The sequence below is a fragment of the Leucoraja erinacea genome, chromosome 34 (assembly GCF_028641065.1).
Source record: "Leucoraja erinacea ecotype New England chromosome 34, Leri_hhj_1, whole genome shotgun sequence".
Lineage (NCBI taxonomy): Eukaryota > Metazoa > Chordata > Chondrichthyes > Rajiformes > Rajidae > Leucoraja > Leucoraja erinaceus.
This window is the reverse complement of record NC_073410.1, coordinates 12,490,001-12,593,483: the sequence shown is the minus strand read 5'-3', so window position 1 is coordinate 12,593,483 and position 103,483 is coordinate 12,490,001. Positions and strand designations below refer to the sequence as shown.

General features: G+C 41.1%; 3 protein-coding genes and 1 long non-coding RNA gene across 4 annotated transcripts in view; 1 reads left to right on the top strand and 3 right to left on the bottom strand.

Annotated features, from left to right (window-relative positions):
• Positions 1–4,655: 4,655 nt before the first annotated feature.
• Positions 4,656–56,195, bottom strand: LOC129713005 (microsomal triglyceride transfer protein large subunit-like). Its single transcript, XM_055661846.1, has 18 exons — positions 55,601–56,195; positions 52,295–52,479; positions 51,226–51,369; positions 49,549–49,656; positions 45,768–45,884; positions 36,294–36,433; positions 33,509–33,656; positions 25,457–25,614; positions 24,327–24,495; positions 21,701–21,808; positions 20,002–20,208; positions 17,817–18,031; positions 15,258–15,355; positions 15,006–15,127; positions 13,873–14,106; positions 12,231–12,355; positions 7,108–7,278; positions 4,656–5,563 (listed from the first exon to the last, which is right to left on the bottom strand). Exons 1-18 carry the CDS (start codon positions 55,668–55,670, stop codon positions 5,416–5,418), a joined length of 2,667 nt encoding a protein of 888 aa, XP_055517821.1. The 5' UTR covers positions 55,671–56,195; the 3' UTR covers positions 4,656–5,415.
• Positions 56,196–61,167: 4,972 nt separating this feature from the next.
• Positions 61,168–89,694, bottom strand: LOC129713006 (protein TBATA-like). The gene is made up of 11 exons (XM_055661848.1): positions 89,289–89,694; positions 84,836–84,951; positions 83,037–83,100; positions 78,707–78,954; positions 74,635–74,814; positions 72,480–72,568; positions 71,447–71,593; positions 69,845–69,926; positions 67,789–67,954; positions 65,227–65,273; positions 61,168–62,647 (listed from the first exon to the last, which is right to left on the bottom strand). Exons 3-11 carry the CDS (start codon positions 83,081–83,083, stop codon positions 62,535–62,537), a joined length of 1,119 nt encoding a protein of 372 aa, XP_055517823.1. The 5' UTR covers positions 83,084–83,100; positions 84,836–84,951; positions 89,289–89,694; the 3' UTR covers positions 61,168–62,534.
• Positions 62,286–65,216, top strand: LOC129713007 (uncharacterized). Its single transcript, XR_008726170.1, has 3 exons — positions 62,286–62,373; positions 62,533–63,530; positions 64,018–65,216. It is a non-coding gene; the product is annotated as an uncharacterized LOC129713007 (long non-coding RNA).
• Positions 89,695–99,067: 9,373 nt separating the features above from the next.
• LOC129713004 (annexin A5-like) overlaps positions 99,068–103,483 on the bottom strand; it is a 26,592-nt gene continuing 22,176 nt past the window's right edge. Inside the window, exons 11-13 of the mRNA XM_055661845.1 lie at positions 103,246–103,304; positions 102,114–102,236; positions 99,068–100,630 (exon numbers count right to left, since the gene is read on the bottom strand). Of these exons, the coding sequence (XP_055517820.1) occupies positions 100,571–100,630; positions 102,114–102,236; positions 103,246–103,304 (242 nt within the window). The 3' untranslated portion in view covers positions 99,068–100,570. The remainder of the gene's footprint in view (positions 100,631–102,113; positions 102,237–103,245; positions 103,305–103,483) is intronic.

Here is a 103,483-nt window from a genome sequence, read left to right as displayed (position 1 = left end):
TTCACATGACAATTATAAAGCAGGTGTCTTGAGGACTTGGTTTGAATCCTGGATGATATTCAGTGGGTGTTCGGCAGCATATACACCTATCTATCTATGCAGCACCTGAACTACATCAAGGGGTGGGACTGGAGTCGGCAGTCCTGATCCTGTGTCCTTAAAAACCATTTGCTGAGGTGAATACTGATGGTCAAGATATGATTGAACAGCGGAGTAGACTTGATGGGCCGAACGGCCTAACACCGTTCCTATCGCTAATGAGAACAGCATTGCAATATGTAGGAAAGCACAGCAGATGCTAATTTACACCGGATAGACACTAAATGCTGGAGCAACTCAGCAGGGCAGGCAGCATCTCTAGGTAACGTTTCGGATCGAGACTCTTCTTCAGACTCAGACCCTTCTCTCAGTCGGAAGAAGGGTCTCAACCTTAAAACGTCACCCATTCCTTTTATCCAGAAATGTGGCGTGGCCTGTCCCGCTGAGTTACTCCTGCATTTAGTGTCTATCAGCATGGCAATAGATCTATACTTGAGGATGAGAGAAAGCAAGAGGCATTTTTGCGAGAATAGGTGAGAATGGGGAGATGCAATAAAGACATTACAATTTGCTAGTTGTTATAGAGTTTATTTGCAGAACCACTGGTGGGACTACTCCTGACCCAATACTGATGGGACCTCCAAACACAAGTTCTGAACCTTTTCAGAGGGTGCCTAATGTCCCAACCTCAGCAATCTTCTTGGTGACCTCTTCAAAAAGCTCCGATTTGTGAGATGTGATTTCCTATGAGAGCCATGAACTGAATATTAATCAGAAGGACGTCAAGACATTTTTTGAACATTGTCAATCAGTAGAGTACTTATTATATCAGAGAATTAAAATGCCTCTTGATTGAGTCAATACTGATGCAATTGGATCTCAAGGAGTCTCCTATCCAAAGGGAAAGCAGTGCTTTGGAGGATAGATGGAATAGGCCAAATAATGAAATCTCCAGGAAACTTCCCAACAAGTGTTGCTATCTCTATAAGTAATTAAACGTTTTCAAAGAGTGAATAAAAGTGAGTCAATTCACTAAGACAATTCAATGAAACGGATCAGAATCAGAATAACTGCATATAGTTCTTGCTGCCATCCAATTGATTATAGGCTTAAAATAAATACATTTACAGAGTGTTTCCAAATGAAAATGTCTCCAATTCTTTGTTCCCATGCTGAATCCTGCTTTTTTTTTGATTGCTCGGGATGGTCTGGGAGAGGATGTAGGCATTGGTTTGCTCATCCTTCCAGTGGGTTTTAGGAGGGTTTTCCAGACAGCATTGGCTCTTGATAGTCCAGGGGTCAGAAGGGTAGGAGACACTGCCGTGGCATCCCTGAGTTCCACACTGGGTTTGAGGCCAGCTTTAATACTCGATTTTTTAGGCGACTCCAGGTGACTAGGCTTTCGCCACATGGTTGCAGTGTTGCCACCTGTATGGTCGTGTGTAGTCTCCTCAGCCGCCCAGAGTTGTAACGTTTTTCTGGTCACCGCTGGCTTTTAAAAAGTTCAACATTTTCAGCGACAGTCAGCGACAGTGGGCTTGAAGCCAATGAGCGTAGCTTGACTTCTCCTGATGTAGGTGCTGGCGTAGGTTGTCACCAGGTGACGTAGGTTGCTGCCGGTGCTGACTACGGTGAATTTCATCGGCGACTACCTACAGCAACCCGCGTCAACCAGCGACAGGTACCAGCGACTGAATTGTCTTAAGTTGGCTTCAGTTGTCACCAGCAGGGTCGTAGCTTGCCGCAGGTGGTCGTAGCTTGTCGTAGGTGTGGTCGTAGGTGGACGTCCTAATGGGTCGCCGGTTGTCGGTAACTTGCCGTGGCTTGACGTCGACTAGGTGGTAGGTTGTTGTAGCTTGTCTTAGACATTGCCGTAAGGGGGTCCAGTCGCCGAATACATCACCTAAATGGTACAGGGCCTTAAGGCCCACGCTCCTGCATGCTTCGCTGAATGCACCAGCAATGCCTTGGAGCATGGCCACAGTCTATTATGTTTAGCTTGCCACATCATTTGCATGCCTGATACCAGACTCCCCAAACAGACATTCCATTCTGAGGATAGGCACAAAATGCTGGAATAACTCTGCAGGTCAGGAGAAAAGGAAAAGGTGACGTTTCGGGTTGAGACCCTTCTTGAAGCTGTTCTTTTGCTCCAGAGATTCTGCCCGACCCGCTGAGTTACTCCAGCATTCTGTGCCTCTCTTCAGTGTAACCCAGCATTTGCAGTTCCTTCTCGCACGTTCTATTCTGAGCACGGTATTGAGTGGAAATTAACAAGTAGATAGAGGAAATGATTCAAAGATGCGCTCAAAGCTTTCTTGAAACAGTGCAACAACCCAAATGACGCATAGTTACCTCAAAATGGCGGAGGAGCAGTTGGGATGGTATTGAGTGCCATTAGACTATGCATTGAGAGTACACACAAGCCTTCTGTAGACAGTGGAAGGAATGTGTCGCCGAACAAGTTGCCCACACACCCTGTCCTCCACTCCTCCCCAGTCTGTGAAAGACTTCATTAGCTGCTCAAGAACACAAGAAGTCAGAGGAGAAGAAAGTCATCCTCAATCCTGAGGGACTGCCTAAGAAGAAGATTCTGTTTGTTGGCTATGTATATATTTATGTTGAATCTACTCTGTTCTTTATCGTTGCAAATTAGCGTATTCAATGGTGATTAGCAGCCTTTAGTGAATGTTACGTGACGTAAGAAACTGCAGACGTTGTAATCTTGAGCAAAGCACTAAGTGCTGGAGGAACTCGGCAGGTCAGGCAGCATCTGTGGTGGAAGTGGACAGACGACATTTTGGGTTGTGACCCTTCGTCAGTCTGAAGCAAAGATCCTATAGCGGAGCTTGTGACCCTATAGGATCTTTGCTTCAGACTGAGTCTGAAGAAGTGTGGACGCCCAAAACATTGTCAGTCCATTTCCTCCACAGATGCTGCCTGACCTGCTAAGTTCCTCTAGCACTTTGTGTAGTGCTTTAGTAAATGTTTGACGGTTTACATTTTATCTATTACAAAGGGAATTGTGCAGGAGTAGGCCATTCGGCCCTTCGAGCCTGCACCGCCATTCAATATGATCATGGCTGATCATCCAACTCAGTATCCTGTACCTGTCTTCTCTCCATACCCCCTGATCCCTTTAGCCACAAGGGCCACATCTAACTCCCTCTTAAATATAGTAAATGAACTGGCCTCAACTACCTTCTGTGGTAGAGAATTCCAGAGATTCACCACTCTCTGTGAAAAATGTTTTTCTCATCTCGGTCCTAAAAGACTTCCCTCTTATCCTTAAACTGTGACCCGTTGTCCTGGACTTCCCCAACATCGGGAACAATCTTCCTGCATCTAGCCTGTCCAACCCCCTAAGAATTTTGTAAGTTTCTATAAGATCCCCCCTCAATCTTCTAAATTCTAGTGAGTACAAGCCTAGTCTATCCAGTCTTTCTTCATATGAAAGTCCTGACATCCCGGGAATCAGTCTGGTGAACCTTCTCTGTACTCCCTCTATGGCAAGAATGTCTTTCCTCAGATTTGGAGACCAAAACTGTTGTGTTTAATGCCTCACCAATCCATGCCTTCATCTCCTCCCGACTGGACTACTGCAACTCACTTCTCCTTGGCATCAGCTCCACCTACATCAACCGACTCCAACTGGTCCAGAACGCAGCCGCCCGACTCATCGCCCACACCAAATCCTGGCATCACATCACTCCAGTCCTCAACCAACTTCACTGGTTTCCCATCTCCCACCGGATCAACTACAAAATCCTGATCCTCACCTACAAAGCCCTCCACCATCTGGCCCCCCCATATCTCACTGACCTCCTCTCCCCCTACCAACCCTCACGGTCCCTCAGATCCACATCAGCCGGTCTCCTCTCCATCCACAAGTCCAACCTCCGCAGTTTTGGGGCCAGAGCCTTCTCCAGGGCAGCTCCCAGGCTCTGGAACTCCCTCCCCCAACTGATCCGTAATTCCGTGTCCCTCACCATCTTCCAGTCCCGCCTCAAGACCCATCTCTTCACCTCCGCCTATCCTTAGCCCCACGTCCTCCTCACTTTTCATCTGTGCATTAATTGCCTCATATTGTGTTTTGTATTGAATTCTGTCTTTACTTTGTGTACTAGTCGTGTCTCTACTATTTATTTCATTCCCCTTACATGTTTTTCCTCTACCTGCTAAATTTTTGTAAGGTGTCCTTGAGACTCTTGAAAGGCACCCATAAATAAAATTTATTATTATTATTATTATCTTCCATAAATATCCCATCCATATCAGCTACAGTTAACAAGCCCTCACAACCTCCGAGATGCCTCCTTACCATCTGTGTTGTTGCTTTTATTTGTTGCTCTCCACAATCCCTACCTTCCTCTATCAACTCCCTACTGCAATCTCATCCCACTTCTCCGCAACTTAAAATGTGCTTGTTTTCTACCTCATGCTCTCTCTACAACTGTCCTGCTGACTATAAACTAGAACTTTTATTTTAGAGCACAGTAATATTGAGCTGCTATGAGCAAGCACAAACTTTTTTATTCAGCTACGAGTTCAGCATCTCGGACGTAATAGGTTTTATCTAAATCAAAAATAAAAGTGACTGTTTCACAACTAATTGATGAAAGCCAATGAAACAATAGGTTCTGTTTATTTTAAATAAACTTAATTCCAAGTCAAAAATGTGAGTCTAACGAACGCGGTGTTTGGGGGAATGTGAGATTTGGGAGAGCTGAATAATTTTATCTCTGTTTTCAGTTAAATGACACCTTATTTGCTTTGAAATACCACTGCAACTTCAACAACCTGTTAATTGCTCAACATAAAAAGGCAGCTAAATTAAACCTCATTGCTCTGACCTTGCAATTGACGAACACACGGGAGTGGATTCAACTGATAAGATGATTAAAATAAGGGAAGAAAATTGGGTAAAAGGCAAAAAAAAAAAAATTGAAGCATAGGTCAGGGATTGGGAGGCCGAATTATGTGAAATGCTGTATTCTTGATTTGAAAGATTAGCCAACATATCAAGTAATGTAGCTACACACATGATAAGATGGTGTACTTTGATTTGGAGAACGTTTGTCGTCAATGTCCCAGTACACTTACTGACTTTCATATTTGCATTTTACTTTAAAATTACAACATCAACATTATTAATGATAATCACATCCAGAGGTGAATTGGTTAAGAATCTGCCAGGGGACAGTTGCACTGAGAGCAAGTAGATTGTTAATCATACAGCCCATGTCAAAGTGGGATTTACAGAATGGTAAAGGTATGGGAAAGAGATGCAGTGGGTCAGAGGAAATTGTCAACCCAGCTACTTTTGCTCTTTGATTTGGGCATTCAGCACCATCAGTTCAGCGCCCAGTTTAAAGCCTACTGTTGCTCTGAGAACATTTTTTTACACATTTCGGAATTGGCTTGATGCAGAGGCAATTCTGCTCCCTGAAACGACCTTGTTCTCTTCTTCCTCTTGGAAAACACTACATGCTCTTGCAATGATTTGTAGATCGTAACCTTCTCCCTGAAAACAAGACAATTTAAGACTCAACTTCAAAAGTTTGTTTGAACTGTACTCTGGAACAACTTTCAAAATAATAGATATTTCACCATGTTATTTCCAAATCAGTCAACTCCATAAAAAGTTAAATAACGTTGATGTTAAACAATCTTTAAATCCACGAAGAGCAATTATCCATAGTTGAGCGTGCACACTTAGTCAAAAGTTTACAAATTCAAATCTCATTCTAGATTCTTAGACGTAACTCAGAATATTTCACTATTGTAGAGTGATAACCTCACTAACAGATTCGCTGTATTTCATCTCTGGTCCCCATCTGTAAGCTCAGCTGATCAAAAATTATTGAACACCACGAGTTCTCTGTATTTGTAGGTCAACATTAATCAATTTCTAATTTGAACAGTAATTCATGCCATTCACTGTTAGTGCGGGCTTATTAATATGAGCTAAATAGTTGCTGTATTTTGTTGCTGATAACAATGCTCACTACTTCAAAATAATTAATTGTATTGCATATGTTTCCAAAAATCCCGAGAATAGGGAAAGTGGTGAATGAAAATATTTTTTTACGAAGGAAAACACAACAGCATTTATTAGCCAAAGGAGGTTGTCTACAAAATGCTGTGCAGACAATATGCTGCATCATCCATACTGCACAAATAATAAGTTAGTATCCCAAATTCAGGCTGGTGTTTTGTGCATGCAATATTTTTTTAGGTTCCAAGTGTCATTTCATACAATGCAACAATTAATGTAATTAACATTTGCTTTGGTTTTATAATCCCTCATGTATTCATAAAACGTTATTGCCTCAAAATTCTAGAGTACCCTAATGAATGTTCTAGATGGGTGCAGCAAATGGCCAGTGTTGCAATGCTGAGATAAGGCTGAAGAAAAGGTCCAAGCAGGCATATTGTGTGCCTTAGCATTTACATAATGGTGGAAAAATGGATTATCAGAAAAGGAATGTCTTGAAGGGTCTCCACCCGAAACGTCACCTATTTTCTCCAAAGATGCTGTCTGACCCGCTGAGTTACTCCAGCTTTTTGCATCTAACTTAGCTAGAAACATCAAAACATAGAAAATAGGTGAAGGAGGAGGCAATTCGGCCCTTCGAGCCAGCACTGCCATTCATTGTGATCATGACTGATCGTCCCCTATCAATAATCCGTGCCTGCCTTCTCCCCATATCCCTGGACTCCACTAGCCCCTAGTGCTCTATCTAACTCTCTCTTAAATCCATCCAGTGACTTGGCCTCCACTGCCTTCTGTGACAGGGAATTCCATAAATTCACAACTCTCTGGGTGAAAAAGTTTTTTCTCACCTCAGTCTTAAATGACCTCCCCTTTATTCTAAGACTGTGGCCCCTGGTTCTGGACTCGCCCAACATTGGGAACATTTTTCCTGCATCCAGCTTGTTCATCTAGTTACAGACTATTAGGACCCTTGTCAAAGTTGGCAATGGAACAAGCTGCATTGCAGAAACAAAGGAGTACAAATTATATGCAGGATCATTTATTCACAAGAATACTGAAGGAAAAGTTACCTGGATTGGTATGGTCCATTCAACAACTGTAGACAAATTAGAATTGGGGAATCTAAAAATTTAACGGAACTGACAAAATCCAAAGCAGCTGTTGCCTCAGAATTGCTTTTCACTCCTGCTTGAACAAAGGTCGTGTCCACCTTGATTACAGAATTAATGACCAGTGCCCCTCTGCAGATCAATGGAAACATATCACAGTTAAACATGACAATATTTAAGCGACTGATCAAGCATTAGATAAGTACTTAACAATGCTTTCAAGTTATTGATCATCTTTCCATTTTGGGTCAGGGAAATCAGAATCTGGTGGCATGGTGGCGTGTTGGTAGATTTGCTGCTTACAGTGCTTGCAGCATCAGAGACCCGGGTTCGATCCTGACTACGGGTGATGTCTGTACGGAGTTTGTACGTTCTCCCCGTGACCAAGTTGGTTTTCTCCCAGATCTCCGGTTTCCTCCCACACCCCAAAGACGTACAGGTTTGTAGGTTAATTGGCTTGGATATACTTGGTATGTCCCTGGCGTGTGTAGGCTTGTGCGAATGTGTGGGGGTCGCTGGTCGGTGCGGACTAAGTGGGCTTGTTTCTTAAAGGTATTAAATTCCGAGTTATTTTACATACTAATTTCCTTGTTGCTGAACACATCCACAATATTTCACCAGATTTATTACGAATAAAAACTAATAAGCCAGTGGACAAAAAAGGCAGACCTCATGTAGAATACCACAAATTCAATTTCAATTGTATTTTTAATATGTTTTATTATTTATTTATTATTTATTTATTTTTTTATGATTTTTATTTTTTTTTAATTATTATTATTTTTTTTTTATGATACTGCCTGTAAGGGAAATTCATTTCGTTGTCTCAAATTGAGACAATGACAATAAATTTGAATACAATACAATACATGTGGCATCTTGATTTTGTTCAACACTCTACTGCTGCTTAAGCTTCCAGCAGATTCTGCTCTTAGCTTCTGTTGCTAAAGCACACTAATAAATCTTTATGTGCTTCAAGTTATAATTTTGTCGTATCAAATTGCTGGGAATTACTTTGGGAGATGACACTGGAAGAATGGAATCTGAAATATAGACACATGGACACAGTCTGCAGTGGCACAGAGCAGTGGTGGAGGACACCACCAACTTAGCTTGGCCAGGCTGAACCTGCAACATCGTCAGGACAACGGGCCTTTATGGCAAAGTTAAGCATCTACATTTATAACAACTTTAGACTTGAATCAGGAAAAAAAACCTCCAGAAAATATGTTGACCCTTGTACACTGTCTCAGTGAAATCTACTAATCCTATACATTTGTACTTAACTATGATTGTGTTTATATATTTTTACTGAACTGGATGCAAAAAAACAGAATTCCACTGTACTTCTGTACATGTGGCAATAGAGTACCATTTGAACCATTTAATTTACAAGAGTAAATAGAGAGAGAAAAGCAAAGTGTAGCGTCACAGACTTGAACAGCATGGAAATGGCCTTCGCCCCAATTGTCATGTTCACCTAGATGACGACCTAAGCTCGTCCCGTTTGCCTGCATTTGTCCCAAATCCCACTAAAGTTTCCTACCCATGTACTGGTCTAAATATCTTTTAAAAGTTGGAATTGGAATTGCATCTGTCTTTACAGCTTTGTCTGACAGCTCATTCCATGAACCCACAACCCCATGTGTAAGAAGGTTGCTTCTCGGGTCTTTTTATAAATCTTAACAGCCTCTCCTTATATGCCCGCTAGTTTTATTCTCGCCGACCCTGGGATAAAGACTCTGACCATCCACATTGCAAAGTAACATTTTATTGCAAATTAACCTTCTGCCTACAATGTCATCTCGGAGAGATGGCTTGTTGCTAGCGAAATGGTAACCATCTGCAGTCTCCACCTTGTGGTTATTCATCATGCACAAGCCTTTATTGTGATTCTTTGGATCATTGACTGAGAGAGAAAAAAAACACACTTGAGGCAATGAAAACTGGTGACCTCAGGAAGGGTAAGCTATCCTCTTGGCCTACTTCCAATGAATGCAAACATTTCAAGTTTGCCATTTGTTTGCCAACAACATAAAAATAGGTGAAAGGACATGTTTCGATGAAGATATTGTGACTTTGCAATGGGATAGATTGAATGATTTATTGGGCAGTCATTTGACAAATGAAGTTTAATGTGGGGAAGAGACAGGGAGAAAAAATAACCTGCACAATGAGACAAACTTTCATTGACAATGAACAATAGGTGCAGGAGCAGGCCATTCGGCCCTTCGAGCCAGCACCGCCGTTCAATGTGATCATGGCTGATCATCCACAATCAGTACCCCGGTCCTGCCTTCTCCCCATTTTCCTTGACTCCGCTATTTTTAAGAGCTCTGTCTAGCTCTCCCTTGGAAGCATCCAGCGATCCGGCCTCCACCGCCCTCTGAGGCAGAGAATCCCCACAGACTCACAACTTTCTGTGTGAAAAAGTTTTATTTTAAAGCAAGAAACAAAAGAATCAACGAAGAAAAGATGGACAACAGTATAGAATTGACATAGAGCGAGCAACAGATAGAGAATGGGAGAATGTAAGAGAGGGAAAACTGAATCAAAAAAGGGATGAATGGAAGAGAGTACACTCCATTGAGGATAAATGGGGATCCTGTGGATAGGGTGAACTGTTTTAAATATCTGGGAGTCCACATCTCTGAGGATATGACATGGTCATCACACGCCTCAGCACTGGTGAGTAAGGCAAGGCAGCGCCTTTACCACCTCAGGCAATTGAGGAAATTCAGAGTGTCTCTGAGGATCCTCCAGTGCTTCTACGCAGAGGCAGTGGAAAGCATCTTGTCCGGGAACATTACCATCTGGTTTGGGAATTGCTCTGCCAAGGACAAGAAGGCTCTGCAGAGAGTAGTGCGTTCGGCCGAACGCACTATGGGAACTGCACTCACCCCCCTGCAGGAACTATACAACAGGAGGTGCAACTCCAGAGCAAACAAAATCATGGGAGACCCCTTCCACCCCTGCAACGGACTGTTCCAGCTGCTACGGTCAGGCAAACGCCTCCGTTGCCATGCGGTGAGAACGGAGAGGTTGAGAAGGAGTTTCTTCCCAGAGGCAATTCGGACTGTAAACGCCTATCTCACCAGGGGCTAACTCTACTGAACGTTTTTCCTTCCATTATTTATTATGTAAAAGAATATGTGTGTTATGATTGTGTTTATAATTTGTTTGGTTGTTTTGTTGTTTGTCTTTTGCACAAAAGTCCGCGAGCATTGCCACTTTCATTTCACTGCACATCTCGTATGTGTATGTGACAAATAAACTTGACTTGACTTGACTTGAGTGTACAAGTGGGAAAGAGAGAGAAAGATTTAGGATAAAACTTGGATGAGAGAGACTTTAGCAAGGTGAGAGATAATCAGAAGGAGGATAAAGTTGAGTAATATGATGTAGGAAGAGAACAATAGAAAGGAAGAAATGCTGCAGCATGGGATTAACGGAGGCAGCGAGGTTTGCTAGGTACGATCAGTTTGACTGGACAGAGGAGTGGGTGAGTGAGAATACAATGGGAAAAGCACAGAGAGAATGTGGCGGAAGAGAGACTGATATAGAAAGATATATTAGAAGAGGGTTAGGCACAGAATTAGGTGATGTGAAATATAGAGTGTGAAAGAAAAGGACAAAGTACTAGAGCAAGTTGTACGGCCCTGTAACACCGTCAGGACAACAGGCCCGGACCTCATGGTCAGGTCAAGATCCCTGCACTTCCAACAACTAGGACTTTAAAATGGTGCCAAACTGGCGACTCGTATACTGTCTTGGTGTATTACTGCTACACACTTGTACTATACCTGAGATGCTTATCTAATAAGTATATAAGTGCTTATGGATAGAGATACTTGAACTGAACTGTATACAGTAATACATTTCACTGTATCTCGGTTTAAGGTGAAGGGGAAAAGATTTAATGGGAATCTGAGGGGTAACATTTTTCACACATAGGGTGGTGGATGTATGGAGCAAGCTGCCAGAGGAGGTAGTTGAGGCAGGGTCTATCCCAACATTTAAGAAACAGTTTGACAGGTACATTGATAGGATAGGTTTGGAGGGATTTCGACCGGGCAGGTGGGACTAGTGTAGCTGGGACATGTTGGCCTGTGTGGGAAACTTGGGCTGAAGGGCCTGTTTCCATGTTGTAAGACTCCATGACTCTCTGTGACAAATAAGTACCACAGTGTGGTTATCAGGATTTTGTGGCAAAGTGCCCCCTACTTCTTAAGGGGTTGGACAGGCTAGATGCAGGAAGATTGTTCCCGATGTTGGGGAAGTCCAGAACAAGGGGTCACAGTTTAAGGATAAGGGGGAAATCTTTTAGGACCGAGATGAGAAAAACATTTTTCACACAGGGAGTGGTGAATCACTGGAATTCTCTGCCACAGAAGGTAGTTGAGGCCAGTTCATTGGCTATATTTAAGAGGGAGTTAGATGTGGCCCTTGTGGCTAAAGGGATCAGGGGGTATGGAGAGAAGGCAGGTAAAGGATACTGAGTTAAATGATCAGCCATGATCATATTGAATGGCGGTGCAGGCTCGAAGGGCCGAATGGCCTACTCCTGCACCTATTTTCTATGTTTCTATGTTTCTACTTGAAAAACAGTGAAGGCCGTGGAACTAGAGTACCACAGCTTATTATACGTTTGCTCTCAGTTTGATGGAAATCCATGAATTTGCATAACTTGTTACAGCTGAGCAACTTATATATTCATGGAAGGACATATCTTGCTGGAGTAACTCAGCAGGACAGGCACCATAGCCGGAGAATATGATCAGGTAATGTTTCAGTCCAAGAAACCTTTTCAGACTCTGTCCTGATGCATGTTCTCTAGAGATGCTGCCTGACCCACTAAGTTACTCCAGCACTTTGTGTCCTTTGGTGCAAACCACCAGATGGTTCCTTGTTTCTGCAACGTGTAATGATGCTAATTTTCCAAGCAAGTGTAAGCACTGAAATGAGTGAAAGGAAGAGCAACACCGGAAGAGGGGATTCAGATGGGTACCGCGCGATTTATGAATTATTTATTGAGCTATGTTTAGGAAGAAAGAAACTCAATGATCATATATTGATTTCCATACCTGCTTCTGATGTTGGTTTTACAGTTTTGACTCCATAAGCTGAGCTCAATGATGCCAGAAACGTCAATTCCAAGCCCCCCTTGGAATTCAGCATTTGCTACAAGGCCAGACTGCAACATGACTGACTGCAGGAGAGAGGAAATTGAATAATCTGTAACTGTGTAAAATAATCTGTTCGATCTGTGGAAACGTATTAATCCATTATGTGGACACCATTTCTGTGCAGGTAGTGGTGGCTATCTGGAATAATCTGCCAGAGAGACCACAAGGTTTAGAAGACATTTGGATCGGTTCATGGATAGGAAACTGCTCAGAGGGCCTTTTATCTGAGCACTGATTCATCAGGGGGAAGAGAGTAGGTGGTAATCATTTTTCTTTGAACATCTTTGCTGTTTATCAACATGAGGACCTAAGTTGTGCCAATGAAAGTCAAAAAAGCCATTATGTGATTGAGAAACAGGAATAAAATTGTTAGAGACATCAGCCAAACTGGACAGTAAGCATTGCTTGATAGCAGTGTCAAAACTTTGTTGATTCTGTATACTGAATGGGAGGGAATGAACCAGATTGGATTTGTCCTGCTTTTTTGTGTGAATAGGATGTATACAATGTGCCTTCAAAGATTTAACATTTCCATGGTACACAAAAGTGCTGGAGAAACTCAGCGGGTGCAGCAGCATCTGTGGAGCGAAGGAAATAGGCAACGTTTCCGGCCAAAACCCTTCTTCAGACTGATGTAGGGTGGGGGGTGGGGAGGGAAGAAAGGAGAAAGGAAGAGGATGAGCCCGAGGACTGAGGGAGAGCTGAGAAGGGGAGGAGACACAAGGGCTACCGGAAATTGGAGAAGCCAATGTTTATGCCGCTAGGGTGCAGACTGCCCAAGTGGAATATGAGGTGCTGCTCCTCCAATTTACGGTGGTCCTCACTCTGGCCATGGAGGAGGCCCAGGACAGAAAGGTCGGATTCGGAATGGGAGGGGGAGTTGAAGTGCTGAGCCACAGGGAGATCAGGTTGGTTAATGCGGACCGAGCGGAGGTGTTCGGCGAAACGATCGCCAAGCCTCCGCTTGGTCTCACCGATGTAGATCAGCTGACATCTAGAGCAGCGGATGCAATAGATGAGGTTGGAGGAGATGCAGGTGAACCTCTGTCGCACCTGGAACGACTGCTTGGGTCCTTGAATGGAGTCGAGGGGGGAGGTAAAACGACAAGTGTAACATCTCTTGCGGTTGCAAGGGAAAGTGCCCGGGGAGGGGGTGGTGCGGGAGGGAAGGGAAGAATTGACCATTTCCATGTTACATGGTACACAATCTGTAACATCATCACATGTACAATTGCTCTCTCCACATGCATTGCCCCATCTCCTGATTACATTTACATTACAAACTACTGCTATTTTAAAAAAATATGTTCACACCCAGAAAAATAATTTGCCAATGATGTGTGCTTACTGGATATCCTACCGACTACACAGAATTCTCTTATTTTGTTTTGTTTCTCAATTAATAAACTAAAACCTACAAATTTATAAAGGAAATAGTAAAGCATGAATCGTGTGTGAAACCAGATTAATAAAAATTGTATGTTACATGAGTTCACAATTTTTTTGTAACATCAAAGTGTATGTTCTTTGAATTCAGTACCTGTAGATGGTCAATCAGCAAAGTGGATCCTTTTATTATACTCGTAGGTTCTTCAGTGACTGACCAGAGCTTCTCCATTAGATCACTGTACCCTTGGAAAAATACAGTTGGAGGGAACTGGACATCAAAGAGAATCACTGACATACTGGCCGTGATTTCATCATCATCATCATCCTCGTCCTGTGCAGGGCTTTCTTTGAAGAAAGAGTCGAGACCTTGTGCTTCGATGGATACCTATTCCAGATGTGAAGGGGAATGTATAATAAATAGTCATGCCAATAAAACAACTGTTAAGTGTGCCATGTCAAGTCAAAACAAAATCTCCTGAGATCACATTGCTAATTTTACGGGATACTGAATTGATAGTAAGAGTGGGAGCTCTGCTTGATATTTTTCTATCCTCCCCCAGAAGCAATGGGGTTAACATATGCTGCCTGATATTAGTTTATATCATAACCTGAATATTCCTGGTTTAAATCTATTGATTGGGTAGACATGAGAGGTAGGAAGAGAGTATAAATATCTAGTTATTGACTCTATCATTATATTTCGTGTCATGTGCGTTAGAATTGTTGGATACATGTAAAATGGGATTAATGTAGGATTAGCGCAACAAATGGTTAAAAATTGGTGCACACTCAACAATCTATGAACCTATGTGTGGGAAGGAACTGCAGATGCTGGTTTAAATCAAAGATAGATGCAAAATGCTGGAGTAACTCAGTGGAACAAGCAGCATCTCTGGAGAGAAGGAATGGGTGACGTTTTGGGTCGTGACCATAGTGGTTGGCTGTATGGAGTTTGTACGTTCTCCCCGCATGATAGATCTGCCATTAATGATTTGTCTGTAAGATCCTTCTCCTTGAGTTGGAGATGGAATAATGTGGACAAATATCTGTCACATGATTCATATCTGTAGTTTGATTTAAAATCTAGAACTTATACATAATTAATTTGTTTGGGGCTGAAGTTGTCCCACGATTGTTATTCTTTGTTCCCCAAAAGTAAAACATTTCCTTCTCATGACAGAAATTTCTAAGTGTTAAAAATTTTCCTAAATTGAATATTAGCAAATGTAATAAATAGCTGGTCAGTTCGATACAAAGAATGCAGTCAAGAAAGCGTGAACAGACCTGTGTTGCATGAAGCTGATTTCCCTGATTTAGTATGAAGAAATCCGTGAGACTCTTCTGTAATATTCCAGTGTCTCCAAAGAGTAAATCCATATTGTAAGAGGATATGGCATCTGTGGTAACTTAGAAAGAAACTAAATTGGAACATATTTTCTTAAATAAAATGTAAAGCATAATGGTTCAATGTTCACATAGTTTTTAATGATCTAAATGTGTAGCAAAAGTTAATGGATGTAATTACGCTCCTATTACCTGCTAAGTATCCCGAAGAGGAAGATGAACATCCAAATCTAGACATATGATAGTAATTATATATCAGTCGATCTCTCAGGAGCTCTCTTATTACTTCGCTACAAAAAGTTGGAGAAAATAAGGTTTAGTGGGGAGAAAAGGTTTTTCTTTAGAAGTTCACTGTAGATTGATGATGCATGTGAACCAATCACACATAAGCCAGCATCACTAACTCCACCCCACTATAACACGTATACTAACACACGATCCCGGCACTGGCAGTTCGAGCAGCTAGGATGCACTGACAACCTGTTGTCATCAACGCTGTTAAGTTTTAATGCTCATTAAAGATGTGTTTAAATCAAACACAGTCTCTGGTACATGTTTACATGGTGTCAGAAGTGGGATCATTATCAGAGGTTCAGACAACATATTAAAAAGAAAAAAAAAAACGTATTATTTTCTCTTGGGTTTAAATTAAATCCTTCTGTAACCAACAGATTGGCAAAAGTGCCACTCTGAGTATAGTTCTCAAAGATAAAAATATACAAAAATCTATGGCATATAGATCCAATGTTCACTCAAAGATGTTACACTATTAAAATGAATGAAAATGAACACAATAGAAGAGTCTTTAAGCTTGTGGTATGTTCTAGGAAATTTGTAGAACCATTTTAGTCATCAAAGCTTGATGGACAGACCTCAAAGTGTCAGCTGTTCTGGTAAACAAAGCCTTCCTGACCTCTGTAAAAATAAGGAAGATATGCAATGGAAGCCACCAGGTCTGCTCTGGGCACTGTAGTGTTATTCCTCCCCATGTGTTTCTGTCTGTCTTAGTTGAACGAAGTTCGGCAATTCAATCACATCAGGTTATGAGATAAATTTAGACTATGGTACAAAGACTATGGTACTTTGTGCCTTCCCTCACAGTGGGTACCATTGTAGGGGGATGTTTTTATGTTTTATGTAACATAGAAACATAGAAATTAGGTGCAGGTGTAGGCCATTCGGCCCTTCGAGCCTGCACCGCCATTCAATATGATCATGGCTGATCATCCAACTCAGTATCCCGTACCTGCCTTCTCTCCATACCCCCTGATCCCCTTAGCCACATCTAACTCCCTCTTAAATATAGCCAATGAACTGGCCTCAACTACCCTCTGTGGTAGAGAGTTCCAGAGATTCACCACTCTCTGTGTGAAAAAAGTTCTTCTCATCTCGGTTTTTAAAGGATTTCCCCTTTATCCTTAAGCTGTGACCCCTTGTCCTGGACTTCCCTAACATCGGGAACAATCTTCCTGCATCTAGCCTGTCCAACCCCTTAAGAATTTTGTAAGTTTCTATAAGATCCCCTCTCAATCTTCTAAATTCTAGAGAGTATAAACCAAGTCTATCCATGTCTTTCTTCATAAGACAGTTCTGACATCCCAGGAATCAGTCTGTAAAATGTCTTTATAATGTTATATTGTATTCTTATTAATGTGCTGCAATGGCAACTTGAATTTCACTACACCAATTGGTGTATGTGAAAATAAATGATAATTTGAACTTTTGAAGATGATAGAATATAGGATTGGCTCAGACTCGTGTGCACAGGAACATTCTCCACCCCACCGCATACAAATATAATTCATTGTCTGCGAGTGGGGTTAAAACAAACCCAGGGTGGGTGAGTGAAATAGGGAAACATATGTGGCAGACTTATTTGTTGGAAAATGTGAAAAGTTCAGGAGACGTGGAAACAAGGGATTAGCACCGGCGTGGACTGCAACTTTACTATCAATAGTATCATGACTTTTTTTCAAGCAAGCACAGACTTGTCTGCCAGTTCTTACAGCCAAGGAAGAATCGATCAATGTTAAGATAAAATTCTGTGAAGCTGGCAAATATTACCTCACGATCTGCCTGTAGATGAGGAATGCAGACCATTTTTGTAGCAGGTCCATTTTGCAATGATTTCACAAATCTCGGGAGTTGCACACAGAACATGTTTCCATCCATATTTATGATCTGGACAGACCTTTAGTATATCCGGCTGGTTTTTATACACCATTACTTCACCTAAATAAAAAGGCTTCTACCTAAAGATTTTTTTTAATTGCTTTCGCTAGTAGCAGGAGCCGTGAGGGCATCGAGGTAAAGGTAGACAAGTATGAAGTGGTGTACGTTTAATGTTCATAAAATCTCACATAAACCAGGCTTAAGCGCGGCACAATGGCGTAGCAGTAGAGCTGCTGCCTTACTGCACCAGAGACCCAGGTTCGATCCTGACCACGGGTGCTGTTTGTATGGAGCTCGTGCATTCTCCCCGTGACTGTGCTGGTTTTCTCTGGGTGCCCCGGTTTCCACCAACACTCCATAAAGATGTACAGGTTTGTAGGTTAATTGGCTTCGGTGAAATTGGAAATTGCCCCTAGTGTGTAGGATAGTGTACGGGTTGATTGCAGGTTGGTGCGGACTCAGAGGGCTGAAGGGCCTGTTTCCGCACTGTATCTCTAAAGTCTAAACCAGTTGGGCCAAATGACCTCCATTTACTTTACATATCTGCTATGATTCTACATATAGCAATCTTGCTCTGACCTTGCCTGATGGTGGTCTGAGTGCCGGATATTCTGCAGTTTTGCCACTGTATACTTAGATAGTTCTGGTTCCATTTCTCTCATAGACAGTACAATATTTTTCAATTCCATTGGTGAAAGTTGGTTATTGAGGATCACATCTAGTGCAGCCATTCGCACAGCAGTCCCATACCGATTCCTGCTTTGGTGAAAAATTCTGTTCATCTGTTTCTTCACCTAATTATGAAAAATAAGTTAGTATTAAATGGAAGGTAGACAAAAGTGCTGGAGAAATTCAGCGGGTGAGACAGCATCTATGGATCGAAGGAAATAGGCCACGTTTCGGGCTGAAACCCTTCTTCAGACTGATGTGGGGGGGGGGGGGGGGGGCGGGAATAAGAAAGGAAGAGGAGGAGCCAGAGGGCTGAGGGAGAGCTGAGAAGAGGAGACAATAAGGGCTACCGGAAATTAGAGAAGTCAATGTTTATGCCGCTATGGGTATAAACTGCCCAAGCAAAATATGAGGTGCTGCTCCTCCAATTTCCGGTGGTGCTCACTTTGGCAATGGAGGAGGCCCAGGACAGAAAGGTCGGATTTGGGTGTGGGAGTTGAAGTGCTGAGCCACCGGGAGATTAGGTTGGTTATTGCGGATCGAGCGGAGGTGTTCGGCGAAACGATCGCCAAGCCTACACTTGGTCTCACCGATGTAGGGCAGCTGACATCTAGAGCAGCGTATGCAATAGATGAGGTTGGAGGAGATGCAGGTGAACCTCTGTCGCACCTGGAACGACTGCTTGGGTTCTTGGATGGAGTCGAGGGGGGAGGTAAAGGGACAGGTGTTGCATTTTGAGCGGCTGCAAGGGAAAGTGCCCGGGGAGGGGGGTACGGGGAAGGGAAGAATTGGCCAGGGAGTTACGGAAGGAGCAGTCTTTGCGGAAAACAGATGGGGGGGGGGGGGGGGGGGGGGGGGAAGATGGGGGGTGACGAGTGGGGGGGTCACGTTGGCGGTGGCGAAAATAACGGGAAGATGTGACGAGTGGTGGGGTCACGTTGGCGGTGGCGAAAATAACGGAGAACTATTTGTTGTATGTGGCGGCTAGTAAGGTGGAAGGTGAGGACTAGGGGGACTCTGCCCTTGTTACGAATGGGGGGGGGATGGGGAGAGAGAGCAGTGTTACGGGGTATTGAAGAAACCCTGATGAGAGCCTCATCTATAGTGGGGGAGGGGAACCCCCGTTCCCTGAAGAATTAGGACATTTCCAATGCCCTGGTGTGGAACACCTCATCCTGGGAGCAGATGCGGCGTAGACGGAGGAGTTGGGAGTAGGGGATGGAGTCCTTACAGGAAGGAAGAAGTGTAGTCTAGATAGCCATGGGAGTCAGTGGGTTTATAGTGTTAAATGGATACAGGTCATCAATAACCAAGACCCTGTACAACTGCAGTAGAAACCTCCCTGCTCCTATACGCAAAGCCTTTTGTTATGAAAGCTCACAATAAACACTGTTTACATCCACAATAAACACCAGAATCAGCAAGCAATATAATTTATCAATCCTACAGACATTTGATCAGGTCACATCTCTGTAGTCTCGTCATATCCAACTACGAAGGATGATTTACAATTAAACAGCTAATGGGGAAAGATTCGAAGAACAGTCCCAAGCTCAACATTGTCAGGCCTAAACCAAGTCTGGGTCATTTGATTAGTACTCCATCTCCTACCTTTAGCATTAATTTCAACCATTATCACTGCACAGTGGCTACAGTGTGTTATCTACAAAATGCATTACAATTACTCACCCAGGATTGTCCAACATGGCCCTCCAAACCCCCAATCCCCACCACTCTGAAGGCAGCAAGAACATGTGTCAATATTTGCATGTCCCCCCTACCCTCCCACCTGTCTGAGGTCACATACCATCTGATTCACACATATATTGTCATTGCTTGTTCAAAATTCTGAAGTTCCCCAGCCAACAGTATTGTTGAAGTACTTTCACCAGAGGGATTAGAGCTTGGGGAAGGTGACCAAGGTATGGGTGATGAGGCAATCCAATGCAGTGAACTGTAGAATGAAGCATGTTGTTGTACTTGTAACCTCACCACTGCTTTTACATTTGGTCGGGGGCTCATAGAACATGTAGTCGAGAAGTGCTCGTTAATTAGCCAAATGTCACGAAAACCCTACCATGGTTATATGTTTTACCTCTTGAGTGATATAGGCACTTGGGAATCTCTGTAGTGCAGCCACAGCGATAGAGGTCACGGAATTTGTTTGGCCCTTGGTGTATTGTAACAAGAGTGGGATCGTTTCTGGAAGCCTCGCGTTCTTCAGTGCCAGGAGGTACATCTTCACATCTTCTTTAGCTGTATTCAGTCCCTCCAAAATCACTTTCTTCGCAATTTCAACTTCCTGGAACAGCAATAATTATAGGGAAGGATTAACGCAGGTTCTGGGACCAGTGTAGTGTTTCTCTGACTTTATAATCCTGTTCTTCCTTTTCCTCCCCTGTCTTAATGTTGGTCGTTATAAAAACGGTGTTGAAGAGCCTTTGATCAGAACCATGATGGTCCGCTCTCAATAACCTTACCTGGTGTCCACTCTTTCTCTGTGACAATTGACTGAGATGGGACAACATAGATGAGGCATCTAGCCATGGCGTGAAGACCAGATTCTTATACTTTTCTGCAGGAGTCACTTGCCTAAAATAGCCTTTGGCTAATTGGGAAATTGCGACTTAATTTTGTGGACTTTAATACTATATTTTCCCAATTTGGAAGTGGTTTAGGCAAGAAAAATACGAGGAAAAATTACTACCATTGATTATATTAAATATTCAAACTCAGTTTAAGATCAATTTCTATAACCTATTTACAAAAGTTATCAATCAATCAATCAATCAATCAACCTTTATTGTCATCTTGCAAGCAACAGTTGTACAGTGCAAAATGAAAAGACGTTTCCCAGGGAATAGCGGAGTATCGCACATGAAATTTAAAACGTTTCACACATAATAACACTAAAAACAATCCAGTCCCTGATGGAACAGTATAAATAAATAGTTAAAAGCAGGTAAAACACAACGTTAAAATACAATAAACCAATCATAAAAATGTCCGGGGCAGCTGATTTGAGTGGCCAGTGCCAGTTATTAAAGTGTCCGTGCCAGCCGCAGAATCAAGTGACTGTGAGTACAGAGTGACTGTTTAGCAGCCTCACAGCCTGTGGTAGGAAGCTGTTTAGCAGTCTTGTAGTCCGGGCTTTGAAATTATAAGTTATAATTTTCTAGTTTTGTTTCGTTGTAAGGCATTATCTCTACCGCTGCACCACCGTGCTGCTCTATAGCATTCCCTGCCAGGTAAATTTAGGAATTTTAGAAATTTGAAGGTGGCACAGCAGCATAGCAGCAGAGCTACTGCCTTACTGCACCAGAGACCCAGCTTCAATCCCATCTGAGTCTGCCCACGACAGAAGTTTGTACATTTTGATAGCCACAGGGAAGAAGGATCTCCTGTGGCATTCTGCACTGCATCTTGGTGGAACCAGTCTGTTGCTGAAGGTACTCCTCAGGTTGACCAGTGTGTTATGGAGGGGGTGAGCTGTGTTGTCCAAAATGCTCTGCAGATTCAGGAGCATCCTCCCCTCCAAGACCAACCCCCCATGAATCTAACTCTGCCTCCAGGACGGAGCCAGCCTTCCAGATGAGCTTGTTAATCATGTTTTAAACTCTAGTTTAGCGTCACTCAGCTCAACAGCAAAATTGGAAGCAAATCAACGTCTGCTGCACAATTAAAGAGGTTATTATTCAACTTTTATTTGCCATGGGAGAAATAGTCTTATTTACATACTTAATGTGAATTATTGACCTGTATCTTAATGGGCTAAACACATCAAAGTTACTAACCTGGAGTTTACACAGGTTTCTCAGACACATTTTGCCAATCACTGCTCCAATCACTGAAACAGTGGTTTCTTCGACTTCTCTGCTGGCAATCCTACTTTGAAGCTTTGCCTTTAAGGGAAACACATCAGTTATGTACAAAATTACAATGCTTGCAGGCGGCACGGTGGCGCAGTTGCTGCCTTACAGCACCAGAGACCCAGGTTCGATCCTGACTACGGACCCTTGTGTGGATGGAGTTTGTACGTTCTCCCCGTGATCTGTCTGGGTTTTACCCGGTTTCCTCCAACACTCCAGGTTTGTAAGTTCATCGGCTTGGTAAATTTGTAAATTGTCCCTGGTGTGTGTAGGATAGTTAGTGTTAATGTGCGGGGATCGCTGGTCGGTGTGGACTAGGTGAGCCAAAGGGCCTGTTTCCTTGCTGTAACTCTACACTACACTAAACTTAAATAAAGCAGGCTTTGATCAGGTCTGTATGGAGCTTGTCGTGGTTCTCCAATTTCAACTTCAACTGAGAACAACCCTTGGTTTTCCAAAATAAAAGTCTCTGGCCATTCACTCTTTTTTCTCTGCTATCTGCAATCTCAATAAGTAAATTAATATCATACTCTTGGATCTAACCACTAAATCTTCATTTAAATTTAAAACTGCTTATCAGCAAGTATTTGATTAATTGGCAAAGTTCATAACCAAAGTTTCGGTACAGAGGTATTGTAGAGAAAGAGGATAGTGCAGTAATTGAACCACATTATTTACATACTTAATGTATTAAGTTTAATATTTAATGTATTAACATTCATTAAACACTCCAAATACACTGCATTCTCTAATCATTTCCTCGACTACATTTCTGTTTTTCATCATCCACGATTAGTAACATCCCTCGCATGTTTAAACCTTGATCTCTGGAATTTCCATTTGCTTCTTAACCTCTAACTCAGCTTTATTTAGCTCAGTAAACAATTCACCCTTCTACACCTGTTTTGTCCAAAACAGGATGTGCGTATAACATCTTACTTAAGGGACATAACACTGGCAATGCAGAGGCAGAATTTAAATCTCACCAGGGATGCCAGAGAATTTCAATGGATTTATGAAATAAAATTAAGAGCTATTATCAGTAATATAAACTATAAAAAATATTGATTACGACTTTGAGTTACATATATCATTCATTAAATTTTCTTGCCATTGAAATGAAATTAATTGTTTGTTACTGACCATATTGCAAAACAAGTATTAGACCCAATAAAATGATTTTAAAAAAAGCCTATTGCTGCACAATGACATATTGAGCCTGGTGGCTTAGTGCTGTGACAATGTGCGAAATTGACATATGCAGTCTTGAAACGGTACATTATACATTGAAAATATTTCCATTCAGAATTTATGCATCTAAATTCGAGAAGATCTTCCTACCTGGAAAAGAGACCAAAACTAGACCATAAATATAGAAAGATCACTCATAAATACAAATGGAAATTCAAAAGAAACTTCTTCACCCACTAAGTTTTTGAAAGTGAGGTACGTGCCATCACATGTAATTGAGGCAAATAGCATAAAGCAGTGATTCCCAACCTGGGGCCATGGCAAATTTCAGGGGGGGCCACAGAAAAAATTGTGGATTTAGGGGGCCACAGGTTCAATGAAGGGGGCCACAGAGTTGCCTCCTAGATTTCAGTTCTAATAAATTTAAATCTATGTAGTTGAAATATTTTTGATGTTTGTGGAATAGAATAAAAGAGAATATATGTGCAATTAATAGACACTGATATTTTTATGGAAGGTATTATAATATTGAAGTACTAATAATTTCCCGCTAATAATGTCAGGGGGGGCCACAGAAAAATTAAAAGCTCCCAAGGGGGCCATGAGCTAAAAAAGGTTGGGAACCACTAGCATAAAGCATTCTCAGGGAAGCTGCTTAGATGGGAAACACCATCAAGGAGTTGACGGATGGGTTTAGTTGAGGACTGCAAGGATGCTCATGAACACCATCAACTATTTTGTTTTCCATGTAGAACTAATGTTAAAATGAAGGCCCCAGTAAATTAATAGAACATTCTGGCCTTTAAATATTGCCCACTTTCAGAAAACATTACCAGTGCTCCATGGAAAAATAGCAGGCCTTTTTTTACGAAGGTTGATAAAAATGCTGGAGAAACTCAGCGGGTGAGGCAGCATTTATGGAGCGAAGGAATAGGTGACATTTCGGGTCGAGACCCTTCTTGAAACTGACTATTGAAATATATAAGACTTAGTGTATATAAGTGTATATAATGGTAACTGTAACTTTAAGAAGTGGGTGTGATTTGTGTGATGTGATATATTCATTATCTTATCAGACAATAACATTTCACTGCACCAATTGGTGTTTGTGACAATAAATGTCCATAGTCCCTTTTGTCCTTTAGTCTCATGAATATGTTTGAGTATGCGCAGTGCACTTTTGTCAAATAAAAAAGACCCAACCTGGCAACAGCCTGTACTGAAACCCCGTGCTCCGTTTTCTATCTACATGTTACTGCTGTAATATCTTACAATTTCCCCAGCAGCAGAAAATTAGTTAAACATAGTTATCTCGTATTGTGGGAATAGGATTTAATTTCCGTAACGCATACGTACGTACCAACAATGTGTTCAAAAGCTCTTTGGATGGGTAGGAAGAGAAGGCGGCAGCGTACAAGAATGTCTTCACTTGAGGACTTTGTTTCTCTTTGGTGAAATCCAGGTATTCTGAGAGCGCACTCAAGGATGATTCAGTCTGTGCCGCTGTGGCTGAGTCGATCAGGAAGGAGCTGGAATATATCACAGGCGGTCAGAAGCCTTCCAATTCTGGAAATGTAGCCACCAGGCACAAAAGCATTGGCATTCACGTCTGAATTCATGAAGAGGGTAGTGGCCATATGGAACGAGCTGCCAGAAGCCGTATTTGAGGCGGGTACAATAACACCAGTTAAGATACATTTGGACAGGTACATGGATAGGAAAGGTTTGGAGGAATACAGGCCAAACACAGGCAAATAGGATTAGCTTAGACAGGGCAACTTGGATGAGTTAGGCCCAAGGACATGTTTATGTGCTCTATGACTCTGACTCCATATGGAACACTTCATTCCTTAGATCCTAGCTGAATGTCCTCTCACAGCTAGAAAGAGTCATTTTCTGACACCCCGATTTACACTGAGGTTCATGAGAGAAAGGGAGAATGATTTCAGATCGCAGTGGCACAGTTACCGCCTTACAGCGCCAGAGACCCAGGTTCGACCCTGACTACGGGTGCTTATCTGTATGGAGTTTGTACGTTCTCCCCATGACCTGCACGGGTTTTCTCCATGATCTCCAGTTTCCTCCGACACTTCAATGTGGCCCTTGTGACTAAAGGGATCAGGGGGTATGGAGAGAAGGCAGGTACAGGATACTGAGTTGGATGATCAACCATTGAATGGCAGTGCAGGCTCGAAGGCCTACTCCTGCACCTATTTTCTATGTTTCCATGTTTCTATGTTTCAAAGACCTACAGCTTGTAAGCTAATTGACTTATATATATAATTGTAAATTGTTCCTTGTGTGTGATGGATAACGTTAGTGTGCAGGGATCGCTGGTCGGCGCGGACTCGGTGGGCTGAAGGGCCTGTTTCCACGCTGTATCTCTAAACTAAACTAAACTAAAATGGATTTCATCTGCCAGGAAGGATTTTTAGACTCCAAAACAAATAGACATTTATAGTAGCAAAAGGAAGAAGTGCATTAACTCACATCTCATTGTCAGCTGCCTTCTTCAGAAAGTTTAGGATCTCTGACTTCTTTGCTTCTCTCAGTAGTTGAACAAACGCTAGGAATACCTTTGCTGCAGATATTTTAGAAAGATCTTGCAGGTTGTTTTTCTTATTGAGACTTTTCAAATAGTCATTTGCCTAAAAGAAAAATAAAGTAACTTTTCATTGTGGATTCCACCCAAAGACACAGAGCAGTCCCACTGAAGGAATCTAGAAATATTCAACAAAGGAAAAGGAAGCTTCGGTATTAATGTTTGGACAAGACACAAGTGTGTTATTGTCATATATCCCAGATAAGACAACGGGATTCTTACTTACTGCAGCACAACAGAATATGGAAACATAGTACATAATGGGGGGGATAAAAAGTTCAATGTGTGTATGTACACAGGCACACATACTCAATAATTAAACAAATATAGTGTAATAATAATGATGGTCTGTTGTAGTTCAGAGCTTATTTGTGGTCGTGCTTAATAACCTGATGGCTGTCGGGAAGAAGCTGTTGCAATAAGTGATTGCCCTTGATCTGAACTACAGAATGGTTGATGAAAAGATGATAACTTGGAGTGCTGTGAGTAAACTCGATAAAAGATAAAACGACAGAGTAAAAATGCTAGATATCTTGAATAGGTCAGTGGGGAAATATGAAGGGCAATCAGCATTTAGTGAAATGAAATCTAGTTTTTCAGGTGCATTCACTGGGAGAGTGCACAGGTTCACAATGTATTAACCTATCTACTATGGTCCTCATTCCTGTTGGCTGATATACATATTTATATATATATTACATTTTATTTATGTCATGTTTTAAGTAATTTGGGGTTTGAGTTTTCAAAGCTGAATTATGGAAAGTAATCTTAAAAACGAAAACTGATATAAGGCATCATCCTTTGTTCCAAAGGCTTTAAAATTATTTTTTAACAAAAAATAACTCAATCCTGGCTTTATAATTAACAATTAAAAGTGTAACAAACATTTTACAGTACAGTTATTTTGTAACATAATTTCTAAAAGATCTAGCTGCAACTTGTGGCCCTCAACAATAGAAATAGCTTTTATTTTTCTACTAATTTGAGTTAAAATTGGGTCATCCATTGACCTGCTAGATTCTAAAGAATATAATTTTGGTTTCCTAATTTGAGGAAGGACATTATTGCTATTGAGGGAGTATAGTGTAGGTTCACCAGGTTATTTCCCGGGATGGCGGGACTGACATATGATGAAAGAATGGGTCGGCTGGGTTTGTATTCACTGGAATTTAGAAAGATGAGAGGATATCTTATGGAATATATAAAATTCTTAAAGGATTGAACAGGCTAGATGCAGGAAAAATGTTCCCGATGTTGGGGGAGTCCAGAACCACAGTTTAAGAATAAGGGGTAGGCCATTTAGGACTGAGATGAGGAAAAATGTCTTCACCCATGAGAATTGTGAATCTGTGGAATTCTCTGCCACAGAAGGCAGTGGAGGCCAATTCACTCCAAGTTTTCAAGAGAGTGTTAGATTAACTCAGGGCTAAAGGAATAAAGGGATATGGAGAAAATGCAGGAACGGGGTACTGATTTTAGATAATCAGCCATGATCGAATTGGATGGCATTGCTGGCTCGAAGGGCCGAATGGCCTATTTCTGCACCTATTTTTCTATGTTTCTAATCCTTGTTTACGCAATCACTTGCTCATTTATCACAGAATCTTGTAAATCCATACAACACACTCTCCAAGGCTAATATGTTTCGCTCAAAACATGTTACCTAGATTAAAAAAAAAAGAATCTCTAGGATAGAGTGTCAAGGCCGTGATTTATTGGCAATCTCTAAATGGTGATGAGCTGTTTCCTTTTACTGCTGAAATCTCCCTGATGAAGGGTCTCCCTCAGTTTTTGAGTAGGGAGCTCCAGGATTTAGACTGGGAATCTATAAAGGAGAATTAATATATTTCCAAATAAGGGAATGTGCAACATGCTTAAAAGGCTTTCAGCTAAGTGTAATTTTTATGTCCGGTTGGTAGAGGTTATGGGTTTGGTAAAAGTAACCTCATTGATTACAGTTGGACAAAAAAGCTGGGGAAACTCAATAGGTGATAGCCCTGTCCCACGGTATGAGTTCATTGCAAGAGCTCTCCCAAGTTTTCAAAAAATCAAACTCATGGTAAGCACGGAGAATGAATGTAGCGGGTACGTCGGAGCTCAGGTATTGATATGGAGAGAAATCCTATCCTATGACATTGAGTCATAACTCAACAATACTTTTAAATTCAGATTTGTTTGAGAAAATCATTTTTTACACAGAGAGTGGTGAATCTGCGGAATTCTCTGCCACAGAAGGTAGTTGAGGCCAGTTCATTGGCTATATTTAAGAGGGAGTTAGATGTGGCCCTTGTGGCTAAAGGGATCAGAGGGTATGGAGAGAAGGCAGGGATGGGATGCTGAGTTGGATGATCAGCCATGATCATATCGAATGGCGGTGCAGGCTCGAAGGGCCGAATGGCCTACTCCTGCATCTATTTTCTATGTTTCTATGTTATAATGTCTTTCAAGGGATACTTTCAAGGGAGAGCTATATAGGGCTCTTAAAGATAGCGGCCAAGGGATATGGGGAGAAGGCAGGAACGGGGTACTGATTGGGGATGATCAGCCACGATCACATTGAATGGTGGTGCTGGCTCGAAGGGCCGAATGGCCTACTCCTGCACCTATTGTCTAATGTCTGTTGAATCATATAATCGATCAGCCAAGTCTCCAGCTTTGCCTATTAAAAGAGTAAAGTTTTCTCTACAAAATATTAAATGTCAGGCTTTCGTTCCCAATGCAAGCACATAATTAAAAGCCATCGAAAAAAATTGAATTGAAAATCATCCCAGAACTTCAAAAGTGTGAAAAAAACCCCACCAAACAAGGTTTCCGACATAATACTCCCACATGTAAAACGAAGATATCCACAGCATTAACTTTCCAAGTTGCAGATATGAAATAACAGCCCAGAAATCCATCTGTGAAGTTCAACTTACATCAAAGGGTTGTTGTGTCCCACAGAAAAATTGAGCAGTGCCCAAGGCCCGAGATATTCCGTGGTACTGAATTACTAAAACAATTTCCGTTTGATTCCTCTTAGCGAAGTGCATGACCTCAATTTCCATACATTTAAGGCATCACGGTTGTGCAGAGGTAGTTGCTGCCTTACAGCGCAAGAGACCTGGGTTCAATCCCGACTACGGGTGCTGTCTGTATGGACATTGCATGGACTCTCCCCGTGTCCACTGGAGGGATGGTCTCTGTGTAGCAGACCCTCCAGGGAGCTCCCGCTATTGTTTACAAGAAAGGTCTCTGTAATAAGTCCAGTCTATGACTATCTGCACTTTGTGAATATCTGCAACAATAGCAAATCCCCATTTAGCCTTCGCCTGCGGACTGAGAAAAAAATAGATTACATCTTGTGCCCATGAATTTAGAGGTTGGATGCCTTCCTGATGTAGCAGTGAACAGAAAAATCGTGAGACGTAACAAAGATCAATGACAGTGGTTTGGAAGCTGTGACTGACATCGAACTTGACATTAACTGAGAGCAGTTAAGTTAAATGCATAAGGCTGCATGAGCGCATGCAAGAGGTTTATAAGTGATAGGAGCAGAATTGTGCCATTCGGCCCATCAAGTCTACTCTGCCATTCAATCATGGCTGATCTATCTTTCCCTCAACCCCATTCTCCTGCCTTCTCTCTAATTTGAATGCCTTCATTCACTTCTAAAGCAAGAGGTACGGCTATTATCATCCGAAAAGGCATACCATTCAAATTAAAGGATACTATATCAGATAAAGAGGGAAGATATGTTATAGTTTCGGGAGAAATTTATTCCACCCAACTTACTATGATAAATATTTACGCTCCTAATTTTGATAACCCTCAATTTTTTAATAAAATGTTGGATATAATATCAGAGTTTAACTATCAAAATGTAATAATAGGGGGAATTCAATTGTATTTTAGATCCATATTTAGATAAATCTATAAAACAAAAGAAATGTAACATAAGGTCCAAGACTAGTGAACTTTTAAACACATATATAAAAATCACTAATATAACAGATGTATGGAGAATTGCTAACCCAACTGGAAGGGAATACTCATTCTATTCAGCGGTACATAAAACGCCTGCCTTCTCTCCATAACCCTTGATACCCATAGTTACAGATCTCAACGAGTGCCATTTTGGTGAAGCATAACATCAGAGATTTTTAGCTGCGAACATAGGTTCCTCTAAACTCCCAAGTTAACAGGGACTTGTTTGTTGAGCACTTCTATACTCCTTCCACTTGGTCCTCCAGCTGACTCATTACCTCCAATGCATATAACCTATCGCCAAGCACTCCAGCAAATGATGTGTAACTAATTTGATTTAAAAAATTTAGCAAAATGTAATTACTCTTCTATTCAGCCTTCTTGCAGAATGAAGTTATTAAATATTATTAAATGCGTGGACGTACTGTTTAGGTGTATGTTGTGATTCTAATATTGCAGTTAAGGAGTGTGCCTGGTTTGTCGCAAAGTAAGATGAAATATTCCACACAGTGCTTTGAAAAATCAAAGCTACGTTCAGCCTGGTATATAAATCTTCCTTTTGATATATAAACTGAGTATTAACTCATTCATGCATCAGGAAAATACAGGAATGCTAATATTCACTTTCCTCACTCCTTGCTTGTTGTGCCTCTACGTTTCTGAACCTAGAAGTCACAATTCTTGGTCAGAGATGTCGAAAATGTATTCTCCATTTGCAAAGTGCATTTGTTTGTGGTCATCTTGGCAGTGTTCCTTTGCCAAGAACAAAATTGTATGATTTATTTAAAAAGTGGGTTAACACCACATCTTAATAGCCTTGGCTCTCCGCACTGCCCTTGGATTCTTGCCATGGGTTTTGCCTTTCAGGCGAAACTGCGGTTAGAGATTTAAGTCATGATTGAGAAGTGTTACAATCGTGTTTGTGCTCCTTTCCATCTGAGCTAATGTTCTGTCTTTCAAGTTGCCTGGATTGATATGCAGTTAAATCCTGAATCTGTGCCCCAATCTCAATTTAATCCCACTGCCGTCTACTCTACTATTTACCTCCATCCCCAGCCAACCGTCAAGTAAATAGTGATTCACCTATTGACATATTTCCCCCTCCGTGACACACTGGTCAACCTGAGGAGCACCTTCAGCAACTGACAGGTCCCACCAAGGTGCAGCAGATTCAGATTCAGATTCAGATTCAATTTTAATTGTCATTGTCAGTGTACAGTACACAGACAACGAAATGCATTGCAGAGACAATGAAATGCAGCACAGAATGCCACAGGAGATCATTTCCCCTGTGGCTATCAAACTGTACACTGCTCCCCCTTCTGTCGTGGGGTAGACCGACTCCCCCCCCCCCCCCCCCCACCATCTTTGCACATCCCTCATCCTGGAGTTTTCCACTCGATTATTTAATTTCATTATTATTAGAATGCTCATGGCTTGTATCTGTATCTTTTGCATGGCAGCAGACCAATTTCCCTCTGGGATAAATAAAGGTGTATCATATCGTATTGTATCATATCTGTTCAAGCTGACTCTCGTCTACCCTGCTCCCCTGCCCTCTCCAAAACCTTGCTAAAGTTGTTGCTCTACATTGCCTTTGGAGCAGATTGCCCGCCGAGTTTAAAGTCTTCATTATTGTTCTCAAATTCCCCAATAGATTGATTATACTTCCTATTTTCTCCAATGTTTTTAACTTTCTCCTGCATTGACCCTACATGGAACCATCTCTGCCTCTCTACACACCCACTTTCCACATCAGCCCAACCATTGCCAGCTGTGTCATAAGATGGTTCATCCTTACAATCTGGAATTTCCTTCCTAAATCTCTTGTATGTCACCTCGCACAAACCACTTCTTTAACCAATCAATAATGTTGCGGTCAAGCACCTTGGGATATTCTGCAACTTAGAAATGCAATAAAAATATAAGCTATTGTGGGTGACATTTTGGTATAAAGATAATATTTCCAGCTTGCAAAGTACTTGTGTGAAAATAAATTGCAAGCAAAATTAGTAAGAAGGAACTGCAGATGCTGGATTAAACTGAAGACAGAAAACAAATAAAAGCTGGAGTGACTCAGCGGATCAGACAGCATCTCTGGAGAAAAGGAATTGGTGACGTTTCAACTCTTAACCTGAAGAAGGATCTCGACCTGAAACATCACCTATTCCTTTTCTCCAGAAATGCTGTCTGACCAACAAAATTATTATAATGCGTCTCTTCTGCTTTGAGCTTTCTTCTGGAAAAGCACAAATAAAAAGACATCACATTTTCAGCAGCACTCCACTTAAAATCGCTGACTGTGCCAGGTATGTATAAGTTTGCACGTTAGTAAAGGTTTTAGGGATGTTTCACCTTCACCTTCAATCTGTTATCATTTTTACTGAGAAGGGAATAGGATATTTAAGCCAGCAATGTATTTTGAATTAATTTATTAAGTTGGTCACACAATTCCATGAATCATGATAATTTAACCAGGAGTTCAAATTAAGGCAAATACATTATTTGTGGTTAATGGGACAGAGAAGGATGCGTTAGAATTTACTTTATCTTTCATCTCCTTGGGAAATGGAATTCCATTATCTCTTCTTTGGCTGAAGCCCATGGATTTTTGTGTGCTAAATATCTAATACTGGGAGATATAGTAAATGTTCAAGGATATTAGAAGGCACGAAATACAAAAGTATACATTTTAAACTTTCCTTCCTCAATTGTAGACTTGAAGTTAATATCGGGCACTTATAACGAATTATTTCATTTAGTTTGTGGCAATGTGTGGCAGCTTGATTATTGAATATTAGTTAATTTGCATTTAATTTCAACAACTTCGAAGCATGTGACCTTGTCTGATATCATACCCACAAGATATTTTCTCATTGTACATTGCAGAAATGTTTATTGTTAAGTGATGGCAATGTACGTTTGCTTCCTCTGTTCACTTCCTCTGTCACTAAATAAAATATGAAAAAATTAATAACTGGATTTTACAATTTCACCACTGAGCACTACCTCTCAATTTCAGTTAATTAGTACATGGTTTTTGTCTATTACAATAAATGGCAGGAGATCATTTTGACCTGTTGGTGACCACAAGGGATTCATCATAAGTACACAATGATATAGTCAGGAGCAAATTAAAGACAAATTTTGGTTAAAGGTTCATCAGAACAAATTTCCCAAAAAAAGCTATTAAAAAATTGCTCTCAAATATTACTTTTCATAACCCAAGGATATCCTAAAACACTTTATTATAGACAATAGACTTTAGTTTCCCATGCATAAATAGCAGAAGAACTGTTCCTAGGTGAGGACTGATGTGGGAATTTCACCAGAGCTCCTAGATTTCCTTTTTGCTGCCTTTCTTGCTGTTAAGGAGAGAATGTAGACACAAAATGCTGGAGTAACTCAGTGGGACAGGCAGCATCTCTGGAGAGAAGGAATGGGTGACGTTTTGCGTCGAGACTGAAGGAGAGAGTTCCATTTATGTCAATAGACAATAGACAATAGACAATAGGTGCAGGAGTAGGCCATTCAGCCCTTTGAGGCAGCACCGCCATTCAATGTGATCATGGCTGATCATCTCCAATCAGTACCCCGTTCCTGCCTTCTCCCCATATCCCCTGACTCCGCTATCTTTAAGAGCCCTATCTAGCTCTCTCTAGAAAGCATCCAGAGAACTGGCCTCCTCTGAGGAGGCAGAGAATTCCACAGATTCACAACTCTCTGTGAGAAAAAGTGTTTCCTCGTCTCCGTTCTAAATGGCTTACCCCTTATTCTTAAACTGTGGCCCCTGGTTCTGGACTCCCCCAACATCGGGAACATGTTTCCTGATGGAGGGGGATATGATCCAGCATATGAAGTCATCTCATATAACGCAGGAACACACAAGGAACATATTTAGAAACGTTACTGAGCCAGATAATGCACCAGATCTGCTCACCAAATATGTGATATTAATACGCAGTCATACTCACAAGTGTACAGTTCTTGCAGGGTATCTTCTCCAGAACTCCAGTCATAGATAAGGGTGTGAAGATCCCTAGATTATGCAGTGTTTCCTGAAGACTTTCCCCGTAGAATGCTTTGGGTTGTATTTCCGAAGTCATATAGTGAAGCTGCTGCCTGGTGTGAGAGATAGTTGCTTCACTCAGTTGAATCGAATAGCTGCATACTCTACTATTTCAGACATGAAATACTACAACAAACTTGAAAAAATTCAGCACCAAAACATAAACACGATACCATTAGATTTAAACAGAAAAAAAAAGATAAAATATAGTAAATGCAAAATTAGTGATGTAGTCTTGATAAAAATGACTCTTAGCAATTTCTACAAATGCACTATAGAAAGCATCTCATCAGTGTACATCACAATTTGGTTTAGCAACACTCTGCCCAAGACGCAAGAAACTGCAGAGTTGTGAACGTAGCCCAGTCCATCACACAGATCAGTTTCCCACGACGCCCCAGCTACTTCCAGAAAATCAGCCAACATAAACAAGGACCACTCATACCCAAATCATTTTCTCTTCTCCTCTCTGCTATCGGGCAGTAGATATTAAAACTCGAAAGCATGTACCACCAGATTCAAGAACATCTTCCTCCCCACTGTTAGCCGAGTCTTGAATGTTACGGACGTATTTCCCAATCTTCCAATCAACCATGTTGCAGCCCTTTCACTTTTTTTAACCTGCACTTTCTCTGTTGCTGTAACACTATATTCTACAGTTTATTTTCGTTTTTGCACTTCCTGAAGCACTCATATATGGTAAGATTTGACTGAATAACATGCAAAACAAAATTTTCCACTACATCTTGATGCGTGTGGCAATATTAATAAACCAAACCAAAACCGCCATAATTTCTGTCATCTCTAAAAGGGATTCCACAATCTGACATATCCTTCTTTTTTTTAGCACTTTTAGTTACCTGTTCCCTTCATAACCCTTTGCATCTTGTTCATACATCTCCATTAACCAAATCCCTTCTCATGACACCTCACCATGTAACCACAGGAGATGCAACTCCTGCTCATAAGTTCATAAGTTAGTAGAATTAGGCCATTCGGCCCATTAAGTCTACTCCACCATTCAATCATGGCTGATCTATCTCTCCCTCCTAACCCCATTCTCCTGCCTTCTCCCCATAACCTCTGACACCCGTACTAATCAAGATCTTTTGATCTTTCACCTCTACACCAGTCAGTAACATGAACGTTGTCAATGCACATACATGCCTTCCAATGAAGTGCATTGCATTCATCTTTCACAGTGTGGTCTCTTCTACATTAGAGAAGCCAAGTGCAGACTTGGTGACATATTTACAGAACACTTATGTTCAATCTGCAGGGACAGTCCTGAGCTTCCAGTTGGCCACCACATTAATTCTCTGCCCCATTCCCACTCTACGTTTGACCTCCGCCATTGCCCCTATGATTCCCCACATAAAAGCTCAGGAAACACACTTCATTTTCCCACCCTTGTAATTCTTCCCTGGTGAAACATAGAAAATAGGTGCAGGAGTAAGCCATTCGGCCCTCTGAGCCAGCACCACCATTCAATATGATCATGGCTGATCATCCAGGAGATGCACCAGTGCCCCGTTCCTGCCTTCTCCCCATATCCCTTGATTCCGTTAACCCGAAGAGCTATATCTAGCTCTGTTGAATACATCAAGGTTTTGAAAGAAAGTGTTTCATTGTAACATTGAAATACTGCACTTGAACTTAATCTGTATTATGTCGTAGAATGAAACCTGAAGGAAACAGGGTACAAGTTGCCTCACTTTAATAGTGGTGCTTGAGCTATCTGATGACTAGGTTTCGAAATGTACTGGGTTATATGCTTACAATTGGGATACTAAATCATGCTATAATGTTTGTGGTGGGTGAAAAATGGATAAAAATACAATGTTGAATGGCAGAAACTGTATTCTGCTCAGACGTATATGCAGACGTATCTGTGTGTTAAGTCATAAAAATGCTGCTTTAAATCTACAAGGAGAAGGTTATCTAACTTTGTTAATATCTATATAATTAAAAGTCTCATCCTGACTACTTCCTGCTTGCGTTGTTGTTTGATTTTAGAAAAAACGCTACCACTTACAGCCGTGATTTTTGGCCATCCTACTCACAGTCCCCGAGGATTTTTCCCATCGATGGAAAATAAGAGTTATTAGTGTTTAAAAAATCTTGAGATTCTCTCTCCTGTCAATCACCATGATGAAAGCTACAATACTGAGTGTCTACTGAACTGTGAGTGCCCTTTATGTGGTTTTATGTGGCCAGTCCCTTTGGCCCACATCACCCATACTAGCGCTCCAGAAAGCCCCCCTCACTGGCAAGCAAAGCCCTCCCGTGTGAAGCTGGGACCCAATGGGTCCAAATTAGTCTAGTTATTTTTTAAATCTGGGGGGGGGGGGGGGGGGGGGGGTGGTCAGAAGTTGAGCCAGTTTTTTTGCTTGAGCTTACAATGTGTATACATGTGCGTGTATGTGTCTCTATAATAAAAAAGTATGTACTGAATATACATCTCTATCAAAACAATGCAACAATAAAGGGGCATAAATACATGTTTATACAGTAAGTCTTTGCTGAACTTAAAGCATTGGCCAAGATCCAGAACTCACCTAATCTTTGAACAGTGTCCTCAAATCTTTTACACCTATCCAGAGAAATGCAGCCCTTGACAAGGAAAGAGAGCAGTTCTATACATTCTATATCCATTTCTAGTTTTAAAAAAAAAGTAACATTTGGCAAACCTTGAGCTGATTTTGGCTCCAATTGTTGTTTGAAGATTGAGTTTGAATATATGACCCTCCTCGATGACAGCTGCTTTGATAACACCATTCTCCACAGAGTAAAGACCTTTACATGTGGGTTGCCACAGAACTCCAAGAACCTTGAATGAAAGGTCAACGTTTGTTATCAAACATCTGTTTTAACATGGATGCATGAAGGATTTTTAAACCTGAAACGCACATCGTATTGCAATATCCAACAGTATTTGTTTGGCATTGAAACAACTTAGTTGGGAAAATCTATTGGTGCAATCAATTAGATAAAGAGGATTCACCTCTCGTACCTGGGTTCAAATGGGGTCAAGATTAATGGCCTGTTTGCATCCTCAAACTCTTGGTTCTTGGTTTCTTGGTCCTCCAAAATATTCCAATGGATTTTGGGTGTGGGCTTGCAACAAGGATGAGACCTAACTAAATTTCAATTGTAATCTTACTCAAAGGCTATTCTGCAGTTGTTATGTGAAATTGAAACCATTTAGTTTAGTTCAGAGATATAGCGCGGAAACAGGCCCGTCAGCCCACCGAGTCCCTGCCAACCAGCAATCCCCACACACTAACACTATCCTATAAACGCTAGGGACAATTTACAATTTTGCCAAGCCAATTAACCTGCAAACCTAAACGTCTTTGAAGTGTGGACGGAAGCCAGAGCACTGGGGAAATCCCACGCAGGTGAAAGGGAGAATGTACAAACTCCGTACAGACAACACCTGTAGTCAGGATCGAACCTAGGTAATGGTCCTGTCCCACTTAGGCAACCTGAATGGAAACCTCTCGAGACTTTGCGCCCCACCCAAGGTTTCCGTGCGGTTCCCGGAGGTTGCAGGTGGTTTCCGGAGGTTGCAGGTAGTGGAAGCAGGTAAGGAGACTGACAAAAACCTCTGGGAACCTCCGGGAACCGCATGGAAACCTTGGGTGGGGCGCAAAGTCTCCAGAGGTTTCCGTTTAGGTTTCCTAAGTGGGACAGGTGCATTAGGCAACAACTCTCCAGCTGCACCACCATGTCGCCCGGACAGAGGAGGTGCTGCGTTCAGCTGCAAGTTAGGGCAGACATGCAGGAGATTCTTTAGTCAGCATCTGCTTATCCTGTGCAAAATCTGGTTATGCTGAGTGGTTGTGCTGGATGTATGAGCACGGGCTACAATCTGTGGTTAACAAAGTAGGTCAAAGATAACGTTAAATTGTAAAGTAGGGCATATACAGTGGCAAGGACAGTGGTAGGCCCGATACAGCAGCAAAAGATTAAAAGTGCATAAGAAGTGGAAAAAATTTGAAAGAAAGATTGTGTGCATTATCAAAAACAAACAGCAAGAGATGAGGCCAGCTAAAGTAGGTGTGATACCTCTAGAAAATTAGTTCAATTAATAACAGGATACAAAGAAATTGCAGATATTTAAAAACTATTTTTGTACCATGGACAACACTGCAAATATCCCTGAGATAACTAATATGTTAATTTCAAATAATACGGAGGAACTTGTAAAAATCCCTCCAACTAATTATTTTTGTGTGGTCTTGTGAAATTGTTAAGGACCTGTCCCACATACGCGATTTTTTTTCGGCGACTGCCGGCACCCGTCATAGTCGCAGCAGGTTGCCGAAAATTTTCAACATGTTGAAAATCCAGCAGCGACCAGAAAAAGGTAGGACTCTTTGGGCGACTACTCACGACCATACAGGCGTCACGTGTCGACATGTCGCGGGGTGATGCCTGTATGGTCATGAGTTGTCATGTGTAGCCACGATTGGTATCTTTTCCCGCTCGGCGCTAGATTTTCAACGTTTTGAAATTTTTCGGTGACCTTCTGCGACTATAACGAGTTCCAGCAGTCGCCGAAGAAATCACGTACGTGGGACAAAGAACATTTTGCATATGTTTTCTGATGTATGATAATCCCTAAGTGATCTAAAGGAGAAGTTTTTGATGAAGCTCTTGCCCGTATGCAAGAGCACTGTCATGCAAGTCGAGAACAATGAAGTTGGAAGATCACAACAAAATTAAATCTTGGTTTAGAATTCCAATATAAAGTTTGTAACCCCGCACTTCATTTCAAAATGTGGATGGCAGATATCACGAGCACTAATGTGGAAATATTGAGGTGAAGAGAATGAGCTGCAGAATTGATTCAGGGTCCTCAAATTCTCCTTTCAAGTCTGATATATTGAGAAGGATCTTGAGTACTTGAAAAGTACATTTGTTACAATTGTCGGAAAAAATGTCAGAATGTGGAAATCATTGCGGCATTGCCTTGCTCACGCTATAATCCTCTAAAATTAATTACTTTTCATTTCTGAGGAAATCTACTTTACTTTTCTGAGGGTCGAACCCGGGTCTCGGGCGCTGTAAAGCGGCAAATCTAGCGCTGCGCCACCGTGCTGCACAGTCAATGTTCTGAACATTAAATTCAATATAACGCACTAGAAAGACTTGGATAATATCTTTTGCTTGTTTTTGTTGCAGCACTGAATGGGTTCACTTTACACAAAGTTAGCATCAACTGGAATGTAATATTGAGCTAATTTTAACAATATGAAGCTTGCCAATCATAATCAATATACAGATGATGAGAAGAGATCACATCAGGGAAACAGGAATGTCATTTCATTTCAGTCATTTGTTTTACTGGCTCAATATCTTTAGTTTTAGTTTTAGAGATACAGCGCGGAAACAGGCCCTTCGGCCCACCGAGTCTGCACTGACCAGCGATCCCCGCACGTGAACAGAATCCTACACACACATTAGGGATCAATTTACATGTACCAAACCAATTAACCTACAAAGGTACACAAAAATGCTGAAGAAACTCAGCGGGTGCAGCAGCATCTATGGAGCGAAGGAAATAGGCAACGTTTCGGGTCAAAACCCTTCTTCAGACTGATGGAGGGTGGGGGGCGGGGAGAAGATAGAAAAAAAATAACCTACAAAACTGTACGTCTCTGGAGTGTGGGGCAAACCGAAGATCTCGGAGAAAAGCCACACGTTCCTGGGGGGAACGAACAAACTCTGAACAGAATGCGCCCGTAGGCGAGATTGAACCCGGGTCTCTGGTGCTGCAAGGGCTGTAAGGCATCACCGTGCTGCTACAACTTTACAAATAGTTTATTATGAGTTGTACTGGTTAAAAGTAATCTCGAGATGCCACTGCCCCATTCCTATACAAAGTTGTGCAAACTGCTTTGTTGCATCTAGTTCTTCGTAGTTGCTTTTACAGAGATAGGTTGAATAAGTTAGGTCTTTATTCTCTCGTGATAGAGGTCTTTAAAATGATGAGAAATAGACTATGAAGCTTTTCCCTTTGAGAATCATTCATGACTTCTAAGGGACAGAGTTTAGGGGTAAATCTGCTTTACGCAGAGAGTGGTAGCGGTGTGTGGAATGAGCTCCCAGTGGAAGTTAGGCAGGTTCATTGGTATCATTTAAAAATAAATTGGATAGGCATATGGATCCAGGGAATGGAGGGATATGCTCTGAGAGCAGGCTGGATGGCTAATGGAATTTAGATAGCCATGACCTTTTTCTCCGAAGAATGGTTATATGCTAGAAATACAGTGTTTCTGAAATAAGAGATTAAGTTTCTACGAGGGATTCTAGAGCATCTCTGCCATGAAATAGATAGCCATGACCATACCGAAGAATGGTTGGAAATACAGTGTTTTTGAATAAGAGTTTCTACGAATTCTTCTGCATGAAATGTAGCCATACCTACAGATGTCTCTTTAACATATAGCTTGTGGCTCTTCGGGACTGTTCATTTCTGTATTAGAATATGAAGGATTACTCTCTATAGGAACAGTAGACAACTGCTTGGCACAGATGAAGATAGACGCAAAAAGCTGGAGTAACTCAGCAGGACAGGCAGCATCTCTGGAGAGAAGGAATGGGTGGCGTTTCGGGTCGAGACCCTTCTTCAGACTCCTTCAGATCTGCTTGGCACAGATGAGATGGGATCTGCTCATGGTATTTGTCCAGACTATGATTTGTTCTTCAACATGCCCATGGTTAGAGATATATTTTTTCAATATTGGAACACAATAAATATAGCATTGTTATTTGTTGATTTTCTAAAAGGATTCGACTGTGCCGACAGTTACAGGGACAGAACAGTGGCACAGCGGTGATGTTTCTGCCTTACAGCTCTTACAGTGTCAGAGTCCTGGGTTCGATCCCGACAATGGGTGCTGTCTGTACAGAGTTTGTACGTTCTCCTGGTGACAGCTTGGGTTTACTCCGAGATCCCAAAGATGTGCGGGAGGAAGGATTCTTAAGGGGTTGGGCAGGCTAGATGCAGGAAGATTGTTCCCGATGTTGGAGAAGTCCAGAACAAGGGGTCACAGTTTAAGGATAAGGGCAAAGTCTTTTAGGACCGAGATGAGAAAAACATTTTTCACACAGTGAGTCTCTGGAATTTTCTGCCACAGATGGTAGTTGAGGCCAATTCATTGGCTATATTTAAGAGGGTTAGATGTGGCCCTTGTGGCTAAAGGGATCAGGGGGTATGGAGAGAAGGCAGGGATGGGATACTGAATTGAATGATCAGCCATGATCATATGGCGGTGCAGGCTCGAAGGGCCTATTTTCTATGTTTTCTATGATGTACAGGTTTGTAGGTTAATTGGTTTGGTATAAATGTAAATTGGCCCTAGTGTGTGTAGGATAGTGTTAATGTGCGGGGATTGCTGGCCGGTGTGGACTCCGGGTGGGCTGAAGGGCCTCTTTCTGCGCTGTATCTCTAAATCTAAAATTTAATATGATTGTATGTGTCTGTGTGTTGGATGGGTGGTGTGTAGCACATACAATGGTTATGTGGCTGTTTTGGTTAATGCTGATTGTGACTGGCTGCAGAGTCATATGTCATCTCCTTGATCCCCATCCCCTTTGTCTTGGTTTCACACCTTACTCTCTCTTATCTATGTACCTCCCTCTCCCCTGACATCAGTTTGAAGAAGCGTCTCGACCCGAAACATCACCCATACCTTCTCTCCAGAGATGCTGCCTGTCCCGCTGAGTTACTCCACCAATTTGTGGCTGTCTTCGGTTTAAACCAGCATCTGCAGTTCCTTCCTGCTCATATAGGTGGAAGTCCCGCTGCTAAATATGCTGATGAAGCAGTCCCGCTGCTACATTGCTGATGATATCACTTGCCCACCAACATTAGTGGTTTAGAATATGTTGAGAGTGTTATAGTTCCATTTACATTTTACAAAGTATTTTTAAAAAGTTCTAAAACTACAAAAATGCTGGAGAAACTCAGCGGGTGAGGTAGCATCTATGGAGCGAAGGAAATAGGCAATGTGAAGAAGGGTTTCGACCCGAAACATTGCCTATTTCCTTCGCTCCATAGATGCTACCTCACCCGCTGAGTTTTTCCAGCATTTTTGTCTGCCTTCGATTTTCCAGCATCTGCAGTTCCTTCTTAAACATTTTGTCCAAAACTACAATGTTCTTTTGGAAGAGGAAATGAACACATGGTACAAATTTCTTTATCTCCAGAAACCATTTTAATATCTCTTTGTTCTTAATATTTCCTGGCTGATAGGAATGGTTAGTTCTCAGCTTTGGAAAAACAAAAGTAGTCACCTGCCCACCAGAAATTCTCAACACAAACATCACAGATCTGTGAAATTGTAGAAAACCTCATGGGTGGGAAACAGATATTGATGGAGGGAACCAGGAAAAGTTTAATTGCATTTGTCACTTTTTACACACCTTGTCTGATACTAACCGCAGTGTATTGTGCCATTATCAGATCAGGTGTCTATTTCATTTTGATTTCAATCAGTTAAAAAGAGGGGACAAATTCCTTCACTTGACTTCCTGTGGCCCTAATCATTACTGTTCTGTGCATTCTGGTGAGCTATCAAATTATCCACCAACAAAGTTGCAGTAACTGACCATTTGACTTTTGGACTGTATGTAAATTAACTTGAACATGCTCTTCCCAACATTTTCATGCACACAAACACACTCTCACACACTCACACCCGCACTCTTACACTCCGTCACACTCACAACCACACTCTCACACTCTTTCACACTCACACCCACATTCTCACACTCACGTCCACACTCTCCCACTCTTACACACTCATGACCACACTCTCACACTCTTACACACTCACGACCACACTCTCACACTCTTTCACACTCACACCCACGTTCTCACACTCACGCCCACACTCACCCACTCACGTCCACACTCTCCCACTCTTACACACTCACGACCACACTCTCACACTCTTTCACACTCACATCCACGCTCTCACACTCTTTCCCACTCACGCCCATGCTTTTACTCTCTCACGCATGTCCACGCTCTCACTCTCTCACACTCACACCCACATTCTCACACTCATGCGCACACTCACACACTTACATCCACACTCTCAGGCGCTCTCACACTCACGTCCACACTCACATTCTCTCACTCATGCGCACTCTTAGACTCGCGTTCACACTCTCTCATGCACGCCCACACTCTCTCACACTCACGCACACACTCTCACACTCTGTCACACTCACACTCACACCCACACTCTTACACTCTCATAATCACGCCCACACTCTCGCACACTCACGCCCACACTCTCTCACACTCTCACCCACACTCAGCTCTTGATGGGCAGCCAGAAAGTGCCCACATGCAGGGGGCGACTCCAATAGTGCTTCTGTGGCTACCTGCTGTTAAACAACATCAACTCCTGTCTGTGCATTCAAAACATTATAGTGCCGTGTGAAAAGCAATTGACAGCAGTGGTATTCAACTGCCCGACATATTTTGTACTTCACCAATTTACTAGAACAATTGTGTTTGATTTTATGTTGTACCACTGAAATTGAATATTCAGGAGCAAATTTTACACCAATGGACCTTGTAGCCTCAGGGTCAAATGATGCATGAAAATTATTTGCTACATCCTTGAAAGTTAGGTTGCCAAATTATATTTTTGTATTCAGAACTCCACCTGCTGTTTGTAAGAGAAACTGCAATTACTTTAATGTAAAGCGGGCTTGAAATATCAGGTTGTCAATGACGAGCTGGACATATTCTTGTGCTTTATTACAGAAGGCCCTCTTGCAAACAACTTTCCATGATCCCACTATAGGTAGATTGATTTCTCCATATTCTCATCATCACCATATCATGCCAGTTTCGTAACAACCACACTTGAACCAATTATAGACACAAAAGTTATTTTTGCATATCTTTCATTCATTTGTTCTATATCTCTCTAAATCACCATGTATATCATTCCTGTCCTTTTCCGCTGACTGTCAGTCTGAAGAAGGGTTTCAACTCAAAACGCCACCAATTCCTTTTCTCCAGAGATGCTTCCTGACCTGCTGAGTTACTCCAGCTTTTTGTGTCTACCTTCGGTTAAAACCAGCATCTGCAGTTCCTTCCTGCACACTTTAACTAATTAGTTGTTTCTTGTTTTTCAGTCAAATCGCATTTCTCCCCCATCTCCAATACCAATACCATCATAAGATGCATCTCTCATTTAAATAAGATTTCATTAAAGGTATAAAACAGTTACATTCCTTAGCTCTGTAACATATTTCCTGTAATATTCCAATTGTCACGAGTGTTTATCTTCGAGAAACTTTAGTTAGAAACCTTGTAGATAACCCACTTATCATTCATGCCTCATAAAATCTTACCTCTGTTGTGCTGAATTTTTTTTTGAAAGAGCTATCTAGTTTGCTGCACCTTCAATAACCCTGAAAAATTACTTCTCTTCTATTCCTGATTTGAAAGTTACTAGTGGATTTTGCTCCAGCCATTCCATACCTGATCCCAAAAAGCTTGCTGTGTTAAAAAAATAATACTTACCTATCTTTAGAAAATTAATTTTTCCCATATAAGTGTCCTACATGTTAATTATGCTAAACACTTTGGAAAACAGCTAGTTCAAAAGAAAGTGTGGCCCTTGGCAAATAATACGGCATCTGCAGCATAAATCTATTGATAACATTTTGGGGTTGAACTAGTGCACTCATTAGGTCCACTCACCTTTCCTGGTCCACTCTCTCTCCTTACTTAGTGGTTCAGCAAGGAGGCTACTTAACCTATTCTGACAGTTCCACACCTATCGTAGCACAAGCTATTAATCCCATAATCTCATCACCACGTTTTTCCCTACACCTTACAATTGCATGCTTAAAATTAGCCTTTCAGTTTATGAAGACTAAACATTCTATACATAGAACATAGCACAGTGCAGCAGTCCAGAACACAGACCTTTCAGAAAGGAGGAAGGAACTGCAGATGCTGGTTTACACCGAAGATAAACAACAAACTGCTGGAGTAACTCAGCAGGACAGGCAGTATCTTGAGAAGAAATAGGTGATGTTTTGGGTCGAGACACAGTTACTCCAGAATTCTGTGTCTATAGTACAGAACATAGAATAGACGAACTGAGCAACAGGCCCTACGGCCCAAAAATGTCTGTACTGAATGCCGTTGAAATGTTGGGAAAATTATGATGAGAAAGCAAGAGAGAAATGAGACTTTGCATTCAGTCTTGCCTAATATGAAAAACATTCTTTCTGAAAGGAAGAAAAGAAAGGTGAGATATTCCTTAAAGAACACATAATATATTCCTGGAAATAGATGCATCTCTATGTATATGCGGCTTCATAGAATATTTCAAAGCTACGAGAGACAGCTTGCTTTCGGTTAAACAGCTAAAGGGTAAATCAGAAGTCAACATCAAATGTAGGTAATTCCTCATTCTCGATCTTCTTTGTATATTAACTGTGTATGCAAGATAACCTGAATGATAAAATTGATCCAAATTTGACCTCTTCTTGGGGGTGGGAGATTGCAACCTTCACATGGTCCACCCTGTTTCGACGAATGCAATCAACCTGGCGTGCACAAACAGAAGGTCAAACAGAACAAGTTGTCTTACAACTTTAGGCTGTGCACGCCATACGCAAGAAGAAGAAGACCTCTTCTTGGAGCAGCAGGGAGTAAGTGTAGACTGGTATTTATTTATAAAGAACTGTTTAACTTGAACCATTTAATGTTTTGCTGACAAGAAACCAAATGAGATAGTGAATAATGATGAACATATGAGGAAGCTTCCTGAGAATATCCACAAGCTGAATGAATGAGCAACAGAATGGCAAGTAGAGAACAATACAGAAAGGTTTGAAATGATCTACTTTGGTAGAAAGCGCAGAAACTTTTTCAATAATGTACATTCCCCCTGCGGCCTGCGTAGGTTTTCTCCGGGTGCTCCGGTTTCCTCCAACCCTCCTGAGATGTGCAGGTCTGTATGTTAATTGGCTTGGTATAACTGTAAACTGTCCCTAGTGTGTGTAGGATAGTGTTAACGTGCGGGGATCGCTGGTCGGCACGGACTCGGTGGGCCGAAGGGCCTGTTTCCGCGCTGTATCTCTAAATTAAACTAAAACTAAACGTAACATACCTGATTGGGTGCACCAAAGCCAAATTCTGTTTTTCCACAACTAAGGAGGTCTTTGATCTTGATCACCTGGTTATTCGCCATTTCATAGGTGACTCTGCAGTTGCCGGACACATCAACCTGAGGAGGAGAAATAAATACCCGTTTTTTTAAGTTCTCACTGAATCTGCTTCCACTATCCATTGATGTCGTGCATGCTGGGTCACAACACATTGTATCAAAAATTGCTTTCCTCATTCTGCCTCTAATTCTTCATGAAATCACCATAAAACTGTATCCCCTGCTTACCATCCACTGACACTGGAAACTGTTTCTCATTATTCACTATAATAACATTTTAAGATTTGAGCACCACTATTTAATGTCCACTCGACTTTCTCCACTGCAGGAGATTGACCTCTATTTCCCCTCATTCTCCATGCAAATGATGCCTTTCAAATCTACGAGGAAGAATGCAATTGAAGACAATATTAGTGGGTATTATGGATACACAAGGAACCGCAGATGCTGGTTTACAAAAATAAAACACAAAAGTGCTGGAATAACACAGGGGAACAAACGTGGAGATTTGTAGGTTAATTGGCTTCTGTAGATTGCCCCTAACCTGTAGGGTGTGAAAGTGGGAACACATGGAACTAGTGTACCAGTGGTCAGTGGTTAGCACGGATCCGGCGGGCTCAAGGGCCTGTTTCTACGCGGTATCTCTAAGCTAAACTAAACAAAATTTTTGAAGGACACTGATAAGAGGTGATTTGGTCGGAATCCATTTTTGGACTCATTGTAGAGCGGGGGGGAGACAAAGCTGGAGAAGTGTTGGAACAGGACAAAGCATAGCTAGTGGTAGATCGGTACTAGCTAAGGGGGATTTGCAAGTGTGGCATGTCCCCAACAACCCTCACCAACGTCCACAGATGCATCGTAGAAAGCTTTTTATCAGGATGCATCACAGCTTGGTTTGAGAACAGCTCCATCCAAGACAGCAAGAAATTGTAGAGTTGTGAACTTAACAGTGACCATCACACAAACCAACCTCATTGACTGTATCTACACTTCCAGCCACCAGCATAATCAAGGACCAATCTAGCAGTCACTCCCTCTTCTCCCCTCTACCATCAGGCAAGAGGTGCAGAAGTTTGAAAACGCACAACTGCAGATTCAGGGATAGTTTCTTCCCAGCTGTAATCAGGCAACTGAACTGTCCTCTCATTAAGTAGAGTGTGATTCTGACCTTCCATCCATCTCATTGGAGATATTTGAACTATTTTTAATTGAACTATATATAACTGCAATGCTATATCTTGCACTTAATAGAGTCATAGAGTGATGCAGCATGGAAACAGGTCCTTTCCACCCAACCTGCCCACTCCGGCCAACATGTACCAGCTACACTAGTCCTGCCTACCCGCGTTTGGTCCATATACCTCCAAACCTGTCCTATCCATGTTGGAGTAACTCAGCAGGACAGGCAGCATCTACAGAGAGAAGGAATGGGTGATGTTTCAGGTCGAGACCCTTCTTCAGACCAGAAATGTCACCCGTTCCAGAGATGCTGTCTGAGCCGCTGAGTTACTCCAGCATTTTGTGTCGATCTTCATTGTAAACCAGCATCTGCAGTTCCTTCCTACACATGCTTGTCATGGTAAATGTTTGAATCATTGGAGTTTTGAATAGAAATTTGGCAGATTGCAAGCAGCAGCGGAACCGGCAGTGTGGTGTGGTGAGCACTGAACCGTGGGATTAGTATTGCATTCATCTGCCTAACATAGTCAGCAGGTGGCAGAGGCCAGAACTCTGAACAAACTAGGTTCAATAATGACCAACCCCACTCACCCACTCCACGCCCTGAAGGTGATCAAGTGCAGCATCTTCAGTCAGAGACTGATTGCACCAATGTGCAAAACGGAGAGATATAGGAAGTCTTGTATACCTGCTGCTATAAGGTTTTATAATGCACAAAAATAATTTTGGATTTTTTTTAGTATTCATTCATTGTATTTTAACTTATTAAGTATTGAAGCTATCTGTGGAAATGTGTGGTGTTATGTCTGTCTTGAAGCTGTTGTGGCACTGTAATTTCCTGTAAAGGATTATTAAAGGTTATTCAAATTCAATTCGATTAGTCATAGTGGACTAAATGGCATATTACATAGTAAACTTCACTGACTTTGGGGCATAAACTAGAAAATTAAATCTTTATTTCAACACCATGATGCAGCCACCGTTTTGAAAAGTGCTGCAGCCCCTTTCATATATTTTCATGTTCATAGTAAAAGTATCTAAGGATGCTGAACAAACCTGTGCCAGTTGAGTCATAGAGAATATCTAATCAAGCTCACTGTAACACCCACATACTGCCTAAGTTCATCAAACCATCGATTCATTTATTCGCTCTCCAATGGCCTTCAGTATTTGCTCCAAACACCTGCTGTGTTATTGGACGTACGTGGTTTAACATATCAGAGAGCATTAGCGTAACCACAGTTGGAATAAGAAGATTGTAGCCTCACAATGAGTGACTTCAGTGCCAGGCAGGAAACCTTTCTGCAGATGTTTAGTTTAGTTTAGGTTAGAGATACAGTGCGGAAACAGGCCCTTCGGCCCACCGAGTCCGCGCCGACCAGCGATCCCCGCACATTAACACTATCCCACACACACTGGGGACAATTTGTATTGTCCCCAGTATGTCCTTGGAGTGTGGGAGGAAACCGAAGATCTCAGAGAAAACCCACGCGGTCACGGGGAGAACGTACAGCAGCACCCGTAGTCAGGATCGAACCCGGGCCTCTGGCGCTGCAAGTGCTGTAAGGCAGCAACTCTACCGCTGTGCCACCGGAAAGATGAGATTAAACTTACATCCTTGTTCTTGATGTTTCTACTCTGGGTAAAAGACATCCTCTCCATCCCCCTTGTGAACTTATAGTGGTGTATAAGACCATGAGGATAGATAGGTTGAGTCTTTTTACCCAGAGTAGAACAATGAAGAACAAGAGGATGTACGGTAAGTTTAATGAGAGATAGGAAAGATTTAATAGGAACCTGAGTGACAACTATTTCAGAGGGTGGTGGGTATATGGAATGATCTGCCAGAGAAGCTAGTTGAGGCAGATACTATAACAGCATTTAAAAGACATGTGGCCAGGAACATGGATAGGAAGGGCTTGAAAGGATTTGGGCCAAACATGGGCAGGTGACCAATTGTGGATGGGGCATCTTGGCCGGCAAAGGCAAGTTGGGCTGAATGGCCCGTTTCGCACTGTATAAGACTATGACAATGTGAGAAGCTTGGAAAAAATTGCAGTGGCCCTGGCAGAGATAATTGGATTCTGTTTTAGCGGTACTGGAAGACTAAGGGGAGCTGCTGTTGTGTGTTTGTTTAAGAAGAGTTGCAAGGACAAGCCAGTGAACTACAGGACAGTGAGCCTAACGTCATTATTAGGACTGTTAATGGAGAGGATTATGGGGGACAAGATCCAACCGCATTTTGAAGGGCAAGAACTAATTAGGGATAGCCAGCATAGCTTTGTGCATGGGAAATAATACCTCATGAATGTGATCAATTATTTGAAGGGGCAATGAAACGGATTGATACGTCTCAGTTATCCTTTGTTGTTCCGTGTTTATCCCGTCTCAATATATCCAAACTATTTCAGACATTTCTAAATCTTAGTCACTGTTGCTGCATGGCAGCTGCCATTTTGTACATGGTATGATCCCATTATTAAAGGGCATTAGAAGAAAACTATGGAAAGAAAGTGAAATTCTTTAACTGAAATGAGTAGATTACCTCCGTGATTGTCCCAGAATTCGGCTGTAATTGGAAAAGACTAACCAGACCTCTTTTTAGGTTCAGAGGTAGTCCCCTTTCTTCAGCAGAACCATACAGAGCCTCTATCTGAAATAAATATAAAATAAGTTACTTCTGAAAGCATTCAAGCTTTACTTGGGCACTTTTAGTTATTGTTGGCAAATACAAAATTACAATTAAAAATGTTTCACAAATTCACAGTGCTGGCTCGAAGGGCCGAATGGCCTACTCCTGCACCTATTATCTATTGTATCTTTAGCCTCAACCTCCATCAGAATATGACCTCCTAGTTTAAATTTTAATAAAAGATGACAAAAACAATCACATTTAGTAGATGTTATAAACAGGGAGAAGTCGGACGATTGTCCGCAATAACCGTGTCGGTATTATCTAGTTTAAAATTTACACACAAAAGGAAATGGAGTAACACCATAGAAACAATTAGGTGCAGGAAGGCCATTCTGACACCGCCATTCAATAATCATGGCTGATCATCCACCTCAGTATCCCGTACCTGCCTTCTCTAGATCCCCTTAACCACAAGGGCCACATCTAACTCCCTCTTAAATATAGCCAATGAACTGGCCACACCCTCTGTGGCAGAGAGAAGATTCACCACTCTCTTGGAAAAAGTTCTTTTGCTCCCCCGATAAGCTGTGACCCCGCTGGACTTAACATCGAGTACGGTATTATCATTGTATAAGTAGTAGAAACAAATAACTGCAGTTGCTGGTTAATACACAAAAGGACGCAAAGTGCTGGAGTAACTCAGCAGGTCAGGCAGCATCTCTGGAGAACATGGATAGGTGACGTTCCGGGTCGAGACCCTTCCTCAGACTCTCGGTCCGGAACAGGGCCTGGAATCCAGGCGAGTTGACGGCCCTGGCCTGCTGGCGGCTGGGGCAGAGGTGAGGATCGGTGGAGTCAATGGTCACGGCCCGCGGGCAGTTGGAGTGCAGGTAAAGGTCAGCGGTGGTGGCGGGAGGAGCGGTCTGCCAAGAACAGGGGAGGTGGTGCGAGCTGGGGATGGCGTGGGCAGCCAGGGCTGTAAGCAGCAGGGGAAGCAGTGCAAAACAAGCAGTGGTGCGGGCCATCCACTATAACCAAAATCCGTTATAAAGAAATCCGCTAAGGGTTCAAGCTATATAAATCGTTTATGAACAATATTACATTTAGATTTCATAAAGATTCAAGATTCAAGAGTTTATTGTCATGTGTGCCTGATAGGACAATGAAATTCTTGCTTTGTTTCAGCACAACATAACATAGTAGGCATGACTACAGAACAGATCAGTGTGTCCATATACCTTTATATAAAGAAAGGGCCATTGTGTAACGCACACAATAGCAAACTGACAACCCACTCACTCAAATTTCCTTCAGTGAATATTCAACCAGGCAGAGAGAAAAAGCATTATTTTTTTCACCTAAGCTCCAGGACAATTTCACATCAGTTTTGATTTGCTGATGCTGGCTGGTGCATACATTTTAGACAAACTGCTTCTTTGTTGTCACTTCTTCAATATTACACTGAACTGTCCAACATGAGGGTTTAATAATTGGAAAAGTGCTTGATCCTACATTCTTTTCAAACAGGGACGCATGCTATCACTGAGATTTTCCGACACCAGTCAAGACTGTTGCTGAAGGAATTACCTTTCCTGAATTCCAATGAAAGATAACGGGTTTCTTTAAAGCTGCCATTATTGTCGGCCCCAGCAAACTCTCAGAATGAGCGTCTTTGAAGCTGTTTCGATTCTCATTTTGTTCAGAAACGTTCAGCAGTTTTACCTTTTCTACCTGTATCCGAGGAGAAGACACAGTTCAGTACGAAATATGGCGTTTACAACAGCCTTACAAACATCCGTTCTCAGTGTCATTGACGGATGTGCTGACGATTCTTTAAATTACTGACCGCATTACATCTGAGAAAGGCGCAAATCATCATTTCCACTTACAATGGTTAGGTTTAAGGTGAAGGGGAAAAGATTTAATAGCAATGTGAGGGGTAATGTTTTCACACAAAGGGTGATGGGTGTATGGAACAAGCTGGCAGAGGAGGTAGTTGAGGCTGGGATTGTCCCAACGTTTAAGAAACAGTTAGACAGGTAGATGGATAGGATGGATGGGTCTGAAGAAGGGTTTCGGCCCGAAACGTTGCCTATTTCCTTCAGTCCATAGATGCTGCTGCACCCGCTGAGTTTCTCTAGCATTTTTGTGTACGTACGATGGATAGGACAGGTTTGGAGGGATATGGAGAAAACGTGAGCAGGTGGGACTAGTGTGGCTGGGACATGTTGGCCAGTGTGGGCAAGGTGAGCCAAAGGGCCTGTTTCCATGCTGCATCACTCTATGACTGTAATGGGTTTAAGATTGTTGAACAATAATATAAATAGGCCTACAGGACTTTCAAACTTGCAATAACATAAATATAATTATTTAATGTCACTTAATATTTCTGCTTTAGTTTAGTTTCAGTTCAGTTTAGAGGTGCAGTGCGGAAACAGGCCCTTCAGCCCACCGAGTCCGCACTGACCAGAGTGTGCGGGGAAACCTAGGATCTCAGAGAAAACCCACGCAGGTCACGGGGAGAACGGTACACATTCCATGCAGACAGCACCCGTAGTCAGGATCGAACCCGGGTCTCTGGCGCTGTAAGCCAGCAACTCTACTGCTGCGCCACCACCGTGCAAACTAACAGCACAGAATAAAGTAATTTACTTACTTGCAATTGAATTAGCTTCTCATGCTGGCTGCTGCCGTTTTCCCAGACCACATTAAGTTGAGTTACAGCTTCAATCCTGAATCCTGACGTCGGCAATGTGTCTGGACTGAACAAAGTCTCCAGTACCAAATCCACAACATATTTGTACTTGACCAATGCATTGGATGCAAGACCCAAAGTTTCTCCTAATAGCAAAATAAATAAATAAATACATTATAAAAGCTTGCAATCATCTTTTACATATTTTGAAATATATATATTTCCCCCCCTCCCAGCCAAGTGTGCTGTCTGTTTAAAAATATGGGGGGACTTGTGCATCTAAATCACTATTAATGCACTTGGGTTAGCTTTGAATTTTATGGAAATCTTTTTCTCTCTAATCCTAAAGCAGATTACTTTAATGTATATGACTATCAAAAATTATTAATTCTATAGACTTTCTTACCATCATCAGTGAAAGGCTCCACATTGAATGAAAACAATAACATTTTTACTTTAGCATTTTGATTTATTTTTATTACTTGTTTCTTATGATCTGAACATCATTGGTAAGTATCATTTATTTGGGAAGATGCTTTTGAGTCATTTTCTTGTTTCATTGCACTGCTTATGATGATGGTAGAGCCACGATGTGGTTGGATAGGGCGTTCTAGAAATGAGACGCAGCAGTAATGAAAGATCAGATTCTTGTGTCAGCATGGTGTGCCTCTTGAACGGGAATATGCAGGTGGTGATCCCATACACCTGCTTTCTTTGCCCTTTCTGGTGGCAGAGGTCATGGAGTTAGGAGGTGATGTTGCAATAGCCTTGGAAAGTAACTGCAGTGCATATTGTAGATGTTACACATTATAGCCACCGTGTGCAGGCAGTGGAGGGAATGAACATTTCACATGGTGGACGTTGGCAGTCATCAAACAGGTGGATGTATTCTGGATGGTTCATTGGTATAGTTGGAACTGCACCAATCCCATAAAGTGGAGAACATTCCTGGCTTATGCCCTGTAGGTGATGAAAAGGGCTTGGATTTTCAGGAGTAACTTTCCACAAGTTACCCACCCTCTGATCTGTCTTCATAGCCACTGTATTTATGTGGCTGCTCCAAATGAGTCTCTGATCAGTGGTGATGCTGACGGTAATGGCACTTGCCAATGGTAAATACTTGAGAGGGGAAAGTAACATTTACAAGAGACAAAGCAATTCATTATGCATATTTTATGCTATGCTATGGTACAGACTGTTTATGCTTTGATGCAAGTATGGAATGTTTCCTTCATTGTATTACAGCACAATATTACATAGTCTGAAGTTTCCTTAATTTGACCCATTGATTCATTCCTCAATCATTTGTTTGTGCATAACTTACCTATTTTATTCCTCTGCATTGATGCTTAGTTTTGTACATATGTATTGCAAACTTAAAAAAAAAATGGTCTAAAATTCAAGTGGATCCAAACTGGGGCATTAGATGGTGCAATTAGTTAGTTAGCTTAGAAACATAAAAACATAGAAATTAGGTGCAGGAGGAGGCCATTCGGCCCTTCGAGCCTGCACCGCCATTCAATATGATCATGGCTGATCATCCAACTCAGTATCCCATACCTGCCTTCTCTCCATACCCTCTGATCCCCTTAGCCACAAGGGCCACATCTAATTCCCTCTTAAATATAGCCAATGAACTGGCCTCGACTACCCTCTGTGTCAGAGAGTTCCAGAGATTCACCACTCCCTGTGTGAAAAAAGTTCATCTCATCTCGGTTTTAAAGGATTTCCCCCTTATCCTTAAGCTGTGACCCCTTGTCCTGGACTTCCCCAACATCGGGAGCAATCTTCCTGCATCTAGCCTGTCCAACCCCTTAAGAATTTTGTAAGTTTCTATAAGATCCCCTCTCAATCTCCTAAATTCTAGAGAGTATAAACCAAGTCTATCCAGTCTTTCTTCATAAGACAGTCCTGACATCCCAGGAATCAGTCTGGTGAACCTTCTCTGCACTCCCTCTATGGCAATAATGTCCTTCCTCAGATTTGGAGACCAAAACTGTACGCAATACTCCAGGTGTATTAGTTTACTGTCACGTGCACCAAGATACAGTGAAGAGCTTTTCTTGCGTGCTAACCAGTCAGTGGAAAGACAATATGTGATTACAATCGTGCCATCCACAGTGTGCAGATACATGATAAAGGGAATAACGGATATAATGTTTAGTGCAAGATAAAACCAATGAAGTCCAATCCAAGACAGTCTGAGGGTCTCCAATGAAGATGATAGTAGTTCAAGACTGCTGTCTATTTGTGGTAGGATGGTTCAGTAGCATGATAACAATTGGGAATAAATATCAGTGGCCTGGCAAACATTTTGGTAATTGGCTACGTGCCAATCTGACCAATGTCTCATCACCCTATGTTTTTTTCAAATCCTTTCCTTCAGGTTTGAAAGTCTAAAAATTGGATTGGAGAAACTCAATGTGTGCTCAACATGTAAGCATGTAAAGACCGTGATAAGAGGTTCTGTCTGAGCATGTTCTCCAGTAATTGCAGAGGTTAAGTCATGCTTTTTTCGGAAAGTGACAAACCCTCTCCCTCGCCCACCATATTAATAACCATTCTCTGCGACGCTTCTGTCGGCTTCATTGCACGTCTGTACATGTGGTGATAAAGAACCATTGAAACTTGCCGGGTTCACTCAAGAACCGACCATGGCTTCAATGAGCTGACTCGGGAGTTGCCATTGATTGTGGACGGTCAGGACCACTCAAGGAAAACGGACATAATGCTCATAAATTTGCTGGGGTTGGGATAAAGGACTACACGCGCATTGTTAACTCCTGGATTTTCCTTCCAATCCCAGTTTTTTTTCTGATTCCCCTGTTTATTTTTCCGAGCCCCTGTTCCATATCTTGTCATATCAGTCATCTGTCCATTGCATTGTGCAAGTCAGTAATGACCTGCAATCAATCTTAAAGAAGTTGCCCATGTAGTTTGTAGAAGGGTCTCGACCCGAAACATCACTTATCCCTTTTCTCCAAAGATGTTGCCTGACTCCCTGAGTACCTCCAGCTTTTTGTGTCTATCTTCAGGCCATGTTGTTGCTTCCTTGATACAAGGAAGTCTCAATGTTGCCTTTTTTTTCTGTTACCTTCTGACCTGACGTAAGGATAAATCACATCACACAGAAATGGGTAGAATGCAGTTTCTTGGTTTGCAGCTGAACACGTTTCCAAGGTTCTCAGTGATAAATCACAATGCTGGAAACGTCAATGAAATGTTATTATTTTTGCGCCGTTCGATTTTTATCCAGGAGAAACTCACCTTCAGCGAATAGCAGCGTGAAGATCAGCAACACCAGCACACGCTTCCTTGAGATTTCTGCAGTCCCCATAATCCGCCCTCAAATCACAATTTCATCAAAGAAACGAACCACTTGCCAGTCGACTCTTTCACCGGCTGGTGAAGATACAGAGAGGAAAACGCCAGCTTGGAAAAGCAGAATAGGGTAAGAGAACGCTGGCTGTCGACCCGGCCAAAGAAATTCATGCAAAAAAGCTTGCGAAATGTGCCGGATCTTGCAAAACGTGCTGAAGTTTTGTACTTGAGCGAGAGGTGGCCCGATGCGGCCAATGACACCATTAAGGGGTGCGCGTCAGTGAGTGTGAACGACTCTGTCTGTGTAGTTGTGTGTGTGTGTTTTAGGTTCTAGGATTTTTCTCTGTTGACTGTTCCTACAATAATGAGACAGTGGTTTCTATCTGTGCGTCTATTAGGCTTTTAACATGCGATTAGCTATGTGTTTGAAAAAAGCTTATTAATATCATCCAGTTTCCTCCCCTCTGTAATTGATCTTGTAAGTGTGTGTCTGTGTACAGATCTGCAGTATTCTCCAAAGATATATATGCGATAGGATCTTTGGTATTCTCGATCAGGAAAAGCCGGTACATCCGCGTTTTGCTAAGGCAACAAAAAACACACACACAACTGGTGCAACACTTTGGAAGTCCCGAGGAAACAAGACAACTTTCAGAACTGCAGACTTGAGAATTAGTTTTGGAAATGAAGAAAATCCAGTGACAAAAGGGATAAAGAAACACGTGTCGTCTTCATTTTTTAAAAAAAGATACCGAATGTGTATAAGAAGTTGTATAAGAAACAATAGTTCACTAGTGCTTTCAACGCAATTTATTTTCAATATTGTCATCCAAACTATTTTTTTAATTCAATTTTATTAATACCACACAGTTATTAATCCGGTATGCTTGGGACTTTGGCGGGACTGGACGAGCAAATTTTCTGATCTATATGTTATTATGTTAATATTCCAAAGCAGTTTTATTTGATGAGTTGTATAGGGTGATTTCACCAAAGGTCAAATGAGCGTAGATCCCCCTCACGTGACCGAAAATTTTAACTGGAGGACATATGTCACATCGGTACATGTAAGTGAATGGGGAAACACGCACTTTCCCACCCGTTAAAAAACATGGAAAACGGCCGAAGCTGAAAGCTTTGCGTGAAGAAGTAAATTTCAGGCAAACTGAGGTAATTACAAGAGGGAATATGAAAAAGTGTTGTCATTTGTTTGATTTTAAGATCAAAATACAAATTATCGGTTTGCTCGACTTCATTTCTAAAGAGGTTAGTAACTTACTTTTGATGAAAAACAAACGCGTAATTTAGGTCGCTGTGCTTCACGGTCACCCCGCAGCACAGAAAATTCAGCTCAAAAATGCGTTTTTCCATGTTTTTAACTGTGGAAAGTGGTTTGTATTCACTTACATTCAAACTGAGAGATGTCCTCCAGTTAAAATTTTCGGTCACGTGAGGGGGGGATCTACGCTCATTTGACCTTTGGTGAAATCACCCTATAGTAGAATAATACATTTTCTAGTGACCGGTAAGTTTCTGGGGAGCATGGGGAACAGTATCTAGTGAGTTAGTTCTAAGGGACTATGAGACCTGGAGTCTCGTTGAATGGAAGCGAACCTTTGCTGAACTATTTATCACTGTCAAACTGAATATGAAATGTTGTCATTGTTTTATTTCTATCAATACAAGTTATGGGTTAAGACTTCATTTCTACAGAGTTAGTCTTGTATGGAGAAAACAACCGGTCAAATCTTCCTGTTGCTCACAGCAGTGAATTAATGATTCCCTACAACTGTGAGAAGTGGTTTGTATCTCAAAATTCAAGAGAGTTTATTGTCATGTGTCCCTGATGGGACAATGAAATTCTTGCTTTGCTTCATCACAACAGAAACATAGTAGGCATGACTACAGAACAGATCAGTGTGTCCATATACCATTATTTAAATATATACACACATTAATAAATAAACTGATAAAGTGCAAATAAACAGATAGTGGGCTATTAATGTCTGAGCCAAGTTTAATAGCCTGATGGCTGTGGGGAAGTAGCTATTCCTGAACCTGGTTGTTATGGAATAGGAAGCAAATGACAAAGATCAAGGCATAATATCTAACATTTACTGTAGCTAGGTGGAATGAATCAAAAAAATATTTTCTATTAATAAGGTATTACACAAGCAGCACTATTGAAGGTAGACAATCTTCTTTTATAGTCTGGAGTTGAAAGATTAAAATTTCAATGTGATTGATTTTCATGGGTTAATTATAAATAACGTTGATGGTCTCTCGGCATGGATTGAAATCTCCTTTTCTGCTAATCGTGCAATTCTCAAGGATGTAACAATTTTTCATAATACCTGCATTCAAAAACAAAGATGTGCCAAACCACCAGCTGCCAAGAGTATTCTGACCCAGTGCTCAAAAGCCAAATAAAGCATGTGAACAATCCTACAATGCATTCACCTTTACCAGGACTATTTTTCTAAAGCATTGAAGGATTAGGCAGAGTATTTATTTGCGAACTGCAGTGGCTAACTTGTTAGTGGTTTATATGCTCATTTGTAATGGACATTACTGGTTATTTCAAAATTTACAATTGGGTAGGAAAGTGCCATCATTACATTAATCAAAAATAACTACAGTTCTAAAAGTGATTGTTGTCACATTTACAAATACATTACTTTAAAATGTAACAGTATGGCCTATGTTCTTACAGAGGACTAATGAAGATGTAGTGTATTGATAGTATGTGACTAAAGTTCAGCAACTTGATAAATTAACTTGCAATGAAATCTGATCGTTAGATAATTGCCCAAGCAATTTTGTAATTTGAGATTACTGATCATGTTCACTGATTTAATACTGTTGGGGACACCTGGAACTTGACTACATAATTACATCCAGCCAATCCCTGAATAAAAGGTGTAAAATACTTAACATCTCACAGAAACTGGTAGCTCCTGATGCCTTTGGAGGAGCAGAGACTGCTCAAATCCCTGTGCACCTTCTATCCATGTACTTTCACCTTTTCCTGCGAGTATGCACCTGGATCTCTCTGTACATCAGCATTCTAAGGGCTCGCTGCATTTAATATGCTGCTTTCCAATCTTCCCCCCAAATAGATAACCTCACAATTCCCCAATTATACCACATGTGGCAAGTTTTTGCCCACTTGCTTATTTCCTTTGTAGGTTCTTCGTATTCCTCTCATGACTTGCTTTTCTATGTATCTTTGCATTTTCAGAATATCTGATTAAATGTGTCTTTTCACACATCCTTAATATAGGTAGTAATTAGTTAAAGTCCAGCACTGATTTATGCAACACCTCCTGTTGCATCTCACCTATATGAAGATAACCATTTGATCCCAATTCTGGTTTCATTAAATTGTCCAACTCTCTATCCATGCTATTTATGCAAGTGTATGCTTACCTGTAGAAAGGTTACTAAACACCAAGGGCAATTTGTTGTCTGCTTGCTTCCTTGGTGATAATTCTAAATAGTCTCCTGTTATTGATTCTTCAACAATATCCAGCACCATTCTTAAGCGAATTATGATGATGGTCTAAAAATTCATGTGCACCACTTATTAAATTCCTTTCAAGTATGCGGTTAGTCAATACTTAGAAAAATAATCAGTTAGACCCTGTTTGTGCTGGCTATTTCTGATCAAACTGCATTTATAGATGTTCCTTTATTTTAGCCTGAAGTGTGAAAATTAAGCATTAATTTATATCTGACAAAATAACTGGTCATTTCCTCAGTCTTGAATAGACTTTATTTAACCATAAGTTCATAATGTTTTAGGGGTTATGGCGGGAAGGCAGGAGAATGGGATTAGGGGAGAGAGATAGATCAGCCATGATCGAATGGCGGAGTAGACTTGATGGGACGAATGGCCTAATTCTGCTCCTCTCACCTATGAACTTATGAACTACCTGTGCATCCTCCCAAGGCAAGGTTAAACTGCAAGGAAAAGCCCAAGATTAGCACACCTGCCGGGGGAAGAGCCTCAGCCAATGCTGACTGGATTGGAGTACATGTGCCCTGTACTCCAGGGACAGCGCCCCCATGAGGTCTTAGACTTTCTTATCACTATAAATAAAATATATATGTGAGTACACCCTACTGTGAGTGTTGGTGAGGTCACTGGTGAACCCAGTGTCATTCCCAATGCCACTAGGATTACTCTTAACCTAACTATTGGGAGAGAAGCACAAGGGATCATTTGGAAGTAAGGTTGTCAACATCAAGGGACATGTTGTTGTGAATGAGATCACAATAAGCTTGGTCTAACTGAGGTTTTGGAGCAGCAGAGAATCTGTTGGGCAACTCTGTCTCCTAAAATTGTGGAAACGATATGACCTAAGTGAAAGAGGGAAATAAAAAATGAAAATAAGATTTGTCAGTTACCAATTTCAGAAATTTACTACCTTTTGGAAATTACATTCAAATGGTATCTAATTGCAACGTTTCAGCCATTCAATAAAAATATTAAAAACATTTTTTTGAGTATTAGCTCTTCAATCATTTTTCTCAGAAGACAAACATTTCCTGTTCCCCTAATGTGTGGGAAGGAACTGCAGAATGCTGGTTTACACCAAAGATAGTCACAACATGCTGGAGTAACTCAGTGGGACAGGCAGCATCTCTGGAGAGAAGGAATGGGTGATGTTTTGGGTCGAAAGGATCCGAAATATCACCCATTCCTTTTCTCCAGAGATGACTTAAGTCAGGTGATCAGACACATTTCATGCCTTAGATAAGACAATGTTGTATTCTGAGTGCCAAAGGCGGAGCAAGTATGAGGATCCATGCCTGACAGAGGCTTGATGTTAAGACCCAATCCTGATATTGACAAGGATTCATGCCTGACATCAGCTGGACCCTGAGGCCTAATCAGCTAAGGACGTTGGCTCCAGCTGGGATGAATATTGGCTGAACCCCAAGCACCTCAACCCAAGAGTAATGGCAAATGGTTCAACCTATGGAGATACACATCGGAATTAAAGTAATCCAAACTGTGGCGGTTGAAATGACACCTGCCCAGAGGCTAAACTCCAGGGCAGTATCAACTGATGCATGCAAGAGGATGAGCTAAGGTTCAATCCAATCAAGACCAAAGTCCTTTATTAACCTACCCCACTGCACCTCAAACTATAAAGGTTCCCAATGAGAAAATGTTAACTGTGTCCCTTATCTCAAGAGCCCACTCTCAGTAAAGGCAGATATTGATGATAACATTTACCATACCGTCAATGCACAAACGCAATTGAGGAAAATGTTTTTTTTAAGATCAAGAACCCATACCTGGCACACAACTTGTGGTCAAATGGGCAGCAGTGATCTCTGTCTTCTTTTATCCCTCTGAGATCTGGACTACCTACTGCAAGTATCTCAATGCACTAGAAAAAAATACTATTAATGCTGTCTTGGTGGTGGGGTGGTGGAATTGTCGAGGTTGAAATCCTGCATCCTGAGAGAGAGAGAGAGAGAGAGAGAGAGAGAGAGTGGAGAGAGAGAGAGAGAGAGAGAGAGAGAGAGAGAGAGAGAGAGAGAGAAGGCATGTGGTGTAAAGAAAAAAGGAGTAGTGAGATAACGGAAATCTCCCAACTTTGTGACAATTTTGTCAACCTTTCATAAGCTTAACTTTTCACGCTATCAGATAAATGAAATATTTCTCGCTCTGCTCTTGATCTTATTAGGAATTGGAATGAATGTTCTCATTTCATGTGCTCACACCAAATTCAACCTCCAACATGATGCCTGCAATCCCATAGAATATTTCAGAAACATTTCAGAAGTCATAAATTCAAAAGAATTATTTTTTTAAAGTACACAATGCAATCATACAGTGTATTACACATATTTGTTAACATCTAGGTACATATTGATCACAGAATTACAAACGTGACATTTATCAAAATGTTGTCATTTTCATTTACCAGCTATTAGGAATAGAAGATTTGAATTTTAATACAGTGTAAAGAAAGAACATACATTTATAGTTGTTTTTCTGTGAACATTACTATATATCCTAAATTTCTCCAATGAACTACTTGCACTTTCATTGTCGGGAAAAGTGGTATCCAATTTGTGAACATTAATGTTAATTTCCTAATGTCAAATTGTTTAATAAAAAAATAATTCTTCATGTCTCTTGTATTACACAGAATTTATTCAGATTAGGAATGAATAAATCTATTATTTTGGGGATAATGATGATTACTATAAACTCAATGAAACTGACGGACGTCAATTTTCTGGGCACCTGTACAAATCAAATACAATCTATGACATTAATCTAAAATAGAACGCCCAATAAGCAAATGTGTACTTTGCAATAAATGCAGATTGATTTACAATATTAATCATTGAGACATTGGAAATATTTGCTTATTTCTGCTGTAATATTTATAACCTGAATGTATTTTATTTTAGTTTAGAGATACACCGTGGAAACAGGCCCTTTGTCCTACCAAGTTAAAGTCAACCAATGATCCCTGCACACTAACACTATCCTACACACACCAGGAACAATTTACAATTATATCAAGCCAATTAACCTACAATACGTCATTGGAGTGTGGGAGGAAACCGGAGCACCCGGAGGAAACCCACGCAGGTCACGGGGAGAATGTACAAACTCATTACAGACAGCATCCGCGATCAGGATCGAACCCGGGTCTCTGGCGCCATAAGGCAGCAACTCTACCGCTTATGTACGAGGATCTGCTAAATTTATCTGAAAACTGACAACTGCATCCTTACAAATATTAGTAATATAATCAAAACATCGTTTTATCACGTTACATTTTCAAGATGTTTCTATTCAGACTTCAATCATTAATATAAATCAATTTGTCACTTTTCTTGAATAGCTTCATTTTGATTCAGGATTCTTGGATTGTTCTGAGACTTCCAGCCTTCCATTGCTTGGTCTCTCAGGACTCTTGCTTCTATGAATCAGAAGAACTTCTGCACTTCCTATGTGATCTGGAGAGAAGAAATATAAGTATATTAAGAGCAAAAGGGCAAGCAGGGAGAAAATAGGTCCCTTTAAGGAAATTGGCAAGAACTTGTCTCATCTGTCGTTACCAATGAGAAAGATTTGGAAGCCAAGGAAGCCAATTCCACCTCAACGCAGCGAATGAACAAGACATTGCGCAGGAGGGGCGAGGGAATATGTTGATAAATTAAACAATCATCAGATGGGAAATAATTTATTATTCATGAGCAAATGAGAGTTTCGTTACGTTAATAAAATGAAATGCAGCAAAAACATTATGTGTTGGCTTTGGGAGTATTGTTTCACAGATTTTTGGCCGCCATTTTAACTCTGGATCCAGCTGACAATGTTCATCGATAAACTATTAACAACAAAACATTTCTGAAGAATGAACATGATATTAAGAATCAGATTTAAGAATAAGGGGTAGGCCATTTAGATGAGGAAAAATGCCTTTATCCAGAGAGTTGTGAATCTGTGGAATTCTCTGCCACAGAAGGCAGTGGAGGCCAATTCACTAGATGTTTTCAAGAGAGCATTAGATTCAGCTCTTAGGACTAAAGGAATCAAGGGTTTGGGGGAAAAAGCAGGATGGGGTACTGATTTTAGATCAGCCATGATCATATTGAATGGTGGTGCTGGCTCAAAGGGCTGAATGGCCTACTCCCACAACAATTTTCTATGTTTCTATCAGGGTCATTTTGAACATGTGCAGTTTTCACCGATGACACCGAATGTCATACCTATTTATCAGCATTAACATGAGCAAACAATGTCTATTTACTTAAAGGCTCATGAGAAACAAGAGCTGATATGATTAACTGACCAGGACTGGAATGGGCAGTGGGCCCAGATGAGATGGATCATTAGGTAAGTTTGACACAACTTGCCAGCCAGACTTGGCGCAGGACATTTCAATCTCTAGATGATATAAAGTGCCCTAGGCCCAACCATAGGAACAGCACCTCATATTCCGCTTGGGGAGTCTGCATCCTGGGGGCACGAACATTGAATTCTCCCAATTTTGTTAGCCCTTGCTGTCTCCTCCCCTTCCTCAGCCCTTGGGCTGTCTCCTCCTATCCCTCAACCTTCGGGCTCCTCCTCCTTTTTCCTTTCTTCTCCCCGCACCCCCCCCCCCCCCCACCCCCCATCAGTCTGAAGAAGGGCTTCGGCCCAAAACATTGCCTATTTCCTTCATTATAGATGCTGCTGCACCCGCTGAGTTTCTCCAGCATTTTTGTGTACCTTCGATTTTCCAGCATCTGCAGTTCCTTCTTAAACACTTCATTAACGACATTCACTATATTTTAACAAAATAAGTGCAATATAATTACACAATATTCACTTTTATTTACAGACGTGTTGAGAACGAAGGAACTGCAGATGCTAGTTTAAGGCGAAGGTAGACACAAAGTGCTGGAGTAACTCAGCGAGACTGGCAGCATCTCTGGAGAGAAGGAATGCGTGACGCTTCGGGTCGAGACCCTTCTTAAGACTGTTTCTGTGCTGTATTCCATGTTCTATGTAACATTCTTCATGCAATAGAGCAATGTATCAGCAGGAGGTTGTGATTTTGTAATGAAAATGTCGCCCTACTGCAGGCCACCTGTGATGAGCGAGTTTGATATGTGAATCACTCTGAGACACTCAGATTGCTGGATCACTTTGCTGACATCTGCGATTTCAGAAGGAATAAGATCCTGGAATGGATGCTGGAATAGATGATTTGGAAACAGGACCTTCGGCCCACCGAGTCCAGGCCGACTAGTGATCGATCACCCAGTACACTAGCACCATTCTACACACTAGGGACTATCTAGAATTTTACATAAGCCAATTAACCTGGACAGGTTTGGAGGGATATGGGCCAAATGCAGGAAGGTGGGACTAGTGTAGCTGGGACATGTTGGCCGGTTTGGGCAGGTTGGGCCCGTTTTCACACTGTATGACTATGAATAACCTCCCCGTATATTACAACATGGTAAAATGGCAAGTAAATTGAACAGATTTGATAAATCTCGTCTTGCACTTGAAAAATGTTATGTTTTCTCCCCCTCATCCAGTTTGGTCTTGTAAATAAATCTACCCATTATAAAGACCTCATATTATGCAGGGCACAGTTTGACCTGCAGTCAGTCCATATACCACACTACTATGAGATCAGAAAGTTGACAATTGGATCCTGCGTAAAGAAATTCTGCAGTTTTACTTATTAAATTGTTGAATGCTCATTTTAGTTTAGTTTAGAGATACAGCACGGAAACAGGCCCTTCAGCCCACCGAGACCGCACCGACCAGCGATCCGCACACATTAACACTATCCTACACATACTAGGGCCAATTTACACTTATACCAAGCCAATCAATCTGCAAACCTGTGCATCTTTGGAGTGTGGGAGGAAGCCAAAAGATCTCGGAGAAAATCCACATAGGTCGCGGGGAGAACGTACAAACTCGTACAGACAGCACCTGTAGTCGGGATCGAACCCGGGTCTCTGGCGGTGCAAGCGCTGTACAGCAGCAACTCTACCGCTGAGCCACGTCAAGTCTGAGAAGCTTCACTTACCTGGTTGGTCTTCTTCAATATTTTCAGACTTCTTTTTGAGATAATACCTGCAAATGCGTAACACAATTTTAAAAAAATCACATTAGAAGAAGAAATAAAGACTGAATTATGACAGCATTGTTGTCCAGCATTTGTTGCAGGAGAAATTCAATCCTCTCAGAATATTATCACTCATTAACTATGTTTACATTGTCAAGAGCTTTTAATTGTCATAGGTCCAGACAATGGAACAACTTCAAGTTCAAGTGAGTTTATTGTCATGTGTCCCTGATAGGACAATGAAATTCTTGCTTTGCTTCAGCACACAGAACATAGTAGGCATTTACTACAAAACAGATCAGTGTGTCCATATACCGTAATATAAATATATACACACATGAATAAATAAAATGATAAAGTGCAAATAACAGATAATTGGGTTATTAATAATCAAAGTTTTGTCCGAGCCAGGTTTAATAGCCTGATGGCTGTGGGGAAGTAGCTATTCCCGAACCTGGTTGTTGCAGTCTTCAGGCTCCTATACCTTGTACCTGAAGGTAGCGGGGAGATGAGTGTGTGGCCAGGATGAACAGGATAAGAATGGAACAATTACATTCTTATTTGCAGCAGCTTAACAGGTCCATCAACACAATAATACACAAATAAATATATCATAATTCAATAATAAAATTTATTCAAATAACAATGCAAGGTAACCATAACAGTGCAACCAAAAACACAGTTCATGGAAAATCATAATTGCTGAGGCAGTGGTTAGTATTGATCAGTATCAAGAGTCTGCTGGTTGCTAGGAAGAAGCTGCTTTTAAACCTGGTGGTCATGGTTATTTGGCTCGTGTGCACCCTTCCTGGTGGTAGTAGTGTAAATGGGAGCCTGGCTAGGGTGGTGTGGATCTTTGATGATATTGGCTGTCCTTTTGATGCAGCGCCTCCTATAGATCGCTTTGATGGTGGGGAGATCAGCACCTGTGATGCACCGGGCAATTCTTTCACTCTCTGTAGCCTCATTCATTCCTGGGTGTTTGCGTTACCGAACCAGGCCATGATGCAACCAGTCGATGAGGGATTTGACGATCCAATTACATTGGAATAAGCAGAGACCCTGTTGTCTGAGTTTGATTAGTTTGGAGGGCATGATGGTGTTGAACGCCACACAATAGTTTGGTGTATGTGTTCTACTGTCCAAGTGACAACACTGACAACAGGGTGAGCTCACAAAATGCATCTTAAACACAGTAAAACGTGGGCAGAGCACTCGTCGGGAATTTGCAAGTGTGAGAATTTGGTACTGAGAATGCTTAATGCCTTCAATACTTTCCCCCCTATACTTGTTCCAGGGAACTCGGAGTCAGGAAATACAAAGTTACGGAGTGGATTTAGAAATTACTACAAGCAGATTTGAAGTAAATCCCTAGTTAAAATTTGTACGTATGATTTTTATGGCATGAAAATATCATTCAGTTTTATATTCCACGCAATCAATGCAGTCTATTCAGTGTGTTTATACACACACTGCTTATTGTTTTTCTCATTTTTATATTGTTTACTGTGTACTATGTTTACATCAGTCTGAAGAAGGGTCCCGACCAGAACCATCGCCCATTCCTTCTCTCCAGAGATGCTGCGAAACCTGCTAAATTACTCCAGCATTTTGTGTCTACCTTCGATTTAAACCAGCATCTGCAGTTCTTTCTTACAAATTGTTCACCCATTCTGTTGTGCTGCTGCAAGGAAGAATTTCATTGTTCTATCTGGGGCATCTGACAATAAAACACTCTTGACTTGACTATTCCTTCCATTGCATTAGGTCTAATGTGCATCCATGAAAATTAATTCAACAATTCAGAAATTAAATTGTTGAAACAATGCAGATTTTCTCCAATCCTTAAGTAAGGAATTCACTCAAGAATGCATGAACCCACAGCTACTAGATGCGTAACATGCAAGGATAGATTTATATATTTTTCTAAAATATTAAATAAAAGCATAAGAGAAAACAAGCATAATTGACCAGAAATTCATTCCCAGTCGGTAGGGCTAATTTTGGTACATGGTATATGTTGTACTATGCATCAGCACTAGCCACATTAGATAAGGTTATTTGCTGTTGTGGATTTTCTTATTACCCAAGAGAACTATTTTAAGTTGTTTCAATTAAAGTGATTCACACTGCCTACAAATTTTAAATCCAACTATACATAATGCAACATCATTAAGATGTAATGAAAGTGAATAAAGCATGAGCAGGACGAGCATCAGTACATATAAGGACACAAAGTGCTGGAGTAACACAGCGGGTCAGGCAGCATCTCTGGAGGACATGGATAGGTGACGTTTTGGGTCACGACCTGAAACGTCACATATCCATGTTCTCCATAAGTCCTGCCCGACTCACTGAGTTACTCCAGCACACTGTATCTTTTTGTGCATCTGAAATTCCTTGTTTCTATATCAGTACATGTAATTTGGCTACATAATGAAAAGAAATTGATTACAAAATGTGATTGAACAGTTTTCTAATTAGTTACAGATCTTAGATTAATGCGACCATCGCTCATTTTACCTCTTATGTCTTTTCCTAGTCGAAGTTGACCTTCTTGAGATGGAGGCTGTAGAAATGTTATCTGTTTGTGGTATCAGTTGTTCTTCTGTAATTTCAGCATTTTGCTGATAATCAGGGTAACTACTTCCAAGAACCGACTGAACCATTCCCAGTACAAACTCTTTCTCTGTAAATAGATACTGCTGATAGAATCTTAGATTTCATACACAAGCAAATACTAGTGAAAATTAGCTTTATTTTGGAACTGCTCTGCCAAAGACAATTAATTGCAGAGTATCCATTACACAGACCAGGCTCCCCACCATTGACCCTATCTACATTTCATTGCTGCCTCATAAAAGGAGCCAACATAATCAAAGATCGACACAAAATCCTGGAGTTTCGGGTTGAGACCCTTCTTCAGGATCTCGATCCGAAACGTCACTCCCGATTCACTCCAGAGATGCTGCCTGTCCTGCTGAGTTACTCCAGCATTTTGTGTCTATTTGCGATGTAAATCAGCATCTGCAGTTCTTTCTTAAGTATAATCAAAGACTTGTCCCACCTTAGTCAATCCTTCTTCTCCCTGCTCCAGTCAGGCAAAAGATACAGAAACTTAAAAGCATGCACAACTAGACAGTCTTCTTGCCCTCTATTATTGGGCTCTGAACGACACTTCCACAAGCTATGGTACTGTCCAACTAACTCCTACCCCATTGCAGATATTGGACTTTGTCCATGGAACATGCACTACAATTCTGAGATCTTTACTCCGCAAACTATATCTTTTCCTTTGCTCTACATATTGTACTTGAGTTTGATTTTATTGCATTTATGTTTAGTGTTATCTGTTTGGATAGCGTACAAAACAAAGGTTTTCAATGTACCTTGGTACACCTGACAATAATAAACCTCAACTAGATGACTGTTCTCTCAAACGTCCCAAAATTCATTGTGCTGTAAAGATAATTGAGATCAGTGGGGAAGTGGAAGTAAGGCAAGATCATAGCGGGAGTCCTACTTCTTAAGTGATTTGCCTTTTTAACTAAATCTTTTTAAAATGCAGTGTTGGACCCCATGGCAGATATTCCACTTGCCCCTTTAGATGTTTTGCAAGCTCCTGAACCCCCCTGTGAGTATTTTGTTAGACTCATTCAAACCTTAAATGATTGAGATCAGTCTTAAACCCCTGAATTTAATAGGGCAAGTTACATACCCAAGGTGATCGATCCTGTATTATTTTATTCTCTGTTTATTAGTTGTTGCGACATGATTTACATCCCTGTGCCATAGTTTGGGCAATTAATTGAATAATAAAAGCAAACTAAATAATAGGGCCTGAAAATGACCATAATTTTAACGCCAGGTTTATTAATGTCATTAAGGGAAGGCAATCTTTTATCTCATACATGCCTTTTAGCTGATCCGTCTTATTTGTTTCTCTAATAGTATGTTGAGTATTTGCGTTTCAATGCCCTCTGAACACAACAACATTGGTAATATAACCATATAACCATATAACAATTACAGCACGGAAACAGGCCATCTCAGTGCCGAACACTTATTTTCCCCTAGTCCCATCTACCTACACTCAGACCATAACCCTCCATTCCTTTCCCATCCATATACCTATCCAATTTATTTTTAAATGATAAAATCGAACCTGCCTCCACCACTTCCACTGGAAGCTCATTCCACACAGCTACCACTCTCTGAGTAAAGAAGTTCCCCCTCATGTTACCCCTAAACTTCTGTCTCTTAATTGTCAAGTCATGTCCTCTTGTTTGAATCTATTACTATAGATTATATTACTATAAATATATGACTTCTTTGTTAGTATTATTCACCATTAGAGCAAGTTATATAAACAAGTATTCTAAACCACCAAGAAATAGCATCAATCACATGATATTAAGGGAATACTTCCAACAAAATTGTATGAGATTTAAGGATTTAGCTACAAAATGAAAGCAGTATAAAGGTTAACCCAGTTAGGGTCAATTGGAACTCGTGCTCCGGTGACAAGTTGAATGTTGTGTCCCCAGTTAATGATTCGCAAAGGCCAAGATTTCCTCACCTTTTTGCCCTGCACAAAGCAGCCACTGCTGGATGGCACAGAACGAGTCAGTTTGTAGAAGTTGGCAAAGCAATTCCAGAACCTCAGAAGGAAAATAAAAATGTGGGTCAGGATGACAGTGATATCACCATGAGAGATAAGGATGATACTGGGAATCGATTCTTGGCGTGGTCTGCAACACAATTGGGAATCGCACCCAGCCTCGTTGCAATGTGCCTCAACAGTGGTCGACCATCATTTGAGAAGTGTGGGAAAGACTGGAAGCCTTGTTTGTTACCGGTCAACTTGTGAAGGCAGATCGAAGAGGGATAGCACGTACATATGCACATGCCCGTATGGCAACACATGGCTGACGGGGGGCAAAAATGAACTAGAGATTACACATACAAGAGTCGGAATAAAGTATTTTTTAGCAATAGAGGTAATGAGGGAACAGGTACAGGAATATTGTGCAACAAGATAAACACAAAATGCTGGAGTAACTTAGCGGGACAGGCAGCATCTCTGTAGAGAAGGAATGTGTGGCATTTCAGGTTCTTTCCGAAACTTCACCCATTCCTTCTCTCTAGAGATGCTGCCTGGCCTGCTGAGTTACTCCAGCATTTTTGCTGTTTATCTTCAGTGTAAACCAGCATCTGCAGTTCCTTCCTGCAGTAATGTGCAACAGTCCCAGTAGAGGTGACTGCAATTACAGGGTGAGAAATTGACCATAATAATTTTAGATCTGGTTATTCATAATGGAAAAGATTGTTATTAAAGCAAAGAGTGGAAGTACTCAGCAGGTTAGGCAGCATTTGTGAAAAGAGAATGAGAGTTAACATTTCAGGTTCATTAAATTTTCACGAGAACTAGGAAAAGTTAGAAGTAATAAAAGCCATGTACATGAAACATTAGCACCAAAACCACAGACAATGCCTAGCAATTTCCAACATTTTCTATTTGTATTTAATATATATTGCATGTGCATTAATGTATTTTATCCTTCTTCAATATTTAAATTATAAATTATGGAAAAATTGATTATTTTTGCAACCTCTCTGTCTGAAAGGAATATAAAAGAATGGATCGACTCGGCTTTAATTCACTGGAATTTAGAAGGATGAGAGGATTAGAAGCATATAAAATTCTTAAGGGATTGGACAGGCTTGATGCATGAAAAATGTTCCCGATGGTGAGGAAAGTCCAGAACCAGGGGCCACAGTTTAAGAATAAGGGGTAGGCCATTTAGGACTGAGATGAGGAAAAATGTCTTCACCCAGAGAGTTGTGAATCTGTGGAATTCTCTGGCACAGAAGGCAGCGGAGGCCAATTCACTGGATGTTTTCTATAAAGAGATATAGCTCTTAGGGCTAATAGAATCAAGGGATATGGGGAGTAAACAGGAGTGTGATACTGATTTTGGATGATCAGCCGTGATTGTATTGAATGGCAGTGCTGGCTCAAAGGGCTGAATGGCCTAGTCCTGCTCCTATTTTCTATGTTTCACCAGGGAAGAATTACAGGGGGTGGGAAAATGAAGTGCACTTCCTGAGATCACATTGGGTTTCCATGTTTCTATAATATAACAGTCAAATTTTGTTCCTTAAAAAAGTTTGGATTCACCAGTAACTCCTTGTCCTGGAAGGGCCCATTGGGTTTATTTCTGTCCAGGGCACCGCTTCTGGAGGATCGGTGACTTGTAGCAGGAGTGCAACTTGGCATGATGCGGCCAGTCAGGGCAGAATATTGAGTCCCTCGTCTTTCCTCCGTCTGACAAAACAAAAGGAAATATTGCAGTGATTGTTCTTGCAGTGAGCTCTGAATCTTCCAAAAACGAAAGTTTTGCTTCAAGTACATGTTTGTACGTTCTCCCCGTGACTTGCGTGGGTTTTCTCAGAGAACTTTGATTCCCTCTCACACACTCCAAAGACGACAGGTTTGTAGGTTAATTGTCTTGGTAGAAAAACAATGTCAAGATTGTCCCTAGTGCAGGGTAGTGTTAAGGTTCGGGGATCGTAGGTCGGTGCAGACGCAGTGGGCCGAAGGGCCTATAATTAGCGAGGAGGTACAGAATTATGACATTGAGAACGGAGACAAGGAAACACTTTTTCTCACAGAGAGTGGTGAGTCTGTGGAATTCTCTGCCTCAGAGGGCAGTGGAGCCAGGTTCTCTGGATGCTTTCAAGAGAGAGCTGGATAGGGCTCTTAAAAATACCAGAGTCAGGGGATATGGGGAGAAGGCACGAACGGGGTACTAATTGGGGATGATCAGCCATGGTCACATTGAATGGCGGTGCTGGCTCGAAGGGCTGAATGGCCTACTCCTGCACCTATTGTCTATTGTCTTTTGTCTATTGACATAAATGGAATTCTCTCCTTCAGTCTCGACCCGAAACGTCACCCATTCCTTCTCTCCAGAGATGCTGCCTGTCCCACTGAGTTACTCCAGCATTTTGTGTCTACCTTCTCTCCTTAACAGCAAGTAAGGCAGCAAAAAGGAAATCTAGGAGCTCTGGTGAATTTACCACGTCAGTCACCACCTAGGAACAGTTCTTCCGCTATTTAAGCACACGAAACGAAAGTGTCTTATACAAAAACAGAGCAATAAATGCAGGTATTTTGCAAAACCACTATCACTAATGACAGGTGTGCTGACCTTCTTTTGTTCAGGCTGTTCAGGTGCAAGGAAACAGGCTTTAGAGGTAAATTCTCTCAGTTCATCTCGCCACGCTTCCGACAATGGTGCTGAAATAAAAAATGTTTTTCTTCTCAGATTAATAAACAACATGAAATAATGCCTAATACCTTTATTCCAAATAATGCCTTATTATAGAGTGAAGTATCATTCATCCATTCATCCATTCATTCATTCATTCATTCATTCATTCATTCATTCATTCATTCATTCATTCAATCAATCATTCATTCATTCACTCCCTCAATCATTCACTCATTCATTCATCCATTCATACATTCATTCATCCACTCACTCACTGAATGCATTCACTCACTCACTCATCCAATCATTCAATCATTCATCACTCACTCATTCATTCATCCATGCATTCATTCAATCATTCATTCATTCATACTTTCATTCATTCATAATGCCTAAATAAATAACGTCCGGCATGCTTCAATATTAAAGTTTTTTCCAAAAATGTTGATCCATTCAAAAATATGAATAGAAGATGATAATTTGAAGGAATACTTTGATCCTCAAGATATGCTTTAAAAGTGGAGACACAGGACTCTGAAGATGTTGGAATCTTTCTTTTAGTCCGAAGAAGGGTCAGAGCCTGAGACTATCTATGGAGTCTATCCCTCCATAGATGTTGCCTGATCCGCCGAGTTCCTCCTTCATGTTGCTTTTTGTTATAGTTTAAAGGTACATTTCAAAATATCTAATTAACAGACATTGGGGGATAATCTTGAGCTATTACAAATGTTCTACATTCTCTGAGAATGCTCTAGCAGAAGACCAGTATTAAATAGCTGGAGAAAAGCAAATTCAAAGCTAGTTTCCATGTAGCTATATGGACATACAGTGACAGCTTGAATTGATAGCATCATTCACATGTCAAATTATTTTGCAAGGATGTCTCCAAACAGAATCTGACACTGCACCTCAGCATTTTATTGAGTGGCCAAATGAAATGTCTATGGGGCTGGGGACTGTCTGAAAGAATGGGGGTTGGGGGATGCTTATCACAGAATGGTTGCAGCACAAGAGGAGATCATTCGGCCCATCATGTCCATGTCGGCTCTGTTCCAAACTAACTCTTCAATTTCATAGTCTTCCAATTTTTTTCATCTCCAATGATATATCCAATTATTTTTTTAAAGCTATCTGTCTCTACCACATTTCCAGGTAGTGTGATTCCATTTCCTACAGTATGATACACCACTCTTAATTCTCTCCATTTTTTGTTAAATGTATAACCTCTTGTCTACGACTTCACTGCCATAGAAACCAGTCAACCTCCATCCTCTCTGTCCAGAACTGTATCATTTTCTACAGTTCTATCAAATTTCTGGCAGCCTTTTCTTCAACGAAAACCGTCCTTGCTTCTCTGTTCTAAGTTTTTAACATGTTCCTGTGCTGGATGTTTCTATGTTCTAAATCTTAACTCTCGTAGATATCCTTCCACCTGTGACAAGTTCCAATCCACAAAAGGCATATAAAAACTCTATTTTTGTTTCTAATTTGCTTTCAGTCCTTTCAGGCTCTCATTAAGTTCTTTGTTCACAAGTTCATGTCATAGGAGCAGAATTAAGCTATTCAGCCCATTGAGTCTGCTCTGCCATTCAATCATGGTTGATAGATCTCTCCCTCAACCCCATTCTCCTGCCTTCTCCCTGCAACCATTGACTTCCTTTCTAATCAATAACCTGCCATTCTCAACTTTCATAATATCGCTATCCCGTCACCGTCGCTGGGTCAAAGTCCTGCAACCCCCTCCCTGTCAGCACCGTGGGTCTTCCCGCACCTCAAGGACCATGGTGGTCCAAGAAGGCAGCTCCCCGCCAAAACCACCCCAAGGACAAATGTGGTTAAACTGATGATAGACACAAAAAGCTGGTGTAACTCAGCGGGACGGGCAGCATCTATGGAGAGAAGGAATGGATGACGTTTCTTAATGCTCGCTCAGCCTGAGAATTCCACGTCCCTTCGATGGATAAAAAAACAAGAAGGAAACTTTAGATTTAGAAGATTAAGGAAATTAAATCCACACAGCACGGAACCAGACCACTCCTTGTTGGCCTTGTTGTCGCCCAGTATGCATTAAAATAACACTGACAAAACATACCTAGGGCGGGCTTTGGGATATTTCCATCACCAAAGGCATTACATTGGAAAATACTGATGGGCAGTCCAAGTCTTCCCATGATTGTAGTTGGAAATTGGCTCTTTATCAATGGATGTGGAGAAAGAGGAGTGTTGCCATGCCAGTCATCATTTACTGTGCAAACAGGCATCCCATTGAGTCCTGTGAAAAGAAAAGATTTGAAAAGGGTACATCTATTTTTTGTAATTGTATTTACTGCTGTTGGGTTTGGAGATATGGGATGCAATTCTTTGGCTCAACACATGAGCAATAATGTTTCACATGTAAACATTGGCATCAACATTTTTAACTCAAATTTTTTAATTCAAAATTAAATTGGACCAAAAAACTGACTGGGAAATTGACATAATTCTATTTCAGTAGAAATAATTAGTTGAAGATCTCTCCATCATTGCCTTCAGAATGACAACTTCAGGTGTCATAGAAGTAAAATTTGATCAAACTCCCATAGAGATACTGGGCAAGATCATGTTAATGGCAAATCAGCAGTTCTGTATAGAATCACTAAATCTATGACATTTTGTAGAACAAGGAACTGCAGGTGCTGGTTTTTTAAAAAAAAACACACAAAGTGCTGGAGTAATTCTGCAGCATCTCTTGAGAACATGAATAGGAGATGTTTTTGGTCCGTACTATCTTTCAGATTGATTGTGCATTTGGGGAAGGAAGCTAGAAGAGAGGAGAGACAGGACAAAGCCAAGTAGCTAATAGGTGGATACAGATGAGGGGGATGTCGATAGGCAGATGGTAGACAAAAGCCAGAGATGAAAAGACAAAAGGTGGCAGACAAAAGGATTGAAGAGTTGCGATTTGTGAAATTCGAGGAAGTAATGTAGGTGGGAGGAGACGTTTCAGGTTGAGACCTTTCATCAGACTGAGAGTCAGGGAGGGGAACACTAGAGGTGTGGGAAGGTACAGGACCAGGCATGATCTCCAGAGGTGCTGCCTATCCCAATGAGTTACTCCAGAACCTTGTGGCTTTTCGAGGGCATTCAGTAATATGCTGAGCAGCAGACTTGTTTCCTATTTCCTAAATTCTAATTACTATTATTTTTTTTAATTCATGTGAGTGTGATTTCAGAAGAATTATTTTTTTTTCACTTTTGCAAACTTTTATTTAGATACATTTTGGCTTTCTAAATGTTTCTGATCTGTTGGAAGGTCACCAGGGCAGAACATGGGTCGATACAAATGGCTGGAGTAACTCAGCAGGACAGGCGGCATCCCTGGAGAGAAGAAATGGGTGACGTTTCAGAAGGGTCTCGACCCGAAACGTCACACATTCCTTCTCTCCAGAGGTGCTGCCTGCCTCGCTGAGTTATTCCAGCTTTTTGTGTTTATCTTCGGTTAAAACCAGCATCTGCAGTTCCTTCCCACGGAATCTGGAAGAGCGAATGGGCAGGATATGGCAAATTGAATGTCTGCTTTCTAAATGTTTCTGATCTGTTAGAAGGCCATCATGGTAGTACATGGGTGGGAGCCCAGCTTCAGCATTCTGTAGTGGTCACCTCTTGCTCTATCTTGGGGTTCGATTGCAACAGTAAACGCAGCAGATGTTGGGAGCCATGTGACGGCAAAGCCAGTAACAATAGACAATAGGTGCAGGAGTAGGCCATTCAGCCCTTCGAGCCAGCACCGCCATTCAATGTGATCATGGCTGATCATCCAAAATCAGTACCCCCGTTTCTGCCTTCTCCCCATATCCCCTGACTCCGCTATCTTTAAGAGCCCTATCAAGTTCTCTCTTGACAGCACCAGAGAACCTGCCTCCACCGCCCTCTGAGGCAGAGAATTCCAGAGACTCATCACTCTCTGTGAGAAAAAGTGTTTCTTCGTCTCCGTTCTAAATGGCTTACTCCTTATTCTTAAACTGTGGTCCCCTGGTTCTGGACTCCCCCAACATCGGGAACATGTTTCCTGCCTCTAGCGTATCCAAACCCTTAACAACCTTTTGCCGTCTGAACTAACATTTTGGAAATACTCAGATCTCCATCGTTCACCGTATATTACTTTAACGGTAAAATCTTATCACTGTACTACAGACAGCTCAAATATTCAGCTATTCATTCTTTTTGCCATTTCATAGAACATGTAAAAATAAAGCACAAGAACAGGCCTTTCGGCCCATTATATCTGTGCAGAATATGATACCAAGAACAACTGTTATCTACCTACACATAATCCATATTCCTCTATTCACTCCGTATCCATTGCCTATTCAAGAGATGTGTAGGAAAGAACTGCAGATGCTGGTTTAAATGCAAGATAGACCCAAAAAGCCAGAGTAACTCAGCAGGACAGACGGCATCTCTGGAGAATGAGACTCATACCCGACACTGCCTCCACCTCCATCCACAGCAGCGTGTGACAGAGACTAGCCACTGTTGGTGTAAAAACCTCTCCTTTAAACTTTGCCCCTAACTGGCCCCATAGCAGAAGTGTCCATGTCGTGGGGCTGGAAACTGGAAGTATCCTGAGCTAATTCTGCCACCACCATCATTCAGTGATGGCTCCCACTGATTGTCGCCGGAAGCTTGCGTCCTTTTCAGGACGAACGATGACAGCGAGGCCAACATTTGTAACAAGACGGACTCGAAAAGAAGAAGAAGCCCCTAACTTCTGTAAGTTATGCCCTCCAGTATTTGGATCTTCCGTCCCAGGAAAAAGGTTCTGACTGTCATTTCATTTGCAGTTAAACAAGGTGTCAGAGAGTAATTGTGGGATCACATGTCCAAAAACAACTCCTCGCTGGTGTAGGACCTCCCTCAATCTAGGAAGGGGGCTCACTTTGAAGAAAGCGCAATATAATTGCAGACATTGAACTGGGGAGGTGCGAGGGAATTCCAGAAGCAGAAGGCAGGATGCTCGGAGTCGGTCAATCGGAGTCGGTTTACACGCTCCCAATCCGTGTATTAACCTGTTATGTGTTTCATACTTTTTATGACATCTTTTACGTTTGAATATGTAATCATATTCAAAATTATCTAAATGAACCCAAGTATTTCAGCTTATGTCAGCTTAATGAACCCAAGTAAATTTGTGTTTATTGTATGTTTTGTTATTATTGATTCTGTGTATGACTGCAGGCAACATAATTTCGTTCAGACCGTAAGGTCTGAATGACAATAAAGGATCTATCTATCTATAAATCAGCTTGATGAACCAAGATGAAACGCAATCCATCCGCACCAACCAATATCCAACATTTCGATACAATAACTAATTAGAGCAATCTTAACAAACTCCTTGGCCACATCTCATTCATTTCTCATGTCTCTCATGGCTCAATGGACACAATAAGCTTTTATCCATTTATATTCTCTGATTTTTGATAGGTACAAGTTATAACACCAACAATGATGTTGAAGCATTTGTATATACCAGATTAAAAAACATTTGAAAAGGTCTGTGCCCCCGTCCCACTTAGGAAACCTGAACGGAAACCTCTGGACCCAAGGTTTCCGTGCGGTTCCCGGTTGCGATGCTAGTTGAAGGTGGTTGCCGGAGGTTGCAGGTAGTGGAAGGTCTTACCTTCCACTACCTGCAACCTCCGGCAACCACCTGCAACCTCCGGCAACCTATTTTTAGTCGCGGCCGGTTTTGAATTTTTTGAAATAATCGCCGGAACATAGAAGAAGTGGAAACCACTTTCAACCATTAGGGAGACTGACAAAAACCTCCGGGAACCGCACGGAAACCTTGGGTGGGGCGCAAAGTCTCCAGAGGTTTCCGTTCAGGTTTCCTAAGTGGGACAGGGACATAATAGTGCACGAGTATTGAAAATGGAATGGGATAAGAGATACTCCTACAATAGGGAGCCAAATCTAATAGGTTTTTCTCTGTGCAATAAGAAATAACATTTGATGTGGTAGTGAAGAGGAATATTCTGAAATTATATGAAATTATTCTGAATATGATGATTTATGCCGACATCATTATTTCTGGATCAGTTCAGTAAAGAAGGGAAAGTGCTTTGGTCAACCATATCTGCATGGTGAAAGAAGGCAAATAATTGATTAATAGAAGGTCTTACCATTGATATGTGTTACACGATGAGGGTGAGGATTATGCCTTGAGAAAAAGGAGTGGTGGCTCAGCATTCCAAAGCGCATGCTGTTGTTTGATTGTGGCCTCTCAGCACCGAGACTGAAGCGTAGCAGTGAATTAAGAGGCATCGAGCCTGATTTCCTTGTCACCGTAGGCTCTTGCTTGCTTTTGAATGGATCGAGGACTGGTTGACCTAATTTCTCCATGGTTTCCTTCACTGATGTCTTCCCATTGCTTTCAGAAGGATATAGAGCCATTAAGAAATAATGTTAGAAAGGTCTGAAGAAGACTCACATCACTGGCATATCTGAATTTGTTTTATAGAAGAGCAAAATTCACATGTCATCTAGTTGAGAAAATCATTTGAGATTTGACTTACCTCATCCCTGTTTGCAACTGACTTCATGGCATTGTCAATCCCTTTCTCTGAATCTTCCTCCTGTTTGTTCTACACTTGTCTGTGATCTATCTATTATCCCAGTTTTCATTGCTGGATCATAGATGGCTATTCTTTTAGCTGCGTAGAATCTAAGTGCTAAACCTCCCTATCTCTCTACTTCCCTTTCTATTACAATGTGTTTTGTTTTTTTCGCCCATTGACCAAGCCTTTAATATTTCTTTTCAATATCAGCCTGTGATTGCCTTTAATAATAACAGTAATAATTTGTACATAAAAAGTTGTATTTATGTAATGCTTTTAAAATGGTAAAAAAAATCACCCAGGAATAACATGAATCAGAATGCATGCAGTGACCATGGCAGCATTTTCTGCTCTTCAGAAGATAGTAGTGAGCTAACTTTCTTAAACTGCAGAAGTATTTCTGATAAGCATACTCCCAAGGGTTGTAAATGTTGCATCTAATATTTTGATAATAAGGAGCAGTGATATATTTCCAAGTCAGGGCAGTGAGTGATTGGAAAGGCAATCTCCAATTGCAGTGACTACAGTACTTAAGGTGATGGTTGCTCTGACAATCAAACAGATATACCCCGTCATTAAGCTTCCTGGCTGTTGTTGGTTCTGCACTTACCTCTTGCTTCCCCAACCATTCACCATGTATAAGGCTCACGTATAGAGAGCCACATAACTCTCTTAACTTGAGCCTTAAAGATGGTGAAAGGTCGAGTCACTTGCTGCAGGATACCCAACCTCTAAGCTGCTCTGATAGCCACAGTCTTCATGTCACTAGTCCATTTGCTCCTAGTCAGTGGTGACTCCCAGGATGTTGATGGTAGAGAACCAGTGAAGACAATGGCAAGAGTCAAGACTGTTTTATTCTCATATGTCCCAGATAGAACAATGACATTCTTACTTGCAGCAGCGCAACAGAATGTGTAAATATAGTGCACTGTAAACAATATAATAAACACGAGAGAAAAAAAAGTTCAGTGTGTGTACATTGAACATTGAACAAACATTAAGGGTAGATGACTAGACTCTCTTGCACTTGTATAGAACAGATGATGCTTCAAGATAAAACCAAAATGCTGGTGTAACTCGGCAGGACAGGCAACATCTCTGGAGAGAAGGAATGGTGACATTTAGGGTAGAGATATTTCTTTGGTATAAACCAGCATCTGCAGTCCCTTCCTACTGACTTTGTAATGCTCGGGATCTTTGCGGGACACTGAAGTGGATCATCCACCCAGCATATCCGTGTGAATAATGATTGCAAATGTTTCATTCTTGTTTTAAGCTCAGCCCTAGTAATGTTGAGGTTAGGGATGTTAGCAAAATCTCTATCTCACTTTCTCATTCCCAACGAGAGTTAGCAAGGATCAGAATTTTGAGCGGAACTGTTAAGGGCCCTCGGAGGCCGTAGAAGTCAGTGGATATTCATAGCGGCTCGTTATGCCGGACGTAGGTACTCGGGGCTATTTTTTTACTCGTGAACATTTTTCATCGGGCCGAATAAACGTCCCGACTTACCTGATGCGCCGAGTACCTACGGCTGGTATAACGAGCCGCTACAAAATATCCACGGCCTCTGACGGACTCGGTACAAACATTCTGCGAGTTTGAAAACTCGGGGGAATTCGTGAATAACTCGGGAAAGTGGGACTGGCCCTTTAGTTGGTGAATCACTCCCTCTGCTGCTTGTGCTATTTTGTATGCATGTGGCATAGTGTTCCAGCCTTTCCAATTTGGCACGTTATTATTCGATACCTTTTGTGCTGCTCCCAGCATGCCAGTCTGCTTTCTTCAATGCACGCCCTGTGTTGATAATAATGATAGACTGATGGCTAGAGTGGGCCACAGGATTGCAACCTATATGGGAATACAGTTCTGTGCTGCTGTTACCCCACGGCATAGCACGATGCCCAAATATGAGCTGCCACATAGTTTCACCGAATGCAAAAGAGTGTGACCTTGTCTAGTAAAGACAGAACTTTGCCTTCACAAGGAGTTTGCTGTGTCATAAAAGGAGAATCATGTAAGGATGTATAATCAAGAATATGTAGGAAGGAACTGCAGATGGTGGTTTAAACCGAAGATAGACACAAAAAGCTGCAGTAACTCAGCGGGACCGGCAGCATCTCTGGAGAGAAGGACTGGGTGATGTTTCGGGTCGAGACCTTTCTTCAGACTGGTTAGGGATAAGGGAAACGAGAGATATAGACGATGATGTGGCGAGATAAACAACAATGAATAAAAGATATGCAAATAAGTAACAATGATAAAGCAAACAGGCCATTGTTGGTTGTTTGTAAGGTGAAAACAAGAAGCTAGTGTGACTTGGGTGGGGGAGGTGATAGAGGGAGGGGGAATGCCAGGGCTACTTGGCGTGAGAGAAATCAATATTCACACCACATATAACATTCATATAATCAAGAATGTTCTTTTTAAAGTAGAATCATAGCCTAACCAAGAGCCAACCGGGCCAGAAGGCAGACAGCTTGTGGGATTGGAACAGTGTGAGTTAGGACAAGGGCAAAGGAGTTTTTTTATGATCTCAGTTTTAGAAAATTGAGACAAAAATCGTTCCGTCTGGAGAAGGGTCTAGACTCGAAACGTCACCTATCCATGTCGTCCTGGCTGTTGAGTTACTCCAGCATTTTGAGACTTTCCATCGACAGATAATACATGGATTGAACAGGTTTGGTGGGATATGGACCAAACGCAGGTAGGTGGGACACTATAGTGTAGCTGGGACATGTTGGCCGGCGTGGGCAAGTTGGACCAACGGGCTAGTTTCCACACTGTATTGCTCTGTGATTATGACTAATAATGTGTACGTAACCATGAGCTAAGGCAGGGGCAGAATCAGGCAACATTATGGAGAGGGATTCAAGAAAAGTAAGTCACACTGAATTAATTCATTTAATTTTGAAATAACCAACTGTGCTCCAGTTTATTTGAGTACTGCTGAATATGATCAGTTAAAAAATGAACTGCTAGTTAATGAGGGGCGAGGGTGGGGTGATCAAAGGGTTGATCAGAGATTGGGTTTAAAGGCCGAACTTAAAATAGGGGGAATGAGGTTTATGTTAATAGATCATAGGGGAAGAATTAGGCCATTCAGCCCATCGAGTCTACTCCACCATTCAATCACAGCTGATCTATTTTTCCCTGTCAACCTCATTCTCCTGCCCTCTCCCCATAACCTTTGAAACCCGTACTAATCAAGAAATTGATATATAGATATCAATTTGTAAGATTTTGGACTAAGGTACTCAAGGAACAGGCATCAAGTGGGCAGGAAAGGAAATGGAGATACACAAGAGATTTTTGTTGTCATGTGAACCAAAATACTTTACCTTTATTGCACAAGGGAAGGCAATAAAAATATTATACTGTAGATGAGAAATGCACATGTAGAAATGCACAGTGAAAAAATTACTCTTTTGTTCAGCAGCTTTAAGGATAAATCCTAGTCAGGGCGCTGAGAACTAAACGGAACATTCTGATTAAATTCACCAGACCGTGATGAGTTGTTTCAGAAATCACTTTACCAGGTTAAATTCCATTGTAAACACTGCAGAGAAAGAAGACATGACTTCAGAATTAAGGGACAGAAGTTTAGGGGTAATATGAGGGGGAACTTCTTTACTCAGAGAGTGGTAGCGGTGTGGAATTGCTTCCAGTGGAAGTGGTGGAGGCAGGTTCATTGGTATCATTTAAAAATAAATTGGATAGGCATATGGATGAGAAGGGAATGGAGGGTTATGGTATGAGTGCAGGCAGGTGGGACTAAGGGGAAAAAAAAATTTGTTCGGCACGGACTTGTAGGGCCGAGATGGCCTGTTTCCGTGCGGTAATTGTTAAATGGTTTTTGTTAAAATTAAGTTGCTTAATCATAGTACACTGTACTTACTCTTGCTCAGATTTGAATGGTGGAACTTCACTCATTGCAGCTGTCATTATGAGAATTCTTCACACTTAAAGCGAGGCACAAAGGAAGAATAATAATAATAATAAGTGAAATTAGCACGGCCAAAGCAAATCAATTTAAACGCAGTAATTTATTTGACGACAATAACCAATTGCGCAAATACATCCTTGTGCAAGATGAAATCTCACAAAGCAATGTGTTTGAAAATAGACAGGATTCCAGTCCAGTCATTACCACAATGATGGTTCACGGGAGGATGGAGGGCAGTCATTTAGAACCAGGGGTGGAGGGACAGGGAACAGAGTGAAATTAACACAGCATATACAACAATTCCTCAGTAGCAAATCTCAAGTTGCAATCATACCAGCATAGTGGCACAATGTCCCACCTCGTATTTGAAACACAGATTAAATCTTTCTAAATTATATCCTCGGGCATCTATCACAGCTGAAAGTGTTCTAATGCCTTTATTAATGCTCAGATTTTGCCAGACATTCAAGACAGGTTCCAACTACTGCTGATAAACACAAAAAGCTGGACTAGTTCAGTAACTCCCAACTAATGCTGGTAATTGCTGCTACTGCTAATAGTGGAGGAACTCCTAACTACTGCTGTCGAAAAGATGCTCAATGAAATCAAACACGATTAATGGCAGATTTTACATACCTACACACTTTCATAGGTAACCTGGGCAGTACTATTGGGAATACATTCACACATTCCCGTACACCAAAAAATAGCAGATTTATTCCCAAATGGGTATTTGTTTCTATGTTAACATGGGTGGCAAAGGCATTTTTTGAACACTACATTGTCTCAGCTATAATTGAAATCAACATGACTTAACATGAATGCAGAAGGGTCGCGAACCGAAACGCCACTCATTCCTTCTCTCTAGAAATGCTGCCTGTCCCGCTGAGTTACTCCAGAATTTACAGACTGGTGACAAAGATGCACTGGATAGACTCGGCTTGTACTCGCTAGAATTTAGGAGATTGAGGGGGGATCTTATAGAAACGTACAAAATTCTTAAGGGGTTGGACAGGCTAGATGCAGGAAGATTGTTCCCGATGTTGGGGAAGTCCAGGACAAGGGGTCACAGCTTAAGGATAGAGAGGAAATCCTTTAGGACCGAGATGAGAAAAACATTTTTCACACAGAGAGTGGTGAATCTCTGGAACTCTCTGCCACAGAAGGTAGTTGAGGCCACAGTTCATTGGCTATATTTAAGAGGGAGTTAGATGTGGCCCTTGTGGCTAAAGGGACCAGGGGGTATGGAGAGAAGGCTGGTACAGGATACTGAGTTGGATGATCAGCCATGATCATATTAAATGGCGGTGCAGGCTCGAAGGGCCGAATGGCCTACTCCTGCACCTGCTCTATCTTTCTATGTAAAACTTCCCATGTATTGCTTAAAATTATGTATTAATGAAACATTCCTACATCTGTGGTGAGGTTTCACTGATAAGATATTCCATGTATTAGAAAATATTTCCCTCAGTGGTAAATCTACGAACTGAAATGCATGACTATAAATAATATTGAGATGAAAAATGATCATTAAGAAATATAAATATAATATGGAATATAATTTGATCATTGAAAAACGCAGTTTTTTAAAACTAGCTGAATTTTCCCATTAGTTGCCTATTAAGTGTTTTTGAGAAAGCTAGGACTCATAGTTAATAATTAAAGTACCCTTTTAAACATATTGTTTTTCCCTTTAGTTTTTCTTCCCTAAATCCATTTTGTTTTATATACTTGCTTTGATTCTTATATACCTTTCTTTCCGTTATACTTCTCTTTATTTCTCTGTCCGTTCATTAAGTTCTTGTTGGCTTCGCTGCGCAGTTATCAGCTTGGACTTCCAGAATGTTGATGATGAGTTATGTTCACGCTGAAATGTACAAGAGAAAGGTTAATTGAGAAAACATATTGTGAACTATTTGCCTCCAGGTGGGTTTGGTCTAATGATCTTCACACTGTTCTCTTTGTGCTAAAGCATTTAACAAGCTGGGGGAAATATTCCAAATTCCCTTTCACACCTGTTTCACAACATTATTTGATGCGCTTCAGATTTGAGTCAGAAGAAGGGTCTCGACCACGAAATGGCACCCATTCATTCTCTCCAGAGATGCTGCCTGTTCTGCTGAGTTAAGGGCCTGTCCCACTGTCCGAGGTAATTCAAGAGCTCTCCCGAGTTCTCCCGAGATTCGAGCTCGTGTAATGTACGTAGCGGGTACGTAGGAGTTCGTGGATGTCACGTAGCGGCTCGTACGAGTAACGGTAGGTACTCGGGAAATCCGGTAAACTCGTGACGTTTTTTTCAACACTGAAAAAATACGTGTGATGAAAAAAATTGTTACTTTTTACTCGTACGAGCCCCTAGGTACCTGCTACGTACATTACATGAGCCCGAATCAGGGTAGAACTCGGGAGAACTCTTGAATGACCTCGTACAGTGGGACAGGCCCTTTACTCCAGTATTTTGTGTCTACCTTCTATATATACCAACATATTGCTTGCATCCATTTACAGTCTATTGATCTGCCATAATGCTCAAGCATCAGAACAATGATGCTAACTATGGAGATACTTCATTCTCTCAGATGTGGCGTTTATATTGGTCGGGTTTGTTTTTGTTTTTTTGGGGTTTTTTTTTGTTTTTTTTCCTTTTTCCTTCCTCCCACAATATGTAATATGTGAAAGAATATGCGATTCTGTTCCATTCTGTCTGTAGTTTGTTTGTTTGTTTGTTTGTTTTTTGCACAAAGTCCGCGAGCATTGCCACTTTTCATTTCACTGCGCATCTCGTATGTGTATGTGTCGAATAGACTTGACTTGACTTGACTTGGTCGGTGCGGACTCGATGGTTCCATGTTGTATATCTAAACTAAATTAAACTAATAAAAGGCCTTTGGATTTTCTTTAATCCAACTCTACAATTACATTTCGTGATCCCCTCTGCCCTTTCTAATCTCCTGCTCGAGGTCTTTGATGCTCGCTTTGTCTTCCTGAAACACCCTGACTGATTTAATCTTTCGAAACCTTACATACATATCCGTTTTCTTTTTGACCAAATGTGCTGAAAATTCTTGTCGAGGGTAAATCTACATCCATTTATCAATGATTTATCTTTCCTGCCACTACATGAGTTAGTGGCTTTTAATGAGTAATGAGTGACAGAGCAAACAAAAACAAAATGTGTTTTAGGTGTGGGAAACCTAAACACTAACAGAAGCTATAAATACTTTACAAGTCAGTGGTGTTTGTGCACTGTCTAATGGAATTGAGATCATTATCAAGATCCACTGAAACAGCTTAGAAAGTTTTACAATAGACATGAACCAAAAGCATGTTATTAATGTTGAGCTTCTTGAATTAGCCAGGATAATGAAACAAAAACTTCCCACCAGTTTTCATTGAAAAGACTGAAAAAATAAAAATGTCAGCAGTAGCAAAAAGTGAAACGGGATGTTAAACAACCAAGAAAGAAAGAAAGGATTTATTGGGGAAAAAAACTGTAACACATTGATGAACAAAAGTCTAGTTTGTACATTGAATGAAACTAGAGGATAAAAAATTAAATAGAAGCAAATTGGAGAACTGCAATTCCGCACTTCAAATAAAATCTTGATTATACAGTTCTAAACCTAATAGAAACATAGAAACATAGAAAATAGGTGCTGGAGTAGGCCATTCGGCCCTTCAAGCCTGCACCGCTGTTCAATATGATCATGGCTGATCATCCAACTCAGTATCCTGTACCTGACTTCTCTCCAAACCCCCTGCTCCCTTTAGCCACAAGGGCCACATCTAACTCCCTCTTAAATATAGCCAATGAACTGGCCTCAACTACCTTCTGTGTTGATGGAAGAAAAATACAAATAGTTTCATAAAACATTAGATGATAAAACATTGGCAAATGGCAATTACAAGAGAAACTATTTTCGATAAATATCTGGAAGGAAAATTGTTTACCCAACTAGACTGACATTTTTGAAGAAAAGATGGCCAATGAAATAAAATTGCAGAAGGTGCAATTTAAGAAGAGATCCATGGAAAAGCGTAGAGTGTGCGGTAGAGAGTGAAACCACATAACTGATTGAATGATGAGTACAAACAGGATCAGGACATTTCTCACAATAACAGGAAGAGCGTAGTCATTCCCAACAAGGTCATCATTTGCAGAAATGATTTCACTCAGAAATTACATGGAGGGTGGGGGGAAAGCAACTTGTGATAAATAAGCAAAAAGTTACAAACTACAAAGTGAAGAATCTAATGTTAGCAAAGCAAGTGGATATGGGTATGAAATACGCAATTAAAATCAGGAGATTCATTACCAAGGAGACACAACACCCTGGCCAAGTTCTCATTTCACTCTGATCATCGGGAAGAAGGTGGAGGAGGCTGTAAACCGTGATCTCCAGGTTCAAGAATAGCTTCTTCCCAATAACCATTAGGCTCTTGAACGTGTTGTGGGAAGGAACTGCAGATGCTGGTTTACACCGAAGATAGACACAAAATGCTGGAGCAACTCAGCGGGACAGGCAGCATCTCTGGATAGAAGGAATGGGTGACTTTTCGGGTTGAGACCCTTCCTCAAACTGAATCAGGGGAGAGGGAGATACAGAGATAAGGAAAAGGCTCGTGAACATAACAAACACTAACTAAACCCTCTCTTGGTTGCACTAAACACTTTGTGCTTGTTGAAATCATATTGGAGTTTTAATGAATTTAATTTTTGGTTTATTATGTTATCTATAAACTGTGTTTGCAGGCCTGGTATGCTGTAAGTACATTTCATTGTTCATTTTTGGTACATATGATAATTAAAAACCATTGCCTTGTCTTGGATATAATTCATACCAATGACAAAACATGTAGAGAGAGAGAGACAGAGAGAGAGAGAGACAGACAGACAGAGAGAGACAGAGACAGAGACAGAGACAGAGAGAGAGAGACAGAGAGAGAGACAGAGAGAGACAGAGAGAGAGACAGAGAGAGAGAGAGAGAGAGAGAGAGAGAGAGAGAGAGAGAGAGAGAGAGAGAGAGACAGACAGACAGACAGACAGACAGAGAGAGAGAGACAGACAGAGAGACAGACAGAGAGAGAGAGAGAGAGAGAGAGAGAGATAGACAGAGATAGACAGAGAGAGAGAGAGACAGAGACAGACAGAGAGAGACAGAGAGAGAGACGGAGGCGAGAGAGAGAGAGAGAGAGAGAGAGAGAGAGAGAGAGAGAGAGAGAGAGAGAGAGAGAGAGAGAGAGAGAGAGAGAGAGAGAGAGAGAGAGAGAGAGAGAGAGAGAGAGAGAGAGAGAGAGAGAGAGAGAGAGAGAGAGAGAGAGAGAGAGAGAGAGAGAGAGAGAAAGAGAGGTAGAAACCGAGATCGAGATCACAAATGTATAATATTGGTCAGTGAACTAAAAAAGGATATTGCAACTCCTGCAAATATGCAGTAAGGATTGAAACCAGAATTGAGAGCAAAATTACAGAGATTGCTGTTATTTTATTGGAACAAGGTGACGTGATAGAGATTTTTAAATTGATAGCAAGTTTCATCAGTGAAATATGAGCTCAAGGCCAGAATAAAAAGGAGCTTTTAAAAGTATAAGCATAAGGGCAGTCCAACAGAATGGGCTGTGTCTATGCTTTGGATTTGATGTCATTCACTTATATTCGAACGATCGTAATAAGTGCTTCAAAATCATTTGTAATTTTCGATTATTAGCCACAAATATAATGAATTTATATTCGGGTCACAGTAGGGGTGTTTATGAAATGATTACTTGGGATATGTCCTGCTGTTTCAACATGCAGTTCCTTGAGATTATTTTCTCGCTCCAGTCCTTTGTTCAATATTCCTAGAGCTATTTCAGGAAAAATCGACCGATAAGAAACATTTTCCACACAAATGAAAAGTAAAATCATATCTATTATTTCTATCTCCAGATATTTACTCAATGTAATACAATGCATGTTTTAAACCTGATGAAAAATTATCATTGTTGATGACTGTAAACGTAAGCAAAATAATATCAGAAATGATCATGTCACCCACAGTATTTCACACTTTTGGCTAATGCTACTCATTTTTAACTACACATTAAAATGTACCATTTGGTTGGTGTTTTCCATGCTGATCCACGGAAAAGTGTTCTATTATGAGCACGGTGAATATAGTTAGGGTGCGAAGCACAACATATAGCACCAATTAGAAGTAACTCACCGGTTACAACTACTATCCCAACATTTTCCTGGATTCTCTTAAAACTTTGTGCCACTTTGTGCACATTGGTGTTCAGTCCAGTTTGTTGGTTTGTTTGTCTTGTGACTGAATCTAGCTGGAGTTGCTAGGCTACCCTAATCTGAAAACACCATGTGCGATCAAGTTATAGGACGCAAAGATTAAACACACAGTCAGATGTCGTTGCCTGTATAATTACTATTTTCTCCTATTTTTGAGTTGTTTCCCGTTGGAACATACAGCACGCTATTTAAAATTTTAAAAACTAATTCTCTGCTTCGAGTAAGGTGCAAATCTTCTGAAAGGGAAGAAAAATGCATTTGCAGTGTGTGCCTTTCATAATTATTGATAACAAATAAGGGCGGCACGGTGGCGCAGCGGTAGAGTTGCTGCCTTACAGCGTTTGCAGCGCCGGGAGACCCGGGTTCGATCCCGACTACGCGTGCTGTCTGTACGGAGTTTGTACGTTCTCCCTGTGACCGCGTAGGTTTTCACTGAAATCTTCGGTTTCCTCCCACACTCCAAAGACGTACAGGTTTGTATGTTTTTAATACAATAGTACAATCTAGGATCTGCTTAAAGACACATGCATCTTGTAATTTCCATCCTAAGTGTTGTCAATTTCATGAGACCTAGAGTTATGAAAGAGCAATACATAATTCTTTCAACGTATCAGATTGCTTGTTTTGGATTTTATTAGCATATGGAATGGGGCTAAGATTCTTTTGGGATACCAGTTCAGATGGCTGGTTGCTTACCTATTTAATTTGGCATTTAATATTCCCAGGTGGAATTCTGAATGAACCGGGACATAAGTTTAAGAGGGGGTGCGCATGAACATTGATACGTTGTTCCTCTTGTTTCTCGATCATAGGTGTGGCAGGCTTCTGAAGTTGGTTTGTCAAGGAGGACTGTCTCGAACTTCTACAGGTGCACAGTAGAGAACATGCTGACCGGTTGCATCGTGGCTTGGTTCGGCAACTTGAGCGCCCTGGAGAGGAAAAAACTACAAAAAGTAGTAAACACTGCCCAGTCCATCATCGGCTCTGACCTTCCTTCCATCGAGGGGATTTATCGCAGTTGCTGCCTCAAAAAGGCTGGCAGCATCATCAAAGACCCACAACATCCTGGCCACACACTCTCATCTCCCTGCTACCTTCAGTTAGAAGGTACAGGAGCCTGAAGACTGCAACAACCAGGTTCAGGAATAGCTACTTCCCCACAGCCATCAGGCTATTAAACCTGGCTTGGACAAAACATTGATTATTAATAACCAATTATCTGTTATTTGCACTTTATCATTTTATTTATTCATGTGTGTATATATTTATATTATGGTATATGGACACATTGATCTGTTTTGTAGTAAATGCCTACTATGTTCTGTGTGCTGCAGCAAAGCAAGAATTTAATTGTCCTATCAGGGACACATGACAATAAACTCACTTGAATAGCCTATGTAGTCACTGAATTAGTTCTACACCACCTAGTGGCGGAGTATTTCAACCAACCCAGAAATCATTAAATAGCAGAAGGAAAGGGTGATTTACACGGCAGTACAGCACAGTTATTTAGCTCCTTCAGAGGAGAATTAGCAAACAAAATTTGGGGTGGTAACGACATGGAAACATTTATATTTGGGGGAAAATGATGGTCAGCTTAACGCCAACTCTGATCTATGACAATAGGAATGGTGAGTGAATGGGTCAATGAAAATTAGTAGATAGACACAAAATACTGGAGTAACTCAGAGGGACAGACGGAATCTCTGGACAGAGGGAATGGGTGATGTTTCCCGTGAAGACTCTTCTTCAGAATAGGATGGGAGCAGCAGGGTATCAGGGGTTCAACTCTATGCAGGGCACTGAATGGTAAGTATGGCAAGACTGTTGGAATAGGCATGTTCAGAGGAAATGAAGGGGTGGGAGATTGCAACCTTCATGTGGTCCGCCCTATTTCAACGAATGCAATCAACCTGGCATGCACAATCAAGTAAGATCAAATGGAACAAGTTGTCCTACAACTTTAGGAGTGCAGGATGCAAGGAGAAGGATAAAGGAGGAGGATGGAGGATCAGGTGGAGGAGGAGGAGGAGGAGTAAGAGGAGGAGGATGGGAGGAGGAGGTCCCCATAAGGAGGACGTGGGATCTTTAGGAGAAGCAAGAAGGAAAAAAAAAGAAAAATAAATTTAGGCATGGACATTGTGGTTTCATCGTCAGTGTGTACCCTCGACAGATACACTAAGAGTAAGAGGGTGGCATGGGAAAGAATAGGTCCCCATAAAGACAAACGTGGCCATCTTTACGTAGAAGCACAAGGAATGGGGGAGAAATTAAATGAATACTTCTTGGCTGTTTTTACTGAGGAGAAGATTGTGGAAGCTGAGGCAGCTTCTGCTGTGCAGCTCTGAAGCTCTGTGACTCTGATCAGCAGAATTATGAATGGTGCAGATAGTTCATCTAAGGTCAAATAGGAATTCAAGGTTATGAACTGTCAAGGTTCAATTAAGGATAGTTACAGGAAATAGGATGGATGAATGAGTTGGTGGTGGAGACTAAAGAGGATGCCTTCAGTCCTCACAATAATTAGTTGAAGAACATTTCTGCTTGTGCATAACAGCATGCCAGACCAAGAATCGACAATTTAGAGACAGCCAGGAGTGGTGAAGGTGCTGGTGGTGAGGAGAGCTGCCGTGTGTTTTTGGCTGACATCGCCAAGCAGCTTAGCGTAGTTGAAAAATAGGACGTGATCAACAAAGAGAGGTAAAGATTCTGGAGACGGACATAAAAAGCTGGAGTTATTCAGCAAGTCTGGCAGCAGCTCTGGAGAAAAGGAATAGGTGACCTTCCGGGTCGATACCCCTCTTCAGACAAATCTTTCTTCAGAAAGATTCAAGAGCTCACAGTGGATAAACAAGAATAAGGTGCGGCTAGATACAATGATAAAATACAATTTATTTGTTGTCATTTGAACCTCATTGAGACAATGGAGGATGGTAGGTTTGTTTCAAAGGCTTCAGACAGCAGAGTAGCACCGTGGCAGAAAATCGAATGGGGAAATTTATATCTGCAGCAACATCGGGTAGTGTAAGTGTCAGTGAGTGAAGATGGTTGATCAACAATTTAGTGGAACAGGAGTCAAGAAATGATGGAATCGAGAAACAGATTTAAGTTCAAGATGGGTTATTGATTAGGGATGATCAGCCATGATCACAATGAATGGCGGTGCTGGCTCGAAGGGCCGAATGGCCTCCTCCTGCAACTATTTTCTATGTTTCGATGTTTCAGGGATAGGGCAGTGGAGAAACTCAGGAAGTTTAAATGTATGTGGCAGTGGAAGCTGGACAAGTGATTTAATCAGAAAATTTAGTCTACCTGTTTCTCACGGTTCAATTCTTCACAACTAATCAATTGGAAATGAACTCGCTAAGTCTTACATTACCCAATGTCCCATAATCTTGCAAGCTGGTGCGTCATTCTTATTTATGCCTTTTTTTTCTAAAGACCTGTACTCCTTGAGTAATCCATAAACCACTTGCCACCTGCAGAGAGAGATAGCAACTAATGCACTTGCAAGCAAACTAGGGATTGTTGCGAGGAGAGTGATTTCATGGTTACCTGTATCTTTGGGCAACTAAACCAAAACACGAAAGCACAGACATCTATTTCAAACAAATCCACTTGGACATCGACAAGTGATGATGGTAACAACAATTTTTTTTAGGGCAATTCCACATCCACAAGTTTTTTTTAAATCAAGAGATTTTATTCAAAATGCACATTAAGCTATATTATGTGTCATTTTACAATATCCATAAAATTTTTAATTTTCTAAAATTGTGTCCACAATTTTACTCCCCAATTGATCTTATTATGATGGATAAAAACATCCAGGAATACTTGCAGCTTATGGTTCCTTTGCACTGTCTATTTTCAAAACATTTAATCACCAAATAAACGGCCACTTTAACACTTGAAACATTTCGATACATTTCTTACGGATATTTTCTTATTTAAGAGAATACACATTTTCATCTCAAGATTTATTCATGGATTTCCCATATCTGAAAATTATGGCCAATTGAGTTAATTTGTGTCTCAAATTGCAAATCTATATATATTTTTAGATAATTTGGAAACTTGCAATCTTGTAATTGCTATTTTTAATTCTAGCAATGACTTTTGAGTTCTGTGCTTGCATAATTCTTGTTTAAAAAAAAGTGACCTGCAAGTATAAAACATGTTTACTCTATTCTCTGGCAGACAGGCTTTGTGACTAGTACAGCCTCTCTGTGGATTTCTCTGCCTCAGAGGGCGGTGGAGGCAGGTGCTCTGGATACTTCCAAGAGAGAGCTAGTTAGGGCTCTTAAAGATAGCAGAGTCAGGGGATATGGGGAGAAGGCAGGAATGGGGTACTGATTGGGGATGATCAGCCATGATCACATTGAATGGTAGTGCTGGCTCGAAGGGCCAAATGGCTTACTCCTGCATCTATTTTCTATTGTCTATTGTCTCTCTGGGTTTGAAATAGTCAGACATGTTCACAGCAAAAAGTCAGTATATTCTAGTCTGGAGATCTCTCTAGCTGCGAAAATGATCTTAAAGTCAGTGGGATAATCATAGTGCAATCTCTATTCAAAGTACACTACTGTGGCACAAATATCGCATGCCATTTAGCATTCTATGCCTAAGTGATGCCAGATTAAATTTTCCCTGTGGTCTGCTACATCAAGTACATACCTAAAGGTTTCAATGAGAAACCTGCTAGAATTTTGCAAGATCAATAAGAATTTCAACCATTGTATTTCACCAAAGTCATTAATTGTCATTCTTACTAAGTTTATTTTAATGGGGTAATTTAAAGGAACTCGCATGGGACCCAAGTAGAGGAATGGATAGAAAATTGGCTTCGTGGAAGGAAAATAGTGTAGGCATGGTGAAGTGAAAGTGAGCTCGTGAGTTTTCAAGACAGCAAAAGTAATGAGTGTCATAGAAAAAATTATATTTGAGCTATGAATGAGAAACAAATCCTGCTATTAAAACTGCTGTTTATTTTGAATGTTGCCAATTCATTTCATTACAGTTACAATTTTCCATTGCTAATGAAACGTGTGCATAGCAACGCTTGGAGGTCTTGTTCATTCATCAATCCTGTCCTCCCCCCTCTGTTGATTCTTGATCCAGCTAAACCTCAAATATAAATTGTGTGGGAAGTAACTGCAGATGCTGGTTTAAACCGAGGATAAGCACAAAAAGCTGGAGTAGCTCAGCGGGTCAGGCAGCATCTCTGGGGAAAAGGAATAGGTGACGTTTCGGGCCGAGACCCATCTTCAGATTACTAAATGTACATTTTTCACCTTTGTGCTCTAATTTCTCCAAAGTGGAATTTCACCCCAACTCTATGGCCGTAGAAGAATAGATTTCGAAAGGGTGAGAGGTTGAAAAATGTTAGTGTTTGGAGGGACCTGGGTGACCTCATACACGTCATTGAAACTTATTTGCAAGTTCAGCAAGCAATTAGGAAGGCTGGCACATTGGCTTGTATTGAATGAGTTATTGGTTACAAATATAGAGAAATATCTTTGCAATTATATAGAGCTCTGGTGAGACTGCATCTGAAATATTGTGTATTATCTCTACTTAATATATATACTGTATACACTTAGTTCCATATGAGAAGCTTGAAGGTGGACACAAAATGCTGGAGTAACTCAACAGGTGAGGCAGCATCTATGGAGAGCAGGAATGGGCGACGTTTTGGGTCGAGACCTTTCTTGAATATAGGATTGTGGCCACAGTACATAAAACGTTGGTTAGGTCACAGCTGGAGCATTGTGTGCAACACATCCATCAGGGTGTCCTGGTCTCTTCTCTACAATAAGGATATAATGGTACTGGAGAGGATGCATATATTGGCCAGGGTGTTTGTTATGAGGAGAGGCTGAATATGCTGGATTAGGTTTCCTTGGAGGTGAGGAAACTGGGGACGCCCTAATGGATGTGTTGTAAATAGGATAAATATTAGGAAATCTTACATTTGCAGAAGTAACTAGACCAGAGGCCATAGATTTAGTGTAAGGGATAAGAGGCTTACAATCTGGAACAACCGTAGGCTGCAGTGCTTTCAACTGTTTAGATTTAAAAATCTGGTACATTCAACTTAAGCCTCCCTGCTCAGAATCATCACCCCCCCTCCCCTGGTTTTGCTCTTCATAATCTGCCTCTTTGACTTGTTTTTTATCTCAATTCATTACTTCCTTCAGTAACTTCGTATCATTTTCTCATTAGAACTTCGGTAATATTTTTATTATGTACAGTGTATGCAAAGACTGGGCCATTGCCAGAAGGATTATTAAGCCCGCAAGAAATTGAATGAATGGATCAAAGACATTGTTATTTTATGTGAATTACCAGTGTGAAGAAAGTGGGAGAACTTACCTCAAACTGTTGAGCATACAACATAGGATTACAATGATTATGAACCCTGCCATTGAAAAACATATCAATATGACGTTCTAGGTAGATTTCAATGGATCGTAAGGACAGTGAAACATTACAACACAGTTGATAGAGCAGATAGGGAAATTGTTCTTATGATGCATGGTTAAATGTGATAACGGGATGCAAGCTTGATACATTGCTCGCAGATAACAACAGTTTGAGAATCCACAATCCTGTAGAAACTGGATGAGTTCTGCCGATAATATCAGCGGAATTTTCAACCAGGTTGTTTTAAAAATGCAACCCGTTTTTTTCCAGAAATTCTGCTATCTTTTGACACTAGTTCCAGATTCCATCCAGGAGAATCAGGCCATGGTCACATCATTGGCAGATACTCAAGGCCGACCTTACAAAATTCCATCAATTCCACTGCTTTCAAAATGATTTTCAACGTGTTAATTGTCAAGGCTATACAGGCGCAAACTGAACTTTTCTTAGAAATATGTTTTATATAAGATAGATTTAATGTGGTGAGAAATGTCTAATAGATGCACCGAGAAAACGATTATATTCTTCAGCTATTTTGGATCTAACAATGAACAACTGAGAGAGAGGACATCTTTGTTCAAAATGTTCAATTCTAAGATAAACCCAATTTCATCTTGGATTTCGTATTACTAAAATTACACTAGTTAATACATCAATCTCTTAATATGTTGATGAATATTTCTTAATAAAAAGGAACAATTTTGTGCCGTTGCCTTGTCTGGTTCATGGACCAATTTTTATTTGTGATATTGCAAATTAAATTTGGCATAAACTTGAAAAAAATCATATCTGGTATATCTCACATGTACATAAGGTCCTGTTGTTCTCTTCGTGCAATCAAATGCATAAATGAAACTTACGAAAAGCCCCAGATAAGATTGGTGATTTTTTTTTCTTATCTCCAGTGAGAGAAAGTGCTCAGAATTTATTTTGGGCATTAAACATGGCAAGAGGACCTCAGGGACATGTGAACAATGGAAACATTTGTGACCAAACTCTATTTTAAGTGAACCTAAACACAAAGTGCTGGAGTAATGCCCCTGTCCCACTTAGGAAACCTGAATGGTAATCTCTGGAGACTTTGCGCCCCACCCAAGGTTTCCGTGTGCCTGAAGGTTCCCGGAGGTTGCCGGAGGTTGCAGGTAGTGGAAGCGGGTAGGGAGACTGACAAAAACCTCCGGGAACCGCACGGAAACCTTGGGTGGGGCGCAAAGTCTCCAGAGGTTTCCGTTCAGGTTTCCTAAGTGGGACAGGGACATAATAACTCGTCAAGTCAAGTCAAGTTTATTTGTCACATACACATACGAGATGTGCAGTGAAATGAAAGTGGCAATGCTCGCGGACTTTTGTGCAAAAGACAAACAACCAAACAAACTATAAACACAATCATAACACCCATATTCTTTTACATAATAAATAATGGAAGGAAAAACGTTCAGTAGAGTTAGTCCCTGGTGAGATAGGCGTTTACAGTCCGAATTGCCTCTGGGAAGAAACTCCTTCTCAACCTCTCCGTTCTCACCGCATGGCAACGGAGGCGTTTGCAGGTCAGCAGGTCAGGCAGCATCCCTGAAGAAAAAGGATGGATGATGTTTCAGGTCGGGACCCTTCTTCACTCTGAAAGTAGGCGGTGGTGAGGATATGAAGAGCTGGAGATGAGAAAAGAACAGGAAGCACAAATGACCTCAGGCAGGGCGGTGGCTGGTAGGTCCATTGTTAGCTAGGGAAGGTCTATCTTTGGTTTAAACCAGCATCTGCAGTTCCTTCTTACTACATATTTCATGCATTTGTTCTATATCTCTATAGCACCGTCTATATCCCTCGTTTCCTTTTCCCTGCCTCTCAGTACGAAGAAGGGTCTCAACCCGACATGTCACCCATTCCTTCTCTCCAGAGATGCTGCCTGACCGGCTGAGTTACTCCAGCATTTCGTGTGTCTATCTTCGGTGTAAATGAAGATAGCTTTAACTTTTGGATGTTTATTGTGGCTACCTGTGAGCTGCTCAGAGGCAAAAGGCACCTTGCCTGGAGGGGAAATGTATCCTCGGCAATGAATTGGCCGAGTAAAAACTGCTTTTGTGATATGAGAATGTTTAATTTTGAGTAGCTGTATTTGAGAACTGTAAAAGAGTGGAATGGCAGGTCAGGCTCGATGGCTTGCTCAGCTCCCATGGCTGCTGTCCATAAATCCCCAACCATTTACTTTCCCAGTTGATGTGAGAATAGTGTCGGAGACCAATTTCCATGCTAATCCCAGGCTTCTCATGATTACTGTGCTCCACTATCTTCTGTCTTGTACAGAAGAGGCAAGTTCGACACCTGTCCATTGTCTCTCCTAAAGGGCCTGTCCCACTTACGTGTCCTTGGCACGCTAATTACACGACCTCGTGGTCGCGTTGAGGTGCGAAGGTCGCGCGCGACATCATTTGACCGCACAGCCGGACGTCATTTGAAGATGGACACAAAATGCAGGAGCAACTCAGCGGGACCGGCAGCATCTCTGGAGAGAAGAAATGGATGATGTTTCGTGACGTGACTTTTCTTCAGTCTGAAAGAAGGGTCTTGACCCGAAAAATCACCCAATTGCTTCTCTCCAGAGATGCTGCCGGTCCCGCTGAGTTACTCCAACATTTTGTGTCTATCTTCAATTTTCTTGGCCCCGCTCTGTAGAAGTGGGGGCAGATCCGCAACAGCCGTGAGTCCCAGGCCAAGCTCAGCAATTGTTTGCCTGTTTCTGCTGCTGTTGGAAGTGAGATGTTGCGTCACGCCAGGGTCTTGGGCCTGTCCCTCTTTGGCCGTCAGTTCCGCGACAGGCCATTGGCGCGCAAAGATTTCATTCGCTACAAAAATTTCGGAGCCCCGTGCAATGTCGCACACAACTACATACCCCTCCGTGCTTCTCAGTGGGACCGGCCCCGCACGGCCATACAATGCCCACGCGCCTCAACGTGACGATGAGGTCACGTAATTTGCATCCCAAGAACACGCAAGTGGGACAGGCCCTTTATTGTTCAGAGTCAGATCTTGGTTCCCCACTTCCTCAGCCACACTTTTCCCTTGGGTTTGGGTAAATCATCCTACTGCATTTTATCCACTGTCGTAGATACACTTCCAGCTGAAGACGAATAAACATACAAGGAGCCTGGATCACAGCGTGTGGGACTGCTGCATCAAATACAATTGAGGGTTGTCAAGATTAATGAAAGGGTTTGATCACAACTTTAAGTGGGTGAAAACTATAGATAAATAAATAAATAACGACAACACTTACTCGCTTTGTTAACTCTGGGTGAAAATTCTTTATTTGTCTTCATAGCAACAAAGACAAGGGACAAGGGAAGGGAGTGTTTTATAGATTCACAGAAAACATTTGGACAATGTGCAATACAAGCAAATCACAATGCTAACCATCTGGAAGAAAAATAGCAACCTTTTAAAAAACATCTCATTGCCTCATTCAAGTAGTATGTTAAGGGCCTGTCTCACTTGGGCGTCATGCAGATGGCGCATGAAGATTTTGTACATCTCAAAATCCTGGGGCGCCGTGCGCGACCGCACCACGCGCGCATCACGTCGTGACGCGTAAATGATGTCGCATAAATTACGCGCAAATGACGCCCAAGTGGAACAGGCCCTTTACTTCTAGCTTCACCATGATCTTTGGTTAAACCACTACTAGGAATCAAATCATTACATTAGGACTTTCTGCAATGCAACAATGACAAGGGCTCAAGTGGACTTGACAATGTACAGGCCTCCTGTAAATTTAATACCACGTTTTAAATAATAGGCTCATTTTATATTTTGCCATTGAAAGCATTCAAGGAATGAGACAAAGGAGTAATTTTAAAACTCACTCGGGCATTAAACAAAAAAAAGCGGAATGTTTAAATTAAAATTTTGGTCATTACTTCAATGAAAAATTAAATCCAATGTGGGTGACAAACCAATTGGAGTCCAATCAAGTAATTGGGATCTTCATATTGGCTTCCAGCCCCGAGAAGCTGGGGCAGCTCAATTGAATGAGGTTCCTTGATGTTTTTGGTAATGATAAATGCCCCCATTAGACTCCTTTGGCAAGGCAAGAAATCTATTCTGGAATTATTTTACCATCTGTTGGATTTTCTAGAAAATTGATAGACTCAATTGCAATTTAACATCCATAAGTTGCTGAAGGATTAACAAGCCTGGGTCAAAGTTGTCACTTCTGTATTGACAATGTCTTCTTCATTTTGCATTGAATACACTAACATTGAGGAATCAAGCCATTTAGTTTTAAATGCATAGTAGTGTTACTAATTGGATATTCTGTAAATAAGTTATATAGGACAAGGGCAGTGTACAAGGGAAGGTAATACACCAAGCTGAGGCTGCCTCATTACCAAATCAAATGGAATATATAGATATAATTCCATTTAATATGAGCATTTGTAAAAATCAAATTCTAATTGAGTTAAAAATACAAGTTATGAATTGCTGTGCCATCTGATAGAGCATGGTCTCAAAGAACTGTCACAAAATTAATAGTGATTGTGGAAAACAGACTACACAGAATCAAATCTTGTGGAATTTAAGTAAGTGCTTTTAGATTTTACAAATGGGTGCAAGCCCATCTTCAGTGTTGCATTGAAGAGCCTGGTGTTGTCTACTAGAAATATCCAATGTTGTAGTTATACTGAGCATGATTATTGCTTAAGCAAGATATAAAGGCATGACAACTAAAACATTTGATAGTTGAAACATTTGTGATCTGGTTCTCGGGCTGCAAGGAAATCTTTAGTTATCTCCAGCACAGATCTTCAGTAGAGTATCTTTAAAATCTCCGCCAGTGTCGCCCTGGGGAAGAAAAAAAAACAACAACCATTTAACGAAATGTAACAATTTCTGCTATTCTGTTGCTTGGTCCATCAGTTTAATTCCCTCCAGAGTAAAGCTAGATTTCAATTAAAACACAAAGTGCTTGGATAATACCAGGATAATAACACCACGATAAACGCTCAACTGAGAAAACCAAGCCCAAAGCACTATCTAAACTGATGAAACAAACTTATGTCAAGGACAATAACCAACTCCATATACAATAATTAGCTACCTACATGTTAACAAGCACATCAAAAAAAAACAGGTCATGTTGATGCAAGTATATCATTGGGGTTATCAAGTGGCACCTCCCTTCACTGGTGTTTAGTTGAGTTAGGCCCATGACACCTCGGGAAGTCTCAACAGTTAGACTACATCATATCTGTGCATTTGTTAGTCTGCATATACATTAAAGACACAGAAGATGCATTGTGGAATTATCAATTGTTTTTCCTGCAACTTTTCCAGAAGGTATTTCTTTAAAATGTGCACAAATGTATTGGTAAATAGATTTTACATACAAAATCTAAGCTAATTTGAATTGCAAAATAATTCAAGCTCTGTGCTGGTACTGGTGGCATAGTGTAGGCAGGGTCCTGGCAGGTATGAAGAACCTGCTCAAATATATCACATTCCCTTTCCCAGTAATTTCAATTAATGAAGCCAAGGTTTAAATTCCGACTTGGCCTGCAACCTCAAAAGAACTGAGGTGGCCTGGAATCTTAAAAGAACTGCTCAGGTTCTTGTTATTTCTACCTTCATTGTGTAAAACCCTTATCTGTCTGCCTGCCCCTTCTTCTTCACCAAGTGTGTAATATGCACACTTAGGAAATTGATGTAGAAAATTCTGAAAATGATAAGAAAGATGAGTGGCTTGTAGTATGTTTAATTCACGATTTACATACTGAGGAAGAATGTATAGTTAGGAGAGGTAATAATAGATTTATCATGGTGTTTAGATTCTACAGTATAGTAAAGTTAAAATAACGAATAACTAAGCTGAGGGGAATAAAACTGATCAGGGGGTAGTGACTTTTATTGTGCCCTTTTGTCAAATAGTCGGGAGAGTGGTTTTCTAAATAACAGAGGACTCAAGGTTAAAGATAACTCTGGTGAAATACAAACATGAATGGCTACACAGACATTATCCAAAAATGAATTATTTCAAAAATGTAGAATCCACATGTAACCATTGTTTCATGAGAACATAAACATGTAGTGGGTGTTGTGAATCTCCAAATCGACAATTAAAAATGTGCTGCTCTTCAAGGAGGTTTTAAGGCAATGTACAGAAACAGTTGCACCAAATCAAATCAACACATTGGCACATTAAAAGGAATTACATTAGATTTCAAATGTAAAATTGTCAAAGGGCAAAACTATCAAAAGTTGGTCAGACGGGAAATGTTTCTTTAAAGAGGTTCTCTTGACAGGCTTCAAGGAAAAATCAATGACATACCGTAATTGTAGAGTGAAGAGTCTCATCATATTTGGCCTTGTAAATAGCTTTAATATCTGCCAAATCAATTTCAGAGCGAGACACCATAATTCTCATCAAAGTTTCGTCATCTGTACCAGCACCCTGTTTAAAGACAAAACACACATCTTCTGAGGTTAATTTTGACCATTCAATAGTCTGAAAAATTCCCATCATCAAATCACTTCTAGCCTTCATTTGGCAATAGTTAAGTACGGGGGCAATGAGATTAGAACAAATCACCTCAGCCCACAGTGCTCCACCTTCACTCCAAATCAATACTTTAACAATTTCAAGCCAAGAAGACAAGGCTCTGAAGTCATAGCCTGATCAGATCATGGTATAGGCAGTGAAGCAAGAACAAACTCTGCACAATGGTGCAGCAATCATGTCAGCACCTTCTCAATGAAGCCTCCACATCTTTAGTCACGGCTCCTAGCAGAACTGGAGGATATTACTCTTACAACAGTACAAATGTAATCCCACTTTAGCATCTCATTAGGTGCAAGCTTAACTAGGTAATCGCAATTGAAGCCTCCACACCTTAGCACTGGTGTCAGTGGGTTTGGAATTTCTTGTACCATTCCAGCAATGACCTAAACCAACACCAAAGGTGAATTTAACTTTTCTGAAGAGAGCTCAAATTATAAAAATTTGAGGGGGGAGGGGAGGGATTTTTAGTAAATGGTGATAATGTTAGCATTTATCTAGTGCTCTCAAGGTAGTTAAAAATATCAAATTCCAGAGTTTAGGAAAAGGGAAATTGGAATATCAGAGGGCTGTGGGTGATCGGACAGGGAGTGGAGTTTTTTTTTTTAATGTAAAAGCCAATATTGTACAGAGGGAGTAAGGAATACTGAGGTGAGATACAAGTTGTGATATTTTGCAAAGTGGGTCCTCAGCCACCAAGAGTACAAAAGTTTGGTAGTATTGAATCCATTAATCAGGTACAGACTCCACTCTCAAGAGAACCGAGTAGTATTTAAGCAGCCAGGAGCAAGCACAAGAGACAACATGAGAAAGAGTATGAAAGAATTGAGAGGATACCAACTTGAATGCTAGCTGCTGGGAAGGATGCAACTTGAAGGGAATTGATATTCCAAATATACCGTACCTTCATGGAATTGTAAAGTTTCTCAGCAAAATAGGCTTGTTTGTTCTTCACGCATTTGACTGAGGAAAAAAAAGATTTATTAAATAAAATCTCCATTAAAAAAAATGACAATTTGTACAGAATAACAGCAATTTCAAAACATTGAGATCATTATGAACAATTCAGGTATTGCAGGATCTGGAATGGGATAAAAGTAGAAAAAAAACCCAAAAGGATTGAAATGATATGCATATGTTCA

Bases quoted from the DNA above. Each gene is read 5' to 3' on its own strand.
- LOC129713005 (XM_055661846.1), bottom strand. From the start codon at position 55,670: ATGGGGACTGCAGAAATCTCAAGGAAGCGTGTGCTGGTGTTGCTGATC. The intron at 33,657-36,293 runs GTTTGCCAAATG...CTCTCACACCAG, and splicing joins GGAGCCAAAATCAGCTCAAG to GCAGCAGCTTCACTATATGA. The intron at 15,356-17,816 runs GTCAGAGCAAGA...AACTTTTTGTAG, and splicing joins TCAGACCACCATCAGGCAAG to CGAAGTAATAAGAGAGCTCC.
- LOC129713006 (XM_055661848.1), bottom strand. From the start codon at position 83,083: ATGACAGCTGCAATGAGTGAAGTTCCACCATTCAAATCTGAGCAAGA. The intron at 69,927-71,446 runs GTGAATCCAAAC...TTTCCTTCTGAG, and splicing joins TCCAGGACAAGGAGTTACTG to GTTCTGGAATTGCTTTGCCA. The intron at 65,274-67,788 runs GTAAAATGAGCG...ACGCATTTGCAG, and splicing joins ACTAGGAAAAGACATAAGAG to GTATTATCTCAAAAAGAAGT.